A 105,674-nucleotide genomic window follows, 5' to 3' on the forward strand; every position below is an offset into this window, starting at 1 on the left:
GCTTAGGCAGTTCTGAAAACAAGTTTCAAAAGTAAATATAATACACATTGAAATATTGTGTCTTCATGTATCAACTAGCATCATGTCCAATACATGTACATTTTGTATATTGCATTCAACTTCCAAATTCAAAGTAGACTGCACTGTGTAGATTGCATTCAAATGATCTTTTTATACTTTAGCTGAAATCAATATTTTTTCATAAATAAATATCAACCTTTATCCTTTACAAGTAAAAGCCGTATTCAACTAATGTTTTTTATCAGTACATTGAATGTATAATAGGTCATATTCAACTGATGTTTTTTATCAGTACATTGAATGTATAATAGGTCATATTCAACTGATGTTTTTTATCAGTACATTTTATGTATAATAGGCCATATTCAACTGATGTTTTTTATCAGTACATTTTATGTATAATAGGCCATATTCAACTGATATTTTTTATCAGTACATTTTATGTATAATAGGCCGTATTCAACTGATGTTTTTTATCAGTACATTGAATGTATAATAGGTCATATTCAACTGATGTTTTTTATCAGTACATTTTATGTATAATAGGCCATATTCAACTGATGTTTTTATGTATAATAGGCCATATTCAACTGATGTTTTTTATCAGTACATTGAATGTATAAAAGGCCGTATTCAACTGATGTTTTTTTATCAGTACTTTGAATGTATAAAAGGCCATATTCAACTGATGTTTTTTATCAGTACATTGTATGTATAATAGGTCATATTCAACTGATGTTTTTTATCAGTACATTTTATGTATAATAGGCCGTATTCAACTGATGTTTTTTATCAGTACATTGAATGTATAATAGGTCATATTCAACTGATGTTTTTTATCAGTACATTTTATGTATAATAGGCCATATTCAACTGATGTTTTTATGTATAATAGGCCATATTCAACTGATGTTTTTTATCAGTACATTGAATGAATAAAAGGCCGTATTCAACTGATGTTTTTTATCAGTACTTTGAATGTATAAAAGGCCATATTCAACTGATGTTTTTTGTCAGTACATTGTATGTATAATAGGCCATATTCAACTGATATTTTTTATCAGTACATTGTATGTATAATAGGCCGTATTCAACTGATGTTTTTTTATCAGTACATTGTATGTATAATAGGCCATATTCAACTGATATTTTTTATCAGTACATTGTATGTATAATAGACCGTATTAAACTGATGTTTTTTATCACTACATTGTATGTATAATAGGCCGTATTCAACTGATGTTTTTATCAGTACATTGTATATATACATAATATGCCATATTCAACTAATGTTTTTTAACAGTACATTGTGTAACAGGAGAGGAAAAATAGTAGCAGCCAGACCAAGATTCGAACCAGGGACCCTCCGAACACTAGCCGAGGGCTCTATCGACTGAGTCACCGATAATCGACCCAGTCCAATCCCGCTACACATTGTATGTATACAGACTGTATTCAACTGATCATGTTTTTATCTGTACAGTTTACACTGTATGTATAGGCAGTATTCAACCTAGGTCTAAACAATGTAAGTATAAGTTGTACTCAATGTATTTTTTACCAATTTGGACTGTAAACTCACTGAACTGTATTCTGACATTATCCTTCGACAAAATATCCTGATAATCTACATCAATCAATCAATCTTTTATTAACCAATAGGCCTTATGCTTATAGGTACAAAACATGTATACATATATGCATAATTACATTTGTATACATATTTACAATGTAGTTTGGACAGTGGAGAATGGCATCAAATACATAATTTGCTATACAATAAACATATTATCAACTTTGACACACAAGTATGACAGGATACATTTATTTTCGATCATCGTCTCTTAAAAGCTAGATACAATTATTTTCCTAAATTTGATTTTTCTGTTCTAAACAATTGCATCAGTTTTGATATTGATGGTTTCCTGTATTGATATTGTTTAATTAATTAGCGCCTGAGATCATACATAACAAACTTTAAATTAATGCAGACCAAACAATGCAAATCCAAATGTTGTGTTGTTTTTTTTTTAAATAGTTCCTCCATGTCAATCTGAATATTAAATTTAAGTCGGGAATTTTAATTAAATGTTTAACTTGCATAAGTTAGAATACAATTTCTTTCATATCTACGGGTGTAATACTGGCTGGTCTAGGGCAATACACTCATGCCGCCTGAGGCTGTATTGCATGGCTACCCATGCAATAAAGCCTCTAACGTCTCGGTGTCAACAAAATTTCTATTTCGTCGGTAAAATTTTAAAAAAATTTCACAAACTTGACTGGTTTTACTATAAAAGATGCAAACAACAGAATTTTTGTTGAAAATATCACGTATTTTTCCATGTATGAAAAATTGACTTTCTGCCGTGGATTTCTTAAAATTTATTTCAAAATAGCGGGATATTATAGTTGTAAAATTGCAATAAAACATCAAGGTATGAAAGAAAAATACTCTTTCATAAGTGGATATGAAGGATCGGGATATTCTACCCTCGGGATCACAAAATGTTGCAAAACCCTCGGCAAGCCTTGGGTTTTACTACATTTTGTGACCCTCAGGTAGAATATCCCTATCCTTCATATCCACATATGAAAGAGTCTTATATTATATACCAGGTAAACGAGGTATACAGTACTGGCAGTTAAGTACCTCAATGTAATAACATCAGATGTTCTGGTCATTATCAATAAAATAATGTCAAAGAAATTCAATTTGGTTTGGAATCAATCCTATATGGTTACATTTAAGTTGTCAGAACATGTAATTGGTGCTGAAACCAGTGTATACACATAAAGAAAACTACATAAAATGATGTGTTTTTATGTACAAATGTGTATTTATAGATAAGATGAGAAACTCCAGGGCTTGGTCACAGGTATCAAACGTGTGAGTGATAAATGCACAGCCAGAACAACTAGCTCGGTTATCTACCAATGGAGCTACCTGATTGACTTGATCCAAAACCATTATACTCCTCCCTCCTTTTTAGTCTTTCACCCAAAAGACTCCTAACACAACCCTCCCTCCTTTTTAGTCTTTCACCCAAAAGACTCCTAACACAACCCTCCCTCCTTTTTAGTCTTTCATCCAAAGACTCCTAACACAACCAAGTTTGCCCCCCCCCCCCACCCTACTCCCTTGCTCAGTGTATCACAAATGTTTGAAAGAGGTTTGGTCATAGGCATCAAATGTCATGTAGAAGAAATGGGAAAATGTGCAACAAGACCGAGGTTTGAACCCGGACCCATTTGAACACTAACCATATGCTCTACCGATCAAACTACCAGGTTACCAGTGATGAACCTGATCCAGAAATTTCACATGGGCACAATGATCCTAAAGGTACATGTACGAATTCCAAGGATAGAACCTTGACATGATAATGATAAACAGAAAGACAATGTACAGAGTGCTTCATCTGTCACCAATACACAAAAATAATATTTACTTTTCTAGCATGAACACTCTACTGAACAGAGATCTGTCTGATTGAACATAAGTATGGCTTTAGACAATACCACTTAGGTATAACAAGGGTGCCCTACTTAAACCTTGTACCAAACAGATAATAGTCCAGCAGTCTATAAGCTAGCACACAGGCTACCTTACAATCACCCCACAATAATAGGGTCACCTATATACTGATGTGATCAAGGCACAATATACATATACCATTCATATAATTACATAATCTTTCTCAGTGATTAAAGAATATCTGGATCATGGCACTCATATACACTGTTATAAGGAACATACTATACAGAGAATTCCTGAATATTTATAGATTTCATTCTCCATTAAAGTTTTTTACTAGAAATATAAGTTGTTTGTAATGTGTATTACAAACTGTGATTTTCTGGGTCCCCCGAGATTCATTATATTATATCTTATTGTAGCAACATAAAGATTCTTTATTAAGAAAATTACAGATGAACATTTCTTGTTTGTCATAATGACACTTCAGATACAATTAAACAAACCTAAGCTATAGAACTTGTTTGGGGATATAGCTGTAAGTTCTTTAGTATCTTTAATCTTCAACAACAGGAAATATCATATCATGTACACAGTAATTATATCTCTTACTCTTTATCTTTAAATCACAAATCATTCATTAAATCCTACAAACATATCCGGTAATAGAATTAGATTTACTGATTAATCTAAATTCTCAATTAAGTAATTATGATCAACATGATACATAGATATAAACAAGCCAAGATTGTTATAATACACAATGAGAACAGACATGTATCATTATATAAACAATATCTTATCTTAGTTACACACATAAACAAACATCATCCAAGTATTTATCAATGGGAAGCCTACCGACTTCCCATCACCTGCTCTGACTAGTATCTAACCAGCAGTCATATCCCACTGGGAGTACTACAGCATTCAGATTTATTATCTAATTTTCTTTTATACCTACGGGTGTAATACTGGCTGGTCCAGGGCAATACACTCATGTCGCCTGAGACTGTATTGCATGGCTACCCATGCAATAAAGCCTCGTGACATCACGGCATCAACAAATATCTCCGCGGTAAAATTTAAACATTTTTATCACAAATATGACTGGTTTTACTATAAAAGATTCAAACAATGGAATTAGTGTTGAAAATTTCACGTAATTTTTCATGTATGGAAAATAGACATCCAGTCGTGGATTTCTTCAAATTTATTTAACAAAATGGCAGGATATTATGGTTGTAAAATTGTAATAAAACGTCGAGGTATGAAAGAAAAATACTCTTTCATAAGTGGATATGAAGAATCGGGATATTCTACCCTCGGGATCACAAAATGTTGCAGACCCTCTGCAAGCCTCAGGTTTTACTACATTTTGTGACCCTTGGGTAGAATATCCCTATCCTTCATATCCACATATGAATGAAAGAGTCTTATAATCCTATACCACTGGGAGTACTTCAGCATTCAGATTTATTATCTAATATCCTATACCATGTACTGGGAGTTCTTCAGCATTCAGATTTATTATCTAATTATCCTATACCACTGGGAGTTCTTTAGCATTCAGATTTATTATCTAATTATCCTATACCATGTACTGGGAGTTCTTCAGCATTCAGATTTATTATCTAATATCCTATACATGGGTCTCGCATTCAGATTTATTATCTAATATCCTAACCACTGGAGTTCTTCAGCATTCAGATTTATTATCTAATTATCCTATACCACTGGGAGTTCTTCAGCATTCAGATTTATTATCTAATTATCCTATACCATGTACTGGGAGTTCTTCAGCATTCAGATTTATTATCTAATTATCCTATACCACTGGGAGTTCTTCAGCATTCAGATTTATTATCTAATTATCCTATACCATGTACTGGGAGTTCTTCAGCATTCAGATTTATTATCTAATTATCCTATACCATGTACTGGGAGTTCTTCAGCATTCAGATTTATTATCTAATTATCCTATACCACTGGGAGTTCTTCAGCATTCAGATTTATTATCTAATTATCCTATACCACTGGGAGTTCTTCAGCATTCAGATTTATTATCTAATTATCCTATACCACTGGGAGTTCTTCAGCATTCAGATTTATTATCTAATTATCCTATACCATGTACTGGGAGTTCTTCAGCATTCAGATTTATTATCTAATTATCCTATACCACTGGGAGTTCTTCAGCATTCAGATTTATTATCTAATTATCCTATAACCACTGGGAGTTCTTCAGCATTCAGATTTATTATCTAATTATCCTATACCACTGGGAGTTCTTCAGCATTCAGATTTATTATCTAATTATCCTATACCACTGGGAGTTCTTCAGCATTCAGATTTATTATCTAATTATCCTATACCACTGGGAGTTCTTCAGCATTCAGATTTATTATCTAATTATCCTATACCACTGGGAGTTCTTCAGCATGCAGATTTATTATCTAATTATCCTATACCACTGGGAGTTCTTCAGCATTCAGATTTATTATCTAATTATCCTATAACATGTACTGGGAGTTCTTCAGCATTCAGATTTATTATCTAATTATCCAATACCACTGGGAGTTCTTCAGCATTCAGATTTATTATCTAATATCCTTTACCACTGGGAGTACTTCAGCATTCAGATTTATTATCTAATTATCCTATACCACTGGGAGTTCTTCAGCATTCAGATTTATTATCTAATTATCCTATACCACTGGGAGTTCTTTAGCATTCAGATTTATTATCTAATTATCCTATACCACTGGGAGTTCTTCAGCATGCAGATTTATTATCTAATTATCCTATACCACTGGGAGTTCTTCAGCATTCAGATTTATTATCTAATTATCCTATAACATGTACTGGGAGTTCTTCAGCATTCAGATTTATTATCTAATTATCCTACACCACTGGAGTTCTTCAGCATTCAGATTTATTATCTAATTATCCTATACCACTGGGAGTTCTTCAGCATTCAGATTTATTATCTAATTATCCTATACCACTGGGAGTTCTTCAGCATTCAGATTTATTATCTAATTATCCTATAACATGTACTGGGAGTTCTTCAGCATTCAGATTTATTATCTAATTATCCTACACCACTGGGAGTTCTTCAGCATTCAGATTTATTATCTAATTATCCTATACCACTGGGAGTTCTTCAGCATTCAGATTTATTATCTAATTATCCTATACCACTGGGAGTTCTTCAGCATTCAGATTTATTATCTAATTATCCTATACCACTGGGAGTTCTTCAGCATTCAGATTTATTATCTAATTACCACAAGGACCTATTAAGGATTTATTAATATAAAAACATGTTACCCACTTTTATATTGGGTAATTACACATACATGTACATATATATATATAACAGTCTTGGTGTTCTGCTGCTTTCCCCTTGGGAGTCTCAAGTTTTTTGTGTAGCTGATCGTGGTTATTGGTTTATCTATTACTTACGATGCAGAATACCAAGGTTTAACTTCGCTTTTATACCCACAATCTGATTAAAATACAGATCCTTATTATCACTACGTTTGATATGAGGATCTGAGAACATTCCATTAGGGGTCACGTCAGGATGACCTTTGGAAATGGCCAATCAAATTGGCACTGCCAGAATCTTGACTGGGGACGAACTAGTTTGAAAAAACTGTCCGAATACTTTTCGTGTACGTAGTCATCTCGCCCAAAGTGCACAACAATTCTAAATGTATATGCTTACTGGGACGAAATGGCGTAAACAATTCATGTAGAAATGTGTAGAAAATTATTTGATCTGGAATACATGTGGTAAAAGGTCATCCGAACGGGACCCCATATCGGGTATTGTCAGATCCTATATTGAACGGAGTGGTTATAAGGATCCGTATTTCAATCAGATTGCTCTTACCCAGTGACATACATATCTAATAAGGCATGTCATTTGTCATTCAAAGAAATTAAGATAGCATGTACCTTAATTGCTAAAAGACACAACAACATGAGAAACAGAGTGTGTATGAAATAAGGTGTAATTCCTGGTAAATGGTTCATATTTTAGGGGGAATGTTTTATATGCATTCAATCAACTGTTTTACATTCATAAATTTCATCTTCATTTTTTCCAATAGTTATCAGTATTTGGATTAAATATTATGGTGTAAATGTTTAACTTCTTTTCACATAGATAGTTCATTGATAGATTTCTTAGACTTACCCTGTCCTGAAAATGTTATGTTCATTGATGGATTTCTTAGACTTACCCTGTCCTGAAAATGTTTCTAAGAGTTTTTCGTTGACAGACTTTCCTTGTTGGGCCAAAGCTGTTAAAGCCAATGCCTTATATAGTCCTGTTCTTGAAACTGATCCCTGTTTGTTGTCTACAATATCCCAGATCTGGAACCAAATTAAACAGAACCTGTCTTTAACAAAGTAATATCCTATGTACGGAACAATACGTACAGTAGGTTTATTATTTGCTTAGAATTATCAAAGTAAATGTATAAACAATAATACATGGTTATAATACCTCTGATGACCTTACGCTATCATTTTACTATTACTGTTACCTCTTCTTAGCACGTAGTTAGCTGGTTCAGCTAGTTGGTGGCGCAGTTTTGTTCAATTTACCTAAATTGTGTCCGGTTGTGCTCATATAAAAAACTGGGGTAAAACTTGCTGGTACTGAATTCCAGTGATGTGTTCAGTCGGTTTTTTAAAAACGTGTTCAGAGTAGGGGCTTTTCTACGATGTTGGCAAGGAGTTCCATGATCTACCACTCGCCGACTAAATATACATTGTGTGACTTTAGTCTGCTCTGTTTCTTAAAGAGTTTAAAAACTTTCTTAGTATTAGCTGAAGACATTGTAAATAGCTTATCTTTATCTAGTTTATCTATAACATCAGAATTTTATTGACTTCTGATCACATCGTTCCTTTTAACGTCTATATTCTAAGGTGGGAAGTCCCAAACTTTTTAAGTCTTGTATGGGTATGGTAAATTTTCAATAGAGTGTATACTATTTTTGTGGCTACTACGTTTTTCGAGAGCGATCTGATCTTTTTTTTAGCAGTGGAGACCAAACCTGGGTTGCATATTTCTAAAGTTAGGTCCTAATTAAAGGCTTTTGTTACAGGGTTAAGAACATAGTTTATATTCTATATAGAACAAATGTCCTGAATATATAGACCCAGTAATGCGATTCTTCCATTTATTAACTGCTTGACTAACATGCTGACTAAATTTAAGTTTGTTGTCGAACAAGTACAACCCTAAAATCTTTCTCACACTTGTACATTTCTCTATTTGTTCCTACTTTGTGGAAGGAATAATGCGTTGTCTCTGTTCTAGAATTTGCCTATAGTTTGAGGGTGTTTTTGGCATTTTTTAGTGTTCAAGGCCATTTTTCCAGTCTCTAGTCTCAAATGAGTTCTACACTGTCCTATGTGGCTTGTTTTTTTTTTTTTTTTTTTTTTTTTTTGTTTTTTTTTTTTTTTTTTTTTTTTTTTTTTTTTTTTATTTTTTGAAAGTTCTTGAGACTTGGTGGGGTTGTTATTGTTTCTAAAAATTGTTAAGAGTCGTCAGCAAATAATTTTATGGTGCTATGTTGGGACCAACTTCTTGCAGTCATTGAGATATATCAGAAATAGAACAGGAACCTAAGACACTACCTTGTGGTATCCCACTGGTCACATCTACTAGTCCAGTAAAGTTTCAACCATGAATAACACACTCGTTGCTAGTAGATTGGATAGGGAAGTGTCTTCTATCCACTTCATTTACTTTTCTGCAGTGAATCACCCAGTAACCCTTTAGTTTTTTAAGTAGATGTTTGTGAGGGACTCTTTATCAAAAGCTTTACTGAAGTCAATATAAATAGCGTCGACACTTACTCCCTTTATCTATGGCTTCTGCCCAATGTTCAAGGACCTCCAATAGGTTGGTAGTACATAAACGATTTACCAGATCTTAAAAGCCATGTTGATGTTCTGTGAAGAGATGGTTTCTCGTCCATAAATGAATTACGAGTTTGTCCCCCAAATGATTCTTGGAGAATTTTTGCCTGGGATTGAAAGTCAGACTTATTGGACGGTAAGTTCTCCACTTTGTTGTGGTTTCCACTCTTGTATAAAGGGAGTCACATTTGAGCAATTCGCCATATTCGTCTGGAATTTTCCCTTCGTCTAAAAGATTTCCTGAATATGATTTCCAAGGGTTGTGATATTTCATTTGAAGTCTTTCAACAAGAAGTTTAGGATGAAAGACGTCAGGCCCTGAGATTTATTAGGGTTCAAATTTCTTTATAGTTTTTTTCAATTAAACTCCTGTCGAATTCGATATCATGAAGTTTCTGTTTGATATGGTCTCATTTGAGGAAGTGTGGTGGATCTTCACTTTCTGGTGGGTTAAAGACTGATCCAAAGTAGTTAATTCAGCTCATTGGCGGTTTCATAGTGGTTAGTGGTGTGTGTACCATCCGCTTTTAACCACGTTGGTTATAGACATTCCTGTTCGTGGTTTTTTTCTCCCGACATATTTCCAAAAGAGCTTGCTGTTATCTTTGATGTCTTGCACTAGTTTCTTTTTCATAATGATAGTGCTGAACGTCGGATCTGTCGTGTTGCAGTGTTCCTGGCTCTCTGATACACTTTAAAGTTACTTTCTGTTTTACAATGAAGGTATCGGACCCACTTCCCGCCTTTTTTGTCGGATGGACTGCTTGGCTTCGTTGTCAAGATGGGGGCTCCAACGCTTCCTAACTGGGGATGTCTTGTTCACCGGGTATTTTATCTTCAATTAGTTTAGTTATGGTTTTCAACAAGAACATTCCCATGCTTGGGTCGTTGACATGTCCTCAACTTGAATGATGTTTAGCCAGTTGACAGAGGTTAGTTCTTCGCGTATAGCGTCGTAATGCCCTTTGTGATAAATTCCTCCTCTCCTGTTTAGTATGATTATCACTATGTGATACACTCAGTTTAAAAGACAATAAAATATGGTCACTCCTTCCGATACTTGGAAGATAGTTAACATCGTTGACAATCTGTTCATCGTTGCTAAAAACTAGATCCAGTTATAGATGGATTTTGACTCCTTCCCTATATCTGGTAGGCTTATGGATATGTTGGTATAAAAAAGTGTCTCGAACACACACTTCCAAGAAAACGAGTAGATATATGGTTTTTCTGACGTACATGTTGTCCAGTCAGGTCCAATTTATTTCAGGAAAGTTGAAATCTCCAGTGATCAGAATGTGTTTTGCGTTTCTAGTTGACATTTCTCTCATGTAAGTTTGTTAGTAGCTGAATTTCTCAGCTGTGCTGTTGGGGGCTACGGTAGATATTCACAATAAGTAGCTTGTCACCATTACTCAACTTGAGTTCAACAGCTAGGTACTCTTCAAAGGTTGTTGTAAATTTTAACTTGCTGGACAGTCATTTGTTCCGAGATATAAATGGCTACTCTCCACGTCCTTCGTGCTGTTGTTGGTGAAGCATCTAAATCCAGGTATTTTATAATAAACTGTTGTCCAGAGGTAATATCTTATTTTTTTGGTGGATTTCAGTGAGTAGGAATTATACTGGGTAATGATTTTTCTACAAGTTCCTGAAGTTCATCATCTTGACTAGTAGATAAAATGTCTACATTTGAATAAAAATATGAGAAGGTCGTTAAAAGAATCACTATGTACAGTGGTAAAACTATTCTCCTATTCTGCACTGCTAGGTTGCCCTGCTGTAGCGAACAATTGCATGTTTGGAGCATTTCCAAGGATAGTCTGATCAGGGTCGAATGTTCATGACAGGTGTCAAGAATATAATAGTGAGACTCGGAATATAGATTGTTATCCTGAAGATGGTGATTTATCCCCGATAGGACTGAAAAATCGGGGAGACTGTGCCTTGTTGAGGACAAGTCTGTGTTGTGCTTTTCTGTGTCCAATTCTAAGTGGGTGTGATGAAGCACCTTTGGTAATTGTTAGACTAGTGTTATGAGAAGTGGAGTCTTCTTAGTCTTTTTTTCTTTGAATTACCTCTCGTTGTTGCCTAGTTTTGGTCCTCGTTTAATAGCAGCTTTTTTAAGGTGTGTGAAGGACAGTTCTTAGAGATGTTCATAACGTTTTCTAGTATCTTTTTCCTCTGTTGCTTGTTCCCCTAGAATTACTTTCAGTGGTCTGGTTTTAGTTTCATCATATTTACCGAGTCGAAAGTGTGTAAATTAACTCTAAATCTGCTATACCTATTTTCGAAGTCAGAAGTCGGATGTCATCTTCATCTTCTTTTTTCTTCTGTCGGATGACCATCTCCTCTGGTTTTCCTCAGGGATGTTGAATATGATTATATTTGTATTCCTTCTCCTTCTGTCATCAAATTCTCTCACTCTGCCATCAATGACTTTTTCAATATCTGATGATATTTCATTAACAGCTGTTAGGCGTACCTGTTCTATATCCTTAGATAGCTGTGATATTTTGTGTCGTCATGCCTCCATTTTTAGAGTGTGTACTTTGGTATTGAGCAAAGCGGTTTTGTTCTCTAAATTTGACAAGCGTCTGTTGTTTGTATCCTTGACTTTCTGAAACAAAGTTCTGCTGATGTTGTTCAGAGTTGGTAGTGTGTTGGTGCATGCAAAGCATGACCATCTAAATCCTGGCATTTCTCCATCCGCGACTAAGTTCCACAACGCTTTCTTTTAACGTTAGCGCATATAGGACAGAAGTTCAAGTTGCAACCACTACAGACTATAAACATTCTGGTTAAAAGTTTCCCATCGCATCTTGCACACTCATCTCCTCCAGGAGAAGGGCAGGGTCTCTTCCTAGATTGGTCCATTGTTAGGTATAGAGTTAACAGTAAGGTTGTATATGTGTTCACTCAACTAGCACGTTTTCCATGCCGGTCAAGATAACGAACTTCTATAGACATACACACACAAACTGATGAATTAATGTTCCAGACTAAAAAGTATGTATTTTTAACTGTGTTAGATGGCACGGATACCTTGGGTGGTCCATGTGATGATGTAATGGTTGATAGTTTATACCACAGCACAGATTCGGTGAATATCAATCCGAGACCGGAAATCTTAAATCGACTAGCACGGTTCCATGCCGGTCAAATTGTAAGTAGTCGCGAAACAGTCCTATGCATGTAATTATCTGGACTATAGGTGTGACCAGTTGACTAAGTTCTGTGCTGTATCACGGATACCATGCCGGTCTGTATACCATAGATAGTAGATAGGTTTCACGTTTAACTATGTATTATAGATGCAAGATTGATCTGATTCAACAAGTTAAAGTATGTTTCCCAACTAGCAAGATTCCGTGACTGTCAGTTAATGAGTAGTAACAAGTTATCATATATACAAATATGAGCTGTATAGCTAGACTAGCACGGATATCATGTAGGTGCAGAATGTAATAACACAAGTCTACACCTTGACATATACATAGTAAATGTGATATCAAACAGATAGGTCTGTTGTCCTATTTACATACTCGGTGAACAGAGCAGGACACAAGACATCATATTAAGTATTAAAATAGATTATGGGTAGCACAGTTACTATGCCGACCATTAAGCTTAAACCTAATAATATAAGTAAGGTCTTAATTAGACTACAAAATGTTCATACTCTAGTAACGGCTTTGTTTGCAATTTTGTGTATAATGAACACAGTTAATGTACCAATACAAAATACAAAGATTAGCCAGGTGATATACCAGACGGAATATATTAGTTAGATGTTCTCACTGTCATCATCTGTATCAAGTTGGAGAATATCCTGTTCTGGTACCTGACAGCTCTTGTTGATGTTTAGGCGAATAAGTTGTTTCCAGGATTCGGCTAACTTAGGGCCGGGGTGTACACCGTCTCTGTACAGAGAGAAATTGATCCTATAGAATGTTTTCCTTTACACGTTTACCGCCTTTACTTTTCTTAGTAAGATTGTTGACTTTGACTGACGACTCTGCAAGTTTATTGGTTAAGTTCATTAATATGGTTATTCAGAAGGGTCCACTTGTCGCCGAAGCTCAGCATCTTCTGTTTCATCGCTTTCCTTTAGGTACTCCTTTACAGTCGTTCCATCTTTGGACGGAAATGTAAGGACAGTCGACGAATTTGATAAATGCCTTGGGTTGTATTTATTAACAAAGTCTAAAGCGATATTGTACTGTCGCAATAAAATATCTTCTAATAACTTTGACTGTGAATCATCTTTACTGCGTACAGATAGTTGTTTTGCCGTACTTTAGTTGTAAGGTCCACATGTACCGGCCCCAAAAATAGACTAACACACTGCCATCCTTCTCCACAGCTGGTCTCAGTTTTCCTTTTTAGGATGTCTACTAATCTGGCAGAGTTCGCTCCCGCCTCACACCAATTTGTCAAGGGGAAAATTGTTGACACCAATCACAATTAGATAGGACTATACCCTTGCTATCCGTCAGAAGGATCGGAGCGCGCCACTGTTCTAGGTGGTGGTGATTTCCTCATCCTGTGCGTGCCTTCTGAAGGAATTTGTCTAGTTTCTTATCTGGCTCATGGTATTGTCGATATATCACCAAGCTAGTCTATTGGTTTAAATCAAAATGTTTATTATAATTTGAATTATTTCATGATATAGGCCGTATGTTACTGAAGCATGATGATGTTTACTAATTACTAATATTACAGTAGGCCTATATCAAAAACTGTTTAACCAAGCTATTCTCAGACTAGCATGTTTACTAAATCTCCACATACACAAAATTTTATATTGTTCAACAATGGGGTCAAGTTACAGGATAAGCAGGCGAGTGGTGGGGGCTCATACAGTACATAGATATAACTCTTAGTTGACGAGGCCCACAGTAATTAATTACGTGGTTATAAAACATGTATATCTATCCACTATATATGACTTGTAATATTGTATCACACGGCTTACTCAAACTAGCCTGTTTACTACATCTCCGTGTACACTAAACACTGTTTAACAATGGGGTCAAGTTACAACGGCGAGTGGTAGTCAGTACAAGGACAAGTATAAAATCTTAATTGACCGACTCAACATAGTTAGTTACACATTATACAACCTACATGTTTATCCACTATTTATGGCTTACGTATAATATTACAAGGTGAGGGAATTTACCACATGGCATTAGGCCGACTCGCAGCCGCAATGTAAACAATACGAAGTATCAAGATACAGAGTATGTGGTACTGGAGAAAGTCAATAAATCACCATTGGTACATTAGCCATGAGATGGGAATTAACGTATTTGTTGATTGATGAAGGGTATTAAATTGGTACTTATCTATTTCTGTGAAGGTCGAATCAACATGTTGGCTCGTTCAGTAGTACAGGCGTTACGATGACCGGCTATAGGAATCCATTATATTGAAACTGATAGCCAAAAATCCCGAGTAGTTGTGGTAAATTAGTAGGTCCTCTATAATGGATTCATATCAGTTCAATATATACAGTTCCTTGATTTAAATCAGTTGATATTGATTTGAATTTAATTTGAATTTGGATCCCTCAATATCACTCCCACACAAGCCATTCCTGGTCCTAGTCAGGAATATCCAGAGAAAGAGTCATGCTGAGGGAGAATGTTAAAGCATATGCATATAAACTAATTATAACAATGGGGAAAATGGGTTTATGATATAAAAATATGAGTGTTATAAGGGCTTACCTATGATCTACTCCTGTCAAAGAAAATAACGCTTGTGATTCACCAAATCCTCCAATACTATTAATTTTTCATATTTCATGTAACAGTTAGATTTGTTAATATTCAATATATATTGGATAATACAATATGGATTATTTTGCTAAATTTTGATATATACTTGTATATGAATAGATCACAGTTTACACATAAAAAATATTATAGTGACTTGAACTTGTGTAATGACTATTCACTACTTGTATAGTGAGAAAAGCACTGAAGGAGTCTTCATATCATATACATGTACACACATGTATATATACCAGTGTATATAAATTGTGTGAATATTTATGTTTTCTATACATGTACTTGATGTTTTACAAATAAGAGAGGTATGACTGGGCTCAAAGTCTGCCAGATGATTCAATAAAGGTTTGGACACAGACACACAGGTTTGAATTTATCTCATGGCTAAGGTGATTACTTCCCTTTGTTAGAATTTCAACATTCATATGTAAATGTTGAGAAAGATTCAGGTCTAGATTCAGTTGAAGGTTTAATTGGATGTCAAGTTGTAAATGAGACAGAGAAGTTAACAAGCTCTGACGTTGGACTGCATATCTAGGGCAGAAGAGAAAGAAGTGATCAACATCTTCAGTAGAGTATCCACAAATACAGGATGGACTATTAGAAAGATGGTCTTTATAGAGATCAGAATTTAGCTGACTTGCTCGATTACGAAGTTGACACATAATAATATTAAAACACCTAGTTCCACCATACTTAAAAGCATCAGTACATTTATCGTCAGCATTGACGGGGATGGCATGACGGGTAAGGATCCTTTTGAGTTCGCTTATTGAACCCCTATCATAGAAGACACAGTCAGGTTTATTCCACCAAGACATCATATAGGGATAAAAACTTTTAAAATACATGGAAGACCTACAAATGGGGGTTTGAAATATACGTTGATGTCTTACATCATGAGACACTCGACTATGATCAATAATAAAAGGTATAATGTGTTCAAGTAGATAGTCAGGGGTTTCATGATTAATTATTTTAAAAAATAAAATATGTTGTTGATCAATTCTACGTTTTTTGAGAGTGTCCCAACCAAGTTCATTATAGATAACAGCATGACAAGTACCTCTGCGTAAACCAGAGATGACTCTATCAACATCAAGTTGGATAGATTCTAAAAGTTCGGATTCCGTTTGATTGCAATTATTCCATGCAACACTTACTTGTTCAAGGTTAGGGCGTATATATGATTTGTATAGAATTTCTAATGTTTTCCTATCAAGATTTACCTTAAGTGATCTTAAAGGTAGGTTTCGCCCAACCAAATAAATATTTTTTTGTGAAATGCGATAAGCAGAAGAAAAGATGTAAAAACATAATAAAATATCTCAATTTAATTTCTTTATGTGTTTGAGATTGAACAAATGTGTCTTGAATACAAAATTGAAGGAAATCCTTGATTCATTACGGTGTCCGTCAGACAAAATAATATGCAAATGAAGCTGCGATGGATTGCGTTGTCGAAGTTTGGCGCATGCGCATTGTCACGCACTAAAAGTAAACAAAATGGCTGAACGAAAGTGTGTGAGATGAAAAAACTATATCTGAATCGGCAACAAAGTGGAGGAAATTATAATGGATTCGGTAGCACCCTAGGATATCTATAGGGATTTAAATTCAGAGATGGCATGTAGCAATAGAAGAAACAGAAGCCACATCTCAAGCTAGGCAACTGACCACCCATATTGTTTGTTGTATGCATTGAAAATGATCTGAAGATTATATCTATGTATAGGATAAATTTCAATTTCGTAGTCTTTATATTTCATTGGGCGAAACCATGCATGCTCTGGGTATTACGGGCTATTATAAACGTGTCTACTATTTTTTTTTTCAAATGGCAAATATGAGGAATAGCCCTGTGGACAAAATAGATCGTCAAATTGTCGAGGCAGTCTGCCCCTTTATCAAGACACATAAAAAACACAGTCACATGCTATAGCATTGATAATAGCAAATATAAGAAGACAAAGGGAAAACATATTATGATAAAAGTTGATTGAAATAAGTTCTTCGGCGAGTGGAAAAACAATTAGTTACACACGAATATAGTTATATGCTCAAAAGCTGTTAAAAGTTAGCACAGTGTGGGGACTGATTTAACAACAAACTATCCTTTAATCGTTTACATTTATAAACCACCATATCTTAATTGTCCCTATCCTATACTAGTGACTACTATACATCGCCAGATTTCATCGTAGACTAAAATAACTTTACAATGTACTAATAAACCCTGGCTACCTGTGAGTGTTGGAAACTTCCAGTGGAAATACCGAAATGAAAATATCCAAACGATTACGTTTATATATATACAATGTATTTATCATAGGGCATGTGGTATCTACATTGTACCAGACATGCTGGTCAACACACAAGTAGTAGAGCAGGGATGTTTGATTGTCATCATTTTCCTTCTACCAGGAGTACTCATGAAGGAAGTGCATTCCCCACCTGAAGGTTTTAAATTCAACTGTGGATTAGATATTTGTTACTATCCTCGTCATTTCTGTAACATTCACACACAACATTGTGAGACGTGTACGTCATCAGCCTGTAATGAGCTCGGTGTCTCCTCACAATGTCAAAGACGGTGTACAGGTAAGAGTACTGAAATTACTTCTATTGATTGGCGCCATACACGGGAAGATTGGAGAATATGTTTAGAGTAGTAGAGTATAATTACAAATTCAATGTTGATCGAATATGTATTTATATAGCTTTTATCAAGAATTTACATGTGAAAGGCAAGCGTTAAGGTGCAAAATCAAACAAACTGTACTTTAGTATCAACATATAATAACGCAATACATTTATCATTTTAATGATATATTTGTAATCAACGTAGGGAAAATATTTGTAAAGTGTAGCATTTATAGGTATTCCATGATCTTAAGATATAGGTTTAAATATATATTGCACTTATAATTAGTAACAGGTATGTCCACAATCTAAAAATAGACTACATCTATTTATATATCTTGTTTTCAACCTTCGGTCTAACATCGATCTAATTTACTCCACTGGATCTATAATAAACAATGTACATATTCCCACGTATTATTATAAAATTCAGTGTGTATCTTTTATTGTAGTCTTATCAGAATGCGGAATTTGATATAGGTTCATTTCTATATGGATATTTCCATATATTAAAGTATACTAATATAATAACACCAAAAAAACACGATATAAACTATTGAATGGTCCGTAGGGCATAGAAAGGTACTGGATTTACATTTTAATACAACCATTACTACAAAAACAAAAATAGCATGATTAGCGTAAGATTGTTTAACACATATTGTATAATCATATCTATATAATTACATTTTCACTTCGCCCCGCCTCAATGAAACTAGTAAACTCCGATCACTTCATTTCCCAATGAAGATGCTTGGTCACGCGCTGACCTCTGACCGGCGTGAGAATACATTTTGACATTGTTTACATTTTGACCTAGTTTTACGCCGCTTCAGTTTTGAATGAACTTTCTGCCTGTCTTTGTACATTCAGAAATGCTTGAGAAAGTGATATTAGAAATTGTCAGTAATATAATATTATACAGATATTTTACACGTATTTTGGTGAAACGCTGACTTAGGCTCAAGCCCCGGAAAAATGCTGAACATAGGCTACCGAACGCATAATGTTCACCACTCATCGCAAATAGGCATAATCGAACGCAAATGGTTATGATAATGTGCACAATATATGTGATGCGGTGATATACATGCAAGCTTAGAAACGATAGATTCCATTAAATAGCAAACAGGCTGATTTCAGTGAAATTAAGCCTAACAAAACGATTCTGTGAGTGTCGAAACCCACAGCATTGGAGGGTCGTTGGAAACCGCCAATATTTCAAATCAATGTTTCTCTACTTAGGCTACTTTATACAGCATTTTAATCCCAAAACTCCAGTTGACAGAGAAGTTATCACATTTCAAGAATAACACAGAAGTCTTCCAGTGATCTGCGACTAAATCCCACATTTTAACACGTTTTATTGAGCCCCGGAAGCACCATGTTATTGGGCTGCATCACATACCATAGACACAGGGGTTGGATTTCACAACATGTTTAGTTAATAAACATTTAAATGTCAGCTACAAATAATTACCAGACGGAAATACAACATTCAGTTACATTCCACAACAATTACAATTGAATTTTAAAAGGTTTGATTATGTTTAGATACCAACTATTCAGCATTTTCACCACAATCATCATTTTCTTCAAACCGGACCCCTGCTAAATCGAGCAACCGGATTACACATTGACTGCACTGCTAGTACTGCGCAGCAATTTTTGTATTTGAAGCTACATAATGTTTTTATGATAAAATTTAAGCCATTAATTCCTGTACATAGAAACAGTATTTAGAAATCGCCGTTTTTAATCTTAACAACGCACAAAGAATGAAGTTATTTTCGGAACTACATTTTGTGTTGCCTTGGTGACGAGAAGAACTGACTGGCGGCTGTTCCGTAGCTGTACATACATGTACGATAACTGGTACAATGTTGCAAATTTGTATAATAATCTGATACCGAATACATATAATTTGATTTTTTTCAACAGCGGGATTTTTAAATTGATTAACGTAAATATAAGGATTGATTATCAATTTTGTTGCTTGCATTGACTGATGAAGAAAGTTAATCTCGTGCAAATGTTACATGAACTGCTTCGCAGTTCACTTCATTTGCACGAGATTAACTTTCTTCATCAGTCAATGCAAGCAACAAAATTGACAATCATATCTATATAATTATAATTGATCAACTTTGTAGTTGTATCATTGTCCGATTTTTTTTTATTATGATAGGTTTTCTCAGTTCTCTAGACAGTTAAAGCAAAACCTAAAATTACTGTTTAAAATGGTTATGTTAATATTCAAATTGTATGGTTAATAAGTCAATTGAACAAATTAACACATATTGAAGTTGTCCATTGCTTTGACAAAACCATAAATAATGTATCGTGATACGTAGCAGATCATAGTAGAGGTATCGTGATACGTATCGGATCGTAGGTGAGGTATCGTGACATGTATCGGATCGTAGGTGAGGTATCGTAATACGTATCGGACCGTAGGTGAGGTATCGTGACATGTATCGGATCGTAGGTGAGGTATCGTGACACGTATCGGATCGTAGGTGAGGCATCGTGATAGGTATAGGATCGTAGGCGAGGCATCATGACATGTATCGGATCGTAGGTGAGGTATCGTGACATGTATCGGATCGTAGGTGAGGTATCGTGATACGTGTCGGAGCGTAGGTGAAGTATTGTGATACGTATCGGATCGTAAGTGAGGTATCGTGATACGTATAGGATCGTGGGTGAGGTATCGTGACATGTATCGGATCGTGGGTGAGATATCGTGATATATATCGGATCGTACGTGAGGTATCGTGGTACGTATCGGATCGTAGGTGAGGTATAGTGACATGTATCGGATCGTAGGTGAGGTATCGTGATACGTATCGGATCGTAGGTGAGGTATCGTGACATGTATCGGATCATAGGTGAGGTATCGTTATACGTATAGGATCGTAGGTGAGGTATCGTGACATGTATCGGACCGTAGGTGAGGTATCGTGATACGTATCGGAGCGTAGGTGAGGTATTGTGATACGTATCGGAGCGTAGGTGAGGTATCGTGACATGTATCGGACCGTAGGTGAGGTATCGTGATACGTATCGGAGCGTAGGTGAGGTATTGTGATACGTACGCATATGTATAGCATCGTGCAATCACTATCGTCCTAATATTTTGTATATTTTGTATAAAAACTTCATAACTGTTTACATTTATACGTGTTAATTTATTTGTACCTTTACTGTAGAACTGAAAGATGAAACAGACATTTCGCTTGATGAATTGCAGTACTCATTCTGGAGGAGAAGGTACTACCAACTATCAGGTGAGATTGTGTACCTAGGTCAAATTTACACACCTTATTGTTAGATTAACACCTATTAACAGCCAGGGTTATGTAAGGACGGCCTCCTATAAATGCTATGTAACGTGTATGAAGCGCGAGGAGACTATGGTATGTTCGTATTGTAACTCGTTGGAAATCGTGCCCTTTTTATAGTGCTATCTCACTGGAGCATACCGTATTCAGTCGCTCTATGCTGACAACGGGATAACCAGTCGACCCATTAAGCCCTGCAGGTAGGGCGTTAGAATTGTACCTGCTGCCCTTATTGCATGATCGTAAAAGGCGACTAAATATAGGATCTTATCTTTTCTTTTCTTCCTAACTGACTTTATCTTTCCTAATGCCTTCCTTGGCACCACCTCACTTTTGGCCTTGAGTTGAGCGTTCGCCCCTATGAGAAAGGCTCTGGGTTCTGTCCCCTGGCTGAGACACACCAAAGTCTATAAAAGTGGTAGTTGCTGCTCCTGCTTAGCGCTCAGCAAACGGGGATTGGGACGACAGGTTCGCCCGTTGTCAGTATAATGTGACCGGGTGGTGTGTGTTGCTTGGTGTCTTCGGCGGCATGCTTCAGTGATATAGCACTATAAAAAGGGCAATAATTCCACTATACAAGAAGACACAACATGAATTTACCGCAGTCTCCCAAAACACGCACCTCGCACAACATACACGCAACACACCGCATACATGGGAGGCCGTCCTTACATGACCATAGCTGTTAATAGGACGTTAATTAATCAAACAAACAAACAATTTCCTTAATTCTGAGCATTATACAAGCGCAGAAACTACCACTTTTATATTATATAGGCTATGGTTTGCCCCGGCCTGATGCAGAACTAAGAACCTTCCTCACAGGGGCGAGCGCTCAACTTATGTCATGACTAAAAGTGAGACAGTGTTAAGGGAGACGTTAATAAGAAGAAAGTCATTTAGGGGAAATAGAAAAGATAAGATTCCAAATTTGACTTACGTCACAACCGGACTTTCTTGTCAGGGAGATTTGTTGCTAAATGGTTTTGATGTTGACTTTGTTTTGCAGACCAAGTGAGTACTCTGTCATATGCTGTTTGGACACTGGTGATACTATTTTGTCTCTTTGTCCTATTCCATATTGTGAAGTGGCTGAAAACATGTAAGAATCGAATGTATCAAAAACATTCGAGTGACAATCATGACGACAAAGAAGATAGAAATACTTATCAATTGATCCCGACAGCTCCCCTAGATAGTCTAGCCTCACATGGCGCACACTCTCACGGTAGGTACATCGGAGATATACTAGTAATCATATAATAACACCCGTTTTAGTTTCTTTCCTATGTTACAGGACCTTGCTGCTTAGGGCTATAAGAATAAATAAGGTCATTTCAAACCACGTTTGTGGAAAAGTGATGTGTTTAATTTATTAGCGTTGCTACAAGTTTCTTTGTTGGATATTTGATAAGTACTTTATTCATTGGTAATGAAGAGTCACGTTGTCACAATGATAAAAAGATTAACGTTTCCATTGGTCACCATTATTACAGATTACATGAGCAGCCATTTAGGTATTGAGTCATTTAGATATAGCGAGGTCAAGTTTTGGGCGATTGAACGATGTAAATAGCAATTAAAATGGGTTCCAGACAATACATTACCTATTAGGGATATTATAGAAGACGATAGTTTTATATATATATTTCTATGTAGGTTCTTCTGTCAGTGTACACCAACCCTCTCCGTCCGATCAGGATGGTAATTATTCTACGATGGCAGATGACAGACTCCTGCATGATACTATACCAGAATCCCCACCAGGGATACAGCCCAGCCATCCTCGTTCTGAACAATTACAAAATGGAATCTCTACTTCAATTGGTCTTGGGTGGGCCCCTTCATTAAAAAGTACCAACGTGACCAGCTTACCATGTAAGACAATATTTAACGTAATTAAATAGGATTTTCAAGCACCTTGATAAGAAGACAGGACAAGCTTTCTTCCTTTTCGGTGGCTGTCTAGCAGGACTTGGCAGAGAAACGTGTCCGTCTTGATGTGTGTGGTATGGGATCAGGAGAACGAATCAGTTGGACCCGATTCATCCGTGGAAGTGCTAATGTGAAAAGAATAAACAAAAAATAGTGATTTATTCCTACTAGGCATCGGGAACGGTCTGTTTATTCAATGCAAGCACATACAAATATATGCATAGCACGCTGTATTGCAGTCCATGCATTATATATTTAACATGTATGAGACTCACGATATTATAGATGTAAACGTGTACTTACACTATACATCCACTCCCCATTACGATGACAGGTGTTTCATATTCATAATAATTAAAGTTAATACATCAGGTCTGTTACGTAACTACTTCCGTTCGTAGTCTGTATTATTCATTGACAGGAGAATAAACGTTCAAATTTTCAACGACCAGCTTACCATGTAAGACAATACCTTCCGTCATCATTATTAAATCTTATTGTTTGTGTATATACATGTATATACGCACAACAGATATGGCAATTATCCTGGTTTTATCATTCAATAGTCAAAAAGTAATCAGAAAATTGAAGATTAGATATAGGTGCTGTGAGGTAGAAGAATAAGTCAACAAAAATAGGTTCGGACATACAAATCCTGTTTATTGAATTTTGGTATTTATTTGTCATTTCGGTATGTTGATGCCATGTTTTGATTTAGGTATTGTTTCAGAAAGCGTGTTCAACTATTCTGATTAAAGGTTGAACTGTAATTAATTGTTCCATTTCATTTTAGCAAATGATGTCCATGATACTACTGTCGTCAAACAAGAGAGACGCAGTAAATGTTCAGATAGTACATCGGATGATGTGAGACACCTATCACAACGACAAAACAAACAATCAAACGATGAATTAGTTGGGATTTCTGCAGCCTACCTTCCTACGAATGTTGGACACAAAACATCATGGTTACCGTTTCTCAAAAGCTCCATCTCGAATAGTCGTGCTAACATAATCGAGATGCTTAGAATAAAAAGTGGAAAAGTGGTGAAAAGCAACATGAATTTAAGAACTTATGTCTGACAAGTCCTGAATTATACATATACATATACGTTGTGATTATTGGAAATATTTAGCACGATTGTTTATCATTCGACAACACTTAGTTGTTATATCTGTGAAAAGGTGAATAAACAGTTTCAAAATTGCTTAAACGAGCAAATAACAATTAAATTTTTACGGGAAAAATGCAAATAGTTGGAATTGTTAACGATGTTATAGAATGTTAGTGATAAAACGAAAATAGTTTGAAATATAGCATATAACATCGTTTTCATCACTGTTCTTCATACATGAAGTGGGACGACTAGTTTCCCGTTGTCAGTTTAATGTGAACGGATGAGGTGTGATGTCCTGTGTTTATGGCGATATGTCTCAGTAATATAGCTCTATGAAATGTCCCAATAATAGCAATGGTCATGTAAGGACGGCCTCCCATGTATGCGGTGTGTTGTGTGTATGAAGTGCGTGGTGCGTGTTTGTGGAGACTGCGGTATACTCGTGTTGTTTCTTCTTGAACTTTTGCCCTTTTTATAGCGCTTTATCACTCGACAACAGTTTCCACTATTTTAAAGAGACACAACATACTACAGCCTCCTAAAATATATATACATCCACTCGAACACATCGCACACAGTGGAGGCCGTCCTTCAAGGCCCATTACCTTTCCAAAACGGCTTTTAATTTTTTAAATGGGAATGTAAAACGAGATCGATAATTTTGTAGAGTCGCAAAAGTTATTAACTCATCTTTAATACTACACTCATCATCATCTTCAGAAAATTTTGATTAAAATAAATAAATTTTAACTTTCATAACGCGGGTCGTCTTATGTGTCCCGCCGTCGTCCTAAATACCGCGCAGTGGTTGAATATTACAATGCCAGACGACAAAACAGCGAAATAACTCTCCACTGTTATCATATATTACGGAGAAAATCTTCCATATGTTTGGTGTTGTTACCTCATCTTAGGCCATGGATAGGCATTTTCTTTTGTTATTAATGTTTTTAAGAAACCTTTAAATTTTGCTTCGGAAAGGTAGTGGGCCTTTAAATGATCCTAGCTGTTAAGACGTAAATAAACCAACCAACCTCTAGACGATTATATACAGTGATATATTTATCATAGCTTTTAATTTATTGTACTAATGTAATTTCTTTTGGGCATTAGTCCACACCATATGTAGGATAAAGCTTGATTTGTTCCTTTAATATTTTAGTGAAATTTAGGTATGAAGTTGTTAATCAGCCAAAACTGCCGTTACATACGTTTAAATCTGTTAGGATAATTATAACGACTTGTGTTTATTTATCATCCTCATCGTATACACTACTGATCATGACAACCTATAGATCTAATGTAAGACAGATCCCTTAATTCTGTTCTGAGAAATAGAGGTAACAAACTTCAGCTATCAAAATCCAAGATGACGGCCACTCGGTCGTATTGTTTGTCCTGTCGGTCCCAAAGTGCAATATGCACAAAAAGGGCCCTAGGATAACCTACATATGGAATTTCAAACAAATCCCTTCAATAATTCTCAGAAATAGCGGAAACAAATTTCAAATACTTTAACCTAAGATTGCGGTCTGTCCGTCATATTGTTGAGCAATCAGTCCCAAAATGCAATATTCACATTTAGGGCCTTGGGGGAACCTACACATGAAATTTGAGACAGAACCTTTCAGTATTTTCTGAGAAATAGCGATAACAAACTTAGAACACCAAAATCCAAGATGGCAGTTAGTCGGCCATCTTGTTGACCAATCGGTATAAGATGAAAAAAAACACATTTAGGGCCCTAGGGCAACATAATATGAAATTTGAGACAGATCTCTTCAGTAGTTTCTGAGAAATAGTGATAACAAACATCAACTGCCAAAATCCAAGATAGCTGATTGTCGTCTATATTGTTTTCCCGATCAGTCTAAAAATTAGCATGACACTCCTAGGCACCAAGGGAACCATGAATGTAAAATTGAGAAATATCCGTCGAGTACTTCTCAAGAAATAGCGTTAACAATCATTGTTTACGGACGGACGACATACGACGGACCACGGACGAAAGGCGATTTGTGTTGATCCCACCATCTGTTGATGGTGCGCTAAAAAGACGACATACATGTCGTTACGGTGCTTATAAGTTTCGGCGACATGGTTAGAGGTTAAACAGGTTTACTGTGATTATTGTGTTTTGTTGTATTGTGCTTCATTTACTTAGCGAATCTGTTGCTGTGATAAAAGAATATATTTTAATGTTGAAATAATAAATGAGCGGCAATGCGATGTGAGAGAGGCATTTTGATTGTTATCTGATTTATTGTAAGTTATGATGTTACATTGTTGTGCCAAAATACGGGTTTTTTTTAAAATAAAGTATTCCATACAAGTGTAACGTTAAATGTATTAATCCCCCTTATACTGAACAGTAGCAACACTTTTTACCATCGGAACAGAACCCAGAATCTTCCTCACATGGGCGTGCGCTAAACTAAAGCCTAAGGCCAAAACGTGCTTGCTTGCAAGGTCGAAAAATGCGACTAAAGATGATGGTCCTAATGGAGACTTTAGGAAGAATAGAATAGGCCTACGTTAGATAAAATAGAAAAGATAATATCCCAGATTTAGTCGTCTTTTGTGACAGCATCCAGCTGACACACTTAATTAATTAAATAAACTCTCCTCGGTGACTTAATTCAGTAACATTAAGCATGGGTCTAAACACCCAAACAATAGCAACAGAATCTGGTTTTTTTCTTTTTGAATCAGAGGTACTTAGTACTATGACATGAAAAAATCCCCAACAAAACATGTTTTCAACGGCATGTAGAGATGGCATATAACAATAAATCAAGAAGAACCACGGAGCATCATGGACTTTTTCGGACAGCAGTTAATAACAACGTTACTATCACATATTAAGAACCACAAGAAAAATTAATATTAGACTTGAGTGTGATAAAACTCCTGGGCAATTCGTCACGGGGCGAACGCTTCACTTAAGGTCAATAGTAAGGAAGTGTTGAGGAAGACATTTATAAAGAAAATTATTATTACTAAGATCTTATATTCAGACGCCTTCTGCTATATGCATTTTCATGAAACAGTAGGCACAATGCTTATATCAATTTAATTGCCTACTGTGATTATGAATTTAGTCGCCTACTGTGATCGTGCACTATAATGCTGATATCAATTAAGTCGCCTACCGCCTACTGCGTCATACATTAGGAACAACAGGTATAATGCTGATATAAATTTTGTCACCTACTGTGACCATGAATTCAGTCGCCTATTGTGCTGTGGAACAGCGGGTACATTTCATTTCAACAAATTTTATTGCAAATAATATGCAAATGGATTTGGCAACAGGCAAAGCCTATATTAGCCATCTCCAAACAAATCCGGTATAGTACAATTATCAACAAAATATTTTAACATTTAACATTACATTATGATTGAATATTATTATTAGTGTATCTCCCCAACCTATCATAGTAGAAAAATCTAAAAAAATCTTTTAGTTTCAGATATATATTCTGATATGCATTGCAATAAATATGTATTTTTTTCTTCATCACAATTGTCACAGCCATGCAGTAGAGTTTTTGCGTTAAAATGCGAGTGGGGGATATTAGAGTTATGTATTTTGGTTCTGAGTGATGATCTTTGTTCATTAAATAAAGGACATATGAAAAGATAGTGTTCGGCTGTTTCATTACCAAGGCCACAAGAACAAATTGGAGAATCTCTCAAATGATCGCGAAATAGGTCAAAATTTAGATTGCTAGAGGAATTTCTGAGCTGGCACAGAGTAATATTTATAATTCGAGAACCTTTGCTTATAAAGGTATTTGTTATATCAGGTTCCATTTTATTAATGTTAAAAAGGAGTGTTTTAAATTGTGCAACAGTATTAACATTCGATAAGTCAAAGTTTAAAGCGAAAGAATTAAATTCTCTAAAGGTACTTGGAAAAAAACTAGTATAGTAACTTGCAGTTCTGCACATAGGAATATTAAAATATCTTGTCATCCTTAGTGGATATCTCTCATTTTCAGGCTGATATAAAAATGGTTGTACAATTTCAATCAAATGCTGTGGAGCAAATCCACGGAGTATCTTAAACATAAGAATAAGTTTGTGTTTTTGACGCCGATCAGAAAGAGATTCCCAAGCTAGTTCTTTATAAAGTATATCATGGGAGGTACCTCTGCGCAATCCTGTTATAATCCTAGCGGCTTCTAAGTGGACAGACTCTAACAGAAGTTTACATTGTTCAGTACAGTTATCCCATAAAACATCAGCATATTCTAAAATAGGTAAAATATAACTTTTATAAATGTTTAAAAGAGTTTTACGTGACACTCTTTTTTTAATGTTTTTAAAATATTTATCCTTTTAAATGCTTTCTGGTATACATAATCTATGTGGTGAGTCCATTTACAGTCGTCAGAAAGTAGAACTCCTAAATGTCTATGTGTGCTAGCTGTATGAACCGTGTTATTGTCAAAGTATATATCGGGATGAATGACGTTTCGTTTCCTTGAAAATATTAATGATTCAGTTTTAGTGGGGTTAAACTTTATGTCCCATTTCAGAGCCCAGGTATTTATATTCGAAAGATTTTGTGAAAGTGTATGGGCAGCATAGATTTGGTTATTATCAATTACTTCACTAATCGAGGTGTCATCTGCAAACAATTTGCAATCACTAGTAACAATATTAGTTATGTCGTTAATATATAATAGAAATAAAAAAGGGCCTAAGACAGATCCCTGAGGGACTCCAGCGTTAACAGTTTTAAATGTAGAGAAAATGCCTTCAGTTAAAACACGTTGCTTCCTATCAGTAAGATAATTTCTAAACCACCCTAATAATTTCCCTTTAAACCATAAGATTCTAATTTAAATAATAGTCCATCATGCCACACTCTATCAAAGGCTTTACTTATATCACAGAAAACAGACCGGACTTCTTTTCCTTTGTCTAATGAGTTAGTGATATTATTGTATATCGAAAGAAGTTGGTTCACAGTTGAATCACCGGGAATGAAGCCGGACTGATGTTTGGTGATTACTTCACAGTCACGTAGGTAATTATAGAGATACTTAAAAAATACTTTTTCTATTATTTTACTGAAGCAAGAGGTGATAGATATGGGTCGATAGTTGGAAATATCATTTACATCACCTTTCCCTTTGTATATGGCATTAATGTTAGCAGCTTTCCATGGCAAGGGAATACAACCGGTTTCCATAGTTTTATTGCAGAGAAGGGTAAGAGGAATAGAAATAGAGGGTGTCAATAGTTTTATGAATTTTGGGACAATACCATCAGGTCCTGCAGGTTTCTTTTCATTAAGATTAGAAAGCTGATCTTTGATATCCTGTTCAGTAAATACAATATTGTCAATCTCAAAAGGAAACTCGGGAGGAGGGGGAAGAGGATCAAGATCATTAGAAGAAGTGGAGATTGAAGAGAAGTATGTATTTAGGTGTTCCGCTTTTTCAAAAGGATGTTGGAGAAAAGACTCATTGTGTTTTTAGAGGGGGGATAGACGTTTGCTTATTATCAATTTTTAACAAAGATTTAGCAATTTTCCACCATTTATCTGGAGACAAGCTATTATTATTTAACGATGATTCAAGTTTCATGAAATAATTTTGTTTTGTTTCTCTAATTAGGTTAATAGTTTCATTTCGAACTAATCTGTACCTTTCCCATTGAGTAGGTGAGTTTGAATTAATAGCTTTTTTGTGAATGCGGTTCCTCTGTCTAATTTTTAATCTAATTGTGTTTGTAAACCAAGGCTTATCATTCGGTCGCACTGTAACTATTTTTTGTGGTACATGGTCATTTATTTGTGTGTTAATTGTTTCAACAAGAATATTATTAAATTCGTTTACATCATTAATTTGTGAGATAGATATCCAGTCAATATTACTAATATTATCATTAATCCTATCAATGTCAGCACCATCATATTCATATATCGTTTTCTTATATGCAGTTTGTCTATATACTGAATATGATATACAGAAGTTAATAAGACAATGGTCACTGCAAATCGGAGCAAGAACATTTGTATCCCTTATAAGGTGATTGTTGTTAGATAGAACAATGTCAATAGAAGAAGAAGAAGTAGAAGTAATGCGAGTGGGTTCTTTAATAAAACTGTTTAGATTATGTTTTGTAAGTAATCGGCCTAGATGAGAGTGTGGCTGAAGGTTTGACATATCAACATTTATATCACCAGTTATAACTACATCATTATTATTATCATCAAAAACAATATTAAACATGTCATCTAATTTTCGCCAGTATTCTACATTAGATTCTGGTCTATATATACACCCTAGTAAGAACTTATGGCTATCTACTAAAACTTCTAACCAAATAATTTCAATATTGTTCGACTCCAAATCTCTTCTTCGTTTACAGATTAAAGTATCTCTTGTATATATAATAATGCCACCACCAAATCCTACCTGCCTATCCCTTCGACGAAAACTACTAAAATTGTCTAAAACAAGGTCAGAGTCCGGAACTGACGGGTCAAGATGTGTTTCAGTAAGACATATTATATCATTTTCAGTCAGCTCACTATCTATTATATCTAATTTATTTCTAAGTGATCTTACATTAACATGTGAAATTTGGAGAGTGCGCAGAGGACCGGGATTTTGTTCGATATCATTACACAATAATAGAAACTTTATAAGAAATAATTTGAATGCCAAATTTTTTCCAACAAAAGAAAAAATATGAATATAAAGTATATCAGAATAAAAGTGCTTGAATGTTAGATATGATTTGTATCTTCCATGCATATCATGTGCCCATAGCTTGATAGAAATTTTACAATCCATTAACCGGTATCAAGAAAATATGGCGCTATGTGGTACATGAAATACATGGAAGAAAAGGTATTGCAAAATAGACAGGTCATGGGGAGGAGATACACCATCAACAATATAACATAAACAAATATATACAAAACTAAGATTAACATGAGAAAGGTTTTTTTTTTACCTGTATGGGGTAGAGTTAAGATTTCATTTACATGTTGTTGTTTTTTTTTTCTTTTTCAAGGAGATAATGAATATACTTTCATCAAATTAGCGGTCTATATACTTATAGTAACCACATGGTTAGGTGGAGAACGAGATATTATTAATCCAAAATAAAATTTCGCGTGTCAGCGTTTGCCATCACAGTAACATTTCCTGCGCAATTAACAAAAAAAACCAGGCGATTCCATTTTGAGAAGGTAAGATAGCTTGTGTAATGCTAGCGTATAATTATATGAAACCGACCGTGACGGCATACCCATGTGTTTACTATAGATACATGAAAATACACTGTAATATTTGGAAGTCCAAACTATAATAGCCATGATTATGTTGTATATAACATTAGAGAAGTGAACATGCATGGTGAATAAATTTAAACATGATTTCAACAGATGATGCACTGTTGTGTAATGCATATGTACACAGAGGAATAATCAAAAGTGCAATTTCAAAACTATAATAATTGATTACAGAATCTACATTTGACTCATCAGTTTATAGCAGTTTAAAGTTGTGAAAAAATAATAATAAAAAACTAATAAAATAATCTTACAAAAGATACAGTTTTGATGCTACTATTGTGAATGAGTACGTGAAGGCGTGGACATACGTGTACCACACAGACACGTACAATCACAACAGTCCAACCGTGGACGCGACGACCCGCACGCGTACGTGACGACCCGTCATGTACTCACAGCTGAACGTATGGGGCAAAATGCTTGTCAACAAAATTTGCATATCTATATGAGTTGTTCCTGTGTACACATATGCAGAATAGTTATACTTTCCATTGTAAAAATCATAAGAAAGTATCATTTTTATAACCAAAAAATATATAAGATATCTATTATGATAAACATACTTGATCAAGTGAACTTAGTATCAGATATAGATATAGATGATATATATATATATAAAGTGGAATAATTGATCAAGAAGTTAGATTTCGATTTACAACTAGATTAACAGAAACATAATACAGAATACAGATAATTGGAACAATGGCACAAGAAATTACATTTCCTTTTATGATATGTATGGCTCTTTTAACAGATACAATACACTTTGCACATGTAGCTATATTTAAGGATTAACTTGAATAGATTTTTTATGTTATGGAGATATAACACAAAAATCTGAGTGTACTCTAAATAAACCGCGAAGCGGTTTATGATGAGAGTACACTCAGATTTTTGTGTTATATCTCCATAACATAAAAAATCTATTCAAATTAATCCTTATAATTCATATTACTAAAGATAATCTCTTCAACATTTAAAATTCATTTTGGGATTCTTTTGTCTATAAAATTATTACGCCGTCATCTCAGCCAATCAGAAGCGACGTTACAAACGGCGGCGCCATTTTTTCCTTTATGGGCTGATAAAGTAAATTTTTAAGCCAATGAAAATGCTCGTAACAAGCAAAATTGAATTATAGTTGCATACATAGATTTCCAATGAACCATTGAATTTACTTCTAATTATAAGTGTAGCTGCGTAATTACCAACTATTATCAATTACTAGGATTTTCTCACAAAAATAAAACAAAATTAGAAATACTGGCACTTTTGTGTTTAGCTATATACATTTATAACTTGTAAATTTTCTAAAACATATAATTTGAGACTATAAATCAAACATCACTAAACATTAATATCAAATTATGATAGTAGCATTCTTTAAGTTTAGATTATGGTAAAGAGTTTATTTGGATGCCGTGGCACGTTGATCGAGAGTCCTGGGCCCGGCCCGTCTTGGAGGGGGGTCGGGATAGCTATGCAGATCACGGAGAGAAGTGGCATGGGTCTTACGCTGCTGATTATCACGAATAACAATACGGCCATCAATTGTCCACGTACCAGATATGTGTTTGTTCTTTTTTAACCACAGGGCCTTGTTGTAAACATCCATCCGTTGTTTCGTCAGCGCTTCATTAATATAGAGGGCCGGGGGTTTAATAAAGTTAGGTGGTTGTTGATCAGCCTGATCACCTTTATTAGAATTAATGAGGTTGAATCTCGCCTCATAGACTGAAGCCCGGGTGCGATACGATATGAAACGGACAATAATGTCTCTGGGTCGGGTACAATGCTGATATAAATTTTGTCACCTACTGTGACCATGAATTCAGTCGCCTACTGCGATCATGAAATATGAACAACAGGTACATGTAAAATGTGATTAAGCGCGAAATTACACTTTAATTTCACGATTTATCTCCCTTTCTGCGCTTTTACAGTATACGCTGGATACATGTAACGACGATCGGGAGACTGTATTTCGCCATGTTTTATTTGCATACAGAGCTAGCACTTAAGGTCAACTAAGGTCGTTGAAACATTGATTGCAGCCACCAGATCAAAATGTTATAAAATCATAGCAAAAATACAGATGAAATATTGCCATCTCGCCGCTAGAATAATTCATCGCTTTTGTGGGTAAAATCTCAGAAATACAACATCTGATAAAATCCTTTGGAGATTCCATTTTGCTTTGAACAGTTGACCACCAAGAGTTTAAAAATATGACACTGAGTATGATATCAATAGAACTCGTAATGTTCGATTTAGAACTGTTAATATGATAGGTGATTACTTTGTATCTAATACTGGTTATAAACTCGCTCAGAGTTAATACATGTTTCCTAATTACAAAAAAGACACCTCGCTCAACTTTGATTTATTTTAGAGTTATATGGAACAAAAAAGTTTCGTTATTATATATCTGCAAAATATGATGGATGTACTTCTTATGCACGTGCATGCGCGCGCTAACACAGCACATACTTTCATCTGGCCTTAGAGAATGTCGCTTCCCCTACTGTACCGAAGCTTACGCTGCCGTGCCATAAATACGTATACACCTCGCGTGTTGTTGCTATCGTATCGCGCGCAGCCCTGGATACCGGAATGCTACACCTCCCTGTGCGCGTGACGTCGTTGGGCTGTTAGAGAGGTCTGCTCGCTCGTGTCTCGTGTTCGACTAGCTCTATAGGTAAGTCAGCATTTTTTCATTCGCTTGCGACTTCAAAAGTAACATTTGTATATTCATATATTTATACTGCAAATTTTGTATTTTTAAGAAAAAATGGTATCTTTTTCACCTTGTCAGCAATTATGATATCAATCGAATTAGGTGTCGTATTTTCAGTCATATATCATATCTTAAGACATGTATCAGATGAGTAGATACTAATACATGTACCGACACGCGTACATGCACGTGCATTATCAGAACATCTACCCATAAACCCATCATTAGAGGGTCAATAAGAAACATTATTGTTTTGATAATTTCTATAGATAGTCTATATGTATGGTTTCAAATTGATTAAGTTGAATTTTAATGTATTGTCTCATCAATTAATGACGCTGTATCGCACTTTGGTGATTAACTGTTTTATATTTTGTATGTTGGAGTTTGTTCTTATATTATAGGATTATTGTGATACACTAATGTCGTCACACTCTGGTCGTTTGAACCGGCTTATTTTAAATCATGACCACTAGCAAGTATCCCCAAGCTTTGGGAGATAATCGAAGTGACCACGTACTTTATGTGACACGTCCATGTATTAAGTCTTATTCATCTCTTCAATTACTTCACATGATTCAGTACATGTTCTACAATACAAAGGAAACAGTTGATGGCCGAAGTGGCCATGACCTTGGATTTAGACGTTGCTCGAGGCGGACATTAGCGATTAACATCAGTTCTAATTATGGCCTTGCCCTCTTAACACATTAGGCACCGGAAGGTCATAGTCAACTCTCAGTAGCAAAATGTTATCTAATTGCTTACAAGTATTTCGGAGTTATGTAATACGGGTGAGTGTTCTTGTCTAAAATTGATACTGTGTATATTGTTATGCAAGTCTTATCCAGATTTGTATCGGCTTTAATGATAACATAGTTGATATTGTGATGTTGCGTTCCCTGCACGCGCTAGTGATCAAATATTTGCCCCATATAGTGTATATAGACCAGATAAGTATCCACACGTGCATTCGATTACCCATCTAACCTTTGGCCACCTTCACCTCGTCATTTTTCTTACTGCAGTGCGCCATCAGTATACATGAGAATCTGGTCGTCATGACAACACCCGGTATTGTTTAGTTAGGTACATGTGTTCTGTCGGTTATTACTGTAGGGAGATGTATATTATGGTTCGCAATATTATCTATCATATCGGATTCCCATCGCAGGATTAGTAACAAATGGTCAGTATGATGGACTTACATAGGGCGAGTTATGTGAAGGACAAAGGTCTATAGGCAATGCAATACAAATTACCAAGTGTTGCGTTCGAGTGTCATGATGTTGTGATTAGATCATCATAGGCGAATCTAGAAGTTGTTGGTAACTCACTTTGGTAGAACTAAACTTAAAGATCATTTTGACATACAAGGTAGTTGTCTGGGGTGTGAGGGTAGGGGGTAGGTCGAGCTAGAAAGGTTTTTATGGGGGTCACCCGGATCGCAATATATGTGCTATTCCAATTTTCATTCGCAATAAAAACAACATTTTTAGGTACCTGGAATAACAAACAGCTGACCTTGAACCAAAGCTGGAAGATGATAATTTTAATTACCCTGGCTGTTAATAGGACGATAAACCTAATGAAACAAACAAACAAATTAATTCAAGGAATTCAGTATTCTATTTCATTATGCTATTCCATAAAATAGTTTTGTAATCAAATTACATGACAATCAAGTTGGTGTAAAGTCAGGTTAACATCTAATAATCTGCACGTGTGATGCGGTTTAATGTGGGATATGGAGAAATAATTTGTACATCGTTTTAAGTACCTGACAAACTGATGATGACGAGAGTTGTCCCCGCCCTATAGAACCAGACGAGTAGGATAGCACATATTGTGACCACTTGTTTCACCCAAATACACTTGAGTTTGAGTCCTGAGACGTGTGAAGTGGTGTTCTTAGTTTTCCATATTTTGAATATTTTACAAATGAGTGTGTGTGTCTGGTGTAAAGCGTAGATGTTTATATTTATGTTGTGTCCGAGTTGTCCCAGACAAAACCATCAGACGCTTGTCTGTTTTAATTGTTTGAAGCCTTATTGTGTGGATCTACATAACCCGGGTTTTATAAGTAGACTGTCTATGCCTTGCTCTAAGGTGTTCTCAATTCGAATAGACACCAAAAACAATGATGTTTAAAACCTTTTTGCTGAGTTTTTTGTTTATATCCGGCATGTCCGTTGAGAAGGCTAATACCTGTGGCGTAGCTGGTGACTATTATCTCCACTTTTACGTACGTATCCCAGGGTAAATCTGATGCATACTGAATACCACTTCAGTGTTGTATATTTGGGTTTACAATGACATATGTCTCTAAAACTGTCAATATATTTATGAATGATTGTCTTGACAGCCAATTCATCACTACAGACAAACGAAACTGGAGTAAAGAGTTTGTAGGGAATGAGAGAACGATTTGGATATGGAAACTGGAGTAAAGGTTTGGAGGGAAGGGACCAAATGAATGCGGTCGAGTTTTCTTTGTTGGCAATGGATTGTACCACTAATGTACATACAGAGCCCTTTCTTATGTCAATTGTGAAGGATTTCCTTTTGTCTTCTTCGCAATAATCCGGTGTATCGCCTTCCTCCCGTGTGATGTATGGGGCTCCCCTTGGTCCAATGCCCACTGTGCTGTATTTATGACGAATCGCTACACAATATAATTGTTTGTACAGAAAGAAAAAAAGAAACGGAAAAAGTACACGAGTTCCCCACTGGTAAGTAACAGTTTGTGCTGAACCCCATAAAGTTATAACGGGAATAATTATCTAACGTGTAAGTTATACATACAACAAGTGCTCCCCCACAAATTGACCCTCACCTCCATACCTAAGAATCGGCCACAGACATTAACTATGGGCTACATTTCTAGTTATCTGGATCATGAGCCGAAGTGTTTGTGTTTTTGTGGACTAATGAACTGTCTAGGCACAGTGAGTGTTTAGATATGATGGTTTCACACAATTACACGGGTCGGTCATGGTGCATTAAGTGAAATCAAAGCGAGTGTATCACTAAAGCATATCATATGTGGCAAACAACTCGTAATATCAACTGAATGCGTCGATCAGTCTCATCTTCCTGATCAGTTAAATTAATGGTAACATAACATGATATCAATCGGCTTTTCTCTTCCACCTGAAACCTACCACCGGGCATACCACCCAAACACAAGCCATGCATGTGTTCTAATTGTATCCTGCATTTTCACAAAGAGTTGTCGTACATTGCATTCAGTCGACAATCGAATTCAAGAACAATTTCACATTCAATGACGATCACTATATCCCATAGGTATCTTAAATGAAGGTAGGCAATCACACCTGTAATAATCATGTCCATATATGTGCTTTTCATATTTTAATGTAATCATACTTTTAAATTCTGTCTCCAACATTTATAAATTTAAACAATATTTACTCTGGATTGTTTTCCTTTCCTTTTCAATAAACGAGCACAAATAATTCTGATTAAATACGATTCTCAGCTCCCTGTGGTATTGACATTAAATTTAATGGCAATTTTACCTTAGTTACCCAGGTAATGTAAACCATCCCTCCCCCTCCCCATGAAAATATGTACCATAAACCACACCCCTTCCCCTCCCTAATTATGATAGATAATATGTCCCCTCCCACCATTAATATATGTATCCAGTCCCTCCCCCTTCCCATTAGGATAGCTAACCTGTTACAGTAGGACAACTGTGCTGTAATTTACATTACTGGGTCCGTACAGATAACACTGGTATGTTTAGGTACATTTGAACCGATAGGGATTCCCGCCGATTCAGAGTCGATAATACACCGAAACCATCGTTGCTTTCTGGTAAGATAGTTATTTTCAGACATGGATTTCTGTAGTTCGCCAGAAATCCTATTAAAGTATTTGTAATTCCTCATTCCTATAATTATCTGACTTTATATCTGTCTGTAGTCCGTCGTCCGACGTCACTCCATCAACTACTGTTCGAACGATAATTCTAATTCCGTAATAATATGATCTATTGAAGCTAAAAATGACATTTACATGAAGTTTATCTCGTAATAAATGTGTGATTTTATCTGACGTGAGAGTGTGCATTAGAACTTATCTCGCCATCAGTAAAGAATACTTGGTTTTATCGTATTAGATGAAAGATGTGCGCGATTCTATCTCGTCTGTGCTGATAAATCCCGCAAAACAAAACTCTACATGAACATGCTTTTATTGTTTTATATTACGGTTCTTCGGCATCAAGAGATGAAAATTATGATATCAACATATATACAAACTCCCTAACCAATGCGTAAGATGGCCACCAGCCACATGTATATGCATATAGTTGCCCATCTAGATTTCACTGCGAAGTTGTCTCCCCTTAATTTGAAATAAAGGATTTAAAATCTTAGGGATAACTTATATACAAAGGAAAGAGACATTGCTTATTTAAGTGAACTTAGTAAAATCTCAAGATTGAATATATTTTTTTTGAGAGTTGGAATGGAGCTCTATACGGTGGAACTCCATTCTGTGATCACTGAGGTTTATCGAGGAGATTAAAGACCTTGTGCATATTTCTACTTTAATTGTCTTTAAGTTTGTGGTATTAAAGTAGTACACCACTTTCTGTGTCGTGTTAATGCACTGTCTAACAAGGGACCCTTTGAATACTATATATATGAATGCCCTAACAACTGAGCTACAATCGGACCACATCAGAACTATAGCAAGACCACTCAGGAGTTACATATATTTTGTTTCATACATAGATAATCCCTGCATCATTACGTAATCACGTTCTAGCAATCACATTATCTGGCAATGTTCCATCTAATCTTTAAATTGGATGGGGGAGTTTAACAGGTTGGGCTGTTAATTCCATCTCTGTTTTATCTAATTGTCATATTTTCCTTCCTCATTTGTTTTATAGTGCCAAACTTTTATGTTATCCATCAGTTTTAAGTAACTTCAATATGTTTACTACAACTATGGCCATGTCTGTTACCAGGTAAACAGCTATCTGTTTATATTACAACATTCACATTCCCACTCGATACTTCAGCATCTCTATCAGCAGCCATCTTGATCTGCTGGCTTATATTTGTGTAACTCTTTGGCGTGTGGAGGCGATGTAATACCCAGCAGGTGGCGCTCGTTATCAATATGTCTACCTACCAGTCAATCTAGATAATACATCTATTGGTTATGTGTATGGTGCAGATAGCCAATCGACAAACTGTGATTGTTTTTATATTCAAGATGTTTACGCTCACCTCACAAAAATCGCGATGAAGGGATTACAATATCAGTTTGTTTCTTGAAAACTGTGTTTAAAATGGAGTTTTCGTCGGGAAATATAAGATATACTTGTAGAGTAACCAGATAGATGTTTCAAAAGTAAAATACACATAAAGTAACTGGTATAGGTCTATATTATACAGCTTATTTTTGAGGAATTTTAAATACAAACTGAAAGCAGAGATTATACTATCTAAATCTCTGCTCACAGCAACAACGTCAACGAACTTTATTTAAAAGTTCATTGATCAATGATTCTCTTTATATCGACAATAATGACAACAAAGCACAACAACTCCCGGACAAACATCCCTATGTTACGGCTGTAGTGAGCTTTAACGTGGGTGTATACTGGTAGTTTGTGGAGATGCAGAAAAAGCTATCACTTGTTAACAGGAGTCATTATTATTCTTTTATCATAAAAAGAAGCAAGCCTGTCTGGTATGTGTTTGATACTGTCGGGGCCCGAGATAATAATTAATGGATTTCACGTGCTCGTGGCCGAGAAGGGGAACGCCTTAGTAAGGGTACCTAAAGGGATTTCAACACATCCTTTTAACGTACACCGATATGATATACAAACAGGTATAGGGTACATTATTGCCCTACATCTACAGTTATATAGTTATCATCACTTATATTGAATATCAGGTTTTCTTTATCTTTTTGCAATAAGACTACGCACTGTTTTCGCCAACAATTTTCAAATTGTTTTGTTTGGTGTCATTTGTTTTAAATCAGTAGGAGAATCTTGCCTAAAAATGTAGTTGGACAGTTCTATACAAAACCTTGATATAAAGGCGGATGGGCAGTTCAATTGCTTAATGACAACTATAAAGTGATTTTACGCCTTTAGTCAACAGTCCGATGGTACAGTGTACGGTACAGTGTATATATATGTACTGTACATTCTAACCCACTAGCTGCGTTCTTCATCCCTTACTTATATAATACCACATCTAATGTACTCTATAATATGTACTCCTATACATCGTGCATAGCTCGTCACGGATTTAGCATCTGTAGATCGTCAGACGACGGATCATTGCCGATATATATCCGATATCGTTATCAGTCCATGATCAATGTTCATACACGAGGGCTATTCATATGGAACAGCTTTTGAAACTGATGTCTTGGACCGATAACGTCGATCAAGCCTGCTAATGAAAAGCAAACGGACGGACTAATAGATGGACTATCACTACAATTTTTATCCGGATTCTCAAAAGCAAAGCAACTTCACGGGATTTTTAGTCGCAATATAAAGTAAAAAAATGAACTTAAAAAGTTCGTAAAGACGGCAAAATAAGTCCAGTGCTTTAGAAATACCGAAGTTAATCGAATTGCGATTGAACTCAAAAAGATTGGAATGCACTGTAATTAAATGCTCAGACTACTTGTATTTTGTTAAGCTTAACGGTAAGGTGGTTTACATTGTGTGAACGGTGAGGTATACCTATCTGTACCGTCAGCCATATAAATGCTTCTCCTGATGTTTACAGCTGGAAGAAAGGGTTCAAAGCCAGGCCACTCGTGCTTTACAGACTTTATATATATCTCTAACTTTAGTCTCTGTATGTTGTGTATCGATAAAACGATGGGGATAATTCCTAACGCTATGTCAGGCACTGCTAGGACATATATTGATGGCGTATTACTTTACGTACGAAAGTAAACATGTTCCGTACACCATCAATAACGCGATGGGATTGTAGATGTTCATATCCATAATGTTCCGTAAACCATCACTAACGCGACGGGATTGTAGATGTTCATATCCATAGTGTTCCGTACACCATCACTAACGCGATGGGATTGTAGATGTTCATATCCATAATGTTCCGTACACCATCACTAACGCGATGGGATTGTATGTTCACCATGTTCCGTACACCATCACTAACGCGATAATGTAGATAGTTCATATCCGTTCCGTACAACCATCACTAACGTGGTGGGATTGTAGATGTTCATATCCATAATGTTCCGTACACCATCACTAACGCGATGGGATTGTAGATGTTCATATCCATAATGTTCCGTACACCATCACTAACGCGATGGGATTGTAGATGTTCATATCCATAATGTTCCGTACACCATCACTAACGTGGTGGGATTGTAGATGTTCATATCCATAATGTTCCGTACACCATCACTAACGCGATGGGATTGTAGATGTTCATATCCATAATGTTCCGTACACCATCACTAACGTGGTGGGATTGTAGATGTTCATATCCATAATGTTCCGTACACCATCACTAACGCGATGGGATTGTAGATGTTCATATCCATAATGTTCCGTACACCATCACTAACGCGACGGGATTGTAGATGTTCATATCCATAATGTTCCATACACCATCACTAACGCGATGGGATTGTAGATGTTCATATCCATAATGTTCCGTACACTATCACTAACGCGATGGGATTGTAGATGTTCATATCCATAATGTTCCGTACACCATCACTAACGCGATGGGATTGTAGATGTTCATATCCATAATGTTCCGTACACCATCACTAACGCGATGGGATTGTAGATGTTCATATCCATAATGTTCCGTACACCATCACTAACGCGATGGGATTGTAGATGTTCATATCCATAATGTTCCGTACACCATCACTAACGCGACGGGATTGTAGATGTTCATATCCATAATGTTCCGTACACCATCACTAACGCGATGGGATTGTAGATGTTCATATCCATAATGTTCCGTACACCATCACTAACGCGACGGGATTGTAGATATTCATCCACAATGTTCCGTACACCATCACTTAACGCGATGGGATTGTAGATGTTCATATCCATAATGTTCCGTACACCATCACTAACGCGATGGGATTGTAGATGTTCATATCCATAATGTTCCGTACACCATCACTAACGCGATGGGATTGTAGATGTTCATATCCATAATGTTCCGTACACCATCACTAACGCGATGGGATTGTAGATGTTCATATCCATAATGTTCCGTACACCATCACTAACGCGATGGGATTGTAGATGTTCATATCCATAATGTTCCGTACACCATCACTAACGCGATGGGATTGTAGATGTTCATATCCATAATGTTCCGTACACCATCACTAACGCGATGGGATTGTAGATGTTCATATCCATAATGTTCCGTACACCATCACTAACGCGATGGGATTGTAGATGTTCATATCCATAATGTTCCGTACACCATCACTAACGCGATGGGATTGTAGATGTTCATATCCATAATGTTCCGTACACCATCACTAACGCGACGGGATTGTAGATGTTCATATCCATAATGTTCCGTACACCATCACTAACGCGATGGGATTGTAGATGTTCATATCCATAATGTTCCGTACACCATCACTAACGCGATGGGATTGTAGATGTTCATATCCATAATGTTCCGTACACCATCACTAACGCGATGGGATTGTAGATGTTCATATCCATAATGTTCCGTACACCATCACTTAACGCGATGGGATTGTAGATGTTCATATCCATAATGTTCCGTACACCATCAATAACGCGATGGAATTGTAGATGTTCATATCCATAATGTTCCGTACACCATCACTTAACGCGATGGGATTGTAGATGTTCATATCCATAATGTTCCGTACACCATCACTAACGCGATGGGATTGTAGATGTTCATATCCATAATGTTCCGTACACCATCACTAACGCGATGGGATTGTAGATGTTCATATCCATAATGTTCCGTACACCATCACTAACGCGATGGGATTGTAGATGTTCATATCCATAATGTTCCGTACACCATCACTAACGCGATGGGATTGTAGATGTTCATATCCATAATGTTCCGTACACCATCACTAACGCGATGGGATTGTAGATGTTCATATCCATAATGTTCCGTACACCATCACTTAACGCGATGGGATTGTAGATGTTCATATCCATAATGTTCCGTACACCATCACTAACGCGATGGGATTGTAGATGTTCATATCCATAATGTTCCGTACACCATCACTAACGCGATGGGATTGTAGATGTTCATATCCATAATGTTCCGTACACCATCACTAACGCGACGGGATTGTAGATGTTCATATCCATAATGTTCCGTACACCATCACTAACGCGATGGGATTGTAGATGTTCATATCCATAATGTTCCGTACACCATCACTAACGCGACGGGATTGTAGATGTTCATATCCATAATGTTCCGTACACCATCACTTAACGCGATGGGATTGTAGATGTTCATATCCATAATGTTCCGTACACCATCACTTAACGCGATGGGATTGTAGATGTTCATATCCATAATGTTCCGTACACCATCACTAACGCGATGGGATTGTAGATGTTCTATCATAATGTTCCGTACACCATCATCGGATTGTAGATGTTCATATCCATAATGTTCCGTACACCATCACTAACGCGATGGGATTGTAGATGTTCATATCCATAATGTTCCGTACACCATCACTAACGCGATGGGATTGTAGATGTTCATATCCATAATGTTCCGTACACCATCACTAACGCGACGGGATTGTAGATGTTCATATCCATAATGTTCCGTACACCATCACTAACGCGATGGGATTGTAGATGTTCATATCCATAATGTTCCGTACACCATCACTAACGCGACGGGATTGTAGATGTTCATATCCATAATGTTCCGTACACCATCACTAACGCGATGGGATTGTAGATGTTCATATCCATAATGTTCCGTACACCATCACTAACGCGATGGGATTGTAGATGTTCATATCCATAATGTTCCGTACACCATCACTAACGCGATGGGATTGTAGATGTTCATATCCATAATGTTCCGTACACCATCACTAACGCGATGGGATTGTAGATGTTCATATCCATAATGTTCCGTACACCATCACTAACGCGATGGGATTGTAGATGTTCATATCCATAATGTTCCGTACACCATCACTAACGCGATGGGATTGTAGATGTTCATATCCATAATGTTCCGTACACCATCACTAACGCGATGGGATTGTAGATGTTCATATCCATAATGTTCCGTACACCATCACTAACGCGATGGGATTGTAGATGTTCATATCCATAATGTTCCGTACACCATCACTAACGCGATGGGATTGTAGATGTTCATATCCATAATGTTCCGTACACCATCACTAACGCGATGGGATTGTAGATGTTCATATCCATAATGTTCCGTACACCATCACTTAACGCGATGGGATTGTAGATGTTCATATCCCATAATGTTCCGTACACCATCACTAACGCGATGGGATTGTAGATGTTCATATCCATAATGTTCCGTACACCATCACTAACGCGATGGGATTGTAGATGTTCATATCCATAATGTTCCGTACACCATCACTAACGCGACGGGATTGTAGACGTTCATATCCATAATGTTCCGTACACCATCACTAACGCGATGGGATTGTAGATGTTCATATCCATAATGTTCCGTACACCATCACTAACGCGATGGGATTGTAGATGTTCATATCCATAATGTTCCGTACACCATCACTAACGCGATGGGATTGTAGATGTTCATATCCATAATGTTCCGTACACCATCATAACGCATAATGTTCCGTACACCATCACTTAACGCGATGGGATTGTAGATGTTCATATCCATAATATTCCGTACACCATCACTTAACGCGATGGGATTGTAAATGGAACTATTTAATGTTTGCTTGGAGATATACATGAATTGGTGAAACTTGCAAGTGATACATGTGCAATTAGACCTAAACCTCAACATCACGAATCAAATAAAGGTAATATTTGACCATGCGATAATTTGTGTCCTGTGCCAACCTTTAAGGTAATTATTGTATTACCCATTTGACTAGGTCGCGTCAACCTTGTTCCAAATGTTAGAGATTTGTGAATTTAAAAAGAAGACGTCAAGGTGATACAATCAGCCCCTCAATTTTGACTCGTTAATCAGGTGACGAACAGTTCAACATTTATCTAGTTGTATTTTGGTATTAGTTAGTACTTCTAGCACCAAGATTAAAATAAATTGGGGAACATGGGCGAAGATACAAGCTAAATTCGGCTCAAGAACATATCAAAAAGTCCTTAGCACACACAAACATTTCATTGGCATGTTTTTTAGAGTTACACCGGGATGTTTTGACAATACTAAAGAAAACAAACAGTTCATTAGCTCTTTTTCGTATGGAAATATAATTCACGGTATCTTGTGCGTGAAGGTCTTGACTTGGAAGATGAGCCAAAGAACTACAATGCTGGTCCCGGGCCGGGTATTGGATACACCAGTGGGTCGGTACTTTATACTTCTAGAAGAACATGTGTGTTTCCGCTTAGTATACACGATTATTATAACGATCAATGTACCTGTATTACTTGTTGTTTTATGCCGTGACCTTTGAGATAAGTTACAGGTTTTAAATCACCTATTGTCCGTATAGACTTTCCCATACCATACTGTATGGACATTCCACGATCTAGCCACAATTTAATTTGAATCAGTAAGACACACTATCTACATTTGTAATACCATAAATTAATAAATTCATTGACAAGGCATTATTTGTAGAATTGTTCGCCTTCACTTCTTCCTTTAAATTCGACCACAAGATCAATAACAAAAGAAAAAAGTAATCGCTGAAAGCATTATCCATTCTAACGAAACTCACAGCATACTTTCATAACCTAAAACCGACATGCCATGATCTGCCGTTAGGTCATCGTTACACTGGCTTCTATATTGGAGATCAAAACAATACTAGTATTTTGATTATATTATATATAATATTTATCCGGCTGTCTTTAACTTGTTAAACTTAGAGCGATGGATCTTGTTGTGTGACTGAACAACCTAAAGATGGTGTGCAAGTAGTCTTACTGATCGCTTACTTAAGATGTTGATATAACACGAAAATCAGTTGTTTAGATGCTGTGTCATCCTGTTATATACATCAGTTCTCTATGACGGAGTTTAGGACGGAAAGTCTCCGTTACATAAGGGCGTGTACCAATATGGTGATTAATCGTAAGGATTAAACGTAATGGCGGTGGTATCCTCGACGGTCCGACACGCCTTGGTTATAATTACTACTTAGACTCCATCTCAAGTTCTTAAATTGAATGTTTGTCCATTTTCAATGATTACAAACTTGGTAAACAAGTTTTTTCTTTAAAATTTTATTCGCATTTAATATACTTATCCGGGCAATTAAATTTACATTTTAAGGTCAATTTCACTGCCGCTGATGAAGGTCATTCCGTTCCCTCTCCCCTACGTCCCCCTTCCTAAATATAATCCCCCTTTTCCCTACACACCCTCCCCTACTATCTTCCTCCTCCAATTAATACCCAACCCTCCTGACTCACCATCTTCTGTCTCTGCTCCACATTATTTATCGGATAGCTTCCAAAACAAACACCGTCCTTGACTTTGGGCCGTTTGATGTTAAGATAGGGAAAGCATGTTGACATGGATACCATTGTATAATGGTATTGATATACATGAGCCCATGCTGTAACATACGTACGTCTATAACACATTATAAAAACTTAAACAGACATATACCAATATAATTACCGCTGAACTTTTGACACACACTGAACTTTGACACACTGACAATTACCACTTAACTTAGTCACACTGACAATTACCACTTAACTTAGTCACACTGACAATTACCACTTAACTTAGTCACACTGACAATTACCCCTTAACTTTCACACTGACAATAACAACTGATCTTGCTAACACTGACAATTACCACTTAACTTAGTCACACTGACAATTACCACTTAACTTAGTCACACTGACAATTACCGCTTAACTTAGTCACACTGACATTTACCACTTAACTTAGTTCAACTGACATTTAACACTTAACTTAGTCACACTGACAATTACCCTTAACTTAGTCACACTGACAATTACCACTTAACTTAGCCACACTGACAATTACCGCTTAACTTAGTCACACTGACAATTACCACTTAACTTAGTCACACTGACAATTACCGCTGAACTTAGTCACACTGACAATTACCACTTAACTTAGTCTCACTGACAATTACCACTTAACTTAGTCCACTGACAATTACCGCTTAACTTAGTCACACTTACAATTACCGCTTAACTTAGTTCACAACTGACATTTAACACTTAACTTAGTCACACTGACAATTACCACTTAACTTAGTGACACACTTGTCACACTGACAATTACCACTTAACTTAGTCACACTGACAATTACAACTGATCTTAGTCACACTCACAATTACCACTTAACTTAGTGACACTGACAATTACCACTTAACTTAGTCACACTGACAATTACCGCTTAACTTAGTCACACTGACAATTACCGCTGAACTTAGTCACACTGACAATTACCGCTTAACTTAGTCACACTGACAATTACCGCTTAACTTAGTTAGTCACACTAACAAATACCACTAAACCTAGTCATACCGACAATTACCACTTAACTTAGTCACACTGACAATTACCGCTTAACTAGTCTCACCGACAATTACCGCTTTACTTAGTCACACGACTGACAATTACCACTTAACGTAGTCACACTGACAATTACCGGTTTATGTTTACTACTTCACAAATATATCTACCGATATTGTTAACTAGTTAACTTGATCAAACAGATATCTACCATCTACCGGTATTGTAAACTTGACCACACAAATATTAACTGGTCCATGTATATGTTAACTACTTATCTTGGTCATACTATAGCATACTTTTATTTTTTTTAAAATAACCTACATTTTTACAGCAACATTGTTTTATATAAATCAGTGTTATTAGGATAAATATTGTAATTAGTATGTTATTAGCAGACATATACCAATGTAATTACCGCTGAACTTTGACACACTGACAATTACCACTTAACTTAGTCACACTGACAATTACCACTTAACTTAGTCACACTGACAATTACCACTTAACTTAGTCACACTGACAATTACCCCTTAACTTAGTCACACTGACAATAACAACTGATCTTACTAACACTGACAATTACCACTTAACTTAGTCACACTGACAATTACCACTTAACTTAGTCACACTGACAATTACCACTTAACTTAGTCACACTGACAATTACCGCTTAACTTAGTCTCACCGACAATTACCGCTTAACTTAGTCACACTGACAATTACCACTTAACTTAGTCACACTGACAATTACCACTTAACTTAGTCACACTGACAATTACCACTTAACTTAGTCACACTGACAATTACCGCTTAACTTAGTCACACTGACAATTACCACTTAACTTAGTCACACTGACAATTACCACTTAACTTAGTCACACTGACAATTACCACTTAACTTAGTCACACTGACAATTACCACTTAACTTAGTCACACTGACAATTACCACTTAACTTAGTCACACTGACAATTACCACTTAACTTAGTCACACTGACAATTACCACTTAACTTAGTCACACTGACAATTACCACTTAACTTAGTCACACTGACAATTACCACTTAACTTAGTCACACTGACAATTACCACTTAACTTAGTCACACTGACAATACCTGACAATTACCGAACAATTAACTTAGTCACACTGACAATTACCAACTGAACTTATTCACACTGACAATTACCGCGTAACTTAGTCACACTGACAATTACCGCTTAACTTAGTCACACTGACAAATACCACTAAACTTAGTCATACCGACAATTACCACTTAACTTAGTCACACTGACAATTACCGCTTAACTTAGTCTCACCGACAATTACCGCTTTACTTAGTCACACTGACAATTACCACTTAACTTAGTCACACTGACAATTACAGCTTAACTTAGTCACATTGACAATTACCGCTTAACTTAGTCACACTGACAATTACCGCTTAACTTAGTCACACTGACAATTACAACTTAACTTAACTTAGTCACACACTGACAATTACCGCTTAACTTAGTTAGTCACACTAACAAATACCACTAAACCTAGTCATACCGACAATTACCACTTAACTTAGTCACACTGACAATTACCGCTTAACTAGTCTCACGACAATTACCACTTAACGTAGTCACACTGACAATTACCGGTTTTGTTTACTACTTCACAAATATATCTACCGATATTGTTAACTAGTTAACTTGATCAAACAGATATCTACCATCTACCGGTATTGTAAACTTGACCACACAAATATTAACTGGTCCATGTATATGTTAACTACTTATCTTGGTCATACTATAGCATACTTTTATTTTTTTTTTAAATAACCTACATTTTTACAGCAACATTGTTTTATATAAATCAGTGTTATTAGGATAAATATTGTAATTAGTATGTTATTAGCAGACATATACCAATGTAATTACCGCTGAACTTTGACACACTGACAATTACCACTTAACTTAGTCACACTGACAATTACCACTTAACTTAGTCACACTGACAATTACCACTTAACTTAGACACACTGACAATTACCCCTTAACTTAGTCACACTGACAATTAACACTGATCTTACTTAGTCACACTGACAATTACCACTTAACTTAGTCACACTGACAATTACCACTTAACTTAGTCACACTGACAATTACCACTTAACTTAGTTCACACTGACAATTACCACTTAACTTAGTCACACTGACAATTACCGCTTAACTTAGTCACACTGACAATTACCGCTTAACTTAGTCACACTGACAATTACCACTTAACTTAGTCACACTGACAATTACCACTTAACTTAGTCACACTGACAATTACCACTTAACTTAGTCACACTGACAATTACCCCTTAACTTAGTCACACTGACAATAACAACTGATCTTACTAACACTGACAATTACCACTTAACTTAGTCACACTGACAATTACCACTTAACTTAGTCACACTGACAATTACCGCTTAACTTAGTCACACTTACAATTACCGCTTAACTTAGTTCAACTGACATTTGACACTTAACTTAGTCACACTGACAATTACCACTTAACTTAGTCACACTGACAATTACAACTGATCTTAGTCACACTCACAATTACCACTTAACTTAGTCACACTGACAATTACAGCTTAACTTAGTCACATTGACAATTACCGCTGAACTTAGTCACACTGACAATTACCGCTGAACTTAGTCACACTGACAATTACCGCTTAACTTAGTCACACTGACAATTACCGCTTAACTTAGTCACACTGACAAATACCACTAAACCTAGTCATACCGACAATTACCACTTAACTTAGTCACACTGACAATTACCGCTTAACTTAGTCTCACCGACAATTACCGCTTTACTTAGTCACACTGACAATTACCACTTAACGTAGTCACACTGACAATTACCACTTAACGTAGTCTCACTGACAATTACCACTTAACGTAGTCACACTGACAATTACCACTTAACGTAGTCACACTGACAATTACCGGTTTATGTTTACTACTTCACAAATATATCTACCGATATTGTTAACTAGTTAACTTGATCAAACAGATATCTACCATCTACCGGTATTGTAAACTTGACCACACAAATATTAACTGGTCCATGTATATGTTAACTACTTATCTTGGTCATACTATAGCATACTTTTATTTTTTTTAAAATAACCTACATTTTTACAGCAACATTGTTTTATATAAATCAGTGTTATTAGGATAAATATTGTAATTAGTATGTTATTAATGTCTAGAGTTGATTTGTTTCGCGTTATTTTAATAGAGTGGAAAATATCAAGACAAAACAATAGCAGTTACACACATTTCTTTAATTGCATTCGAAGAGAAAGTACATGTATATGAAACATAAATTGGCATTGTTCAGATAAAAATGAGTAAAGATAATACATACTTCAGCTTTTTTGCTCTATTCAGTTGTGTATGAATATCATTAAACAAACTTTTCTGTATATAGCTTATTTACGAAGACGTGTATACATTTTTATGAAATAGTAGAATCCCGAGTGTATCTCTAATGAAGCCCCGAGATGTTCCAACGATAACTTAACCAGATAACAACAGTTTGTTCATGTGTTTACATGATAGGAGCTGTACTTTCTGACATAGCACCTCAGATAAAAACAAGCCAAACTGTTTACATGAAAAACTGGGCCAAATGAAGGCACGTGCCCGAATTATATAAATAATATACATAAATTCATTGACGGAATCAAGTAGTAAATGCATTTAGATCGTGTACCATAGTCGACTGGCTGTCAGTCCATAAGGCACATTGAAAATAAGTTTCTCGTGGAAATTGGTCCAAGCTGTTCATTTGGCGTGGACAATTCTTTGACTTGACCTCATTGTAAATTGACAAGGCATATTAATAATATTGAAAATAAAGATAATGAAGTATTATATTTCAAGAATCAGTCTAGAATCATTTTTACACATGACCTATACACCTAAGAACTACAGTGTAAATACACAGACAGCTATGGTTAGGTTCAATAACACACTAATTTCGCTAATTAACCATAGCTAATAATAGTTGCAACGATTACACACTAATCGCTGTCAGTTTTGTTTAGTTGTACTTCCATACGTCACCTGTAACATATGTGTACTGTGCTAAATCATATGTTGCACCACATGGACTCAGGGTAATTAATTTATTTAAAAAAAGGGAAATATTCTAGTAAATGAAAAGATTTGGCCTCGAATCTGGTTGCCATGGTAATGAAGCCATCTGTTCTTGATGATGCGATGGTTCATTAACCTAGAATTTATTTGCGTCATGTGTGTCAAAGTGACGTCATTTGTTTAGGTAACATCCAAGTTTGTCTGAGACTTACTCAATAACTACCGACATGTTACGGACTTTGTACCGAGTGGAGCATTACATTAGCGGATTATAGATGCCTTGGAATAGTACGCGTTCTCTTAGTTCTAACATCGGAGTCTGTTCGGTCTTACTTTCTATGTCTGACTCTTTGAAGTTCAAATGATCGGCATTGTTTATACCATGTCTGGGTAATAATTATTGAGTAGTACAAAACAAGAACCGGATGTGGCGTATTAATCTTCTCACGTTCTCATGTTCCATCTAAAACAGTTGCTATAGCAACGACGGCCAATGGCAATAACATTTAGAGACAAACACACTTTTTGATATCTTTTTAGTTTCTACCTTTGTAAAATGTTATAAAAACTTTCTGTTGCTGAATAAAATCCATTCTTCATAACTTTTTTTCGGTAAACCAATTTTAGATCAAATGATCCACACGTTCTACTCGAGTGAATAACTGGCATACAATTACATGCTATTACAACTATATTTACTAAATATGTATATCGTAATATGATTTATTTGTAACATGTATGATATAATAAGAATTCTTTTTGGTATATTATTTTTCCTGTATTGTCAGCTTTAGAAATATCGGCTATAACAAGGGAGGCGACTCGACCTGCTTCTTCAACAGACAACATGAAAGCTCCGTACTTTGATGGTTATAACAGAATCTTGAGCAAATCGCTTGGTCTCAGATTAGACAAAAACATAGGGTTACATTTCTGTCGGAACCATTTTGCTTCTATAATTTGACATTAGTATCCGTAAATCAGAAGGGAGAGATATACGATTTCAAATGAATAGTTTCCCCGCAGACTCAATTTATGTACATCAAAAAGGTTTCATTACGTATGTGTTTGAACATCCACGTTGCCTTTAGAAGCTGGAAGTCGGCATTAATGTGCTGTATCGTGACTTGAGTCTTTCCTTGCTGACATGTTACGTGTTTTTGTGGTACACAATGGGGAAAACATACTTTAAATCCCTTTAAATATATGTAAACCTCTGTTCTATCACCAATGCATGTTGAAAGTTGCACAAGTGTTTAGTATCACGGATACGTTACGACTACCGATGCCACCACACTGGTCGACTGTAACAATCCCTTAGCTCAGATATATGCCCGTGCCTGATGTAATGGGGTACCTAGTACTACCTACTTTCGGTTTCACCGCCTACACTTTCTGGTGCCAACTTTTAGCCGCTAGCACTGTGAAGTATGTTATTGTGTATACCCATCTTACGGCTGCTAGGTAAACAACATGAATATGACTAACTCTTATAGAAAGCGTTCGTCTCATTTCTTGTGTTAGAGCCACAAGGTTAACTTGCATTGTTTTTGAAGAGGATAATTTTTCCGTCATCTTACGCTTGTATTGTGTCTGGTTATATTGTCGCCGGTGGTGTCATCACAGAGGTACAGCATTATATCAGGTTCTACAAGTTCAAACAGACTAATTGGTGGTACACGTCCTTGACCTTTTGGCCATATTATTTCGGAATGTGCGACAATCAATTCCCCTTCTTTTCTTCTTTATTGTTTTATATGGTAGTTCTCTACTTTGAGCTGTCCTTCCATAACGTTGTCCCTTACAACTGTTTGTTTACTTACAGGACCTGGCTTTGTCGAACCATGAAGATGTGAACACGTTCTACGGTCACGCTGTGACGTGCGGACGGACGGACATCTTATTGACATCGCAATAGACACAGTCCAATATGGTAACTAGCCAGAAACTGACCATCACCCTGACCGGGGGAGGACCTTGGGGGTTTCGTCTGATCGGCGGGGAAGAATACCCATTGCAAATCGCAAAGGTGAGTACTGGTGTTTTTGAGTTTGTGTAATGGTGGCACTCTCCAGTCCAGTTATCCCCAGTATCACTCTAAAGCTATATAGGACACACATTGGTATCCAGTTTCGTATAAGAGGCCATTTTCTGGTGAATTTCTGAATTGACCAATCAAATTACCGCTATTTGCCAGCATCTCGAAGTCTATGATGGGTGCATGCGAAACTCTTCGTTTGATTCGATATGTGCCAGAAGCCATCTTATTTCGTCATACTAGAATAATAGCTTTCTTTACTATTTGATGAAATGACCAATTGAATATGACGTCTATGGAAGGACAAAACTGTTATGTGATGTAGTTAAATGTTCTCAATATTGTCTGAGGAGTCCAAACACGACATCTCGTGTGATTGCCGCGCCTCGACATATTGCCACACAAGCCCTCCACCTCTGGGTCCAGCAACAAACCCGACAGTCTTTACATGACCCTGGTTGTTGTTAGGACGTTAAAGTTACAAGACTAAACCCGCGATGGTTTGGGGCCCTCCATATAACGGAACCTTATTTTGTTCGGGTTATTTTCACCTGATCTGAAAACGGAGATTGCGTACTCTTAGTAAACAGCTGGTTCACATGTGCCCTGTTCTTTTTATTTCGTTGATATTAAAGTCATTTTTTGATAAATTTATTTTAGCATCTGAAATCAGGAAGTAAATTATTACATCATTTTAAAGTTGTTTTTTGCTGTTTTTTTAAGTATTTCGCAATCGCAGGTCTATAATGTTGGATCAGAGTTGCACCGAACCAAATGTTAATGCTAATTATCTGTCAATGTTGTGCACTCAATTCTACCGACAACAGCACTCTCATTTTACTGGTTTCTATGTAACGGTTACACATATCACGTCGCTTTCTTATTTAATTTAGCTTTTCGCGTTGTATTTGTAGATGTCTTACAAGGCCTTGTTGTTTTATGTCTAAGACGTTTTATCGAAATTATATATCATGTTTTATAGGGTTGTTTACATTGGAGGTTTTTATTTTATGATGTTTGTAGATTAATGTCAGTATTGCTTCAGTTGTACTTCATAAATAACCCCTCTACACCCCCTCTCCAAGATGTTGTCCCTGCCATGCCTACAACATGTTGATCAGGTACATTTGTATATAATATGACACCGGTATGATCGGTAGGGAATCCCCTCGGTTCCCAGACCGATAGCTGTATTTGATATCATTGACTATATGACGTAAACATCACGTCAACTTCTCCAAAAAACATATGTTTGGCAATCTGCTGGAACATTCACGTAGCACGAAGTACCATGAGATTTATTTAGGGGTGATATACCAACAGTTTATAGGTCTCAACGAAAATGTTAGAATTAGTAAACGTAAAAATACAGATATGAGATCATCCAATTTTAGACTCAAAAACATACGAAAAAGAAGATGAAAAGATAAAAGAATATGCAATGCAGATGAACAGATTGGCATGTTCCGATCAACCAGTAGTAGATTCAGTAACAATAAAACCAAGAGTGATGTTTTTATCCGACTGTTGTGACCAGTGATTCAGTAACAATAAAACCAAGAGAAATGTTTTTTATCCGACTTGTGTATGTTAGTGATGGCTATAAGGGAGATGTATGTGTGTGAGTACTCTGCCTCCTCCACAAGTATGTGGTAACAGTACAGTCGTGTTACCTACCTACACCAGGTCTCTCTATATATAATATCCACCTACAACACTGTGGTCCTAACTCTCATCTAGTACACCGGACATATAGAATGGAGTGCTTCATCCTCAGCACATAAACATTCATTTCGTTTGCAGTGTTGATATGTTTTAGAGCCGAAACATATGCCATTGAGAAATTAAATGGACAATTTAAACAATGATCGTTTTACAAGTAAAATCACATTTAATTCAGGAAGTTTTGTAGGAACATTGATATTTTTTTTCAAAATTATGTAATAACAATAACTTACATTACAAGAAGCCATTTATCCAAACCCATATCTACAGTCAAAGATATGTAAATCCACAGGGAACAAAGCAGGGCGAGTTAACCAGACAGCTCCTGAGAATAAGCGTCTTTTACTCAATTCATAAAACAATCTTTCGGAATCTGTAAATGACAATATATTCACCAAAATGTCTGACATGGTACGTGGTTCAGAAACAGAAATATCCAATTAATTTATTCAACCAGAATGAAATCGGATAGTGTTTATAAACTTTGACCTCTCGAAAATGTTCCGGTTGATCTGTAAATAAGTCAAGGTCGATATATACTATCGTTTAAAACTCTGTTTAAAATTTTACCAAGATCAAGATAACAGAGGTATTAATAAGACCATTATTACTACATTTCTTTTTTATGTACAGACCGGGTATTAAATGTTACACTGAGATCTAGACAATATTTGGATATTGAAAGAAAAATGAAAAAAAAAAAAAAAATGTGACAATCACAGTAAAGGATTCAACTACTTGTACAACACAGGTTATCACAAAAAACGCTAGCTAAGTGGTCCGTTTTGAGAGTAGCAATAACGACATTGCAAATCGTATAAATATTTCAAAATCTGTCACATCAATGAAGCATCTAAACTCCGCTAAAGCGGTTTAGGAAAGCTACGCATTGCTCTCAGCCTCAAAAGCACAACAAACAAATAACTTTTTATGTAATCGATATGCCTATAAAACGTTCAGGTGATATATGGAGTTAGTCATGTTACAAAATAAATGACAAATATGTGTATTTAATAACTGAGAAGGATAAAGTCGACAGCAAGAGGTGGACGGTATGTCTATCCCAGGTGTCCAGTTACTGTATCATCGTATAATACGTAGCGTGCAGGTGAGGAAGTCACAGTGAACAAAAAGGCCAGGTATTCTCCTGGGTCATGACGCGCTATGTGTGACAAGCACGGAGGCATCTTGTTGTAGAATTTTAGGAGAAGCAAATATGGGGAAACTTCAAGGTAACATTTTACAAAGATATATTAAGGTTTAGTACAATATGAATTCTAATCATATTTTGTCTTAAAGTAGAATGTTTCAATGATTCTTATCTTCATCTGATCAGATATGTTTGTTACTTGCTGTGATTTTTACGTTGTCGATACATGTTGTATAGCCGGTGTCAGTGATAAAGAGTCGGTCACTCACTCTTACGGAACGTCTGGTCCGGATACAAATTTCTATATATTTGTGTTTATTTCTACATTGTGTTTAACTTAGAGTGAAAATGAATGACTGTCGTAACATATTGGAATTGATATGACGATTAATATAAAGGACTTGACACAAACAGTCGATTCATATCATTTATTTTCAGGACAGCCTGATCAGCATCATATGTTAGTGAAGTCGTTTCTTCCTTTGTATTTCTTCAATTATAAAGTAATGTAACGATAAATCATGAAGGAAACGATAAACACGAAGATAAATAAAGATATGTATGACAACTCTGGGAAGAACATTATAGTATAAGATGTTTCAAAAGAGTGAGCGTTACTTGCTTTGTTGACGACACACCGGCCATGTATCTTATCCTTGGGACTTTAATAATTGTTCTAAAAACAATGTTTATCAGATGATTATTGATTTATTAATCTTAACCCTTGGTGTCTTCCCAAATATTGTACAATTACGTTTCAAAAATAAGTTTTAAGCTATGTCAAGTCATATTATTCACCTTGTTTCTTTGAAAGTAGATAGGAACACATTTTTCTGCTATAAAATGTGTTTTTGTATCTTCTACAAATGTGTTGGTTTCACCAGTGTTATCTGACGCAGATACTTCGGCACATCAACAAGCTATCCTCTGTATTATAAGTTTATACAGCCTCCCAACCCGCTATTATTGTAGCTTATCAATCTCTGATAAATTTTGTTTTGGCTGCCATGAAATGTTACTGCCCTGGAATACATATATCTTTAGTGCATACGGCTGAGGTGTTAACGAGTATACAGGCGAACTCGGGAGGGTTTATTTACGCCCGAGAACAGCTTCTTTTACTTTATTTTTAGATACCTTCCATATCGTTCACAACAATGAAAGGCTTGGTTTCGTTCGAACAAAATATAGCGAAATCTCCAAACATGCATGGCAATGGCATATATAGGAATGGTCTAATTTCTTGAGAGACGCCAGAGATCTCGAATTGCTACATAAGTATACGATTTTCACTAGGAGGCCTTGATCGCGACTATGTGAGGATGCGAAATGTTGTATACGGGAAAATATAGCGATTTACAGTAGTAAATAGTATGTATTTGAAACAGCTAGTATGTATTTGAGGTAAATATTATGTGTTTAAATAGTATGTGTTTGAAGTAAATAGTATATATTTGAAATAAATAGTATGTGTTTGAAGTAAATAGTATGTGTTTGAAATAAATAGTATGTGTTTGAAGTAAATAGTATGTGTTTGAAATAAATAGTGTGTATTTGAAATAAATAGGTAAATATTATGTATTTGAAGTAAATAGTATGTATTTGAAATAAATAGTATGTGTTTGAAATAAATAGTGTGTATTTGAAATAAATAGTATGCATTTGAAGTAAATGGTATGTATTTGAAGTAAATAGTATGTGTTTGAAGTAAATAGTATGTGCTTGAAGTAAATGGTATGTATTTGAAGTAAATAGTATGTGTTTGAAATAAATAGTGTGTATTTGAAATAAATAGGTAAATATTATGTATTTGAAGTAAATAGTATGTATTTGAAGTAAATAGTATGTATTTGAAATAAAAAGTATGTGTTTGAAATAAATAGTGTGTATTTGAAATAAATAGTATGCATTTGAAGTAAATGGTATGTATTTGAAGTAAATAGTATGTGTTTGAAGTAAATAGTATGTGCTTGAAGTAAATGGTATGTATTTGAAGATCTATTTTTATATCACCAGTCCGGTTAGGAATATGATTATAAAGTATACAGGGATATGACATATACATTCATAGATCTATCATTACTATGGGATGACATTAGACATCATTATCTTTAAGATCAAGCTCGATTCACTTAAATTCTGTTTAGTAAATGAAGTAAAATCAATAATCGTTGTATTTGGTTAGAGTTTTGTCCTTTCCTTTCTTAAATTTATATTCAATTACCATTGGTAAGGTTTATGAAGAATTTTCTCTTTAAGTTGAAACACGACCTGGTCGTGTATAAGATTTATACCTAGATAACGATAATTATCGCCGAGACTGATACGTGAAAGCTAAATTTCATTTTGTATTTCTAACATTGTGGACACAGGGTGCCAGTCTTGATGGATATTAATGTCCATGTTTTTCATTAGCCATCATATTAACACAATATATGACACAAATGTGTCTTGTCTATATCAGAGGCTGTGCGATAAAGTCGTGTTTTCCCGTCCATCACCTGTTTTCGCTGCAGAAGTGGTTTTACACGTTATGACTGTGCCGTAAACTAACTAACATGTAACTGCAGGAAATATTATAAATACTTGATACATTTCCAACTTCTTGATGATGATTTTTTTTGCAATCATATTGCATGATAACAGATGAGATATGTCACTTTAACAAAAGTTAAACGAGATTTTATTTAGATATATTTTTCTATTGAGTCCCGAAAAAACCGAATCCGACTGTAATCTTGAAGTATGTCATTTTAGATATGTAATGGGTATAGATCATTTACCGTCCTACACCGTGTGGTTATACCAAGAACATGTCTATAAAGATATATATAAGATGGGGTGTTTAAATCTAAGATTCCTTTGTTTCTATCATTTGTATTATTTTAAGTACACGAGGAAACGACACCATCTCAGACTAGGAAACATAATTTTTATGAGACATATGTTGTTTATGAAATATGCAGCTGTCAATATGTTATCATAATCCGGGAATTTCGTTTATTTTTGATATTGTGCGTAATGCTATACATATTGCTCTATTTTACATGTTCTCTATTACTCGTATCAATGACTATTGAAACCCCGCTTTAATCTTGGGTCACATGATAATTTTGATTTTATGACGCCATACTCGATTCAAAACAGCTGTGAATTCCTTACAACATGTTTTGCTTGCTGATAAGCTTGTGGATATACACTGTAGTTCTATTTCTATATATTTTATATTAAATATCATATTCACCATTATGACCTAGTTGTACCTGGGTACCCTGCCTATCCATCCCAGGTCAGTGTCACACGGCTATGTTTCTATGGTGATATCACCATGGTAACAGCAGTTGAGAATTGACTGTACGTGACGATTCTGGACAGGGACCAACTCTGTAATGGCCACTGTCTGCAGTCGTTTGTTTCGTTTGACGTGATACCATGATAAGTAACTTGTAATGTTACTTTTCTCCCGTATTCTTTAGCAGTTTTCTACATTTGTAATACATTTACTTCGGGTTTTTTCCATTGAGGCACATTAAGTAGGCAACGAACTATGTAAATATAATTTATGTCGTATGTAAAATAGGAGCTATTGAGTGTATTACTTGGTTCCAACCGAAAAGCGATTAAAATTTTTCGTACATATCTTACAGGATTTACATAAATTAAATGTAAAAAAAAAAATGAGTATATAATTTTGTCCGAAACGAAATTAAAATTATTCTTGCATATCTTAAACGATTTTGTAAAAATATGCTTCCATGCAACATTGTTATCGAAGTACTTATCAGATGATGTAGAAGAAAGATAATAAAAAAGTAAAGGTAATTGCTTTGTTAATATATTGAGTGTTTTGGAGGAAACTTTGTAATTGAAGTAAGAGTACGCAAACATTCTGGTCTTTATTTCAATAAAAAGCAAAATAGGCAGGGTCTCGTAAAACTAAATAGTCCGCCAGCATCAACGCTTACCTTCTAACTCAATGAATTTTGTCAGGAAAGGTTAACAATGATTATTTGTTTTTTTACGTATCAGTTTTTGGGTTGTCTTTAAATACAAATCGTTTAAACTCTGACGTTTTGATAATGATACATAGTGTGTAATCTCCGTGACGTTACGTCAGATACCTATGGAAAACGTTTACATAGCAATAAATGTTGGTGTTTTACTGTTATAGATCCGTAAGAGAAGCAAGGCGTGCTCAGGTGGTCTACAGGAAGGTGATACTGTGATCTGTATCAATGGCGTATCCATGCTGGGCAGGTCCCATCACGACGCCATGTACGAAGTCGACAACGCCGGCGACAAGCTCAACATTACGGTTCAGAGGTAAGTAAACCTAGGAGAACCAGATAGCCTTTCTCAGTTCTGTTCAGGCAAGTCGGTTACCGTCAGTTGTACTTCTGTTTTCTTCGTGTTATAAAGGGATGACAAGTTCATGGACATCTATTATCCTACTTTTCTTTACTTTATTAATGGATGACAGGTTCATTGACATTTATCACACTTTTCTTCATTCCATTAAGGGATGGCGGGTTATTAACATTATTTAATATTTATCACACTTTTCTTCATTCCATTTAGGGATGGCGGGTCATTCCAGTCTCAGCAGCTAGTCGAGCAACAGCAGCATGCACCAGCGCCCATGCCGATGAGCAACGGTTTTGGGGGAGCGCCTGCGCAAAAGACACACTCAACCTCTCAGACATTTCGGGATGGCAACGCGACCACCAATGTGGTGACAGGGACCTACGAGCAATCTTCCGGGGACGGCAGACAGGTAACCAAGGGCTTCGTCAAACAGGTGGTGAAGACACAACCAGGATCAGTCACCAACCAGCAGACGACCACACGGGTCACTTCCTTCTCCAACCAGACGTCGAGCAACGTCAGTCCCGTCAGGTTCCAGATCAAGAATCTTCGAGAAGAGTTTAAGGAGAACTACACTCCAATGATCTTCGGACAAGGGAAGGAGCACACCTATGAAGACTATGCACGTCCTGAGGATACTATCCGCCAGCCCCGTGTGTTTATGGTCCGGGATATTAAGGGTACTATGTATAACCAGCCAGACCACCAACCAGGCTACCAACCTGAAGCTATGAACCAGCCAAGTGTACCACGACCTTTACCAGCTAAGGCTCCGAAGCCAGTAAGAATGCCACCGGAACAACCGCAATTCAAGATTCCAGATCAGGTTCCACTTCCGGAATATCGTCCTAGTCCTATTCCGGAACCGGTTATTCCCCAAGCACCACCACCGCCACTTCCGGAGAATGAAGTGCCGGCGCCATCGGACCCTGTGGATTACTATCCCGCGGACGAGCCTCTTTTCTATCCTCTGCCGCAGGCACCTTTTGCTAGCTTTAACGCTCATGAATACAACGAAAAGGTTCGATCAGGAAAATTCGGCGACGAAGTTGACGCCGAAGAAACACCACAAGACATGGAGGAAAGGTTTAAAGGAAAGCTTCCAATATTTGCACCAAAAGTTGAAATTCATTACGATGAAGAATTTTTGCAGAATGGAATGCAGAATGGTTTTTTCATAGAACGACCTGACTTACTTCCACTTGATCTCAGCCGGAAGTTAAGTGGCGCCGATATGGAGAGCGACCCCTACACACCAGGAACTCCCGAATCTTCCGGTGTGAGGAAGAAGAGTAAGTATTTCTTTGTAAGATAGAAATGTGCAGTGGTTTTGCCGCCTTATGCCGCTGCATGGTTTGCTGCCCCAAATTTTCTTTTTCTTTTCAAAAATTTAGAGCTTTAATTGCCATAGCTTCTATTCATATATAATGAATATCTGATGCACATAAAATATTGTTTAATGATCTGAAATATGTCTCTTCATCGTTAAGATAATTGTGAAACGTACGATATTTTATCTGGTATTTTTTTTGTTGTCAAAAAGAAAGAAAACTGTCTAGATGATCACTTTCTGTAGAGTGTGAAAACCACCAGTAATACGACCCAAAACAAAACAATGTATCATAGTAAAAATATCTATTATGTTTATGATGCGGACACAAGTCCCAAGTTACCTTTCTATATACCATGTGGTGTAGGTCATTAAGGTTATCTCCCCTGCTGGGTAGTTTATCTCCCCTTACTGACTGTCACTGTCGGTAGCACGCGCCTAGCGGCCATACTGCCTGCTGCTAATAGAAAACATACCCTGCCTACGTTATTTTAAGGACGTCGTTACTTAAACTGACAATAAACTGAATTAAGATGAGTACAAAGATGTAACTTGTGTTGATTATTTCGCAGCTTTATGTAGCGTTGCCTGGGCTGATATTGTTGTTCTGAGTTGCCGCTTTCTGATAAGATGACGTTAGGGTATTCAGTCATGCTTAGTTATTTCCTTGTATGAGCCATTTTTGATTTTCATTTTGTTTGAAATTTCGTTTACGCCGTCATAGTGTATAAAGATAGAGTAGATGATATATATGAATGACATGTCCCAGGCTTGACTCAAATGTTAATTACGGGTCATTATTGCAAACATGGCAAATAACTCTCATATATTTTTATTTTGTGTTTATGTTTTTATTTTATTGATATTGACCGAGTATATCATGATATTTGGCTAAAACTTCGACTACTGCCTGTGATAATATCATATATCAAATATAGTACCCATAATTTAATCAAGCATTCATAATGTCAGATATCTAAGATGATACCAAATACAAATACACCTATCAAAGACACGCGATGCTAGAGTCTGGTTTGTGATAGTCCTCGTTGCTCGCTTATTGCTGATTATGTACAGCTTATTGCCGTGTACACAGCCTATAGCTATATGGTCGTGATATTGTACTTGTCAGGCTTTGTATCATTAAAACAGCTGCTTTGCTTATTTCATACTAAATATAAATTATTTCATTTTATAATAATCTCAAGAATGAGCCAAAATATTTTGATTTTTTAAATGTCGTCTGATGTAAAACACATCGATTGAAACTGAGAACAATTTAATGACTTTGATTTAAACGGTTGATCTCTGAACTATAAAATTAAAGGCGAATTTTCCGTCATATGTTATCTAAAGATTTTTATTTGTAAAATGATAAACACACGTATAAATATGAATGTTTACATCCCTGACGTGTATAACAAATGTACCTTTCCTTTTCACCTGTATTAGTGGCGAACACAGGACACCTCCTAGACCCCTTTATATCATGCAGTGAGTATAATAAACAATTGTACTAGCACTCCGAAAACAAGGATTCATAGATGATTGGTCATCGATTTGTCTGTTAATCTACAACATTTTATTATTGTCTCAAATATTTGTTTCGTTTTTCCTTTTTTGTGTACCCTCCCCGTGTTTGTCGCTGAATCCAGAAGAGAAATACTATAGTGAGTATATCTAGCGATAGATGTCGTCTCACTAACGTTCGAGTATATATTGTTACTAATTCTGTATCTGGTGAAAAACTGAGAACAATAATGACAATGACTTAGGGGAAAGGTTTATATTGATATTAATTTTACGTCTCAATATCAACTTACGATATCAGAACCATTCAAATATAGATTCATTTTAGCAAGGCCACTGAGCTTTCTGCTACGCTGCTTTGTCACGTGACTGTATGGACGGAAATGACGTCAATGCTGTCAATAATGAGGAATGGAAGCTCATAAATGAGTCTTTTTATATGACATTTCATGAGTCACTTTTCATCAGTACGGGCGGATTTCATTCCAAACAGTCGTTGATTCAGAAGCAATTTGATTTATTCACCAAACACATGGTTGTATATGTATTTGTAGTCTTTATTGCTATGCCTTGAAAGTGAACACAGATACGACAAAATGTTTTTGTACTTCATCTCATATTCATGGATATTACATAATGCATTATCCCTAATATCAGCAACAGAAATGATGATGCCGTTAACCTTTGGATTAAACAAGATTATGTAGGACTGATAATATTAAAAACATAATGAGACAAATGATATTTTGATATACTGATCATCATGTTTAATAGAGGGAGTAGGGTAGGGATATCAGTTGTAAAGTGTCGAGGAATTCAGTTGAAGGGAAAATGTTAAATCTGCGAACAATTACGTTTTATGGATATAGACAGCTAGAGTCTTATGAATTTTCATAATGTACACAAACGTTTTTATATTTTATTTTTGAAAACTAATACAAATATCTATAGGTTGAAGTACTAAGACGTTTTTATCTGTGGTTTCATTATTATGTATCCGTTGCTCGTTATACTGTATATGTTTCATGAAAAGTTTACCTGATAGAGTTTGCATGTCAGATAGGATTTAAATATTATATTTGTGAATATATACCGTTTAATATATGTTAATTATTCATGATATCAACGTTAAGACAAGGATTTCTAAATCAATACATAAGACCAGATGATTTCTACATTTCCAGCACTTTTCCTTACTTAACCTATTTGTCTTGCTCATCGACTTCACATGAATTTGTCTTTGATACAATAGAGACAATACATTGGAACTAATAGTATTGTTGCTGCCTGATTTTTTTTCACTGATGTATTATGATATAACCTGACTTTGTATTTCCATTCCAACCCTTCCTACTACCACTACCTCAACCAAACCTGGGCATTTCCCGACTACAGAAGATAATAGTAAGTATGAGTGTATCACGTGACCTGTATGTCGTCGTCCACTACACGTGTCTCATCCATGTTTAGTGTATCACGTGACCTGTATGTCGTGTGTAACGTCCACTACACGTGTCTCATCCATGTTTAGTGTATCACGTGACCTGTATGTCGTGTGTAACGTCCACTACACGTGTCTCATCCATGTTTAGTGTATCACGTGACCTGTATGTCGTGTGTAACGTCCACTACACGTGTCTCATCCATGTTTAGCACATATGACATTTCTACGTCACTGTCGTCGTTTGATGTTTGTAACACAAGTAATATATATATCGGGACATTTCTAATATAAAGTGTTGTTACTTCACGCTGTTTTATATTTGTAATTTGTTGCCATTGACAAACAAAACATAATACCTAGCTACTACAGCTGTATTGTAGACTTCGGGAATAAGTTACAGATTTGAAATTTCGAAATTTAGACACAAAAGACACAAAAATATCCAAAACATCATTGAGATCTGGTGAAAATATCTTTCTGTACATTCCCTGTCTCTGCAGGCTTTTTGTTATATTTTTTTGAAAATATTTTTCACGATCGTATCAAGAAAATATGTGGAAAAAAAATCGAGAATGATCATGTGCGATAGAAATGTCGATACAGGTATGGAATGATGGGAACACGTGTGTATACCATCATACTGTAGGTTGTCCTGTACAATAGTCCCATACACAGTCCACAAGTCTTTGTTCTATTGTATGTTTGTATAGTCTTGGTGATATTATAGATAAGAGGGCGAAGCTATGCTTTGTACATTCTGCTGTATTACTAGACACTCTGGTATCTCGCTTTGTATCTTTGTGTACAGTGGAACCATTCCAAGAGAATAAACCTAAACCACCATGTATCCATTGGTTTTATCCATTGTAATATATTATTTTATCATTATGTCTTGACTCCAGTCAGCTTCGTTCAATGAGGAACACTCTAGATTATAGTTACGTCTTATTGGACAATGTTTTCTTTCCACTGTAATAGACATCCTTCGTAAATAGTATACTAATAAGAGAATACTGCTGCGGTCAAACCCAAGGTCGGCCGTGCATGATTTGTAAGTTTGGCATAATTAGTGGGTAAAGTAATCGTTATCACGACTAGTGTACCTGTTGATGCTCCAGGGATCTACAGCGTGCAGACTACGTCTTAATGAGGCTCTCGGTCTGTAACCAGCAGTTTGTCTGCGGATAAAGTTCATTAATAAATATATGTCTTAAAGTTATATGTGCCATAACTTGGCGAACATTTTGACATGCTATTTTTACTTCAGTAATATATTAAAAACCATAAGGTTTGATGAATTAAGCTATGAAAATCATTGAAATGTACATACAAACGTGTATGATGTGTTATAAACGTTAGTTACAACAGAGAATACATGCACTGTAAAATTCGTGGCTTATGTGCCATATGTATATTTGATAGACACATACCTGCAGAAATCACTTCACAATTACTGATAACACTGTTCTCAAACTGTTGGTAACTTTTGGTGGCGAAGAACAGAAGAACATTAAAATATGTCCTTGATTTGTGAGTATAAAAATTACGGCACATATGATTTTAAACATTTTAACTTTAGTTAGTCGAATGGAGTTTTATGCGATTTATATTATTTGCATTCCGTGTCTTTAGTATATATAAAAGAGAAACATTGATAATTAGCATCGACAGACTCACCGTGAATGTCGTGTACTAATTCTAGATCATGTAACATCTGAACCGAGTTAGAGACACTACACTTTGTCTTAATTATCATTATACTGGTACACGCTTACATTCATTATCTTACATCGTGGGAACCAGGTTGGCAATCTGCCAGTGTATCACAAAGGTGGTCCGATCTGACGTCATTAAGTGACATGATGACGTAATTTGACGCCATGTAATAAGCGCAACAGTCTGCGTTCCTACCCTCAGTGGAATAAATTGCAGAATATATCTATAAATCCCTCCGAGAACATTTTACATTATCTCGTATTTATTCCGTAACTCGGTAAAACAAGCCAGTATTGTTACACTATGTTAAGCGTACATAAACAGATAGATAACATCGTATAATAGTTTGGGGAGTGACATGTGTTCTCGCACGTGGTCGACACGTTAGCACGCGCCAGCTGATGGGGGAACGCCCCAGACATGTGCAGTTGGCTACTGCAGTCGGTGTCGCGTATCAATTGTATTATTGGGCACCATTTATTGTGGTCGTTTGAGACGTTTTACGATTTTAAACAGTCTCGCCTATCAGGCTAACAATTTGCAGTGCCGTTTCCTTTTTGTCGCTTTTGATACATTTCCAGCGATGCCATATGCAATTCATTTACCCGATACAAAAGAAGCCCATCACAGTTGATTCAATTCTCCTGCATTTTGCGACATGCGGCAATATTACATTTCACAATCTTAAGTAAATTCTTAATAGTGCCTCACAACAGCCTTCGTTCACTGACAAAATATTTATAAGCAAAAAATCCAGTTTTAGCCTTCATATTTTCTAGATTGACAGATTGAATACATGTATATGATAATGCAAAGATTTTATTGTAAACAATAGGTTGAATATAATTCAATTTTGCGCTAAATAATTCAATGATTTACTTTTATGTCCACTATTGGACCATGCGTTTCAACACCAGTGAGGTTGGTCCTTTCCCAGAAACCTTCTACAACTTGATTTATACCATCAAGATTCGCATTACGTTTTTGTAAAACTAGGATTAATGATGACTAGCACTACGTGATAATCTGAATGTCACATATGTTAATGTTTATAGTACGGGAACGGCCTTGACCTCTGGCAACCATGGCAACATTGGCCTTGCGTCCATGTCTCGCTGTCTCAGCCCTGTAATTCGTCTGTTCTCATGACGTAATAATGACGTTCACCTTGTGGTATCGAATCAATTGATTACCCCCGCTATACCTAAACACACACCAAAATTACTGATTAATCATCTATACCTCCCATAGGAAATTTGCTTAGAATGTATCTTCTCCGAAACATTATTCATTGATTCAAAATATTCCATCATCATTCATCAATATTAAGTTCTGAACGAATCTAAATTCATAAAGCTTTTAAATAAGCCATATGATGTAACAAAGTGAAAATAAGAGAGGAAGTTATAAAAGTATATCTTAAAGCAAACCGATATGCGTGCAGCAAAAGTTGCCCGTTAAGATCGTCGAGATAATTATATTTTTTATATAAACACCTAAGTTGAATGCTAAAGGCCTTCTTTAATACAGGTGTAACAACTTGTATAAGAGTGCTGGAGCCCTGCTATCTCAGCTCTCGCATTGTTAATTACCAAATTCCTATGTAGATCTGGAAAGCATCACGTTTGATCTCTTCGATACGAAAGATATAGAAGATAGAGAAATTACGTCACATAAAGAAGTTCGATAAAAATATACAGCCCATTTTAACCCAGCATAGTTCGTTCTTCTGCCGACTTAGGAACAGGTTGTTCTTACAGGAACGAGAAGGCTTTTAAAGGTCTAATGTTGATATGAATCCATGTCATGGAATTTTCGAAGTCTATGTGTCTGTCGTATAATTCATTATTTGATAATTTCTTGTGCATGAATAGCATTTATAACCTTACATCGGACAATGTCGAGTTCATGTTGTTAAAATGTTCAGAAATGGTGTAAATAGTTATGTTGCGCCATTGTACATTATTATTTGATAACATATGTGAAACTGTTGTGAAATGTTTTTGTTTGATAAAAACGATAAATATTTTTGTCGAATGTCATTACTGTTGATATCATACAGATATGAAGAGAGTGTTTATTTATTAAAGTTGCAATATAAAAGCCAGGGAAGATACTAGATTGTATGTTATCCTTTAGTAAACAATACTTATTGTCTCCACAGAGAAACTCTACAATGACTCTGCCTTCTACGATGCTCCTGACACTGACTACCCCACTATAGAAGACCAAATCTCCCTATGTAAGAAAATCGCACGTTCGTTGACGTCGGCAGCCAATAAGAAGGCGAGAGGAGCCAAGATGTTTGCCAAGCGTAAACGACGCGCCATCAAATGGATACACGATGGCGAGTCACACATAGGATCGTCTTCAGCCGGGGACGTAGCTGACCTTCGCGACCTCGACAGCGAACTTCACCTGACCGAAGGCGGTGCCCGCCCACTATTCACATTTCGTATACCTAACATCAGGAACCGCATTCTGTTGACAGAGGAAGGTACTCCAAAAATGAGTATTTCACAGCAGGAATTTGAACAATTGAGGCTTCAGCAGAAGAAATGCGACCACAAGGCAGTGTCGCCTAGCACCTGTCACAGCCTGGTGGCTGATCTACACAATCAAAGAAACAGGGGAGCCAAGTTATTTCAAAAACGTCAGGCTAGATCAGAAAAATGGGTTATCGATGAGAGCAACGCAACAAAACCAATGTTGTCACAACAAAAAATTAATTCGTTTTTGGAGTCAACAGCCGCCTCATCCGTGCAAAACAAAGCCCCCACCCCATGGGAGGCTGCATTGGATAACCCCCAGGGGCGCGTGGATAGTGCGTTTGACAACATGGACTTTACGAAACCCGGCCCACATCAAAAATACAGCCCGGCACCCCAGCTGCCACAGCCCGCCCCACCTGTCGCCCATGATCTATCAGGAACACAAAACGTCTCCATAGTAACTGGGCCAAACTTTAACCGCACCCCTAAAGGATGGGGTTGTGGCCCTGCATCGACAACCGTTCAGAGTAAGTTACTTTAATTTTATAATATATAAAAAGTTTAATGTTTAAACATGTAAATATCAATAAACACCTTACTGATAAGGATTATTATTTGGTTTGAAATAGCCAAGTTCTTGCAAAGAGTATCGAAATGTTCACTTACCTTTTTTATTTATGTTTGCATAATTTGAAGGAAATGAAACGAAATTTTTCATTTTGACCGTATATTTTAAATCGAAAACTAAAAGGTTATATTCTAATTGTATAAACATTAAATAGAGGATAAATTCATTCTACATGTTGTCAGTTTGTCTTATATACTAACAAATGATTTCTTGTTTTGATATTTGATATGCCGAACACTTAACAGCTGTTATGCTGCAATAGGCTTTCACCGTGCAATTAATGATGATACAGGTAAAATTATTTTTACGCAATGCGATGGCTACAGGCGAAATGTGCAGAGTTATTCTAAGCTAGGCCTACCTTCTAGATGAGCCCAGAACTAATGCTAATAGAGCTGTGTACTAATTGGATATTACTGTTTAGAGTTGTTGCTAGGGAAACACATACACTTCCCATCATTTGTATTTATGTTAAATGTTGCGCCCACGAAACACACGCGCATTTCCAACACACGTGCATGCCCGTACGTTTATAGCTGCAGTGTGTAACACGGGGGCCGTAGGAGGTAATACAAAGCAGCTGTAATAATGTGGCACAACCATTTTATAGCTGGAGTGATTGTCTGCAACAACATGCTACACAAACCAGGTGTTCATATCTATACACCCATCCATGAAAATGCTTAGGTCTTAGGTTTTAATAAGTAGAGCATAACATTACCGTGTTGCCGATAGGGTATGAATCCCACCCGTTGCCGATAGGGTATGAATCCCACCCCGTTGCCGACAGGGTATGAATCCCACCCCGTTGTCGGCAGGGTATGAATCAAACACCGTTCCCAGCAGGGTATGAATTCCACCCCGTTTCCTGCAGGGTACGAATTCCATCCCGTTGCCAATAGAGTTGCAAGCCCCGGTGGGAGGCTGATATGTTTTAGTCCGACTATCTTTTTCGTCATACTACTATGAAAAAAAATCATTCGAGAACGGCGCGAAAATCCAACGTTATCATGACGTCACGATAAAGACGTTAGAGTTATATACAGATGCACAATTACCATAATACATATTTCACGATACCATTATGTACAATGGATTTTGTACATTTGATGGGAGAAGGCGATATTTACATTCAAGATGCTCCACCGGTGCCAAATGTTATTTTTTCTCTATCAAAAATAAGAAGACGATTTAATATTTTTCTTCAGTTATAAAAGTTACTTACTTTACACCATTACCACTATTGAAATGTTTGAGCTTCTAATTTTACTTCAAGGTGAAAATATTGAAAATAATAAATTGCATCCCGAAAAAATTCCATGGCACTATGTCCTATATGCAATACAGAACTGATTGCGCATGCACCGAAATCAAAATATATTATGATATATTATTTTTTGTGTTAATTAGACATATATATATGAGAAATTTAAAGAAAAATCCTTACGGACGAAATCTATAAGAAATAAAAACAATAACGACTGACTAGTGAGCGCTTTCGCCCCATTCAAGGGAGCTCTTCAGACTGTTTATTGTATATTGTATAAACAGTCTGAAGAGCTCCCTTGAATGGGGCGAAAGCGCTCACCAGTCAGTCGTTATTGTTTTTATTTCTTATATATATTACACACGATTAAACACAAATTAGTGTTCAATTGATTTGTATCTTTTATTTTCTGGCGGTGGTGGAACGTCTTTAATAAAGGATATTTTTAAATATATTTTTTTTGTATATATCCAACTGTATTGTTCTGACAACTATGATTGATATCTAATTCATAAACCTGCCGATTTTAATGTTTCCAAAACTAAAAGTGGTAAAATCCAAGGCAAACACAACACACATCTAATTCTGTTCAAATACGCCGCCATGTTTGATTTGCCTGAAACCGTGACGAAATGAAACACTCAACTGGTAATTTTTTTTAAATAAAAAAGTTAATGAACTAAGAATAAACATTAAGAAACTGAAAAAATGTAAGTATCATTTGGAATTTACCAAAAAGATTGTTTTAAATTCAAGTTAAAAACTCTGTGAAATTATATTTCTTTCGTAGTAAAAAAATGTAGGTCATTCCATATATGGTAAATTGCCATATTTGGAGCGCGAGACTTTCTAACGAGAAGCATCATTGCGGCCAAGTGTTGGATATATGAGCCATTCTAATGTGCTTACAAACATAATTTAGACATGGATGAGGAAAAATGAATAATCAGTTTATGTTAGAAATATTTGATATTGTTGAATCTAATTACAAATATACTTGACACACGCGAATTTTAACATTTTCATCTCTAGATGTTTTGCAACACTACGGTCAATGTGACGGAATCGTAGCTCTGACGACGACCATCTGTCATAAATCTTCTGTCCGTCGCTCAGAGCTACGTCATCGCAGCTAATCATTGGTATTAGGTCTTATGACATATAAATAGGTAATACATAAGTATGTTTCGTTTAAACATATGATGTTTTAATTATTGGTAAACTGTTTCAAAACTATTCATTATTATACGATGATAAAATAAAGGCATTGTCCTGTCATGAAAGATATGAAATACAAATACAAATGTGTTTCATAACAAATAATTCTGAGGAAGGTAAAATTGGTACCTGTTAATGTAGCTATTATATATGATAACCAAGTGGAATATAAAATTAGAGGTTGAATTGTGTAATATAACAAATGAGAATGCTAAAACAGTTTAAATGTTACAAGCTAGCGTTATTTTATTATGAAGTCTTGTCTTAGGAAGGAAAATGGAATGAAGGAACATGTGGAATTGTTGAGTGACATTAAGATACAATGCTCTCTATGCCAGGTTCTCATTTAGTAGCGTCATCGCTAAAATCAACTAGTCAATCATTTTATTTTTGTAATTATGATATTTTTATCATGAACATCAACATCTATTAAGTAGTTAGTTTTCACATTTTCAAAATGCATGATATAATCAGAAAATCTTTCGATACATAATATAGCCATACAAATTAAATCTCTCAGGTTCATCCATGATTTTTATTGGGTTTGTTTATATCTCTGAGAGGAAATTGTTTCATTATCGTAATGTCTCAATAATACTATATTGCTGCTCATACCCTGCAGACTAACACCCATAGTCAACAGGAAACCGTATGTATAGAGCCATTAAATCTCTTCACAACCAATTAAGTCGTACAATAGTCGCGAGTGAGGATTAAAGGTATCAACATTATTAGACTACACGAGGTTTCGTCATACCATAGTAATCCAATCAGGATTATGAAATATGTTTACGTGTCAATCAAAGTTTCACCGTGTGTAAGGACTCTGAGAACATGACCATCTAATCATGTGACTTCATATAGATTCTTCTTGGCTAATATCACACCTAAACACTCTAATAATGACGGTCGCTGGTTTTTTTCTAGAACAACGTGACATATCATTTTTTATAACGATAGATATATTAACGAATTTAACAAATTAAAAGAACTTAACCTTGGCAGGGTTTTGACAAACTTAAATGGTAAGTGCTATCATAATATTGACTTGATAAACAGACATATATATTTTTTTTATTTTAAAGGAAATCTGTCCTGCTGATAGCAGGAAATAATGAATACAAAAGAGTGTCACCGATTATCACTAATCATACACTAATGATATTCGCAAAAATAAGCATTAGGTAACGATTTCAAAATGGATAGAATTGGATTTTCTTACCTTAAGTCTACATCAGGTTTCATATATCGTCGTTTTGTGATTGTTATTCAGGTTCCAATACACAAAAGGTTTTTATATATACAAAGTATCGTACTACCTCACATAGATATTGATGAAAAGACCACAATACAATAAATTCATGTTTCAATCCTATCCATAAAGGAAAGACAGAAAACCAAGGATATACCCTGAAAGGTTGACAAACCATTTTCCTGTACCCATAAATTAGTGTGACTGAAATTATATACCGTGCCAAAGGCACAACATCATCAAATTATTCTTATCCAAAAACAGGTACATCTCTTTGAAGGTAAGTCAGCTGTGACTTCTCCCGTCCCCAAACTCCCTCACCCTGCAATGGGGACGAGTGGAAATCGTTCTCCCCTACCCCTCACGTGTCCATTATCCCCATCACAACAAAACATCGTCCACTTTGATATCCTCTGTACAGTTCCGGAGATGGCCATCCCAAGGCTTTGTTTATTCACAAGAGATAGTGCATGCTGTATGTAGTAGACTTTGCTTCATTAGCTAGTTTTACTTCAACATTCAACATCCTATTGTTTTGATATTGTTTCTATTCAGAAAAAAGTGATCATCTTGTATCACCATCTTTCTTCGTTTTATTGTCTTTGCAATTCAATTCAGAAAAAAGTGATCATCTTGTATCACCATCTTTCTTCGTTTTATTGTCTTTGCAATTCAAACAAAACACAATCTAGATTAGACGTTTTGCATTTCATTATTAAATTGCTCCATCCTGCTTTTATTCTTGTTTTTTAATATAAAATATAAATATGAGAATAATTTTTTTTTGCTTGCTGGACCGCTTGAGTTGTCCTTTGCTTTTTGAGTTCATGGCATTCTACGTGTAAGTCATGTCCTATAATTGATTTTGTTGAAAAAGAAAAATCGTAATATTTGCTTTCCCGGGGAACGTTGAAATGAAAATGGAAATATTATTTAAGGAACAATATTTTTCAAATTTTGAAATTTCCCTAAAAACCAGCCAAATCTATCATTAAAGGCTTAGCTATTTGATTCTGGTATTGTTTAAAGATCCCACTTTGTATTTAATGTAAGGCATGTTAATTGAAAGGTAGTAAATATCACGCCAAAAATGCAATTGAAGAGAAAACCCTCAATCTTTTACATAAATGTTTGGGTATATTCCACGTTAAAAATGGGTTTCTGTATATTTGTTGGTTAACTTTTACGTAGACAAATTTCATTTGTTTTTGTATTTCCTCGGTTTATAAGTTGTAAGCTTTACTTGTAATACAATTAATTAACAGTCAATTAAATATTTTGATTTATTGTTGATCAAGAAAATTCTGAGAGAGATATATTATCTCTCAATATTTTTTTACTGAGAGTTATTTGATAACTTGGTATTAACGCAAATTTCACTTATGCAATGAATTTAGAAAAGGAAATGTATTTGCAGAAAACGAAAGATTTAGCGTAAATATACGAGAATCCATCTTAAATAGTTATGAAAAAGTTTGTGGTATACCAATAATTGGTTAATTTAGCATTAAATCCAATGTGGAAGTTTAAGAAATAAATCACAAACTATAAGGTATCACACAATTCTGTTAATCACAAAGCTCTTGAAGGTGATGCTGATAACTCGTATAAAATAGCTATACATGCAATTTCCAATATAAACTTTACTTTTTATGTGTACTATATTTTATGGGGATATAGGGGTGTAACTTCTATTGCCTTCTAGGTCTTAGCCACACACGAAATGTATTTTACAAATCATTAATATACTTATGTGTACTGAATATATGTATATCTCTATGTTGATAAAATCATTTAAAATGGTAGGTATCCATTATTTTGTAGATGTGTTTGTAAGTCACCAACGTTTCGTATTCACCTCCTCTGTTCAATATATGTATGTTTCTTGTATACATCCTTCCGTTTGTATATTAGTCATTCGTACTAGTTTGATGTCTTTTAAGATTAATATTTTAAATTATTTTTAATACATTGACGATGAGTCTAGTGTGTCCGTTTTTCCCTACAGCTGATGCCAACTACGGTTACAACACGCTTCGTCGTCAGCTGTCAAGTAAACAAGAACAGCCCCCGCCTCCCCCGCCAAAGCCCCTCAAGGCATCACATGAAAACTACAACCCCAGAATGAGGGCTTGGAACCCGGAAATGAGTGGAGCGTACAACCCGAATACGTACAATGTCGCGAGGTTCGGAGGTCCAGGAGGCAATGAGGGTCCAGAACAATATGGTCACCGAGCCGCTAATTCGTATCACAATGCGGTGCCATCACAAATGATAATAGCGTCCGACTTGTGATCCTTTTAACCTCTTCCTCCTCCTCCTCGCCATATATGATTTGGATTATAATAATGACCCTCTATACATGAGTGAAAGTTGGATATATATATATAGTTCTTCACCTTACTGTAATGTGTGGTGCAATATGCAAGATTCCAAACAGTCGTGATCATATGACTTTATATAATGATGTATATAACTGTGCGTGTGTGTTTGCTTGGATTAATTTTAATATACCACAGAAAGACTTCTTAAGGAAACAGCGGATGATAACGAAATTGGATAGGAATTGAGAGTTTTTGGTGATTCTGTGCCCAAGAAAATATTTGTCCTCTATTTCAACAATTGTGGGAAAGATTCGAACACGTTACCCGGAGCCGAGCATGACGAGGACGGCAAATCAAGAACCACTGCATGAGGAGTTAGGCGCCATCTGGTGGAGAGCTCAGTGGTTTGGGCAGGCGTCCAAAATGCGTTTTTATTTTGCTGTCGTTTGTTATTTGTTACTATGGATACCTCAAGCATTCCCCTAGTTTAGTGAGGTTTTTGGTGTCTAGCTACCTCTAGCATTTCATCTGTGATTAGCTCTACCCGAGATTCGGATTTTATTTGAGAGACTGTTGCTGTTACTCTTTCCTTTTTGTTTCTTAGAGTTTATAAAACAATTGAGATTTATATTCACTGTTGCCACCGATACCTTCTCTTGTTCTCCTGTGTATTGGAATACTGCCCACGCGCGTGTGCTACCCTGAACGTGTATACACACGCCAACACACCGCTCCACTGCGGGATGCACTCTCCAAGGTCTCTGTGGGACAAACGCCCGCGCCAAATATGGCTCCTGATATACAAGCAGTGTCAAATGATAGTCGGGAATAATACCGTCCTTCCCTTAGTAAACACCTGCCACTGGTACTGTGGTGTGTGATACGTGCTGTAAAACTATCAGTATTTTGGGCACAGCAATATGTACAGGAGTTTGTCCTTATGGTGTTATTAAAATATGTCTGGAAAGAGCAGTGTCTATTAGAAGTGAACATAAAAAGTTGATTGTTGTGTTTCCTAAAACTCTGTAAATAATCTTGTTATGGTATATGTAACTAGTTTATTTATTATTTCTGTTTGTTTGTAAATTAACACATTTTGTATGGAGTTTCTAATATTTTTTCGAGATCTTAAATCGGTGATCTGAGATATTTATGGAATATATAATTTCCTTATTTATTACTTGCACCTTTAAACAGTGACTTTAAATGCCACATTAGTAATTATCGCCCTTATCATAGCAAAATAACCAACCAGGTTTTGCTTGTTCTTACTTTTTTAATAAATTATTTTTCCATGAATGATCAATAGCTGAAAATAGAACCGTATGACGTCACGCCAACCTCTGACCCCTTTACATCATAAGTGTGACATCACAGCCATAGAGGATTACGTCTCCTTTCGTTCATTATTTTTCGTCAGACCGGGAAATTCGGGTCTGGTGTCTGTTATACGGTTCTATATGTGTAACTGTCGAAATGATATAAAAAAATAAGCAAAGTCGGGATGTTTTCATCTCATCAAAAATGTGTTTGGACATACAGCCGACATTTTTGACAGGATTGTTATGTATCATTAACCAAACAATAGTATCTATTTGTATCGTTTTAAAACCTTTTCTTAATGACGTCTTAGTCCGAGTCACCCGGATGTTTGATGCATGAACTTGTTACCCACAATTCCATAGTTGTAGTTTCGTACTTATGACTTGCCCTGGAGAACTGTGGCCAACATGCGAGTTGAATTACTCTATGACGTCACGCAGACAAACATCCGGGTAATCACAGTCGTTATGTAGTCTGATGAATGAGTTAGGTCATATTTGGGTGAAAATGCAATGCCAATTCGATAGGGTACCTATCTTTTAACATCTGCTTTCGATCGTCCTCTGATGTACATCTACATCGAGTGCATGTCGTTGGCCTTTACACAAAATAAACATAAATTATTGAATCTTTTTATTGTTTGTTTTTATGTTTGATAGTCCCACAGACTACTTACAGTGCGTTAAGTATTTCATAATCGAGAATTATTAGGACAATATGTATGATATCTCTTGTGAAAGTCAATATTTATCATAGTAAGACTCCTTAGACTTGCTCGTGAGCTTACTTTTATTTACACGTTATTCTCAATATCAATTTAGGTATTAATTCCCGAGCTTTTATTTACTTTTACCATAAAAGAAATTTAGTTCTGGTGCATTGTTATCTTAGCCAATATGCTAGTTTGGCCAATGACTGTTGTGCTTTTAAAATTTCCTGTGGAAACTTACGAAAATGTATGACGTCATAATACTCGACGCACAATTTGTAAGTCTATGGAAAAATAACTTCAAACTTCTAAACATATAAATGAGTGTACATGATATTAAATGAAACCGTGATGAAACAAAGATCGTTATAGGCAGTCTGATTAGATATATTCAAAACATCTCCTTGTGGTTTATTTATATTGTCATACATTTATTACAAAGGATCAATAAACACGGTTTCTAGAGCGAATTATAGCATCTCATATTTTGATGACCATTCAGTCTGGTTATGTTTCCTCATCCCAGTTAGGATGGCATAAACTAATTGTTTAGACTCATTAATAAGACAATTATATAGTTCAGCAGGTAGGGCGTTAGAATTGTACCTGATGCCCCTATTGCATTTTATCGTAAAGACGACTAAATTTAACATATTATCTTTTTTTTTCTTCCTAATGGACTTTGTACCTCCTAACGTCACCTCTGGCACCGCCTCACTTTTGACCTTCCGTTGAGTTTTCGCCCCTGTGAGGAAGGCTCTGGATTCTATCCCCTAGCGAAGACACACCATAGTCTTTATCAAAAGTGGTAGTTTCTACTCCTGCTTTGCACTCAAGATAAAGGGAGTTGGACGACTGGTTTGTCAGTTGTCAGTGTAATGTGGTGTGCTTATTTGGTGTCTTGCTTCGGTGATATAGCAAGAAGACACAACACTAATATATATATGTACCGCAGTCTCCCGGAACATAGACATTCATACACCGCAACACTTAGCACACATTAGAGGCCGTCCTAAAATGACAAACAAGCTATTTTAATCCTCACCTCACTGCTAGATACACATGTGATAAAAATGTCTCTTGTATTCACTTACTTTCGATAACAATTTAACCATTTGTAAAAACATGTAATACCCTTATCAAAAGCAATTATATAAACTTCTTAGAAATACTGATAATTGTACTCAGCACTCAACTTATTGTGAATTATAACCGTACAAATAGCAGTATAGCGAGAAAGCGACGCCTTGTTGGAACAATAACAGCATGGCGGAGCGATTATATAATAGCGAGACAGTGATTGGTTGGTTTGGTGGTTGGATTTGATTAACGTCCCATTAACATCTAAGGTAAGCTAATGAAGGCCTCCTCTGTATGTAATTATTACAATGTGTTGCGTGCGTGAAGTGTGGTTTTGGAGACAGTGGTATGTTAGAACTCTTTTATTATCTTACTGAGACATTCTTCGATAGACATAGAACAATAACACCGCACCAGGACACATTGTACTGGCAACGGGCGAGCCAGTCGTCCCACTCCATTAATGCCAAGAGCTACACAGGAGCAGAAACTACCACCTTTATAGACTAAAATGAGAATACTTCTACACTAATTTAAATATTGAATGCCTATTTTCCAAATTATTTTTTGTTAGCGGATATACACATTGTAAGCCATCTCCAATAATAAATTAACAGGACAATAATAGAATTGAAAATGAATGGCAGAATGGAACAGTGACAGAATAGTGAATATTAATAAATAGAAAAGCCGGAATACACGTATGGGTAAATAATATGTTTCCCGATATCCTAAGCTATTTCAATTCAAATTTTCAGATACATTAAAATCTTAAACAAATCACAAGAAATGAGGCATTTATCAGAAAAGCGAGTAATGAATATAACAGCGAGACCGCGATGAAATAATCGACAAAATTATTATGGACTTAAAACACCAACTGGATAATATCTAGACTTCTCAAGATGAATAAATTATTGTTTATTTCTTCAACGTTTTACGTTCAACATAACATTTCTGACATGTCTGTTTATGGAAAGGAAAATACTTGTAAGATAACAAATTTTTAAAGAAGGGGTCAAAATGCATTATGTATGAACATATATAATTATAGTGTTTATTCATTATTATGTGTTTGTGGTTTTTTAAATGTTAAGTGAAGAGTTTTGAAATACGAAACTTATAGTATTGTAAATTATTTCAAAATACATTTCCATTGAACCTATAACATTATCAAAGGGAGGCAACTCCTTCTGGAAAATCGACCAAAACCAAACCAATTCACAGAGAATATGACTACAACCTCGAACACGTTTAGTTCATTCGGAATTTTTTTATCATACTCTAGTGTCGGCCATGGCACTATCCAGTGTATTTTTAATCTATTTCACAAGAATATGTTCTAATCAGCTAATTGACATTGCTTTATCACTATTATTATTTTATGAAAATAATCACAAAACTGCTGTTATCAGTTTTTGTTGTACTTAGGAACCATGGATTGTTGGTTTAAGCCCCTTTTCCGCCTGCCCCATAATATTTTTATTTTTATTTTTATTTAGTTGTTGCATTTCAAAAATCGATCATAACCCAGACATAGTAAGATACATGCATAGATAATGCTTATATGACAATGATGTTAGATGTATCCTAAGTACCTACCCATTAGTTTGTTCTACGTTAAGTTCTAATGATCCGATAGAGAAGATATCAGAACTTAATATATGTGATTTTCAATGTATGCATATTTCGGATGACCACCACGACAAACAGAATATTTTAGTTACCATTGTATCCGATATTCTTATTAATAAACACTTTAAAAACTATTTTAAAATTTTGCAGTTCTTAGAGATAAAATTGGACCAAATCATATGAAGTCCAATTACAAAAACACACAACAAAATGTTCAGGGTTACTGGCAAATTGCATAGTGATGTGTTTTGAATATGAAGAAACACGTCTCCTCTGAATTGTTTATTTCCTCAAACAATCCCCGTGCATGGTTCTTTGTGATGATAATGTAGGTTTTCTTTGTCCTACAAAGTTGGCGAAGAAATGTTTCTGATAATAAATACAATATTTAAAGACAACACGAGTCCAAATGTTCAAGTTTGATATGAGTATTTTATTTGATAAATATTGCAATAATGTGTTACATATTGTAAATAAGCGGCATTATACATTACATAGATATATTAATCCTTATATATTACATAAAACAAAATATATATTACTCATCGCTTAATTTTATAATTGATACGAGTCACACAATGTTATGTTTATTAACGACAGATTGTCACTTCTATAGAGAGAGTGTAATAGATTGTATTTAAACTTCTTTCTCTGAAATATATAGAATTAACATTGTTTCTAAACTATTTTCTCTGAAGTATATAGAATTAACATCGTTTCTAAACTATTTTCTCTGACGTATATAGAATTAACATCGTTTCTAAACTACTTTCTCTGACGTATATAGAATTAACATTGTTTCTAAACTATTTTCCCTGAAGTATATAGAATTAACATCGTTTCTAAACTATTTTCTCTGACGTATATAGAATTAACATTGTTTCTAAACTATTTTCTCTGACGTATACAGAATTAACATCGTTTCTAAACTATTTTCTCTGACGTATATAGAATTAACACTGTTTCTAAACTATTTTCTCTGACGTATATAGAATTAACATCGTTTCTAAACTGCTTTCTCTGACGTATATAGAATTAACATTGTTTCTAAACTATTTTCTCTGACGTACATAGAATTAACATAGTTTCTAAACTACTTTCTCTGACGTATATAGAATTAACATTGTTTCTAAACTACTTTCTCTGAAGTATATAGAATTAACATTGTTTCTAAACTATTTTCTCTGAAGTATAAAGAATTAACATTGTTTCTAAACTACTTTCTCTGACGTATATAGAATTAACACTGTTTCTAAACTACTTTCTCTGGTGTATACAGAATTAACATCGTTTCTAAACTACTTTCTCTGACGTATATAGAATTAACATCGTTTCTAAACTATTTTCTCTGACGTATATAGAATTAACATCGTTTCTAAACTATTTTCTCTGACGTATATAGAATTAACATTGTTTCTAAACTATTTTCTCTGACGTATATAGAATTAACATCGTTTCTAAACTGCTTTCTCTGACGTACATAGAATTAACATAGTTTCTAAACTACTTTCTCTGGTGTATATAGAATTAACATTGTTTCTAAACTATTTTCCCTGAAGTATATAGAATTAACATTGTTTCTAAACTATTTTCTCTGAAGTATATAGAATTAACATTGTTTCTAAACTACTTTCTCTGACGTATATAGAATTAACATTGTTTTTAAACTACTTTCTCTGGTGTATACAGAATTAACATCGTTTCTAAACTACTTTCTCTGACGTATATAGAATTAACATCGTTTCTAAACTATTTTCTCTGACGTATATAGAATTAACATCGTTTCTAAACTACTTTCTCTGACGTACATAGAATTAACATAGTTTCTAAACTACTTTCTCTGAAGTATATATAATTAACATTGTTTCTAAACTACTTTCTCTGACGTATATAGAATTAACATTGTTTCTAAACTACTTTCTCTGACGTATATAGAATTAACATCGTTTCTAAACTATTTTCTCTGACGTATATAGAATTAACATCGTTTCTAAACTACTTTCTCTGGTGTATATAGAATTAACATCGTTTCTAAACTACTTTCTCTTACGTATATAGAATTAACATCGTTTCTAAACTACTTTCTCTGACGTATATAGAATTAACATCGTTTCTAAACTACTTTCTCTGACGTATATAGAATTAACATTGTTTCTAAACTATTTTCTCTGACGTATATAGAATTAACATCGTTTCTAAACTACTTTCTCTGGTGTATATAGAATTAACATCGTTTCTAAACTACTTTCTCTGACGTATATAGAATTAACATTGTTTCTAAACTACTTTCTCTGACGTATATAGAATTAACATCGTTTCTAAACTACTTTCTCTGACGTATATAGAATTAACATCGTTTCTAAACTACTTTCTCTGACGTATATAGAATTAACATTGTTTCTAAACTATTTTCTCTGACGTATATAGAATTAACATCGTTTCTAAACTACTTTCTCTGGTGTATATAGAATTAACATCGTTTCTAAACTACTTTCTCTGGTGTATACAGAATTAACATTGTTTCTAAACTATTTTCCTGAAGTATATAGAATTAACATTGTTTCTAAACTACTTTCTCTGACGTATATAGAATTAACATCGTTTCTAAACTACTTTCTCTGGTGTATATAGAATTAACATCGTTTCTAAACTACTTTCTCTGGTGTATACAGAATTAACATTGTTTCTAAACTATTTCCTGAGTATATAGAATTAACATCGTTTCTAAACTACTTTCTCTGGTGTATACAGAATTAACATTGTTTCTAAACTATTTCCCTGAAGTATATAGAATTAACATCGTTTCTAAACTACTTTTCTCTGAGTATTGTATATAGAATTAACATCGTTTCTAAACTACTTCTCTGGTGTATACAGAATTAACATTGTTTCTAAACTATTTTCCCTGAAGTATATAGAATTAACATTGTTTCTAAACTACTTTCTCTGACGTACATAGAATTAACATTGTGTCTAAACTACTTTCTCTGACGTATATAGAATTAACATCGTTTCTAAACTGCTTTCTCTGACGTACATAGAATTAACATAGTTTCTAAACTACTTTCTCTGGTGTATATAGAATTAACATTGTTTCTAAACTATTTTCCCTGAAGTATATAGAATTAACATTGTTTCTAAACTATTTTCTCTGAAGTATATAGAATTAACATTGTTTCTAAACTACTTTCTCTGACGTATATAGAATTAACATTGTTTCTAAACTACTTTCTCTGGTGTATACAGAATTAACATCGTTTCTAAACTACTTTCTCTGACGTATATAGAATTAACATCGTTTCTAAACTATTTTCTCTGACGTATATAGAATTAACATCGTTTCTAAACTACTTTCTCTGACGTACATAGAATTAACATAGTTTCTAAACTACTTTCTCTGAAGTATATATAATTAACATTGTTTCTAAACTACTTTCTCTGACGTATATAGAATTAACATTGTTTCTAAACTACTTTCTCTGACGTATATAGGATTAACATCGTTTCTAAACTATTTTCTCTGACGTATATAGAATTAACATCGTTTCTAAACTACTTTCTCTGGTGTATATAGAATTAACATCGTTTCTAAACTACTTTCTCTTACGTATATAGAATTAACATCGTTTCTAAACTACTTTCTCTGACGTATATAGAATTAACATCGTTTCTAAACTACTTTCTCTGACGTATATAGAATTAACATTGTTTCTAAACTATTTTCTCTGACGTATATAGAATTAACATCGTTTCTAAACTACTTTCTCTGGTGTATATAGAATTAACATCGTTTCTAAACTACTTTCTCTGACGTATATAGAATTAACATTGTTTCTAAACTACTTTCTCTGACGTATATAGAATTAACATCGTTTCTAAACTACTTTCTCTGACGTATATAGAATTAACATCGTTTCTAAACTACTTTCTCTGACGTATATAGAATTAACATTGTTTCTAAACTACTTTCTCTGACGTATATAGAATTAACATCGTTTCTAAACTACTTTCTCTGGTGTATATAGAATTAACATCGTTTCTAAACTACTTTCTCTGGTGTATACAGAATTAACATTGTTTCTAAACTATTTTCCCTGAAGTATATAGAATTAACATTGTTTCTAAACTACTTTCTCTGACGTATATAGAATTAACATCGTTTCTAAACTACTTTCTCTGGTGTATATAGAATTAACATCGTTTCTAAACTACTTTCTCTGGTGTATACAGAATTAACATTGTTTCTAAACTATTTTCCCTGAAGTATATAGAATTAACATCGTTTCTAAACTACTTTCTCTGGTGTATACAGAATTAACATTGTTTCTAAACTATTTTCCCTGAAGTATATAGAATTAACATCGTTTCTAAACTACTTTCTCTGGTGTATACAGAATTAACATTGTTTCTAAACTACTTTCTCTGGTGTATACAGAATTAACACTGTTTCTAAACTACTTTCTCTGGCGTATACAGAATTAACATTGTGTCTAAACTACTTTCTCTGACGTATATAGAATTAACACTGTTTCTATCATGATATATCTTCTTTCAACTGAAAGGAGTGAAATCAGAAAAAATAGCATTTTTAAGTGATTTCATACACATAAAATGGAAAATGGGGGATAATAATTCCGAGTTGGACATTTTCCTGTCAAATATTTTTATTCTAGCTCGCAGTGAAATATAAGGTTTTACATGGAAAATGTATGTGACATTTCACTATACTGAAAATATCAGTGAAATTATGGCACCTCTGAAAATATCAAACTTTCCACCCCATGTGCTTGATGAAATATAAGTGTTATGCATCAGGAAACATGGACAATCCTCTATATAACTATATCACAATATGCCCCGAAAATTACACGAAAACGAAATCAAAATGAGATTCAGGAAAATAATACAATTCTATTGAGATACTAAATAATGCCAATACTGGTGTGTGTATACCGTTCTGTATTATGTTTAAGTTGTTAGTCAAAAGCTACAAATTTAATTTCAGGTATTAACTGTAACATATTTCAACCTACCGCATTAATAGTAATGTCGTCAGGTGATAGAATGTTAACGTTGCACATTCACACAGAATGTTGATTTCCACATGAAATGTTTCCGCCATGTTTTGAATTGTGATAAGTGTTACCGAGTGTTAAACATTAGTTCATTGGCTCCACAAAGCTTCCCCTCAACAAATCATGAAAGTTCTTAGTTCTTCACAATGACGTCATCAAGTCCAAATGTCCACCAAAACCTTGGTAACTACCGCTAGCAATATTTAGATGAGCGGTTTAGCATTTGACCCTTCGAGTGGATCAGCTGGCCTGAATCCTCCAACAGTAGAGCTGTGGCTGGATTTTCTATCCTTTACTTATCGACTGGGGTAGTCAATTTTCGAATCCAAGAATGCTGCAAATGAGCTTCACCCAAATTTAGCATTTCTTGTCTGGACCAGCTTCACATGAACACCATCTTTGGGTACAATGGCCCCGCGACATAGTAACGCAAGATCATTCTGAAAAACAGATAAGATACATTATAAGATTGCTCTACAAAAATTGTATTATTTTCACTAAATTTTTCAAGTTTTCTGAACTATTTATATGTTAATGTAATTGTCAGATATCGTATCTATTGCCTTATCTTTAAAACAGGACAATCGTGATAAAAGTAACTATATACACCAGTCTATTTTGACACGTTTGATTTGATATATGCGAAATACAAGTTCATGTCACGATACGCTATTTTTTTTTCTTATTTGACATCCTCAAATTCCTGCATTATTTCACATGTAATTACCTGTGAATCGTGGGTAGGCTTAAGTTCATAGTCTTTGATGATACGGGCAACTGCAATCTTGGTTTCCAGCATGGCGAAACGGGATCCAATACAATTCCTTGGGCCAGCTCCGAAAGGCATAAACGTATAGGGCTGGATCTGGGACTTGTTTTCTGGGGAAAACCTGGAGTAGAACAATCAATAGTATTATTTGATCTTCAAAATAAAATAAGATATTACATGAAATAAATGGTATTTTTCCGCAGTTCAGATACTCAGGACATCGTGTTTATAAGCTGATTTCACAAAAAAATCGTAAAAAGAAACAAAAATACACAACATAGATCGCTTACCTTTCGGGAATAAATTTTTGAGGTTCGTTCCAGAATTTCTCGTCGTGATGCAGTCCCCAAACATCGACCTGCACGTTCATACCAGCGGGAATGTACACGTGACCATATGTACGTGCTGCAGCGGCTTGTCTCGTGACAATCCTATAAACAAAGAAGTGATATATAAGATACTTTAATTGTTGTGGTGTTCAATATTCGTGTGAAGGATTATCGAAAAAAGAATATTTAATCTATAACAATTGATGTTATACTTACAATGAGGCAGTGGGATACAGTCTGCAGACCTCGTCAAACACCATGTCTAGATACGGCAGCTTCTGTACTGACTGGTAACCGATTCTCTCCTGTAATTATACATCAATAGGTTAGAAAATGTGATCTGGTCAATCTAATAACCATATCATTAGAATCTGAATTGTTGATAACTTTCTTATGTGATATAACAATTCGTTATTTTTAGATGACTTAGAATTAAAAAGCTCACTTCTTGTTGTAGCTTTAAATATATATTGATAGTTAGATATTGTTACATGTTCGATTTTCCAAATTTCAACTTGTAATGAAAACATTTTCAAAAAGCCGTATTTATTTGATAAAAAAGAAGAAACCAATATGTTTATATTAGTTACATATAGGTACATACCTGCCCAAGTTGTTTAATTTCTTTACGGAGACGTATTTGGGCTTCTGGGTTCTGGGCCAATACGTGGCAATGGAAAGCTAAAACTGCACTAGTTGTTTCATATCCAGCCAGTAAAAACGTAAGGCTTTGTGCAACAATTTCTCTGTCTGTCATTTTCTGATGTTTGTTGGAATGAAACAACATCTGCTGCATCAGATCGGTCACAGATCCATCGTTCTGGAATAAAAGAAATTAATAGTTATTTAAAATATTGATTAAACGTCTTATCTTTAAATCGAAATGTTTTTGCTTATATATATATATACCATAAATGGTTAATGTAAGATGATCGCTTATTTAAGCCCCTAAATATAGCAAAGAAGCATTTTCTGAGGTCCATTATAGCTTTAAGTAAGAGCACGTGACAAAAAGCAGACGACACTTACCCCGATTTCCCGCCTAATTCTGATAACCTCAACAAGCTGACGACGGAGCCAGGACACCGGGTTCATGCCAATGGCGAGCACAATGTTCTTCAGGGCGAAAATAAAATACTGCAAGAACGGGAACAGCACTGGAAAACAAAATTGAAACATAACTATCATAGCTTTATAGAAATGCCACATCTAACACAAACTTCAATGATTATCTTATTTTCTGTTGTCACTACTTTAGACAATTATCATGCAAGCTAAGAAAGAATTATAGTTATGACTGTTGTTTCAGAAAACAAAGACGCTGTTTATTTTTATGAGTTACACAGATACTTACTGACTAACGGCAGAATCACAGTTGTACTCATATTCCTGAACAGAGACTGGATTTTATTGAGGAAGTCATCAGCCACGTCCATCTGGGCATTGGTGTGCAGACCAAAGGCACAACGTCCAATCACATCCAGTGTGAGGCTCTGGAACTGCCTACGGGAAGAGAATAAAAATAAATCAAAATATAAAATATTCATCCTGTCCTAGGTATTCCATAAGAGAATTAGTCATACTTTTTAAATAATAATGCTGAATTATTTTAATTATTTTAATTATTTTCATTTGTTTCCACATTATGTTCTTTATTTTTGTGTTAAAAATCAGAGAATAACAATCTAATTCAGCAGTTTAAAAATATTTTGTCTGTTATGATGAGATATTTACCTGTAGATGTCGAAGTTGGAACCTTTGGCCTGTTGTGTGCCGAGGTTTAGGAGGAGTTTATCTACTTGTTGTTCCATCACACCTGTCATCTGTCTGAGTTTACTGGTGCTGAAGGCGGGCGACAGAATACTGCGACTGCGCCGCCACTGGTCACCATTTTCCAAAAACAGACCAAGACTCTTTCTTGGGGCAAGGGGAAACGGCTGCAATTCAAAGAAGGGACATAATTAAAAAGGAAATAATGGCATGCATAGACCTGATGTAAAATACTTTCAATATTTCTTTAGATATGTTTGGTTTAGGAATAAATCTGTATAAAATTAGCATTTTGTTTCAATATGTACCTTTCTTGCCTGGAAGTTGGCAAAATCTTTGACCAGAATCTCCTTAACGGCAGCAGGGTCGCTGATGGATATAACGGGGGTAAAGCCTTCAAAATACCTGAAAAATAGAATAAAAATCATTCAGTCTGCATTCTATACGGAAGCCTGTAACACTTAATCACATTTAAATAATCATCACAGCAAACCATCCAATGATAAAAATTCAAAGATTCGGAAGACAAAACGTTTTAAATATTGTTTGACATGTTTTATAAGTATTAATAGCGGAAGTCATTTATCGTATAAATGTACTATTGATTTCATCAGACACATATATATATATATATTGATTTTCCAACTTACCCAAAATAGTTTCCGTACGTTTTCCTCCAATCTTTGATAGCTTGTAGCTGTCCCTACAATTTAAATAATGAAATTATGTTAGTACTCTTTTCCATAGACTACGACATATTCATCCGAGATTATTAGAAGACATCAACCAACTGGAATCGTTTGCTTGAAAAGAATGCTAAGAAGTCGTTACCTTTTGCAGAATTTCAATGATGTTTCCAAGGAGAATGACGGGCTTCGGGCCGGGAATACCATTTCGCTCGAACACCGCAAAATGCAATTTCAAATACCTGAAATAATAAGAGGATGCAATCAGTTTATTTGATCAGTGTAGGTTATATCTTTTTACAATAATGAAATAACATATTGGTACATTTTGCCACTTTTAAACGAAAAATAATGATAAAATCTAAGCATTACAAGAAACAATTCGTAATGATTACGTACCAGTATACTAACACAGCACAAAGTGCCATCACTACGAGAGAGGCGTCCATAGTTAATTGTTATTGTGTAAGTAATGTAATCCGTAGCAAGTATTCAAGATAAATGATAGAATAACAAATGAATGGCCCCTTTTATATGGAAGCGGTTATTTAGAGTATAGGGAGTATGGGGAAGGGCTGAAGGCCCCGCCAGGTAAGAGGGGGCCCTACCTTATCACATCCTTACACACACTCTTATCGTAACACAAACACTTGTCTTCTATTTTAGGTAACTGCCGAGTAAAGATAGAAACACACGACAAAATTTAGCAACATTTTGGCTAAATGTAAACCCTGTACTTCAAACAGGTCCGAAAAGGCTGCTGGGTTAGAGTGATAATATGTCCGTTGTAATTCTAAATGTGGACGCCAGAGACTAAGTTTGATGACATATTGATTACAACGGACAGTAGCCCGAAACTAAATAACCTTCACCCCTAGTTTTATAACGCGACACAACTTCCAAATAAATACTCATTTTTACCGACACGGTTCCCTACTATGTGCTGTTTCCTGTACGAGTGCATAGTCATCTTCAATTATAGTAGACATTCTGACAAAGATCTGCTTTGGTAATACTAACAAAAACACGATGACCTTCAATCACTTTTACTTTTGGCGATTAAAATATGTTTTGTTGTAACATTAAAGGCCCACTACCTTTCCGAAACGGCTTTTAATTTTTAAAATGGGAAAGTAAAACGAGATCGATATTTTTGTATAGTCGCTAAAGTTATTAACTTACCGTTAACGCTACACGTGGCATCACATTCTGAACAATTTGATTGAAATAAATAAAATTTTAATTTTCATAACGCGGGTAGTCTTATGTTTCCCGCCGTCGTCCTAAATACCGCGCGGTTGTTGACTATCACTGCGCCAGACGGCAAAACAGCGAAATAACTCTCCACTGTTACCAAACATTACGCAGGAAATCTTGCATATGTTTGGTTTTCTAACCTCAGCTTAGGCCATTGGTATATATTTTCTGATGTTATTAATGTTTTTAAGAAACCTATATGTTTTCCTCCGGATAGGTAGTGGGCCTTTAACGAAAAGATAATAAACTTTGATATTTGATCGCTGTACCTTGTGAGAAGCACTCTGGGTTCTGTCCCATAGCCGAGACACACCATAAACTGTAACATTGTTTCTGTTCCTGCTCTGGTTGGCTCGTTGTCAGTATACGTATAATGTGACCGGGTAGGGTGTGCTTGTTCGGTGTCTTCGCGGCATGCTTCAGTGAGTTAGCACATGGATTTTTTTCTGGATTAAATAAATGATTTTAAATACTTTTATACTGAAGTAAAATAAGAAGCTCAAACTAATCAATGATGTGATAGTGTAAAGTAAGTAACTTTTATAACTGAAGAAAAATTTTAATTCGTCTGCTCCTGTTTTTATAGATGCAACATTTGTCAGTGATGTAGCAGCGATGTAGCATCTTTAAATAAGTATGCCAATGCCTATAAGATATCATTCATACAAGCTTTAGGACTTGAAGTTTAGCTGAAAATAAGAGAAATGATAGACCGCTCTATTTATTTACAATCTATGAAATGTTGAAAATGGAATAAAACTATTGTGAATGAATCTAAGATAGCTAATTGATACTATGTGAGATTATACCGGAATATTTACAGGACAAGCTAAACCAATATCTTCCAGAAGTTATCTGATCAGTATAATTATAAAAAACGCTGTTGAACAAATAAAAGTAACACACAGTCAATCAAGTCATAAATACCATTTGTCAGCGGGGGAGCATCTTTAAGATTTGTTTCGCCCAAGAACATGATATTAATTAAAGCTATGCGTTCCTGCTCTGATCGACGTAAAAATCGTTCAATCTCGTATTTACCACATTGACGACATCGTCATTAAAAGCAAAAAGGGTTTTATATATCACGTTTTTAAGCATTTCACAGAAATGCCTGTAATTTTTATGTGTTTTTCTTCCAATATTATACGCATTTTATCATCGCTGGCAAATAACGACGCCATTGTGTATGTTGCTAATATGCCAAATTTTTAATTTTAAGGATCTGCTCTGGTGAGGTTTCAGTCTCGTTGAAGTCTTGTTTCAACATAAGCAAAGAGTTTTTATGATTTTCTTTTTGTATACAAAATATGTAAAAAAAATTGTTTTATTGAATGTAGAAAATTTTATACACAGATTTACCGATTGGTGGCAATTTTGAAAAGTTGAATTTCTTACACTTTATAAAGAGGTTAAATTTCACAATTTATTATATTATTGATATATCATTTTATTATTATCATTTTATTTAAAAAAAAAACATTTTTAGTTTTACCAAGTTCAATTTTTCTGTAAATATTTTCAAGGTTCACTGTGATTAAAAAAAATTAAGGATGAAACTATAACTGATTGTTGTTTCCCTCATATTTTGTGTAGTCATAGCAATTTGATTTTTTTAGCACGAAATGCTGAAAAATTATCAAGCACACTGACCACCTATTTTTATGTCACTTTTAGAAACAGCAATTTTTTTTCTTTCGAACTACAAAATCTAAGAAAGATTTTTTTGTAAAACGTTGAATCTTCCAAAAATTATAAAAAAAACGAGGTGTTTGCAATTTGCATCTTCAAAATGTAGCGGGTAGGGGTGACATATATACTGCTTTTCTGAACAAAAATAATGTGTTGACTGTAAGATATTTTATTTTCGTAAAGAAAGGCACTGTTCCATAAAAAATTAATAAATCTTGTAACCAATCATATGTGTCAATCATGTAAAAATTTATTCTTATCAGACAAGCCTTGCTTTAAGGTTATCGTGTACATGGTCAAACAATAAAATTCTGGTAACATCTTAGTTGGCGTCAAATAGCTACTTTTGATTCACAGTGGGTCAAAATCAAGCACACCACCATATTATCATCATTCCATTTTCAACTTTAATATATACTCTTTATTTCCAAAATCTATATTAGAAAATAAGTTAGCCATCAGAATTTATTTACCGAGCAGGTCCTTAAATCATTCCAACGTTCATATAGTAGCGGTTAACATGTTAGTATGCGCTAACGGTGACGTTATAGCAATAATTGTAACTTAATACCGGTAGTTCAATTTATTGATTATTAATCTGAGCCATTGTCCTAGCGACAACTTTTCTTTGTCAAATTGGACAAAACATCAACCATGACAGAATATCATGCGATCCAACTGGCAATAGTAGCAACAATAGTACAATAGTTAATCGTTCACATTTAAGCGTAAGGAAATTGACTTATAGTGTATATTTATCTTGCCAAATCACATTCTGTCTCCTGGTTCTTCAGATCAACTACATTTAGCACTGAATGATTGCAATAAAACCAAAATCTTAAGAAATACCCAGGAATTAATATCACACTGGGATCCTAATGGTTGTTCATATTTTTACATCAGTAATGAGAATTTCCAAAAACAAATACGACATAACCTTTCTAAAGATGAACCCCCGCGTATATCTATTTCAGATGGTACAGATACTGAATTAATTGCGAAATATGCCTTACAACTATGAAATCGTTTTGCTGTTCGTTTTTCTGTCATCGAATTTTATTGACATTAGTTTGTTAATATGTAAATAGTTGACACGGTCAGAGTTATGTTTTGCCACCTGACCCACGTTTGAAGCTATTACTTTGCCTTGACCTAGATCTGTATGGGAGTGTCGGTCATATCTTGTGTTTTGAATTGCTAAGTAATTTTCCGAATATTCCATATTGATGTGCCCATTTTAATACAAACCTTTATAAATAGGGTGATGTAATTTGCTTTTAATAATTATGCAACGAAATACAATGTATAGAAATAGAAAAAGGCATTGATGACAATGGTGAAGTTTAGAGATCATGAATGAAATACATAAAATTATATATTGTACGATTCTAAGGTCGGAATAAAAATAAAAGTTTCTCGTTCAGCAATGATCCTATTGTAAAGTAAAGTTTTTGCCAATATACAAAAACAGTAACTTTAATAGATTGAAGATATCAAAAATAGAAAGTTTTTGTGTTATGGATCCATCATATACAAGTATGTTTAATCCTTATAAATCTTCTAGATTCATAACTCTCGAATGTATTTTATTAACATATGTATCTGTACTTTGAATCATAATGTATAACCCTGATGCCCATGCAAAATATTGAACTACAACAAGCCCTGTTATTTTTTTGAAGGATAAACAAATAAATTATTGTCCATTTTTGGCTTTTAGTAGCCTTGTAACCCACTTTATGAATTTGATACTTCAGTTTATATATAGTACATAAATAAGTGTTTATACATTAAAATATTTTTGGAATACCATATTATGAACTGGTTCATTATTACTTCCAGACATATTGACGTGTTTTTTAAGTGTTTTATTCACCAAATGCGTACATATAAACAAATATCATTCAGTAGATTTATCAGGATGACAGAGGATGATATTCCGTGATAGTACTTGATACAATCAACATAAACAAATGGACTTTAAATAGTAAAATGATATTCTATGGCAAATTCAAGATATTATTTTTTCTGTTGTTTGGGTCAGACATTTTCCTGTTTAAAGACTTCACATTCTTACATGAAAATAAACACTAGACTGCTTGTAATAATATCTTCATTAATGTTTTTCGTAAATTTATATTTGCAGTATACAGCAAAACAAAATGCATTTCATCTTCTACGTCTTAATCAGTCATTATTTTAACCCTAGGGGCAGAATTTTATGTACCTGACTCAATATACAGAGCGTGCATGCAATATTTACTCAAAATTGGGTTTAGTTTCAAAATTGGGAAATTTTGCAAAATTATACTGAATTTCACAGTTATAAATAAGATTTGTATATTTGGTATTTTGAAGAACTATCAAATGCGCTTGTTAAGTCCTGAATAAATACATTCTATATCATATTATCGATATAAATACAATTTTGAAAAACCGTTTTCATTATTTAAGGATTAACTTGAATAGATTTTTTATGTTATGGAGATATAACACAAAAATCTGAGTGTACTCTAAATAAACCGCGAATCAAATTAATCCTTATAATTCAAATTACTAAAGATGATCTCTTCAATACTCAAAATTCATTCTGGGACTCTTTTGTCTATGAAATCATTACGCCGTCATCTCAGCCAATCAGAAGCAACGTCACAAACGGCGACGCCATTTTTTCCTTTATGGGCTGATAAAGTAAATTTTTAAACCAATGAAAATGCTCGTAACAAGCAAAATTGAATTATTCACATTTTGAGCAATTCAAACCTGGTTAAAACTACATGTACATGTATTATGTTTGGTATTATACAACCAATTTAATTTACAATTAGGCTTGATGGTAATTGTCTCAAGTAGGTCATTATAGCATGACTTTAATACATAATTGTTTCTAATCAATTAATCATTACCATTATGTTACGATGTAAAGTATATCTACACCATAAAACTATTGAAGTTTTTACATTTAAAATATGTTTAAAGAAAAGGAGACGTTAAGCTCTTAACTTTAGGTGCTGGATGATAACCCCACGTCTCACAACAGTAACTAAAGTATACATTACACATATGTACAAAATAATGATAATTTTTTTCAATGCTAAGCATGTTTTTTAAGTTCTACTCTTAAATAAATAATACACATTTCTTCCTTGTGGTGCTGAAGTAGTTGATGCTTAAGTAAAATTCTTCCAATATAATTGAAAACTAGACCCAAATAACAAAAAATACCAATAACTTCTACAGGTTTTCCTTGACAATCCCAATACCCATTAGATGGTAAACGTTTGCTCTGTTTGTGATTTTCTCTGTGTAACGGTTCATTTAGTTCTGCATTGTGTAAGTTTACAAACAATCTAACAGGTCACGGAAATAATTAATATCCCGTGAACAAAACGGTGTTGTCAGCATACATAATAATGAACAAATATAAGAGTTTGTAGATTAGACAATTGCAGTTAGTTACTTTACTTTCTATATCATTAACATCGAGAGATTATGTATTGAACAAAGATTCCTCGTGTAAGATTCCCAGTGTAAATCGAACATATCAGAAAATTTCCCATGCTGTTAAGTACATTTTACATTATCATTAATTGGTATGATTACTTTCAGCAACTTACGCCTAATTCTTAGGTAGACGTAATTTACGGACAATTAACGTCGCTATGTACTTTCTGCGATGATAATTATGATCGTCAGTGCATCAATTGAAATGTATCATTGATGTCGTGTAAAATCTTACAACAAACAACTTGTCCAACTCATTTCCTATAAAATGAATTGCATTTTGTATGGCTTATGTAATAAAACTAAACACAACAATATGAAAAAGTTTATATTTATTTGAAATTGTATTTTTTATTCCACACGATTCTAATATAAGCTTTGTTGTAAATGTCCTTGTTTCGATGTTCTCCTAAGATTTCTGCAAAAACAAACGTTTTTCACCTTATTTTAATGAAATTGCTTTAAAGAAATAACAACGCCAGTAATTGTTTTTTTAATATATGCATTAGAAAATTAATAGATAAACTTTACATACCTTTTTCCCAATATATCGAGAAATAGAATATTTAAAAAAAACCTTTCCATTAAAATATATTCCTTTATCCCTTTATCAGAATACCGCTCAATCATTCAATTGGATCACCTGGACATAACACACATGAGTAACACAACAACCAGTAAATACTCAAATTTACTCTTGTTTAGAAATCGCAAATAAAACGATGCCCTTTCGCAGTGGCTCGCTATAGTGACAAAAGTGTGGATCTCCGCCGTGTCAGCTAACCGTACCGCGTCGTTGTCATGACATAGCGACTCAGAGATATGGTATTTGTTACCTGGTCACTGGATTTGGCTCTCAGGGGCGTGTTTTAAAATTATCTGTCGCCAAACTGACCTTGTAGATTAAAATGTAGGATAAAATTGTGGCAAAGAAAGGTTAACTTAATTTTTTTAGTTTAAAATTCCTATGAAAATATCGAGAAAAATAATACTTAAAAACCAAGAACAAAACATAACAAAATATCATAGATTATTTGAAGAGCCTATCGTGAAAAATTGTTAATAAATACCGGAAAGATAATTCTGAACGCTGGTATTATTTCATAGTCAATGGATCCATTATCTTATTTTCTATGAAGATTTCTTTCTCCGACAAAATTACACGGAAAGCATTTTTGATGAACAGGACTTTGCCGAAATGAAATTGTATTTTGATACTTTTACCTCTATGTTACCTTTATACATGTATGATATATTTTAAAGAGAAAAGTACAATATATTTTATGTAAATAAGTTTGAAATTGAGTTTTTATAGGAGTAGTCTCTCGTAACTCTTTTTAGAGTGGCTTTTTTAAGATTTGCACCTTTTAATGTTTAAATATGACCGTAAATCTTTGAAGGTGAGACGTTAATAAATTATCTTATCTTATCTTATCTACTTTAAATGGAAAAAAAATGAAAAAACCCCGAAATAACTGCCAATTAAAGAAATGGCATTTCACAAAGGTAATAGGTTCCAATAAAAAGCATATTGCATAACGAGGAGAAATGTCTAAATGAATGGTCAAAGCTCTTCTTTTTTTTGTATCTTTTTTATTTTTAGAAACAACACATTGTACATAATCATTTTGAAATACATATTATACATCATTCATCTCATTCTTTCATAACCGATTTCAATCTCACTGGTTTGTGCTACTAGAAATCATTCAAATGACCCATTCATCTTCAATTTTAGTTTTGCCTCTTGCACAAGCATTACTATTGGTTGACATCATATATATATATATATATATAATTTAAGTATGACATCATAATTACTCTCTTTCATCCAAACATTCACACTATTGCTATCGATTCATACATATTTTTATATTCTTTCATAGTCAGTCTAATATACAATATAAACCTGACATGCATTATATATATGTTATTTTGAGATTATGTGATGAGACATCGTATTAAATCAGTTATTTTTAAAAGGAAAATACAGTGTTGTTGTTTTTCTAAAGAAGAGGAGAAAAATGAAGAGTAGATAAGAGGATAGAGAGAAAGGAGAGAGAGAGAGTTATGGTAAGAAAGATCTCAGAAGATACAGCTAATGTTACATGTGTATGTGAAATTTTTAATTATGATTTACTAGTTAATATTCTTTTTTAGAATTATTGAACCAGGGTTACATATTGATTAAGTTATTCCATTTATTCCAATCATTGTCTAATTTGTAAATATGAATGTCACCTTTGCTGACTGCGGTATATTTTTCTGTGAAGTATGCTTCCTTTATAAGTTTAGTTAAGGCACATACTGATAAATTCTTTTGATAATATCTTGTGCTATATATGTATTGTTTTAATATTAAAAATAATCATATTGTCTACCCTATAATATAGTATTGGTTGATTAAATAATCAAAAAATGAATGTTTCTTTGTTAAAGGCGAATGGGATGAGTAATCTATCTAATAGGGATTCAAAGTTAATTTTGTTAAAGTTAAAATGGTCAAAGCTCTTCATGAACGCATATCTATCAGTTTTCTGACTCGGGTATATGTTCCTATAAGAAACCTTAATCCACGGAGCCTATTTTACACAGGGCACCTTCCGAGAATTTGACCAATCAAAACTAAACCTTATATCTCAGTCAACATTCCTAACTATCCGCCAGATCATCTTTGTCGACTACTCATTGATCTATGAAATAGTGTGTATCTTTCAAGGTTTAATATAGAACAGATTAGATAATGAAAGATAAATTTGGACCATATTAGCATAATCACATACCAAATACGGTAGGCTATTACCGAGGTCAGCTATTTCTGTATTAGCCATACCATATCTATTTCGATGTAGTGGAAAACGCACAGTGGCCTCTAAGTATTCTTACTATCGGCCAAATTGTGTGCCAACTTGCAAGTGAATCTGGCAGCAAAGAATTTTACAACAAAATATTAGTTTTATTGAACTTTAAACACCATTGATTTGTCCGTATTGGAGTTTTCTCTGGTGCTAAGAAACCAGAGAGAGTCTGCGGAATCAGAACTTCTATACAGATAAGATTATTAGGTTTTTATATAGTCTTCTCAGAACATGCATCGTACACGTGTGTTATGAGCGCTACGCAGAGTGTTGTAGATTTGAAAAGGGAAAAAGAGCAAAACTTACCTGAAGTGGACGCACAGCTTGAGATCGAAATCGCTTCTGTGAAAATATGAGCAATGTTGCTCATAACAAATTAATATTTTAATTAAAATGGTCAAAGGAGACTTTTAGCTTAAAAACATATGTACATTAGTCAAATGTAATGACAAAAATATGCAACCTTTAAATAGTTTCCATCAAGACCATTGATATAGCTACAAAGTCCCCTAAAGTGTCATCTCATTAAATATGTATCAGTATGGTAATACATAACAATTAATAGTTATAGCGCTTAGCATTATAATAGCTGTTTTATGTATACACTAGGGTACTGCTTTGTATCCTATTCTGTAAGCTTCTCTGATGTGTAAGGGGACAGAACCCAAAACCTTCCTTACTGGGCGAACGCTTCATCTATATTATAGCTGTTTCAAGTGATGTGATTTCAAAGAATATCAAAGGAAGAGAAAAGATCCGAAATAGTTGCCTTTTACATTCATATAAAATATATAGGGAGTGATGCAAAGAGTGATTTGTACAAAATACCTGATATCTGCCCTTTCCACACACAATCTTTACACCAATGATGTCGACCCAGACTCGTACATCAGCATATCATAGGGTTGTCAAAAATAGTAAACGAAATACTTTCATATTTAGGTCAGTTATGAAATAAAGCATATGCAAGAATGACATGATATAACAATACATTGTACATATACATATATACAATGTAATTAAAACTATGATACTAGTAATTAAATAATAGGTATTTCCAACATTTAACAACTTATCCATTGGATACACATCCTATAATGCTGTTTACGACTTGACAGTGACGAAGAATCCACAGATACACTGTAAGGTGTCAGTTTTCAATAGCTGATCAAGGTATCGCGTCGATTAGGGACGTTCAAATGGCAATAAGAAATAAGAAAAAGAAAAAAAAATGAAAATAATCGAAAGAATGCATGTTTAACGACTTGATAGTGACGAAGAATCCACAGATACACTGTAAGGTGTCAGTTTTCAATAGCTGATCAAGGTATCGCGTCCACATGAATGAATGCTGTTTACGACTTGATAGTGACGAAGAATCCACAGATACACTGTAAGGTGTCAGTTTTCAATAGCTGATCAAGGTATCGCGTCCACATGAATGAATGCTGTTTACGACTTGATAGTGACGAAGAATCCACAGATACACTGTAAGGTGTCAGTTTTCAATAAGTAGTAATCAGAGGTATACAGTATGTTAAATGTAATATTAAAGTGAACACAAGTCGTAAGGTATAGTAATCAGAGGTATACAGTATGTTAAATGTAATATTAAAGTGAACACAAGTCGTAAGGTATAGTAATCAGAGGTATACAGTATGTTAAATGGTAATATTAAAGTGAACACAAGTCGTAAGGTATAGTAATCAGAGGTATACAGTATGTTAAATGGGTAATATTAAAGTGAACACAAGTCGTAAGGTATAGTAATCAGAGGTTTACAGTATGTTAAATGTAATATTAAAGTGAACACAAGTCGTAAGGTATAGTAATCAGAGGTATACAGTATGTTAAATGTAATATTAAAGTGAACACAAGTCGTAAGGTATAGTAATCAGAGGTATACAGTATGTTAAATGTAATATTAAAGTGAACACAAGTCGTAAGGTATAGTAATCAGAGGTATACAGTATGTTAAAGTAATATTAAAGTGAACACAAGTCGTAAGGTATAGTAATCAGAGGTTTACAGTATGTTAAATGGTAATATTAAAGTGAACACAAGTCGTAAGGTATAGTAATCAGAGGTATACAGTGTGTTAAATGGTAATATTAAAGTGAACACAAGTCGTAAGGTATAGTAATCAGAGGTTTACAGTATGTTAAATGGTAATATTAAAGTGAACACAAGTCGTAAGGTATAGTAATCAGAGGTATACAGTATGTTAAATGGTAATATTAAAGTGAACACAAGTCGTAAGGTATAGTAATCAGAGGTATACAGTATGTTAAATGGTAATATTAAAGTGAACACAAGTCGTAAGGTATAGTAATCAGAGGTATACAGTATGTTAAATGTAATATTAAAGTGAACACAAGTCGTAAGGTATAGTAATCAGAGGTTTACAGTATGTTAAATGTAATATTAAAGTGAACACAAGTCGTAAGGTATAGTAATCAGAGGTATACAGTATGTTAAATGTAATATTAAAGTGAACACAAGTCGTAAGGTATAGTAATCAGAGGTATACAGTATGTTAAATGTAATATTAAAGTGAACACAAGTCGTAAGGTATAGTAATCAGAGGTATACAGTATGTTAAATGGTAATATTAAAGTGAACACAAGTCGTAAGGTATAGTAATCAGAGGTATACAGTATATTAAATGTAATATTAAAGTGAACACAAGTCGTAAGGTATAGTAATCAGAGGTTTACAGTATGTTAAATGTAATATTAAAGTGAACACAAGTCGTAAGGTATAGTAATCAGAGGTTTACAGTATGTTAAATGGTAATATATTAAAGTGAACACAAGTCGTAAGGTATAGTAATCAGAGGTATACAGTATGTTAAATGTAATATTAAAGTGAACACAAGTCGTAAGGATAGTAATCAGAGGTATACAGTGTGTTAAATGGTAATATTAAAGTGAACACAAGTCGTAAGGTATAGTAATCAGAGGTATACAGTGTGTTAAATGTAATATTAAAGTGAACACAAGTCGTAAGGTATAGTAATCAGAGGTATACAGTATGTTAAATGTAATATTAAAGTGAACACAAGTCGTAAGGTATAGTAATCAGAGGTATACAGTGTGTTAAATGTAATATTAAAGTGAACACAAGTCGTAAGGTATAGTAATCAGAGGTATACAGTATGTTAAATGGTAATATTAAAGTGAACACAAGTCGTAAGGTATAGTAATCAGAGGTATACAGTATGTTAAATGGTAATATTAAAGTGAACACAAGTCGTAAGGTATAGTAATCAGAGGTATACAGTATGTTAAATGGTAATATTAAAGTGAACACAAGTCGTAAGGTATAGTAATCAGAGGTATACAGTATGTTAAATGTAATATTAAAGTGAACACAAGTCGTAAGGTATAGTAATCAGAGGTATACAGTATATTAATGTAATATTAAAGTGAACACAAGTCGTAAGGTATAGTAATCAGAGGTATACAGTATGTTAAATGTAATATTAAAGTGAACACAAGTCGTAAGGTATAGTAATCAGAGGTATACAGTGTGTTAAATGGTAATATTAAAGTGAACACAAGTCGTAAGGTATAGTAATCAGAGGTTTACAGTATGTTAAATGGTAATATTAAAGTGAACACAAGTCGTAAGGTATAGTAATCAGAGGTATACAGTATGTTAAATGTAATATTAAAGTGAACACAAGTCGTAAGGTATAGTAATCAGAGGTATACAGTATGTTAAATGGTAATATTAAAGTGAACACAAGTCGTAAGGTATAGTAATCAGAGGTATACAGTATGTTAAATGGTAATATTAAAGTGAACACAAGTCGTAAGGTATAGTAATCAGAGGTATACAGTATGTTAAATGGTAATATTAAAGTGAACACAAGTCGTAAGGTATAGTAATCAGAGGTATACAGTATGTTAAATGGTAATATTAAAGTGAACACAAGTCGTAAGGTATAGTAATCAGAGGTATACAGTATGTTAAATGTAATATTAAAGTGAACACAAGTCGTAAGGTATAGTAATCAGAGGTATACAGTATGTTAAATGGTAATATTAAAGTGAACACAAGTCGTAAGGTATAGTAATCAGAGGTTTACAGTATGTTAAATGTAATATTAAAGTGAACACAAGTCGTAAGGTATAGTAATCAGAGGTATACAGTATGTTAAATGTAATATTAAAGTGAACACAAGTCGTAAGGTATAGTAATCAGAGGTATACAGTATGTTAAATGGTAATATTAAAGTGAACACAAGTCGTAAGGTATAGTAATCAGAGGTATACAGTATGTTAAATGGTAATATTAAAGTGAACACAAGTCGTAAGGTATAGTAATCAGAGGTTACAGTATGTTAAATGGTAATATTAAAGTGAACACAAGTCGTAAGGTATAGTAATCAGAGGTATACAGTATGTTAAATGGTAATATTAAAGTGAACACAAGTCGTAAGGTATAGTAATCAGAGGTATACAGTATGTTAAATGTAATATTAAAGTGAACACAAGTCGTAAGGTATAGTAATCAGGGGTTTACAGTATGTTAAATGGTAATATTAAAGTGAACACAAGTCGTAAGGTATAGTAATCAGAGGTATACAGTATGTTAAATGGTAATATTAAAGTGAACACAAGTCGTAAGGTATAGTAATCAGAGGTATACAGTATGTTAAATGGTAATATATTAAAGTGAACACAACACAAGTCGTAAGGTATAGTAATCAGAGGTATATACAGTTACAGTAGTTAAATGTAATATTAAAGTGAACACAAGTCGTAAGGTATAGTAATCAGAGGTATACAGTATGTTAAATGTAATATTAAATGAACACAAGTCGTAAGGTATAGTAATCAGAGGTATACAGTATGTTAAATGGTAATATTAAAGTGAACACAAGTCGTAAGGTATAGTAATCAGAGGTATACAGTATGTTAAATGGTAATATTAAAGTGAACACAAGTCGTAAGGTATAGTAATCAGAGGTATACAGTATGTTAAATGTAATATTAAAGTGAACACAAGTCGTAAGGTATAGTAATCAGAGGTATACAGTATGTTAAATAGTAATATGTAATATTAAAGTGAACACAAGTCGTAAGGTATAGTAATCAGAGGTATACAGTATGTTAAATGGTAATATTAAAGTGAACACAAGTCGTAAGGTATAGTAATCAGAGGTATACAGTATGTTAAATGGTAATATTAAAGTGAACACAAGTCGTAAGGTATAGTAATCAGAGGTATACAGATGATGTTAAATGTAATATTAAAGTGAACACAAGTCGTAAGGTATAGTAATCAGAGGTATACAGTATGTTAAATGGTAATATTAAAGTGAACACAAGTCGTAAGGTATAGTAATCAGAGGTATACAGTATGTTAAATGTAATATTAAAGTGAACACAAGTCGTAAGGTATAGTAATCAGAGGTATACAGTATGTTAAATGGTAATATTAAAGTGAACACAAGTCGTAAGGTATAGTAATCAGAGGTATACAGTATGTTAAATGGTAATATTAAAGTGAACACAAGTCGTAAGGTATAGTAATCAGAGGTATACAGTGTGTTAAATGGTAATATTAAAGTGAACACAAGTCGTAAGGTATAGTAATCAGAGGTATACAGTATGTTAAATGTAATATTAAAGTGAACACAAGTCGTAAGGTATAGTAATCAGAGGTATACAGTATGTTAAATGGTAATATTAAAGTGAACACAAGTCGTAAGGTATAGTAATCAGAGGTTTACAGTATGTTAAATGGTAATATTAAAGTGAACACAAGTCGTAAGGTATAGTAATCAGAGGTATACAGTATGTTAAATGGTAATAATAAAGTGAACACAAGTCGTAATGTATAGTAATCAGAGGTATACCGTATGTTAAATGTAATATTAAAGTGAACACAAGTCGTAAGGTATAGTAATCAGAGGTATACAGTATGTTAAATGGTAATATTAAAGTGAACACAAGTCATAAGTCATAAGGTATAGTAATCAGAGGTATACAGTATGTTAAATGGTAATATTAAAGTGAACACAAGTCATAAGGTATAGTAATCAGAGGTATACAGTATGTTAAATGTAATATTAAAGTGAACACAAGTCGTAAGGTATAGTAATACAGAGGTATACAGTATGTTAAATGTAATATTAAAGTGAACACAAGTCGTAAGGTATAGTAATCAGAGGTATACAGTATGTTAAATGGTAATATTAAAGTGAACACAAGTCATAAGGTATAGTA

General features: G+C 34.8%; 4 protein-coding genes across 9 annotated transcripts in view; 2 read left to right on the forward strand and 2 right to left on the reverse strand.

The window, feature by feature from the left end:
- LOC138324204 (sorting nexin-8-like) overlaps positions 1 to 7,904 on the reverse strand; it is a 19,747-nt gene extending 11,843 nt beyond the window's left edge. Inside the window, exons 1-2 of the mRNA XM_069269285.1 lie at positions 7,750 to 7,904; positions 1 to 12 (exon numbers count right to left, since the gene is read on the reverse strand). The exon at positions 1 to 12 is cut by the window's left edge and continues 182 nt beyond it. The gene's annotated coding sequence lies outside the window, so the exon portion shown is untranslated. The remainder of the gene's footprint in view (positions 13 to 7,749) is intronic.
- Positions 7,905 to 17,524: 9,620 nt separating this feature from the next.
- On the forward strand, positions 17,525 to 26,612 carry LOC138322671 (uncharacterized). 2 transcript variants are annotated; one of them, XM_069266688.1, is made up of 5 exons: positions 17,536 to 17,841; positions 21,096 to 21,173; positions 22,237 to 22,455; positions 22,887 to 23,105; positions 23,956 to 26,612. In XM_069266688.1, the coding sequence occupies exons 1-5, from the start codon at positions 17,601 to 17,603 to the stop codon at positions 24,243 to 24,245; spliced, it is 1,047 nt and encodes a 348-aa protein (XP_069122789.1). In that variant the 5' UTR covers positions 17,536 to 17,600; the 3' UTR covers positions 24,246 to 26,612. The 2 variants fall into 2 exon arrangements, with proteins under 2 accessions (XP_069122790.1, XP_069122789.1); XM_069266689.1 differs by lacking the exon at positions 22,887 to 23,105 and having other exon boundaries at positions 17,525 to 17,841.
- A 7,530-nt stretch (positions 26,613 to 34,142) lies between these two features.
- On the forward strand, positions 34,143 to 78,703 carry LOC138322672 (uncharacterized). Of its 5 annotated transcripts, XM_069266695.1 has the most exons (8): positions 34,144 to 34,299; positions 54,095 to 54,298; positions 61,354 to 61,505; positions 61,761 to 62,839; positions 64,330 to 64,371; positions 69,732 to 70,586; positions 74,689 to 74,704; positions 76,433 to 76,570. In XM_069266695.1, the coding sequence occupies exons 2-7, from the start codon at positions 54,200 to 54,202 to the stop codon at positions 74,700 to 74,702; spliced, it is 2,241 nt and encodes a 746-aa protein (XP_069122796.1). In that variant the 5' UTR covers positions 34,144 to 34,299; positions 54,095 to 54,199; the 3' UTR covers positions 74,703 to 74,704; positions 76,433 to 76,570. The 5 variants fall into 5 exon arrangements, with proteins under 5 accessions (XP_069122792.1, XP_069122796.1, XP_069122795.1 ...); XM_069266691.1 differs by lacking the exon at positions 74,689 to 74,704 and having other exon boundaries at positions 34,143 to 34,299; positions 76,433 to 78,703; XM_069266693.1 differs by lacking the exons at positions 34,144 to 34,299; positions 74,689 to 74,704 and adding an exon at positions 37,029 to 37,070 and having other exon boundaries at positions 76,433 to 78,703.
- A 7,205-nt stretch (positions 78,704 to 85,908) lies between these two features.
- Positions 85,909 to 90,617, reverse strand: LOC138324490 (cytochrome P450 3A11-like). Its single transcript, XM_069269551.1, has 12 exons — positions 90,524 to 90,617; positions 90,270 to 90,366; positions 90,089 to 90,141; positions 89,747 to 89,843; positions 89,403 to 89,605; positions 89,023 to 89,171; positions 88,698 to 88,825; positions 88,273 to 88,488; positions 87,885 to 87,973; positions 87,630 to 87,770; positions 87,298 to 87,460; positions 85,909 to 87,010 (listed from the first exon to the last, which is right to left on the reverse strand). The coding sequence occupies exons 1-12, from the start codon at positions 90,571 to 90,573 to the stop codon at positions 86,918 to 86,920; spliced, it is 1,479 nt and encodes a 492-aa protein (XP_069125652.1). The 5' UTR covers positions 90,574 to 90,617; the 3' UTR covers positions 85,909 to 86,917.
- Positions 90,618 to 105,674: the final 15,057 nt, after the last annotated feature.

This window comes from Argopecten irradians, chromosome 5, assembly GCF_041381155.1.
Source record: "Argopecten irradians isolate NY chromosome 5, Ai_NY, whole genome shotgun sequence".
Taxonomy (NCBI): domain Eukaryota; kingdom Metazoa; phylum Mollusca; class Bivalvia; order Pectinida; family Pectinidae; genus Argopecten; species Argopecten irradians.

Excerpts from the sequence above, each read along its gene's own strand:
- LOC138322671 (XM_069266688.1), top strand. The coding sequence starts at position 17,601 with ATGCTGGTCAACACACAAGTAGTAGAGCAGGGATGTTTGATTGTCATC. Across the intron at positions 17,842-21,095 it reads ATGTCAAAGACGGTGTACAG|AACTGAAAGATGAAACAGAC; the intron begins GTAAGAGTACTG and ends CCTTTACTGTAG. Across the intron at positions 21,174-22,236 it reads AAGGTACTACCAACTATCAG|ACCAAGTGAGTACTCTGTCA; the intron begins GTGAGATTGTGT and ends TTTGTTTTGCAG.
- LOC138322672 (XM_069266691.1), top strand. The coding sequence starts at position 54,200 with ATGGTAACTAGCCAGAAACTGACCATCACCCTGACCGGGGGAGGACCT. Across the intron at positions 54,299-61,353 it reads ACCCATTGCAAATCGCAAAG|ATCCGTAAGAGAAGCAAGGC; the intron begins GTGAGTACTGGT and ends TTACTGTTATAG. Across the intron at positions 61,506-61,760 it reads CTCAACATTACGGTTCAGAG|GGATGGCGGGTCATTCCAGT; the intron begins GTAAGTAAACCT and ends CATTCCATTTAG.
- LOC138324490 (XM_069269551.1), bottom strand. The coding sequence starts at position 90,573 with ATGGACGCCTCTCTCGTAGTGATGGCACTTTGTGCTGTGTTAGTATAC. Across the intron at positions 87,771-87,884 it reads CTGTATCCCACTGCCTCATT|GATTGTCACGAGACAAGCCG; the intron begins GTAAGTATAACA and ends CTTTGTTTATAG. Across the intron at positions 87,461-87,629 it reads CAAAAATTTATTCCCGAAAG|GTTTTCCCCAGAAAACAAGT; the intron begins GTAAGCGATCTA and ends GTTCTACTCCAG.